We start from the raw sequence: 144,179 nt of genomic DNA on the forward strand, positions 1-144,179 counted from the left end.
ATGTGGTGCATGGACTGTAGTGAATCTACCTTGACTCTCTATATGATTCATAGATCAGCATACTCTTTAATAGATATAAAAGTATTTTGCATTAAAATATGTGTGGTGCTTTAGATATTCCAGCAATCTGACTTCTGAATCCTAAAAAACTCTTCAGAAATGGGAAATTGAGCTTCTGGATTTTTTTGTTTTGCATTTTAACAAGTGCTGATTTTACATATTTTGAAAGATTCTTTTCTGAACTTCCTGGTTCATATGTAAGTATACTCTGTTGTATGGTATATAACTACATGATCACATTTAATATTCTGATGGTTTTATTAACAAGTATAATACATATTGTATACTGTATATAGTATGAGGACTGTACAGTACAAATTTATGTTCACAGTTTGACATGACAAAATGTCATTACTGAATTCCCATTGGACTACCAAAGTAGAAACAGTGAAAGTACATTAAACATTCACATCTTTAGTAAGAAAGATTACCAAAATGTTTCAGTATTTGCAAGTTATAGTAATGCATGCTAGAAACCTTTAATTACCCAGTCTTATTAGCTTATAAAATATATTACATTTTATTAAAAAAATTTCTGTATAGTTTATACAAGTATTAAAGTAAATGTAATATCCCTGCTACATTTGCAGGTAATGTTTTAAGAAATGCTAAGCAGAAAGATTATTTTGACCCTCTAACATTTAAAGTACATAAATAGCAGAAAAGTGCTAATATCTGTAAGACAATGAACATTTTTGTAACCCTCTTAATACATGTAAAATGTTTTTTGTTTTGTTTAAGAAACGATTTGCATTCATTTACAGTTTGCTAACCTTGACAGAGACAAAACACAGACAACATATTCAGACAAGCTTGTGGCGTTAGATCACTACAGAACTACAGTGTATATTTAAATAAAACCATATTACTGTCATACCTGTTTAACTCCGAAGGATTGTCTCGGAAATATGTAATCCATTTTAATGTTGAATGGTACATACAGGTACAATATCAGTATAATGGTATTCCAAGTTACATACTGTACAGTGCAATACTGCTAGTGCACAGGTTTTTCTTTTAAATACACAAAGCAAATCCTGCAGCAGAGTTGTGTGTGTGTCTTTAGACCCAGTCCTGCTTCCATTCAGGTCAACAAGAGGAGGAGTGAGCTCTCTAGACTGGAGCTGATACTTGTTTAGTATTTCCTTAGTTATATTTTTTTTTTGGATGCACTCCCCAAACTAAAGTTAGAGTTAATGCCCCATTTAAAATGCAGATTCACATTTTGAACTAAAAAGATAAAATTTACTTTGTAATCACTTTTCTGACTTCCCAGAAGATATGACGCCACATATATAAAGTGAAAAATCCTATAACAAAACATTTACATGAAACTATCTTATTTAGTTACCAGTAATTAAGATTCTATTTAATGTTTAAATTTAAACCTGCTGTCAATGTCCTATATCATAAAGCATATGGCCAAGGGCATTTTATAATTATATTGCATCTTAACAGTATTTCTCCCTACAACTCATTATAAATATCGTTAACAGAGGCAAACAGGTTAACAGCTGATTTAATAGCCTACATGTCAGGGATTTAATGCTCTGCTGGAGTAACTTCATTAACTTCAGTGGAGTTATGCCAGAAGACCACGCAGCCCCAGATTATAGTGAGCAAAAGATGCAAACACTTAAAACTGTTTTATGGAAGACCAAAAAAAAAAAAAAAAAAAAAAAAAATTAGCAGCACAGGAAATTTAATGTCACAAAAAATACCAAATTTGATGTGAATAAATTAGTTAAAAATAGAAATGGAATTAGAATGTCTGACACCTGCCTTTCTTTATAGGATCCTATCTGCTTGTTTCCAGGTTTTAATTGAGTTGTTTTCATCCACAGCATGCCAAACACCTATCCTCCTGTGATATGTTTAAAAGTTCAAATTCAGGAATTGAGCCTGTAGCAGCTCATTGTGTTGGGCCCCTATTAAAGTCAATAGAGTTCTTCAGGTATGGAACAGCTAGCTGTAAATAACTACAGCTTAATTTTGATATCAATTTTGATTCTGTGATGTTACAGGCACTTGAAAAAAAAAATTGGTCTAGTCTACGCTAGTTCTCTTTCCAGGAAGTTTTTTCGTACGTGACAGAGCCACGTATCAACAGAAGGCTGAGAGAATTTACCTGGTAATTACATTTCTATCCAGTTACACAACTATAAATCTGGCATAGCTTCAATTCCAGGATTCCATAGGTTCCAGGAAAGTTACTCCAGACTTACAGTGGTGCAGGAGAGCAGAATGTGGCTCAGATCCCTTACACCAGCATTCACACAAAACTTCCAAGTGCTGGGAGATATGGTATGAAAATTCTCATTCCTCACTGTATGTTTTGACTGTGTAACACCACAGCACTGCAAAAGGGTAAGAGATTCCTTAGATCAGAGGCTCTCAACTTTTCTTTCTTTCTGAGGCCCCACCAACATGCTATAAAAACTCCACAGCCCACCTGTGGCACAACAACTAGTTTTCTGCATATAAAAGCCAGGGCCTGCATTAGGGGGTAGCAAGCAGGGCAATTGCCTGGGACCTTTGGCTTCAGCCCTGGGTGGTGGGGCTCAAGGCCTCTGCCTTCAGCCCCATGTGGTGGGGCTTCAGCTTTCTGACTTGGGCCCCAGCGAGTCTAATGCCCTGCTTGGTGGAACCCCTGAAACCTGCTCACGGCCCCCCAGGGGGCCCCAGGCCCCTGGTTGAGAACTGCTGCCTTAGATAAATGGATGTCCAGTTCCATACTTTAGTATATGTTAATTTTAGAGCAGGGGAAATATTTCATATTTTACGTCAGAAGCACCCTTTGCACTTTTCTGTACAATAAGTGAAAATATCCCTAATTACTCTGACACTCAGCATTAAAGTTCAGATAGCTGTAAGGTATCATTTTATTCTTTACCCTCCCAAACATCTATACATTGGCCTATATTTATACTATTGGAGACGCGCACCTTCCTGCCAGTTTTGCTGACAGAGGGGAGCAGCTGTCGATGTCAGGTAAATGTGAACCACACTGCCAAGAGAGTAAACTGGCACAACTCTTGGATCTGCAGGATTTTCCAGGTGTCCACAGTGTTTAGGGTCATGAACACTTCCTGCGCCACCGGGTCTCAAATTCTTTCGCATAGAGGGCAGCATGCAGATATTTTCTTTTCCAGTGGGTTTTTCCACGAAGTGAAAATTTGACTGACATTCTCATATTGCAGGAACTACGCCTGATTTGCATAATGAACTGAACAAAAAACGTTGTGGTGCATAACAGTCTAGACAAATACATCTTGTTTCCATGCGGTGCCACAAAAGCAGCCAACTAATAAATGCAGGAACCTCCCTTTTAATGCAGTTAACATCTCCAAAGTTCTGGAACATATTTAGCACCAAACTTTAGGTTATTTATTTTATTTTGTTAACTGAAACTGGGAGTTGAACCTTTCTGACTCAATTTGTTAATACAACAAGCACATCCATGGGATCTCTTGGTCCACCTAGCATCAAGAAACCAACAGAGCCACAAATCAAATCACAGAGTCATTAAATGGCTTATCAAGCCTACTCTCGTCATTTGAGACATTTACACAACTCAATTTCTCACAGGAAGTGCTTCCTATTGGATGCCATTTAGCTTTTTGCCATCAAAAAAATCTTGTGAACTAAAATTTAAATACTGTAGTGTATCAAATTGGCACTCACTTCCATCAATGGTACAGGTTGGAGCATTCTGATATGACAATTGCTGCTTTTGAGGTACGATGAAGTTTTTAAAAGAACAGGAAACACAGGGGAGTGATTATCAAGGGATACATCTTTACCCCTGAAATGAGGTATGGTAGGTCTCTATGAATGTCATTTCATGTCATGTCATAGGAGTACCGTGTGTGTTCCATCTATATGGCTGCACACAAAACAGAGATAGTGTCACACAGGAATCACACACTTAAGGAATCTACCAAAGCATCATGCAATAAACACAAGCTCACGTACTGCAGTATAATACAAAAGATAGGTGACGTTGGTTTAGAGGCACAATCATGTGTACACATCAATTTCTGCTGATGATTCTTCAAATAATATTATTAATTTAGCCCAAATCAGTTATCACTTAATTTTTCATGATGTAAAGAGAGTACTTTGCTTAGGTTAGCTATTACAGTGTCATTCACTGTCTTGGCAGAGGGGATTTCTACAGTGAGAAGTGTCTTTCTAAAAGTGTTGCTTTAAACACGCTGCTGTAACCAGCAATGTTGGAAAGTCCATTCATTGCACTGTTGAGCATAAAAGGAGAGCGTATCCTTTGCAGGGCTCATAAATAAAGTCTCTGGCAAGGACTGGATATTCAATAACATTTACTAGTTGATCAATATATGCTGGCTATATTATATGGCAAAACCAACAAAGTTGCTAGTTTACAAATTCCCTTATTCACAAAGGAATACATAACATATACTGTCTGCAGGAAGGGTTTGCTTAGCATCCCTCGGAAAAAAAAATGTTCACATTCTTTAGGTCTGACCCGTGGCAAGGACATAGCAGGGTTAGATAACATCTATTACTGACCATATGGAAGCTTTTAATTGTGTAAGATCAGAGATTCAGACCAGCTGAATTCAAATTAAAATGCACATGTAAAAAAGAAAGTGTGATGGGAGTTGAGGGACAAGAGACATTCAGACTAGCATATGGCGTTTCCTGTGGAGAGCAAGATGGTCCGAGCGTGAGAAACTACGGTCACAGTCCGGGCACTGGAAGGGTTTGATTCCGGTATGTTTACGGAAATGTCGTGTTAGTTCATCAGAACGAGCAAACTTCCACGTGCATCCCTCCCAGGTGCACTTGTATGGCTTTTCACCTGGGAAAGGGAACAGAAAATGAGGGATTTAAAGTGGGGAAAAAAGGGTGGGGCTTCTCCAGGGTGTTTCTGAATGTTAACACACAAACATGTGAACTGCTTTATACCATATGATTCATCCTCTCTCTCCCAGCTAATTCTCTTCTACTCACCCAAACTGACCTATCTAGCTAGCATAGTTTGTGAAGTTCTTGGTTTGCTTATGAATTTCTAAATGTGCATGAAGTGACTAGGTCAAGAAGGGTTGTGTGTTACATCTTGTTTGTATTGCTCTGTCAACACATCTCTTCCTTTCTTACCCCTACATGTTTGTACAGCATCTAACACTACAGGGTCCCAATTTGGTTGCAGTCGCTATGAGTTACTGTAATGTAAATAATGATGTTGTCATAAGAGGTATAGTTAAAGGTGGATCCGCTTAACTAATTTCCTTTCTATGAGCCTGATTCTCATTTCCACTAAGCTCCATTACATTGCTGGGAAGTAAATGGCCATAGTGTAACTAGGAATCAGGCCTTGTATCTTCTCTGAACAGGTCTTACTGTCACAAGCTTCCAGTGTATGTCCAAACAATGTGTCAAGGCATGCCTGGAACATGGTGATTGAGAATAGGTATGGGGACATCTTTATTTGAAAGGAGCTCTTAGAAAAGAGCATTCAGAAGGAACCTGACCAGTATTTAAGAGTGGCTGGATGCAATGCCGAAACCTTAACAGACACTTTACATTTGGCACCCAGTTCAGGCCTGTGTAAATGAGTGCTACTCCTATGGAATTCTCAAAGCCAAATGTAGCAGTGATGTAAGTTGTGAGGTAGTGCAGTGAATGGCATTTGGTGGGTGTGCAAATGAGTACCTTGCATGCCATGTGGGCAGAAGTGGGTATAGCAGAAAGAAAAGAAAAAAGCAACCGACATGAGCATATAAGAGATACTAGGAGGAGCTTACTTTGACTTACAGCCTCCTGCTAGCTGCTTTTCCTGCTCCATCCCCCTTCTACTCCATTGCCTGTAAGGGCATATTTAAGCTTGGAGTGAGGGGGGTTATTCCCAGCTCAAGGAGATATACACTAGCTCTGACTGACCTAGAGTGCTAAGAACAGATTGTTGCCGGAGCAGCACAGCAGGCAGGAGGGGATGCCTAGAGTACGTACCCAACTGAGACCACAGGCAGGCACGCGGGGTGGCTACACTGCTCATGTCATTGTGGCTACACTCTGTTTGCAGTGTGCTAGTTCAATCAGAGCTAGTGTGAATATTTCTCCTTGAGCTTTCACACCCCTAGCTCCAATTGTAGACATACCCCATGTTACACACATTTTAACATAAGAACGACCATGCCGGGTCAGACCAAAGGTCCATCTAGCCCAGTATCCTGTCTTCCGACAGTGGCCAATGCCAGGTGCCCCAGAGGGAATGAACAGATAATCATCAAGTGATCCATTCCCTGTCGCTCATTTTGCAAACCCAAATGAATGTCAAACCTGTCTAGCCTGCCTGACTTCACCATTTGTACCTGACATGTAACCTACCATTACCACTGAATTTTAATCTTGGGTTTCCATAGCCAACCCGGACTAAAGGGAAGATTTTACCACTACACAATGGGACTTCCTGGGACATGTGACTAGGACTCAGTGAGCTGGCAGAAGGAGATACGGTTAGATTGATTTACCCCTTCTTTCTTTAAAATGTTGTCTTGGTGGTCTGTACTTTAAACAGAACTCAGATAAATTTATGTTAGCCCATATATTTCCTTTAGTTTGAAAAAGCCTGAAGCACCTGTTAGATATCTAGAGCTGGTCTTCTGCAGAAACCAGAAGTCTGGCCTGGACTGATCCAGACCAATATGGATGAAAGGAAAGTGTACCAAGACTCATACCTGTATGCGTTCTTCTGTGAGCTTTTAGGTGGGAGCTTTTAGTATAGACCTTATTGCAACCTTCATAATCACATCTGTGTATTCTGCGTTTCCTTTGTGTGTCTGGAGATTCCACAGGTAAAGGTCTCTTTCCTGGCTGAACTATAACTGAAGGGTGATTCCTATGAAAGTGAAGATATAGGTTATGACTGATGAAAAGTATTTGACAAAGTAAACCTCATTCAGTGATCCACAATAAAGCCCCTTTATTCACTACCACTCTGTCTCTTGGCAGTGTGAACTACATTACATGTACGTAAAAGAATTTAAGACGACTTAGCAAATTTCATAGATTTTAGCAATAATATTTTGATTCTTTCCTCTTTTGAGTTCATTCACTTTGTGGCATGAGCAAAACCAAAGATATTCTTCTCAGCATGCTTGGATTTTAATTTATTTTTACTTATAAAGAAATGAAAGTCAGACTCTTGTTTCTCAGGCAAGTATGCTCAGGATTTCCAAACTCTCTCACTGAGTTTCCAGTTAACTTTCATTGCTTTTGTTTACATTTTTTATTCTTCCTTAGAAGTCAGCTAATTTGTTTTTAATTTAAAACAGCTTTTCCATATTATTAAAGACATCATATCTTTAGTCTTAAAGCAGAACTCAGAGTTTTTATTGTTCCAGCCACTCCTTTAGAGAGTAATTAAGAATTTCCTGTTTGGTGCTGGCAGAAGGGTGCGGCCTCCCTTTACGACTGACGTCAATTCCTAAAAGTAGAGTTTAGACTGCATGTCACACCCACAGGATGTCTGAAATTGGCACTCCACCTTCATAAACATGATTTTCTTGCCTTTAACCCCACAGGTACTATTCAGGTAAGACATATACATATTTATATATATTTATATATATATATATATATATATATATACACACACACACACACACACACAATTATGTGTATATTGAATAAACACACCTTTCTAAGGATATTATCAGCTGCATATATAAAATCACTGGGACAGTCATGAACCTGCCTTCTATGCCAATGTTAGAGGAAGGAAAAGAGCAAAATATATATTTTTAAACAGATAGGCCTTTTAAATCACACAGCTTCACCGGACACATTTTTCAACTGATTAATGAATACATATTACAGAGTCTTATATATTTTCTAGCTTTTAAGTGAAACTTAATATGCCACTTTCCACAGCTCACATTGGCCAGGAACAGCAAACCGCAGCCACTGGGAGCTGGGGGCGGCCGTGCCTAAGGACAGTCAGTGTAAACAAACTGTCTCGCGGCCCGCCAGCAGATTACCCTGATGGGCCACATGCGGCCCGCAGGTTGCTCACCACAGCTATGAGTCCTGAGTCACTTGGTGACTTCTTTGTGAGCCTAAGGTGCCATGAGTAACTCAAAAAAGCATATCCAGCGATGGAAAGATTTGTTGTTCAACATCATATTAATTGTAGTTAAAATATTATGATGGGCTCACCAGATAATGCTGTTATACAGTCCTACATGTTCCTAGAATGTGAGCAAGATTTTAATCTTAGAAGAAATGTTCTATTATTGTTAGTTTTGTTATGCAGTAGTCCTTTGACAGATGTTGTGGCAGACAGAAGAGAGTAAATTCTCTGCTTTATTCTCTGTATTTGGAGGCAATTCCTTAGACACCAGCTTCTTGAGAAGTAGGCATTGGTGTGCAAGCTGACATTGGTGGAAGAGGAGGTTGCCTGCATGCAGTTTGTGATGGCCTTTGTTCCAGACTGGTATAGGTGTATAAATAAAGCAAGTTACACTTAGAGTACACGCAGACTCTCTTTTTCTTATTTCTCTTCCATTGGGAAGCCAACCTGCAATACTACAAAATTCTGCAAGTGATTTCCAGAGTGGGACACTGGTTTAAGAAATGAGACAATGGTATCCGAAGAAGGGCCAACATTATTAAATAACTGCTGAAATAAAAGATCATCTGTAATTCCATAAGGTCTTGTCTCTGCTTACACAAGCATATCTGAATTCATTTGAGCCTTGCGCATGTGGGTGTTTTTCTCAAACAGCTAACAATGTCTTCCAAAAATCATGTTATGACCGTTTATTTAAGCACGGCCTTGTCCCCACACCCACAGCCCACGTGATGAGGGTAGCATGAGTCAAACTTTGATTTCACACAAACAAGAAAACACAAAATTAAGGCTTCATATTACGTTTCATCCATGTCTGTGTATGGCAATAGTCTGAGAACAATACATGAACTTTGATTTAAAGGGAGAACTCGGATATTTCTTTAATTCCTACACAACAGATATTGACTTTGGGTTAAGATAGCTAGACTGTACAACCCACCAATGCTCATTGTAAGACGTCAATGGCTTTTATATATTTTACATACAACCCCCCTCCCCTTTCAATATTTAGATAGCAAATTCAAGCACTCAAGAGTTAGAAAATGCCAGATTTATGGTTGCTTGTGCCACCTTCATTCAGTCCCCTTATATGTACATCCCATGCACTGAAAAGGCAAGGGTCCTGTAGAAAAATAGCATGTTATTATATAAATATAATAATGCACGTTCAGAAGCGGACCAAATTAAGGTTGCATGCGAAACTCAAAATCTGACTAACTTTCAAGTGCTTGATTTTGCGACTAAAATAATGTTAGTTTAGTGCAATATTTTGTATATGATGTCCTAGGGTTTTTTGAAAGGACAAAGTTAAAAACTATTATGCACAAATGACCTCCCTATCATGCATCAATAGTAGGATCTGAACCATGAGCCTTCAACACTACAGCTCAGATTGCAACCATTACAGGACTAACAACACTACATGGCAGTAGGAGAAGGCTGACATTCCAGAGTGGAGGAAGGGCTGCTGGTGCCCTATGCTGGGTCCAGGGGGTGATCCAGGGGAGTCCAGCCCAGCTCATTCTCTCTGCTCCACCCTAGACTACTAGATCCAGGGGTTTATTGCTTGGCGTTCTCTCCCTGCACCCCTGGGAGGTAGGGGACTCCTGTCCCATATGATGCTTCTGGTAGGGATGAGACTTTGGGGCCATGTGCCAGGCTGTCGAGGATGGAGGGATTCTTGGGGGAAGCCCAGCCCAGCTCTCCCCAACTACTGCTATAACTGATCTGGCATTCCCAGGCATTCCCAGCATAGTGTCGTCTGCTTTGGCAGAAGCATGGGCCAGGCTCTCTAGAACGTTCAGTGACTGTGGCGGCTGCCAGAATTTCCCTGAGGAAATGGTGATTTTTAACACTACAACTGAGGTAGATCTGAATGGAGTTACATGGGACAAAAACGGTATTTCTGTAGCCTGAGGAGTTTCTCCCTGGAAATATCAAAGGCCTGCTACCACCAGGACGTGTTGCTGCTTCTCTAAGAAAAGGTCACAAAAATTCACCCCATCCCCAATGTAACATTTTTCCAGGTTACCACAATTTAATAGCTGTTTAAATATGGGCCTGATTCTGCGAGACTATTACAGGAAGAACTACTATTGACTGTACTGGAAGCTCCATTTGTAGTGGTTTGCAGGACTGGGCCCTATATCACGTTAGGAACACATTATACAATTATAGAAGATCTATGCAGTTCACATGTACATAGCATTCATACTAACCATTACACTGCTGAGGCTGAAGGGAAGAGGGGGAAAAAACTAAGCACAAACTCCAATTCATTTACAGTCTGCAACCCTTATTTATGATATTTTACTACATGCTTCAAAGCACAGTAGCTTTCCCCTCAAAGAACTTTTGTTGCCCCCGTATATGGAACCCAATGTATAGCAGGCAGTATGCTTCATTGTTCAACTGAAGATAGATACTTTAGGACTAATTACTTACTCTTGCAACATTACTTGCTGAGGAGACAAGGAGGTCATCATTGGAGGAGACATTTGTTCAGGATAGAACTCGGTTCTTGGTGGTTCGATTCCTGGTTCTACTTTGATCGTTTTCTTTAATGTGGGCTTCTCATAAGATTCAATTACAGGCACTAGAGGAAAAAAAATCATATATATATATATAAAAGAATCAAATATATAAAGAGTTATAAAGAGTTATGTGAGTTATTGATATCAATAGATTTATATGGGTATCAATAGAGCAGAATTTGATTGAGTAAAACTAGGGGAAAATATTCACACAGTAAAGTCTAGGTATTGTATGTTTTAGAAGAAAACAAAAGAATATTTGTCTCTCTTTTTCATTTCCCTTCAAAATATTCTGACTTACCCTAAAAAACTCAGGGATACACAGTTATTTTTCCAGATTTGACTAGCAAAAAAGGAGTAGTGGCACTAATTGTTTTGCTGGCCAGGGAAGAAAATGTGTCATGCCCCTTTTCCACAGCAACAGAGCAAAACAAAAAAACCAAACCACACCAAAGCAAACTAAAAAAACAAAACTCCTCCTCCCCTTATAGCCAGCTGAATGGAGTGGAGGAACACCTCCTCTCCTCCCCAAAATAAAAACAACCCCAAACCATTGAATGGCACAGCAGTACAGCAAGCCCCTGGAAGTTGGTGCCCAGGGCAACTGTGCTGCGTAAAAGAGCACTGGTCCCGCATAAAAGAGAAACGTAGCACAACAGCACCCACCTGGCATGCTACTTGGATTTTCCAACTCTTCTGCAAGAACAGTGGACACCATTATAGGTTGATGGAGATGTGGAGCATACATAAAAGGAACAGGCTGGACCACAAGTGGCTGTATAACTGGAAGTATTCCAGGGCTCCTAAGTCCAGGGCGTGAAAGAGCAGCCATTACTGGAGGGATTGTTAATGGCATGGAAAAAGGCTGAACTCCTGGGGGAGGTGGTGGGGTGAATTTTTTCATAGGCGGGCTGGGAGAGGACAAAGTTAATCCAGGTGAGGCTCTTCTATGTACAGTCTGAAATTTCAGAGGAGAAGGAGAACTTCCAGCTGAACATGGTGAGCTTCGTTTATTCACTGTAAGGTCAACTGGCTCCATTTGGATTCCATTAGCTAGTCCTTCTGGGGTTGGATAGAATTTATTGTGCAACATATTTGGGGTAGGATAAATGACACTGTATTTGTTTGGCTTCATTTGGTCCATGTAATTGGACTGGTATGACTGTGAGAGGGAAAAAAAAAAAAAAAGAAGATGAGAATTGATACAGAAGCCATAACAGGGGAAAAAATAAAAATCTAGCGCTAAGTTACTAATGACTGATCAAGTGAAGGAAAACAAAAAAGATGCAGACATGACATTTTCATGTACTCCTTTCTCTGAGAGAATGTACAAGATTTCTCACAGGGGAAATTATTTAATTCCTGATTCACTAATCATTTGGAAGCAATACACAATACATGATGAAACAGAGAAAATAACCAGACAACTCAAGACATATTCAAAGTGCTTTACAAACATTTATTAAGCTTCATGTCCATCCTTCATGGTAGGCACATTAGGTACTATCCCCATTTAGAGATGGATAAACTCAGGCACTATGAAAACTAAGCAAGACAGTGGTGAAGCTGGAAATAGAACCCAGGCATCCTAAATCCCCCGACTGTTCTAATAACTGGAAAACACTGTGCCTCAATCTTCATTAAAACAGAAATCTAAACACAACCCCCCCCTCCCAAACCAAAACGTATGCAACTGAGCTCTGCAAACAGTATCACAGACAGTAAATATGAAAAAGCAAATTGGGAAATGAGTACATTCTAAACCATTTTTTCAGTGTTTTTTTTTTGGAAGGGGGTTGGGGAGAATGCAGCTAACTTAGCTGTTTTAAACTTGGAAAACAGCTATCCGGAAGGGGGGGCCAAGTCTGATTATCTGAGGTGCTGAGTCAGAATTTCCTGTAAGTCAAGGAAAGCAAGTTGATGATGCTTATGCCCATTCAAGATTAGGCCCATAACTGACCCTTTCATACCTAAGCAATAACATTTTCCAGTAAAACACTGAGAATCACCATAGCATTGCATAATATGTATCACCACTGAGATACTCTACTGAACAGTTTCTCGTATTAAAAGTGTTTAAAACAATGTTATTTTTAATGAAGATAACTAGTTATATGAACTGATGAGATGTGCCAAAATATGAACTATACAAAGTGTAGACTATCCATTCTACTAATTTTTGATATCAGCAGTTTTATTAACTGAATTTCCACTTGTGGTTCTTGGATAAGTCAATCCTCGCTCTGTAGCTATGCTGTTTCCTGACAGGAATAAAACACAGTTTAGATTTTTGGAAGCACATTGGACCAGAAAGGGTGTGTGGTGTAAATTTTTAAAAATGGTAAGGATAGAGATAATTTATGAGCATAAAGCTAATGGACTCTAGTATACAATCACTCCCACAGTATTTTTAAATGCATTTTGTTAGGGCTAAAAATTCTAGCTAGGTCTTGCCTTGCTCTTACATCTGTATTCTCCTCCTCCTCCCAGGTATATTTTAACTGTTATTCATTTGAAGCTTAGCCAAAAACATTACTGTAAAATGTTTTGGAGTTATTGCCTTTGTTTTGATTATTGCAAGAAACAATTCTATGACACTTTAGAAAATGGGAAGTTCTTCTGCAGCACTCCTAAGATTGTAGGTAGATACAGCAACAAAGCTGAGTAGCTTATTCTGTACTCTATGCATACACATAACTAGCATTAACTTTTTAAAAAAAGTTACATACACATAGGTAAATTTGAAGAGAACTGCCACCTATGTGGTTGATAACAACATTTTTCATTTCTAGAACTTACTTAAAAGTATATAATGGATTAAATGTAAGAATCTTTGTAGCAATTATATTCAATTGATCTTAAAGGATTATTTTTCATATAAAATAGAACTTATGCTTATACCTATAGTAAATTAATAATTTAGCTAACATATTAGTATCTGTTTTTGATAATAAAGTTCACAGGAATTAATGTTTTAAATCTTAACTATTTTAGCATGTGTGCATCTCAGAGCAAGATATATACAGAACTCACAGAGCACTGTTAGATAAGGAAATAATTATATTTATTAGAATTCTGAGTGATCAAGGCCACAGACTACTGATGGAGTTTAATATTTAACAGTATTTAGCATCTGCTGAATCTGATTAAGGCGTGGATGTAGATAGAAATTCAAACACTTAATATGTAAGCTGTATTAAGTGCTTGTGTTAAAACTTATGTTATTGGCCTACAGTACAAAGTCCACTTGACTTCACTATGCTGTAGAAACATTTAGTGGTACAGCTAGACATCAGTGGAACCCTGGAAGAATTATCACAACATCACTATGTGTACATTAATTTTTTGAACTGCGTTCCAACATCAGTGAACAATAGTAGAATTCCTAGAATATTTTTCATTCAAGTAAAGTAATCTTATATTCAGCCAATATAAGGTCTTGAACCTACAGACATTTGTGAATGTGACTGCCTTCATACACAAGAGTAGGCCCATTGTGTCAGAGTCTGCAAAAGTTTCTGCAGAACTGGGGCCTAACAAGTCTTTCTGTTTTTAAAACCATGCTGTATTGAGAAGGCCTAGGAGGATTGTAACAGAGTACTGGAAAGGCAAAATGAAGAAAGACTATCCAATTAAAATCTTAGTTTAGAGGAGAGAATTTTTTCAGTAAAGTAGGAATCTGCAGAAGAATGAAACACCTTTGGGCTATAACCTAGTTCATTAAAACATTTTTCTTTCTTTCAAGACTCCAGGTCAAATGAAACACATTGGAAAAATGCCAATCTATTAAAACAGTAGTGCAGAAAAATACTGCAATGATTCTGAGCTGTTTGGGGAACTTCTTAGTATTAGTTTGGAAAAGTTAGAGCTTAAATTCAAAGTAATAAAGACTTCAAAAATTATCATGACGACAATTATATTTTTAAAACACTTGATTTGTTGGGGATTCAAACCTGCTCTTGAATTGCTTTGAATGAAAGGTTTTCATTGTTGTAACTAAACTGGCACATATTTGACTTAAGTCAGCTATTCTTTTGTGCCAGACTGGAGAGGTTGTCTCATTTTTCTAAGCTTTCCTTCACTCTGAGATTTTACTTGCCATGTTCCTATTTGAACTGCAGAAAACATTAGTGATAAAAAAAAGTAGGAGACAATGTTTTTCCTTACAGAATTTTTTCCTACTTAGTTTTGTAATCTTAAAAAGTAAAAGAAGAAATGCTAGGTATAGAAAACCTTAGAAGTCAATGCAGGTATAAAGAAAACAGAAAAAAGTTTAACAAACTTCTCAGTTCAGATTATACATATAAAAATCATCCAAAACGTAGTCAACCATTTTCTACATTATATTAAGCACATAAAAAACTGAAACAAAAGGGCAGGCTATGACATTACAGATCAATGTAAAGTAAGAGTATTCTGTCAATCAAACAGACTCAAATAGCATATCTGAGCAGTAAAGAAGAATCTCTTACTACAAGAACTCCCAACAGTAATCAAGAGAAGTGGTCTGTGATCTTGCTCCCCACTAGGAGTGACTACCTGGCCTTCCAGAACCTCCAGTCACAGCAGCCAGTGTCCCTGAAGCCTGCAGTTTCAGGGGGTGAAGAAAGGTCTCCCATAAGAGATCTTTTCCTACTGGTAGATCCCGTTCTTCTATGTAGGAACTCAGTTAACAGTGATGGTTTGTGTGAAAGATGTACCTAAAGATGGCTCCAAATCAGCAAACAACTTAATAACATGGTGAGCCTTCCACTGAAGCCAATAGCACTACTCACATGCTCAGAGTTAAGCATGGGGTTAAGATCTGTACTGAACTGAGGGTTGTTAAAGAATCCCACCATTGTCCTGTGACTGCAGAGGTGGTAATGGGCCACTATACCCTGATTGGTCCCTTACACTATCTGCTAACTATTTATACTAAAAAATGCGTTCCACCTTGCATTTAGCTGTGATACTGGGAGTACCTTTCTTAGACCTGAAGAAGAGCTCTGTGTGGCTGAAATCCTGTCTCTCTCACCAACAGAAGTTGGTCCAACAAAATATATTACCTCACCCACCTTGTCTCTCTAATGTCCTTGGACTGACACGGCTACAACAATACTGCATACCCATCAAACACACACCCCTTAACTTTACAGTGACAATATAAAAATGTTTTCTGTTTTGTAATGCTAAAAATAGAGGATCTCCTGCCAATATGCAAGGAACATTTTACAAGTAAGAGAATAACGCAAAATACCTCAGAATATAATTAACTCCAATTTAGAGTCAATTGTAGATTGCTGAAATACTACAGGATACTATATCACCACAGAAGATTAAATATTAATTGCTACATTTCATAAAAAAGGTTTGTGGTGAAACAACTCGACTACTTGACAGGCTTAGTTGTCCAGTTGAAGTCACATGAGAAGGGTGACCAGGATTTAACCTGAAATACTATATAATTTCCCCCAAAACATTTTTATTATTCATGCTTACAAGATGAGATTTATTTACAAGTGCACTAATTACAAAATACCTCAAGGTATCATGCAGCTAGGGCACTTTATCTTAAAAAGTTGCAAACCAAATAGTTTTGGAGACTGCTTTGGGACACAAAGGTTGTTCACTTCAATTCCAGAAGAAAGTAGGCACCGCAGAAAAAAAAGCAACTTGGCAAGTAAATTGTCACTGTCTTTGCCCAAGCATTTAACAAATGCTTGTAACAAATATTCACTTTATTTTAGGTGGAACTGAGATAACACTGTAACTAGATCTATTATATACCATCATTTAAATGTTTTCTTCATATAATAAAATGTGCACAATAATTCAATGCCACTGAGCGTATGGGCCAATAGTAGGATGACAAAATACTTTGGGTGCGTGCTTTAACCATCTGAGAAGTGTAGCTAATTCTTTAAACCACATACCTTGAAACAAGCTTTGGTGTTAAAACTTTGTAATTTGTTTCCTTCCCCCACCCCAAACTTGTCATAATGTCATAAGCTAGTGGTGTTTTTGACATAATTTTGCATATACAATACATGGTGCATTCTGACATATTTTAATCTGGTTTTGCTATTAAAATAACTGATGATTTTTAATAGTTTCATTTTGTTTGATTTCTTACAATGCTATCAAAGCAGCAGATACAACACATATAAGGCCTGATTTTAAAGGCTCTGAGCACTATTGGCTCCCAGTGAAGTTAATGGAATGCTCATCTCCTCTGAGAATATGGACAATAGCTCTTCCGCTACCAATCCCATGGGAGATGGTTAAGAAAGTTAGCTTGCTTAGGCCTGGTCTACACTTAAAAATTAGATCAACCTAGCTACAGGGCTAGGCCCTGAGTGCAGTAGTTAAACTTGACCTAACCCCTGTTGTAGATATAGCTAGGTCAATGAAAGAATTCTTCCATCAATCTAGCTACTGTCTCTTGGAGAGGTGGATGAACTACATAGATGGAAAACCCTCTTCTGTTGATGTAGGAAGCATCTATGCTACAGCAACACAGCTGGAGGATAGACAGTCCCTTAGCCACTATGCTACTTTTCTTGCCATGCTCTCTTCACATTGAGATCCCCACGCTCTTTAAAGGGGGCTACAAGCCAGCTGTCTGTTAAGGCCATGTCTACACTTCAGCATAGTTATGGAACTGTAGCTATGCTGCTGTAACCCTGCAGTGTAGATGCAGACTACAGAGATGGAAAGGGTTTTTCCGTCACTGAGCAATTGTTGCATTATTCCATCAACCTAGCTATGTCGACTCTGGAGGCTAGGTTAGCATAGTGATGGTACTCAGGGATATGGATTTTTAACATCCCCAAGCACTGCAGCTATGTTGACCTATATTTTAAGTGTAGGCCAGGCCTAAGTAGTTCCTGATGGCCTAGCTCCACGGGAGCTGCACTACCAGGGACAGCTGGGAAGACCAGGCTCTCAAGGGTTTGGGGGACTAAATTGCCAGTTTGCCCATAGAGGTAGACTCAAAAATTTCTACTCTCCTGAGGAGGAACTGAGGAATCTCTGAGAGGGGAACTTCACTGAATTTTCATTCCTCCTTTGTACCTTCTTATGAGAGAACCTACAATCAGGCCCAACATTATTTCCTTTTCCTAGCTACACTCATTTAATGCAGTAAGTAAAAGGACAACATGCATATTTAATAAAATAGCTCTGTGATGGGTGGCCAGAATGGTGGCAGAAAGTAATCTGCAGGACAGTTTGAAGTCCCAGCACAGGGAAAGAGCAACATCCCACTCTTGGGCTGGATTACTTAACTAAAGAAACACTCAAAGGGTATGTCTACACTAGAAATGTATGTGGACCTATTAGATTGACTTACAGCCACTGTGGTGGTGCATGTCCACACCACCCTCATTGGGTCAGTGGTACGCGCCCTCACCAGGAGTGCTTCCACCAACCTAAGAAAGGCAGTTTGGGGAGCTGAGAACCCAGTCTCCCCTCTTCCCCCACCACCATCCCCACACCGGGAGCCAGGCAGCCATGTCAATTTCAGGCTCACGCCACCAGGGCTTCTCCCCCTGGCTCCCAGCCAGGAGTGGGGTCCATTCTCCACCCCAACCCAGAAGCGGGTGGCAGATGGGCTCTATCTGCCTGGCAGGAACGCAGTGTCTACATAGACACTGCGTTGCCCTAATGACACCAACATAAGCCTTACATCTCTTGTGGAGGTGAAGTTATTATGTTGGTGTAGTAGGGTACTTGCATCGGCGGGAGGAAGGCTGTAGTGTTGACATGGGCATAATTAGGGCAACATAAGCTTCCTTGACCTAACTGTGTAGTGTAGACCAGCCCATAGTATTTGTCTGTTGACTAACTCCCTATTCCTCACTGTTCGAACAGGCATTTCCCTGCCTCTGCTCAGAAGACTGCAATGTAAACAACACAGCAAAAAAGTAAATTGTGTTTCTAAAATTCAAGTAGTTTAAATAATCTAAAGGTATTTTAGGAACTAACATAAATAAATGTATTTAAAATTGGATTTAAATTGATAGTGTCCCTTTTACATTTTTTAATTGGTAAAGGCAGCAAACTTTTCGCTGAAAGCTGCTTTTCAAAGGCTTTCTACCAAATATTACAAACAACAATATCCATGACAACTTTGTTTCTAGGGCCTCAAACTGACCCTTAAGTCTTGTATAACCACTGTTGGCAGGAACAGCAACAGCCAAAACAGAGATGATCTAATTTTATAAGCTTCTCATTACCAGCTTTCACATAAAATACACAGTCCAAATTTTTCCCTTTGCAACTATTTTCCAAGTACACGGAAGCAGAGGCCTATGGCACCAGACTCACCCAAAACAGCCTAGCCGAACCTTAGTTCCTTGCCTAGGGCCCAGATGTCCCTGCAAGGTGTTTATTCTTTTCCCCTCCCTCCCTCTGCATAGCTCTCATGATAAGTCTCAAATATCACCATGAAAAGTAAACATGGCATTGGCATCCTGACCAATGTAAGCAACACTAATGGCACTGTCTCCAGAAAGAGAAAATGATGCTACTAATGTGCAAATTTAGCTATTGCTGTTACTCAGGTATTCCATTTCACAGCAGTTCTCCGAGGAGGCCATGGCTCTGTGAAGTTCACAGGAGTTTTGCTACTGATTTCATTGGCAGCAGAAGCAATCCCTACATGGCAATCAGGGTGATAACATGTTTGAAGACTTACCACTGAAATAGGTTCCATGGCTTCTTGCTTGATAGGGACTGGGTCAAACATTAGCATCTTTTCAGTGAAATCTTCTGATGTCTGTGTAGTCCTGCGTTACAGGGAGGGGAAAAAAACCCACCAAGTTAAATTGTAGGAATGGCTAGAATCAAATTTCTGAAATTTTTTTTAACTCATTAGTCCATAAGATTAGATGTATTTGATTTAGTTCTTCCAAATCTAGAGATAAGCTTTATGTTTTCAAATATTCTATTACAATAAAACTGTTTTGTGGTAGCATATAAAAGTTACTTTGTAATTTCAGTAAAACCCTGTGATCAGAATATATTTAGACATAGTCCAGTGGATGATCGATCAAAAAGTATCAAACAGGGGTTGGGCTGAGGACTACGGCTGGGGGTGCAGGACTACGGCTGGGGGTGCAGGCTCTGGGGTGGGGCTAGAGATGAGGGGGCTCGAGGATGGGGCAGGGGGGTTCAGGTGTTGAGGGTGGTGTGGGCTCTGGGAGGGGACTCTAGGCTGGAGCAGGGGGTTGGGGTGCAGGGGGGGTATGGGGTCCCAGTGATGCTTACCACAGCTCCTGGGAAGCAGCCACCGGGTCCCTACAGCCCCTAGTCACATGGGTGGCCAGGGAGGCTCTGTGCACTGCCCTTACACCCACAGAGACTTCCCCAGCAGCTCCCATTAGTCGCGGTTCCCAGCCAATTGGAGCTGCGGAGCCGCCCCACGGGGCAGGGGCAGTGTGTGAAACCTCCATGGCCACCCATGTGTCTAAGGGCTGCAGGAACCTGGTGACCACTTCTGGGAGCCACGCCGAGCTAGGGCAGGCAGGGAGCCTACCTTAGCCATGGGCCCCTGTTGCACTGCCAACTGGACTTTTAACAGCCCGGTCGGCAGTGCCAACTGGAGCCGCCAGGGTCCCTTTTCAACTGGGCGTTCCAGTCAAAAACCGGACACCTGGCAAACCTAGATTAATTTTTTGTTTAGCCGAAGAGACAGTGAACACGAACGGATCTGAATCGGATTCAGGAAGGATGGCAGCCCAATACTTGCTAGTCTCCAGTCAGTAAGCCTGATGACAATATTGGTAACACTCTGGTGCTTTGACACCTACTTCCACACAAGGAAGAAATTAAAAACAAAGCTAATTTGGAGAGGTACAATAGACAGACTCCCAATCAGACATCACAACTGATAATTCGACTATTTCACCAAAAGGAACTATGACAACTCAACCACTATTTTGAAACAACTGTACATTTCCAAGAGTTTCCTTATTAAAAACAAGATTTCAGAATTTAGATTGTGTTCTGTGTATCCCAGATTGCTTTAAAAAGGGAGCCATCTACTTTGTTAGCTTGTTCAAGCCTATTTTCAAGTCTATCTCATTTATAGTAACTTAACTATCGCAGGTAATAACCATATTTACACATTTACCAAGGATGACAATTGTGGAGGAAGGATGGGAAGATTTCAGGGAGGACCAGGAGCCTTTGGAGCGAGACAGAGAAATACTAGAGAGGATACACGGTAGAGCCAAATATTTTAGACACGTGAAGGAAGTTAATACTCAAAGATATTAAAAAGTTCCAGTTGACAAGTTTTTATAAAAAACATTTAATATCATTTTTGAGAATGCACATATCCTATATGAGAAGGCAGAGCCACTTCCAGAGTACAGCCTGGAGGACTGACAGAGTATTCCAGTTAACAAGGAGAGTATGGGATACAATTGGTCTGGGATGGTGAAGTTGTATGTCCTGTACAGTATATGCAGTTTTCAGAGTAGCAGCCGTGTTAGTCTGTATTCGCAAAAAGGAGTACTTGTGGCACCTTAGAAACTAACAAATTTATCTGAGCATAAGCTTTAGTGAGCTACAGCTCACTTCATCGGATACATGCAGTGGAAAATACAGTGGGGCAATTTTATATACACAGAGAACATGAAACAATGGGTGTTACCATACACACTGTAACAAGAGTGATCAAGTAAGCTGAGCTATTACCAGCAGGAGAGAAACAAACAAATAAACAAAAAAACAACCCTTTTGTAGTGATAATAGTATATGCAGTGTTGTAGCTGTATTGGTCCCACAATAAAAAAAAAAGAGAGGCAAGGTGGGTGAGGTAATATCTTTTATTGGACCAACTTCTGTTGGTGAGAGAGACAAGCTTTCAAGCTCTTCAAGAGCTCTGTGTAAGCTCAAAAGTGTCTCTCTCACCAACAGAAGGTGGTCCAATAAAAGATATTACCTCACTCACCTTGTCTCTGCACCGTATATATAAAGACTGATGTTAAGTACTAAACAAATTCAACTGCATCCAGTAGGTGGCACTAGAAATCTGTAACAAATAAAATGCTACTCTCCTCCATCAAGACAATTCCACTGGGTATAAGCTTACTAATATATTAAAAGGTTTAATTGTGTCTGGAATTTTTTTCTTATGAATCAAACAGTTTAAATGGGACACAAGAATATATATGCCCCAAATTAGACCAATTCCAACACTTCTACATTAATGAGCAATCATGCAATAGTCAGCGTGTACGCATTGGAGAAAACAATCTGAGATACGTGAGAGAAAGAAAGAGAATGAATTGTTTCAAGCCTACCAGGGATTTATTTTATAAATCAAGGGCAAAGCTTAGCAATTTATGGAAAATACTACAACAGTATACTTTCTAAGTACTTGAAATGAACAAAGCTTGATTTCTAAAGAACAAACTAAAGCATCACTGAATATAAACATGAATATAATCATCCTGATAAATGGGAAGGGCCTGATTAAACCAAGTTGAGAAAAAGAGAAACAGATACAGTAGTTCAAAGAAACTGCCAATTGTGTCTAAATTAGAAGTAATAGCTTTGAAAGATAGGAAATTTTATAATTTGGATGTGTCTATGTACATTTGTCAATAATGCCTGTGAGAAAGTTGAAAAAACAATTATGCAATGTTTCCTGCAACTTCAGGGAATTACTTAAATTAGATATTTTTCTGATTTTAAGCATTTCATATAATTTTCTGACAATTTACATTTTCCTAGTCACTTTCATGTGAAGAAACATTGTCTATACATGACTTCCCAAAGACACAGATATATGCATTTAACAATACATGAATGGATAAAGGATATCCCACAATGCAAAAACAACCGAAGCCTACACTGCATCCCAGTCTTTATATGTAAGAGAATTAGTAAATATTGACTTTCAGGTTTCCATTTTTTAATTTAAATGTGTTTTGGTGAAGTGACACCATCAACCTGTAATCTAGTCACTTGAAGGGGAAAAAAAGCTTAGTAGTCTCAGATAAATACACCTTCCCTTGCCCCCCAACCTGTTCCCTCTGCCATTTTTTGTAGTTTTGAAAATCACATTTTTCTATTTTTAAGGTTTGTTTTTTTCTCTACTGCTGCTATATGAGAGATCCACACAGAAAATCACAGAAAGTGACTAAGACCCATATCCTGTAAACACTTAGCATACACCTAAATTTACATATGTAAAAGTTACATACATGTATTTGCAGAATTAGGGGCTAACTGACTGTACAAAGGTTACAATGAAAGTGACAATAGAAAGTGTCTTGCAGAGAGTAAAAGTAAAAAATTTTGTCTTTCATAGTCATCTAAAGTAGTAGTTAAAATTTTTACTTTTATTGCTGTATCATAGTATATAAGTTGAGTGTCCCTTTAATGTGTTATACTGTTCTTTTACTGTACTATTTCTACCTAAATAGTAAGAGAGGCTGATTTTGGACAGAGGGCAATACATTATGCATGATCTTTTGGTCCTGCAAGGCTGCGTTATATGTCTGTATTTTCAGCTGGTGTAATATGGTGTATCTCCACTGGAATCAGTTTACTCCAGCTGAAGGTCTGACACTTATGAAATTGTCATTCTGGGATAAACTCTAAGGGTGAAAATAAACGCATGGAACAATGGTCTTTGTATTTAAAAGAACAATGCTTGAATGGAAGAAAGACACACTGGTTGCAAAGCCTGAATTTATTTCAAGTAAACAAAAAAATTGGATTTTGTTATTTATGATAATATTTTATAGTAAAGTTTTTGTAGTATACTTGTAAAAATCATACATATGTAGGTATATGAGATCTCACTATACTCCCCTGCTATTAAATGTTTGAGAAGCAGTGGGAGACTGCCTTATTTGTTTCAAACATAAGGTGTGAAGAATAGTAGGGATCTGCCTACACACTGATTTCATAACATACTTGTTTCACAGCCCACAGCTTGTTTAGTAAATAAGAATAATTTATAGAAAACTAAAGTATCCTCTCAAGTACCTGCGGCACCCTCCAGACAGCAAAGCAAGGAGAAAGCATAAAATTCACACAAACCATATTAAAAATAAATAAATAAATAAAAATCAGAAGAGTAGTCTTTATCTTTCTCAAATTAGATGAGCTATTTTGCATTGAAGTGCTTTTATGTGGGTAAAAGAATTTATGCTGTATGTAATCTGAAACTAAATAATTAACTGCAATGCAGTAGGCAAACATTCCACCCTCTCTCTCTCTCTTTGCTAACAAGCCACCCAGTTTTACTTTCCTGCCTCCTCCCATTCACTCCACCCTATGGATCTTTGCCAAGGCAGTCCAACTTGTCCAAACAGGACATGGCTTTTGATAAGATTCTGCTCACACCCTGTATTTCTAAAAGACAAGCCAAGCAATTCATTTTTGTATGTAAATAAGGACAGGTGCAAAGATAAAGTCCAAGCAAAGTCCCTCAACAATTTCACAGCTAAAGCCAAGCGAAAAGACAGCAGGTAAGAAAAAGACAACCCCCTGCCCTTTGCTAAAGGAAAACACTATGTTTAAATCCTATCCAATATTCAGTGCTCCATCTCTTCTGAAAGAAATTTTTATGATCAAAATAGTTAATTTTCTTGTCAACATCAGAGACTTCTCCGTTTTAACTTCTTGACATGTATGGTTTAATGCGAATAAGAGTACTTAACATGTGTTCCAGCAATAAGGATTTGTACAGACTGTTTACTCTGGATGAGATTCGCCCATGGGCATAGCAGCCACAGCATTATACCACTTGAACACAAGTGGAGGTGGAGGGCAGCCACAAAACACAGAGGGGCTCTGCATACCCACACATTGGTCCACAAGCACCATATAGCTTTCTGTGAGGGGAGGTGGTTTTGGGTTGGGGGCTGGTCTTAGCCACACAGATCCAGCAGTTACAAACCCCCAAGAGAGATGCACAAGGGCTTTGGCCCTATGTTCTAGTTAAATATCTGGAATAGTGGTGATCAATGATCTGATCCGCACAATGGCTAGGGGTGGTGAGAACAGATTCTGCCCCTCCCATCCTCTGCACAGTACCCCGCACAAAGCTTGTTTTTTCAGTTTTTGTGTCAGGGGGCAACAGTAGATGCCATCCTATTGCTGTGTGAGGATCAATAATTGTTTAGAAACTGCTAAGTATTATTGGTATAATTACAAAGTAACTTAATGATTGCCACGAAATCAACACTGCATTAGTGCCCACCACTGCAGCTTTTGCAGTAATGTATCTACAAGGCAACTTGAATCAAGTGCCCACGGTTTTGCAGTCATGCCTCTTTAGAACCAATTCTCATGATCTGAAACTCTCTCTTCTTTCATGAATCTCACGCTAAACTTCCCCTCCAATATTAAGGAGAAGTGATAATATTGAAAGAACTATACTGATGATATCCAAAGGCCAGGGAAGCTTTCTGAGACCGAATGAGAAATAATCTTCAATGGAGCCTTAAAAGATAGCAGAAACTGGTTCTCCTCTGTTGAACTTACAGGATTTCTTGGAAGGGGTAAAGGAAATCCCCTCCACAGCTGGCACCAAGATTTCTTTGTACTCATAGTAGTAGTAGTTGCTCCTCAAGGCCTTGGATCAGCAAAATACACAAGAACGTACTCGGACATCCATGGGAAGTAAGCATGTGCTTTAAATGCTTTCCCTCATCAAGCTCCAAAATAGCACCAGCCACAGAAAATCTCAAATTTAGATTAGCCATTAGACTCAGTCAGAGAGAATAAGAGTGAGAAGAGTGAAAATCCAGGGTGTGTCTGCACTACAGAGGCTATACTGGCGTAGCTACATGTCCATAGCTATGTCTGTGTAAACCCGTAGCATAGATACAGCCTACATGGATGGAAGGGGTTTTTCAGCCAGTGTGGGAACATCATCCCCACCCCCAACGATGGTGGCTACATCAATGGAAGCATTCTTCCATCAACACAGCTGTGTCTACAATGGGGTTTAAGTCAGCATACCTATGTCGGTCATGGGTGTGGTTTTTTCACATCCCTGACTTATGTAGCTATGTCAACCAAACTTTTAAGTGGAGACTGAGATCCAGAGACAGCACTGCTGGGGAAAGGATTAAAGGAGTTTGGCCCACAAAGAGCCATGCTGGGGAAAGTTATAAGGAATTGGCTGTGCAACAAGAGAATTTCTGCTAATGGGTAGCCTTTTTTTAAAAAAAAATAAAAAACCCAGTGGATTTCTAATGGGAATTGGAATAACTCCTGAAACATGCTAGTACAGTACTGAGATACAGAAAATGCACAACACAACCTTCCCATTATTAGAAATCACTTTGTTTGATCTAGAACTACTTTAACATAGGTTTCAGAGTAACAGCCGTGTTAGTCTGTATTCGCAAAAAGAAAAGGAGGACTTGTGGCACCTTAGAGACTAACCAATTTATTAGAGCAAGAGCTGTAGCTCACGAAAGCTTATGCTCTAATAAATTGGTTAGTCTCTAAGGTGCCACAAGTCCTCCTTTTCTTTTTACTTTAACATATTAATTTGTCAGAAGCTATGTAGCTAGGGTGACCAGACAGCAAGTGTGAAAAATCGGGACAGGAGGTGGAGGGTAATAGGAGCCGATTTAAGAAAAAGACCCAAAAATCAGGACTGTCCCTATAAAATTGGGACATCTGGTCACTCCACATGTAGCAGACTAGTCCGTATTTCACTGAAATATACAGCTATGCTGTTATGCACACTCCACAGCAGTATGGGTGAAAAACACATTTTCCCCATATTAAAAAAGAAATCTTAGAAAACAGTTTCTAAGGGTATTCATAAAAGGTATTTGTTTTTTGAGTTTGAAGTTTCCACTGAGGAAAACAAACTTTGCATCCATACAACTTTATGCAATTCCTATTTTATATCTATTGGCCCTAAAGAAGAAAGATACAGAAAAGATCTTTAGCCACCACCTTAGACAATACTGCATACAATACTCTCCCTTATCAGGGCAGACTGCTGTCTGGTTTCCTGTCTCAAGCTACTGCTTACAAGGAGAAATAGTTTAGTAAAGAGAACAGATCAGGCCTCTGAAAACAAGTGAAGTATGCAGAATGGTATGACAATTTTTCCCTTCCAAACTGAACCTTTTTTAAAAAATAAAAATAAAAAGTTAATTTTAAAGAGAATTTGAAAGGAAGACTAAAAGTAGCCTTTGTTCTATTCGGGAAGACTGGCTGGGAAAGAGAGAGACAGAAAGAGCGTGACAGACCTCAAAGCTAATTTTACATGCATAGAAATCAGGACCTGAAAATCAGGCTGAGTGTCTAAAAAAAAAAAATAAAGTCAACATCAGGATACAAAATATCATCCTCTAATATTAAGGTACAAGTCTGCTCTGTTACTTTCTCAAACATATTCCAGACAGATTTTTACACCTTTGACCACATGGGGCAGAGCTAAAAATCTCTAACTATTAAGTGATGAAAAGTACATTAACAAATAATAGTTTATACTCTTAATTTCAATGAAGATTTGAAAATAGGAAAGAAATGTCCATGAGCATGTGTGTGTGTGTATCTAGGGAAATGAAGAGAGAGAAAGTGGATGGTGGCAATGGAAGAATGATTAAATAAACTTGCAAAGAGAAAAGGAGGACTTGTGGCACCTTAGAGACTAACAAATTTATTTGAGCATAAGCTTTCGTGAGCTACAGCTCACTTCATCGGACGCATGTGTTAATCTCTAAGGTGCCACAAGTACTCCTTTTCTTTTTGCGAATACAGACTAACACGGCTGCTACTCTGAAACCTAAATAAACTTGGACTCTAAGTGTGGAGGTTTTGTCAGTCTTTCGTGTACCAAAGTTTGTTAGCAACCTCTCCACCCCCCCATCTCTTTCCATGATGGCTTACTTTAGTATTTTAAATCTGTTAGAGCTTTATCTTTCTATTTAGCTAACACACACTTATACTAGTTTCCCTTGGGACAGATCAACAATGGCTATTAAACCCCTAAAAGGAAACCTTGGCATTAGATAAAACGTTAAAAGTGAAGGGTTAAATCTGTTCCTAAACTAGCTCTGCCAAACTTCACATTGTGGATTGGAGGCAACTAGCCTTGGAATGAAAACACAAAGCTTCAACACTGGCTGCATAGAAGAGTTTTATTTTTGAAAGGACCTCCTGCTAGCTGTGTCAGTTAATTTAAAAAACTTGTTCTACAAAATGCAGAATGTTGTTGTAATATGAAGCTCAGTTTCAGATTTTATAGAAACTTGACTACAGAAAGTTGTGACTAGCAAAATTTACTATACTTACACACTGGTTCCCAGCACTAAACTACTAGTTCAGCACCTTTTGCTGATCCAGGGAGAAAAGATGAAATATGACAGAGGCTCAAATCCTGTACAGTTTAACTAGTAGCTAAATTACAATATTTATTCACTGTGCAATGACAACATACTGTACATAATTTTCTAATAGCAGTAAAAGAACAAAAGTAAAAATCCCTGAAATAGAGGAAATAAAATTAAAAATACAACTTACCAAAATTATTAGCTTATGTGTTCACCTGAAATACTTTTCTTACAATTTGTATTTCTGAAGAGACAAAAAGCAAAATAATGTAAGTATCCATATATAGTATATGTGCATTTCAGCGTGTTGCTACTTATAATTTAGATATAGTTAAAATTTAGTTATCCGTGTTCACTGCAAGTGTCTCTAAGTCCTATTATGCTTTTTGAAAAAAATATTGCAAGTGTGTTCAATATAAACTTCCCCCCTTTTAAAGTTTAACATCTAAAAGCCAGCAGCAGCAGAAGAAAAATTTGAAAAACAAATTAAATAAAAAGGACATATTTAAAGATGGAAACATTTCTGTGTGCGTGCAAGAAAACGTGTATTTTTTCAAACATAAGTGAGAGAGAAAGACTGTCCATCTCCTATTTTCATGTAATTTCTCATTCATTTAGGGCCTGATCCAAAGCCCTTTGAAGTCAATGGGAATCTTTCTATCAATTTCAATGAGCTTTGGCTCAGGTCCTTAGTTCTTCTACAGTCAGATGGAGAGTAACAGAAAGATTTCTTATGTCCTCTTTTTGAATTTCCTCTTGATGTTTCTCTCTGTCGGTCCACAGCAGACAAAAGAAAAAAAAATCTGATATCAAAGTAGAAAAAAAACCATGTACTTTACTCCTTCAAAAAGTGCTCAGAGTTTAGCAAAATATAGGACTGCCATACCCATTTAATCCAAAGAAAGTTGTTAGTGTCTCATTTTCCTGCATTAAATCTGGAAGAGTATGGATCCTTGAATTCAGGTAATAGTACGATATTTCCTCCCTTCAGGAAAATGGTACAATTCTAATCTTGATCAAAACTGGAACAGAAAATGATCACGGTAGTATCTTCAGAACAGATATGGAAAGAAGCCAATAGGTTTTCACAGAAATTAATATATAGGGCTGGATTCTCTTCTCACTTGCAGTGGTATTATACCACTGCAACTCCATTGAGTTTAATGGAATTATTCCAGACTTACATTGGCACAGGTGAGAGGAGAAATCAGACTCAATTTTTTTGAGAGTCAAACATAGGTTTTTAGAAAAGGGAATGAAACTCATTATTCACCCATGTAAATATACTGGAGTAGAGGGTGTGTGTTAAAAGGTTAACTCAGACTTCTCATGCTGACATAACACAGGCATCTTAAGCAATCACGAGTGTGTAGAGACATGATAACTCACTGGGTGGGGACTGGGAGTTGCAGGGCAGTGACAAGGGGCCTGGACCGGGCTACTGGTCTACTAAAAAAACAGCCTGCAACAGGAAAGAGCACACATATGCCACTTGGAATGTATGACGCAAACCCCAGCCTTGAAACAAAGAACAGGAAACAGCTCTGCTGGCTGTGCTGGAGAGAAATCACAGAGAAACATTTAGACGGCCCTCTCTGACCCTATATTCATGAGCAGCTGGAGTTTTTTAAACAACAACAGTGGGTGGAGGTGTTTGTTCATTGGGTGTGAATACAAACACTGTCTTTATACAGGAGACCTGCCCTACAAACAAGCAAATATCTACACTTAACGGAGGAAGACATGTGATTTTAGACACCACAGGTCATGATAATTAACCTCAGCCTTCCCTTGGATTTCTTTTTGCCTCTAAACTGCTAATATTTAACTACAGGCTGAATTTTATATAACACCATACAGCTAACTCTTAGCCTAAAATTATCTTCTTCAAAGAGAAAAACTGAGTGATCGAGTTGTTACAAGAATTAATTTTTGAAGTACAGCCTATTTTAAAAATTAGCTATTTTCCCACTGCAAAAATTCAGGATGGTTTGACAGCTGAAGACTGACATAATTTAATGCATGCAGTGTTGCTGTATCTGTTGGTCCCAGGATATTAGAGAGACAAGATGTGTGAGGTACTATCTTTTATTGGACCAACTTCTGTTGGTGAGATAGACAAGCTTTCAAGTGTACACAGAGCTCTTCTTAGTGCACTGATGACAGAACTTAAATTTCAAGAGTTATTAAAGACTCACTCTACTAAAACACATACTAATAACAAACCACACTAATTTTCACTTTTCTGTACTTTGGCTTTGGTTACACTTATAGAATGAGATTTTAACTGTAGAACCAGTTAACCACAATTTTTTTTTTTATTTTTGACAAATCACTAATACACATCACACTAAAACCATCAAGCTGTTTAAAGAAGAAAACATACTGAGAATGAGCTATGCAGGTGAGAAAGCATACCTCATCTTCATGAAATGTATCAGAATAAGTTTATACTTGGTTTCATTCAAAACAACTACTTCACTATTCTTCCTTTTACAACATGCTTTGAACTAGTTCCGCACGGTGGGTCGGACAGCTGCTGTACCAGATATTATCAGACATGGGAATGTGTTACTGCAAGTTATGTGGATTAGCATCCTAGTAATGACAGCAACCACTGTACATTTCATTTTAGTAACTGCAGTTTCAGAAGTACATGAGATTACAACTAGTTACAGAAGAATCTACACAACAGTGTATGGTTGTACATTCTATAGTTATATTACCAGTTTCTTACTTTTTATACTTACTTTTCCAAATGTTAAATATGAAGAAAATATCTAGGTACTTGCTTAGCCCCTCATCACTGTAGTATCTGAGCACTTTCAACTGACTTAATTCACTTTTACAACTTTACTTACCTGAACACTTTTGTTTTGTAGTGCTGTAGTCATGTTGGTCTCAGGATATTAGAGGCAAGGTGGGTAATATGGTTCTCACCCACCTTGTCTCACTTGTGGTTTTGACTGATACTATAGCTGTTGTGTAGATGTAGTGTATTTTCTTAATATTGAAGGGCACTCTCATAACTGTTATATCCTGACAACATTACAGTTTCCTCATAAAAGGAAAGGACCATTTTATATCTTCTTTCTCCACCCACCTCCCAACTCCAGGCTTTACCTACTATTATACATTAACCACTGTAGGCAAAACATATTTACCTGCTTGGATAAAAGGAAAGTATGCCACTCAACTAAACTCTGCTGCAGACTCTTGTATTTGAAAATATTAGTGCTATCAAACTAAATCATACATTTTAAAGCACAAGGGATAAAGTTAGTTTGAAGTAAGTGTCCCCAGGGTCAGACAGGATTATCAAATCCAGATGTGGTTCCTCTCATAAAAGAAGTTCCTTATACAACAACCAAGAGAGCACATCTTAAAACTATTCTATGGAAAAAATACATGCGTGAGCAGCAACTGTATTCTTTGTTTTCAATACAGATTAAAGAACATTTATGGACATAAATTTCAATAAAACCAAAACCACAAAGTCCCTCATTCAAAGATGAGCCCTGTGAATTGTGACACTTCCTGAGTTTTCAAAGGGCCACTATATAGAGGCAGAGCACAAGCAAACAATGCAGGTACAGTAAAACTGAATCAGGATGGATAAAGAAATTGATTTCATCAAAGAATTTCTGAGTTAAAAAGAATGACAACTTGAACAATTCTAAACTGGTTATTACAGTACTCCTGATTTTGTGCTACTTTTGTAGGATTTCAACATGGGGTCTTAAAGAACTTCTTTCTCTAGTCCATCCCCTCGCCTTCCCCTCCTCTTCACTCTCCCACCCGCTATAACACTTCTGTTTGAAATCTTACATCTGACAAAGATTGAAGATAAATATTCCTATTCCCATTTAAGTGTAGTAAAAACAACATTCATATAGGCAGGGAGTCAATTATGGATGTCAATCCCAATTCCCTATAAAAGTTACTTTATATTTTAAGTGTCAGAGCTATCATAAATATTAGAGATTTTAACTCTTTCCTAGAAAAGTGTTAAATAAGACTAGATATGTTAATTTTTTAAAAAAAACATTTGAGGACTAATTTTATCCCTGGTGTAACTCCACCACAATCAGTCGAGTTATACCAGGGTTAAATTTGGCCATTAAACTATTCCACAGTGCTATGACCCTAACCATAATGTACTAGTGATAGCGTACTATTTAAAAAACCCAAACAAAAAACCCCAAACCTCTTCACTGTTTTTACTCCCAACAGAAGACAAACGTTTATAATCCAACAGAAGTGAATGAACCCATTACACTGTCCAACTCAATTTTGTACTTTAATAGCATTAGCAAGCTCTGCTGACATTTTAAATTGTAGACTTGTCTATTGTACTGCAGTCCCCCATCTGCCAAAAGATGCTCTGCGGGTGAAACAACTGCTACTGAGTAGTAGGAGCCCAAGAGAACTTCTCATATTGCCCCAGTCAAGAGCCGGAAAGAAAGGGACTCCCTTTCCTATTGAGACAATGGAGCAAACATACACGCCTTGGGATCAGCACCCAGAGAGCCGAGCCAAGGCCACACCAGGTGTGTGATTTTTCTTACCCAATCTCTGTAAAAGCCAGTAAGACAGAGGAAAGCACACACACCAGAGCAGACCCCTCTATTTTGTCCCACCCTCTCTTGCAAGCTTTGCAGCAATCACAGAAGCTGGGGATGGAAACATCTGCAGAAAACAACCCTACTCGCCCCCCTGCACACACACACGTGACCTTCTGTCCCCTCTTCCCAGAAAGAGACAAAGTATCATCGGAGTTGGTAACCCCTCCTTCCGCCCTGTGCAGAAACGCATAATAAAGCGCCACAGGAGTTGGAGATAGAAACATACGTTCTCCCCCGAACAACTTTCGCAGAAGTTAGGGCGCATCAGGCCGCCGGGACAGTCCGCGGGCGCAGCCCTGGCCCCCAGAGCAGCCCGCTCCCTCCGGAGCCTCAGCGGGCTCGCAGCTTTGCATGCCCCCAGGTCACCCCAACGCTGAATCCCCCCCCCCCCGGACTTCTTCCAGCAGCTGGAAACTTTGGCACGTTGCAGTCAGACGCGAGGAATAACCCCACTCCGCTCCCCGCGCTCACCCTCAGCAAGCAGGGGGCCTCCGCCGCCGCCCGAAGCCCTGCGATGGGGGCTGTGAAACAGAGCAAAGCACCCGGCCCGCCTCCCGGCTCCCTGCGGCTGAGGCTGTGCGCTCCGCGGTGGCCGTGCGTCTCTGGGCGAGGGGAGGGCGCTCGCTCGGCTCGCCCGGGCTCCTGGCACTAGTCTCCGCTGTCACATGACGCCGGCGCCGCTCGCTCTGCCAGGCTCCCTTGGCCGGCGGGGTAAGGGGAGGGTCAGGGAGGGGAGCGCGGCCAGGGCGGCTCCCAGCCCGCTGGGTGGAGGCTGCGCTGGAGGGGCCGGGACGAGTCACCGGCTCGCACACACCCAGCCAGGCACGCACTGCCTCCCCCGCCCTGCCCCCCGGAGGCAGACAGACTCACAGACACTAATTATCCCCAGCACCACCGCGGAGCCGCCGCCCGACCGGCCCTTCCAGCTGCTCCTCCGCCTCTCCCTCGCTGCGTGTCAGGCAGAGGCGTGCGCCTGGCACCCGGCGCCAACTACACCCCCTGGCCGCCCGAGCAGCAAAGCTGCGGCAGCAGCCAAACAACCGCGCGGCGCAGCGCCCCCGGGGCAGCAGGAAGGGAGGCGCTCAGGGGCGGGCTGCCGCGGAGCTGGCTTCACAAACACGGGCTGGGCAAAGGGACCGGCACCCAGCCGCCCACGGACCCCGACTCTGCCGCCCTTTGCAAGGCGCCTGGCGCTGCGGCAGGGCACGGGACCGGTCGGCTGGGGCACGGGTGGCGGAGCGGCAGCCGGCGTGGGGCAGGGCTCCTCTGGCCGGGCTGCTTGTGCTGCTGCCTGGGGGCGGACCCTTCCCTTAGCTGCCATTGGCTTGGGGACTCATATTCCATGTAACGTGGGTGCACCCACAGGCCCTGTGTGGGGCTGTTTTTAGGACTGCTCCTCTGTGGCTCCGAGTTAGAGGACAGGGGCATCGCATGCATGAAACAGACACGAAGTGTAGACTCATTGCTATTAAATAAAAAGGGGAAACAAAGAAAACAGTTCCTTCAAATACCATTGGGGCTGAGTTCTGAAAACAGTTCCTTCAAATACCATTGGGGCTGAGTTCTGAAAACAGTTCCTTCAAATACCATTGGGGCTGAGTTCTGCTCTCTGATACACCAGCGTTATGTGCTCAACAACTGAGCCAACTTCTTATAAGTGTCTAACTTTAGGTACTTAATGGGTTTGGTCAAAGTGACCAGGTCAAGGCAACACAAGAAGTCCTGAATTATGCTCTTGGGCACACCAATGTAAATCTTAAAGTCAAAGGAGTGACTCTGGATTTAGACTGCTGTCAGCATATACTCTGACCCTTAAGTGGGAAACTGTGAGAAATAAAACTCACATCTCCTGACTTCTAGTACCGTCCTTTAACAACAAGACTGTTATTGTTATTTATTTAGGGCCAAGTTCTGAAACTCTTACGCCACAAACAGTCCCATTAAGGTCAGTGGAACAATGTGTGGCCTCACGTGCTACCCAGCCTTAATAAGGGTGTCAGAATCTGGCCCTTAGTAACACTGGTGGGCTCAGCACAGTTCAGACTATAGAAGAGGATACTGTCCTTGCCCCAAGGAGATTACAATCAAATACAGTACAATCCAAAAGTGATATACAAGTTGAAGGTCCAAGGATATTCAAATTTTAGAGTAACGTAAATAATGGGACAAATTTTGCTCTCTCACACACGCAACCACAGCGTGAAAGTGGTATTTGCCCCATGTCTTCAATTTATCTGCATTTACTTAGGACAGAAGTCTCAGTGGAATCTGCTGAGTGCTCAGGACTTTTGAAAATCAGGTCACTTGTTTAGATGCCCAAATATGGATTTTAGAGCCTAACTTTAGGAGCCCCTTTTCGAAAATATTGGACTAAAGTTCCCAGCTTCATGGTTTAGATTATGATTCTGCCATTGAGTTGACACATTATGGCTAGGAATTGTAACTCTTTCAGTATGGTGTGTGAAATCATGCATTCCCCTGAGACACCTATAATACCTAAAAATAAGACCAGGCAAGAGACAAATCCTGCCTTTACAAAGGCTCTGATGCTGCAGAAAGAGCTGTGTGGACAGATGAGCATCGGAGCATTCTGTGAATACAGTGGTTCTATGTGTAGTTTTCTCATTGCAAGATCAGGGCCTTATTTTGTAAGTCAATGAGAGTTGCTGGGTACTCAGTACTTTTGAAAATCAGACCATGTATTTCAGTACCTAAATAAGGACTTTAGGCATCTGTTTTTCAGAAGGTTGATTGTAATGTATTCCATTCCCTTTGATTTTTTTATAATAATATTATAAAAGCAACACAAAGACCTAAAGGCAAAAAAGCCTAGTTGTTTAAGCAATCTACTGTTTGCTTTGTTTACAGACACATTACAATCTATGCTTTTTAAGTTCAAGGATATTTTAATGTATTCTTTGGCTCATCTTAGCACATTCTCTAGGCAAATATGATATTTTAAAAACTGAACTAGGCACCAGTCTGAAACCCTGAAGAATATTACACTGACACAACAATAAATTGAAATCTCTCCTGCTGAGTGATTATGATACATCATGTCACTATGCAGTATTGTTGAAATATTATCATGCAACTCTTAAAATGTGGAATTTTATGTTGTATAAAATATATCAAAAATAAACACACACTTATTGTGTCAGTACACACCAAATGGTCACAGTGCATCTCAGTGTAATGAAGAGGAGCTGCTGCAATGCTCTTACATGCTCAAGTATAAGGTAAGAGAAAAGTAATACTACTAATTATGTCCCAATTCTACCTTAATTTATTCAGCAAAATAGAACAGGAGTACTTGTTGCACCTTAGAGACTAACAAATTTATTTGAACATAAGCTTTTGTAGGCTGCAGCCCACTTCATCAGATGCATAGAATGGAACATATAGTAAGAAGATATATATATACACAAACAGAGAACATGAAAAGATGGAAGTTGCCATACCAACTCTAAGAGGTTAATTAATTAAGATGAGCTATTATCAGCAGGAGAAAAAAAACTTTTGTAGTGATAATCAAGATGGCCAATTTCAGACAGTTGACAAGAAGGTGTGAGGATACTTAACATGGGGAAATTTATTCGTCCCTAAGGTGCCACAAGTACTCCTGTTCTTTTTGCGAATACAGACTAACATGGCTGCTACTCTGAAACCTGTAATTTATTCAGGTGGAGTTACATTGGCTGCATCGGTAATTAAATGTGTGAAATCTAGAATAGAATTGACTCAATCACAGTGTAAATTGTTGGAAGTATAAAAACATCTAACATATATCCACTGGGTCCCTCTGCTGTCCCCCACCCTGATTCAAAGGGAGTTTTGCCTGTTATAGTCTGATTCTGTTCCACCAGTGTAACTCTGTTGACTTCAGTGGAGCTACTCTGGATTTACAGCAACGCAAGTGAGAGGCAAATCAGAACTGTGAGTCATTTTTGGCTGAGTGAAGGATGGCCCTACACTCGACTCGATGACATTTATCTGTTTGTAATGCAGTAACTTTTGAATGCTGCAACCTATCAATTTCAAAATTTCACAGCGTGTTCTAGGCATCAATGGGCACAACCTTATGGATTTGGGTGAAAATGGAAAAACTGGAAAGGGGAAATGAAAGACATGCAAAGCCCTTGGCACCTGGTTAGCACACACATTAGCTTCAACCAGATCTGAATCTGTCTCTAGATCAAATAACTGGTCTATAGCAGTCATTAATACTCTCTATCTCTGTCCATCCTTCTACTAGAGTTTAAAATGTAGGGGAGAATGGAGGACCATACTGTGGGGGAGGGGAAATAGGTTCACACAAAGGAGAAAATGGGTGACACACAGAACCTCTGGCATAGGAGAGGAGAACATATGGGACTCTGACATAGGGGGAGGTGGAATGAGGGGCATCACTGGGTGGGAAGGTGAGAGAGTTGCAAGAAGTCACTGAAATAGAGAGGTGTGGAAGGGAGCTAGTGACAGAAGGGGTGCATAGAAGGATTCAAGGAGCTCCTGTGGTGCGCAATGAGCTCAGACTACAGCAGCAATGAAGTGGACCCCTAGTTAAAATGCTTAATGGGCCAGTCCAAATTCATGGTAGAGGACCTAATTCTCCCTGGTGAAATTTATCCCTGCGGAAGTCAGTTGAATTACAAGGATGAATTTGGCCCAAAGTACCTATAAAATTATGTGTATTAAAAGTAAGCTACTTTTTAAATTTTGCTTCTAAGACAAAATTAATTTAAATGAAAAGTCATAGAATCCAGAGCTGAGAACTCTGCTGCCACAAGCTTTAGAGGCTGCTATAATATTTTTAATCATTTCACTAATCTTTTGGTGCCCTGCTGCCTACTGGAATTCACAGCCCCAAGTTAGGTTACCAGGCTGCCTATATGAGGAATGGGGAGAGTTAGACATCTAAAAAAGGAATTCACAAAATGCTCAGGCAAGGGGTGAGGCCTCAGCCCTGTCCCTTAAAAGGATTTGGCTGTCTAACTTGGGGCTGGAAGGAAGCATCTGTCTCTACTGAGGATTCACAGCCATTGGAGATAAGCTCTCAAGCCAGGTTAGTTGTCTTTCACAAAAACCCAAGGAGAAGCCTGTGATAGCCTGGTGGTCAGAGCACTCAAGCAGGAAGTAGGAGACCCAGGTTCAAAATTCCGCTTCTACCTCATATAAAGCAGAGCCTGGCGTGTAGGTCTTGCACCTCCCAGGTGACTGCCCTGTTTGACTCAGCCCTATTGTTCCACAATCATTTCTCACTCAGTTCTGGATGCTGGCTGGGGCTGGAATCAATTTGCTGCTTGCAGTGAAAGCCTCTTGTATGGCCTGTTGTAGAAGCTCTACAGTCAGGAAACACTTTATTAATAACAAATGAAAACTTCCCCTATTAAAAAGTCAAGCCCTGATCCTGCAAACGCACACGAGTAACTTTATGCATATGAGTGGTCCTGTTTAAGTCGACCTGCATAATTGTTTGCATAATTGGGCCCCTATTGTTTAGGTGGAGGAAGGGTGGGGGTGAGAAGTAGCAAGGTAGAGCTCCAGACTGTCTGTGTCTGTAGTGCAGGTGCAAGGGGGAGGAAACAATTAGAGACATTTAGGTAGGAGCAGATTTCAACCAACACAACGTGGGGTTGTCACCATTGCAATTAGTCAGTATGGTGCTGGCTGGCTGCTCTTTGTCAGCCCAAGCCTTAAACCTGCTACCACCATCATTACTTTCCTAGCACTTTATTAATTAATTTATTATTATTTGTTATTTATCATTATTTTTATTATTATTATTATTATTATTATTTATTATTATAAGAAATCTAACTCACAGCAGCAGCAGCAATCAAAAATATATTGAAAAGGCTCAGGCCAGAGCTTAGCGTCTGTGTATGCCTGTGTCTGTGCGCTTTTGGGAGCCAACATGTTTCTGCTGCACTTGTAATTGGTACTGCCTGCTGGGCTTGAATTTCATTACTGAAGGTCCACAGGGACCATTGTTATTATTTATAACATAGATTTGATCCAGGGACACCTAAAATTTTCATATTCTAAAGTGCAGCACCAATCTCAATAGCAAATAGTAGAGATTCATGTGTAACTACTCTAGACACCAGAGACCTGATTCTGATCTCAGTTACAGTGGTGTAAATCCAGAGTAATTCCATCTATATTGACATAACTAAGATCTCCATCCGGCCATGTGTTCTTTTGAGAGCCAGTGTGCAGCTGCTTGATTTCTTACTTCTGCTGGCTGGGCTTGAATTTCATTACTTGAGGTCCACAGCAACTACTTTAGATTTTGGTACACAGTGGTGCTGAAATTCCTACCCATTGGGCAAAATGAGGCACAGAAAGATGATGTGAGTTATATAAATAGGCATATGGACTCAGAGTTGGGAAATAGAGTCCTGTTGACTACAGATCCCTGATCTCTATCTACTATACCACTCCCAGAGAAGCTGACTGGAAGCAAAGTGGATAAGCAGTTCAGAAGAGGTGGAACACTCCTTTGAGCTCAGATTTTTTGTAGCATAGTTATGTAAACCAGTCTTCTGAAATCTTCTTTATGTTGCTGATGACTCCTACTGAATAAATGCTGGGTCCTTCTTTGTCCTGCTCCCTGAAATGAGCTACAAAAGTCCTGAATGAATGATACTGTGCTCATTGATGTGACATATGCTGCATTCAAAGAAACCTCACTATCTCTGCTGCTACCCTCACAAATTCTTCCTTCAAGATCCAGTTCTACCAACTATGGTCTAAATATCTTTCTGTGTTATGGTCCATTTAGACATAAAGGGCTAGAATCTCAGAAGTTGTAATTTGGCATAGCTACATTGACTTCAATGAAGCTATGCCAATTTACAACTGCTGAGGATCTGCTCCATCTCATAGAGGCTGCTTTGATTTTGCTCAGTCAAGCAGTTCAATGCTTGCAAAGCTGAGTTCCTTCTTACAGGCAATGATATCCTGGATCTAGCTTCTGGTAATTAGCCTAAACTACTGTATTTGCAGTGCTAGCTGGTAGTTATTTGTCTTGACTTAGTGCTAAAATACTTAGGTTAGGCTCAAATCAAGATCTTTTTGTTTCTTTTTAAGATCTGCTTTGGGTTGATTTTTTTCCCATTTCCAGAGCTTTAGGCATTTTTATTGGCACATGGCTTCTGTTTATCATAATTTTCTTTTGAACTATATAGATGTGAGCACCACAGAAACCTTGGGCGTGGGGCATCCAAAAATTACAATCTGTTATATTTAGTATGTATCCTAGTACCAGGAGGGCATAGTGTGTTGGGGGCAGGGAAGGGATTTGGGTTTTCTGTTCTTGGGGGAGCATTTTTGGGTATAGATTGGGTGACTTTTTTTTTCTGTTCCTAGTCTGTATTTTTATTGGAGGAAATTACTTTTTGCACATAATTAACATTTTTATATATAGGGTGAGTTTACTTCTATGTATAGATTAGAAGGGGCCATCAGAAACTCAGTCAAATTCAGGTCTGACATAACTCTATTGATTTTAGTGGAATTTCCACATTGATGAATGACTCATAATGCCCAATATTCAAAAAGAGCATCTAAAGGCATTCAATTTGAAGTGACAACGTTGTGTGTATCCCAAAATCTGGATTTTCATGAAAATCTGTAAATACAATGTGAAAAGCTGCAGCTGTTGTAAGACCATAAGTTTGATTCTATTTCATTTTAATATCATTGAATATTTATTAAAAGTGAGCAAATTGCTCAGCTACTTTGTGAAGTCCTAAATAACAAATTTCATTTCAGACAGAATCAATTCTTCCATATCAGCAGGTGTTATGAACTCAGCATGATACAGGTCAATGTCTTCTTTCTGTTTGAAATAACCATGCAGAATCTGTTTAACTTCTGACTGGAGTTAACCGTTGGTACATTCAAACCACCATCACATTCCAGTTCCTCCTGTGTTTCGGTAACTAATTTTCAGCAGAGACTATGACATCTGAAAGCACATTGGCAAAATAATCTGATCCATAGCAGTACATTAAGAGCCCGTTTAAAGAGGGCGATAAATGTATCCGGTTCAAAACAGGCCTGGCCTTGGAAGGCTCCATTTCTAATTTTAAATTAGTATAGTTATCCAAGATGGAACATAAATAAAAACAAATCTGAACACGAAACTCATATTTACAGTCACCTTAACTTCACATAATAATCGAAACAGTAAAGTAATAACCACCGGTTCCTTTTATCTCTCCTACCATTATGTAGTATTGTATGCATTACCAAGAGTTATTCAGTTCTACATTTTCACCAGCAGGTATTGCCAGCAATTTTTATATCACTACAATGCTGAACTATAAATGGAGTAGTCAGGGTCTATTTTAAGAGACGTGTTTTAGCTAGATTCAAACACATCTGATTTTTTAAATTCTTACCAGAAAAGTTTTCTGAATAGGACTTATTGCCTTTAATTTTGTGAGGGTCTTACATGAAAGATTTTTATAAGTGCTATAAAATCACAATTCAAATACCCATCTATTCCTAAACCCCTACCAGCCCTCTCCCCTGCAACTTACCCTGAACACAGTTTTGACCCTGAAAAGGAAGATCCAGAGACTCCGTGAAGTCTGCTAGGGACTTTGCTATAACTAGTGCTTTTATCAAAAACAACGAGGAGTCCTTGTGGCACCTTAGAGACTAACACATTTATTTGGGCATAAGCTTTCATGGGCTAAAACCCACTTCATCAGATGCATGCAGTGAAAAATACAGTAAGCAGTATATATATCACAGCACATGAAAAGATGGGAGTTGCCTTACCAAGTGGGGGATCAGTGCTAACGAGGCCAATTCAATTAAGGTGGAAGTGGCCTATTCTCAACAGTTGACAAGGTGTGAGTATCAGCAGAGGGAAAATTACTTTTTGTAGTGACCCATCCACTCCCAGTCTTTATTCAGGCCGAATTTGATGGTGTCTAGTTTGCAAATTAATTCCAGTTTTGCAGTTTCTCGTTGAAGTCTGTTTTTGAAGCTTTTTTTGTTGAAGAATTGCCACTTTGAAGTCTGTTATTGAGTGAAGTTCAGGGAGATTGAAGTGCTCTCCTACTGGTTTTTGAATGTTACAATTCTTGATGTCTGATTTATGTCCATTAATTCTTTTGAGTAGAGACTGTCCAGTTTGGCCAATGTACATGGCAGAGGGGCATTGCTGGTACATGATGGCATATATCATATTGGTAGATGTGCAGGTGCACCATCAGAGCCCCTGATGGTGTGACTGATGTGGTCCTTTGATGGTGTCCCTTGAATAGATATGTGGACAGAGTTGGCAACGGGGTTTGTTGCAGGGATTGGTTCCTGGGTTAGTGATTTTGTTGTGTGGTGTGTAGTTGCTGGTGAGTATTTGCTTCAGGTTGGGAGGCTGTCTGTAAGCAAGGACTGGCCTGTCTCCCAAGGTCTGTGGGAGTGTGGGATCGTCCTTCAGGATAGATTGTAGATCCTTGACGATGCGCCGGAGAGGTTTTAGTTGGGGACAGTAGGTGACGGCTAGTGGCGTTCTGTTACTTTCTTTTTTGGGCCTGTCCTGTAGTAGGTGACTTCTGGGTACCCTTCTGGCTCTGTCAATCTGTTCCTTCACTTCACCAGGTGGGTACTGTAGTTTTAAGAATGCTTGATAGAGATCCTGTAGGTGTTTGTCTCTGTCTGAGGGATTGGAACAAATGCAGTTGTATCTTAGAGCTTGGTTGTAGACAATGGATTGTGTGATGTGGTCTGGATGAAAGCTGGAGGCATGTAGGTAGGAACAGTGGTCAGTAGGTTTCTGGTGCTTTTATGTGGACAGTTTTATGTGGACGGTTCTCAGATATTATAGTGATGGGCAGCAGTATAAAGCCCTAAGATAGATTAATATGTTATAAACATGCCTTTATGAGTATCTAGCTGTGCTGGGTACTTATAAGCCCTCCCTCCCCACCATTGCCATAATACTGTATATGAGAATCTCACAATCTTTATTGTATTTACCCTCACAATACCCCTGTGTGGTAGAGCTATTAGTTGCATTATATAGATAGGGAACTGAGGCACAGCGAGACTAACTGACTTGCCCAAGGTCACAGAAAGGTCTGTGGCACAGCAGGGAACTGAATGAGCATCTGCCCAGTTCTATACTTGTCTACATCAGCAGCAGTGTCTGTGTAGGATACAAACACTACACATGAAGCTGCAAGCTGCAGTGAAAAGCAGGCTGCATCCATACTGTATAGCTCCTCGCAGCAGTGAAAGGATGTGGCGGTGGGTCTGACTCCCCCTGCCAGAGCCTTTCCCTGCTGCCAAAGTCTTTTGGGGACGCAAGGAAAGGCTCCACCAGTGGGGAGGCAGTGGGACATTACACTGCTAAAAATAGCAGTGTAGATGGGAGAGGCATTGCTTGGGCTTGTAAAGAGCTGTGTAAGAGAGCTCTAAAAGTTTGGCATGTCTTTACTTGCCTAAGCAGTGCCTCACCATAGCACTGCTATTACCTGTGCTAGGGGAGCGTGCATTGTATGTACCCTACACACCACAATAAGGAGTATGCAGTGTAGACATACCCTTGGTTAGCACCCTACCCACTGGACAGTCCTTCCCCTCTACGTAGAGTAGCCCTATTTATTTTTTTAAATACTTTTTTTTCTCATCTGGTGGAGTTCCTTATTGAAAATTCAAAATTGTATGATGTAAAAATACATTGGGGAAATAGTTATAGCTGCACATTGTTTCATAAATATTTTTCTTATAAAAGATCAATGTCTCATTTCTCATTTTTTGTTTCCATTTTCATGTTTCCAGATAGTTTTTAAAAATACTATCTCTTCTTTTATTTTGAACCGTGCAAGGTGTGAATACACAGGCTTGTTCCACTTGTGATATTAATCATCATGGAAAATGCAGTCTGCTTAGTTGATGTTTCGCTCTCCCATTTGTGCACACACACAGTAACAGCAATATTGACGTTCTCTCATATGTGCATGAAAACCTTACTAATGAAATAAACGGTAGGATGAAATAATCATCAATAAAATCTGTTCAGAGGAGTACACATCTTTATGTCTGCAGGTCTGGGTCCCAGAATCACAGAATTCAGAGAGGGAATATACCTATTAGATTATCATTAGCTTGAGTACCTCACCCTCACATTTGCAGCTGTAGTACAAAGCATATATATAATTTCATTATTAGAATATGAGCAAATACTTAAAGACTCTACAGCCAGCGGAAACATGAGATGAGGATTATCTTGTAGGTCTGGTTTTTCATCCTAGCAGGGTGTGGTGTTACTTTAATAAATCAGCTGAATAATTATCAATTTACAGATTCAGCAAGCAGTAAGATCGCACTAGCATTTCTTTATATAGGTTATCTTGGTTCGGAACCATATTGAAGACGTAAGATTAGTTAAACTGTCTTGACATTCTCCTGTGGGGTTGTTTCTAACAGACAGGGGACACTGACCTGTATCATACCAAGGGTATGTCTACACTGCGGAATGTACCTGAGTCTGGGCTTCTGTTCATACTAATTCATGCTTGCCTAGCCTGCCTGCAAGTGTCCACACAGCAGAATCACACATACCCCCTATCTGGCACTGCATTGGCACATGTTTGGGACTAGGATTTCTGGGGTTGAATTCATAGATTCCAAAGCCAGAAGGGACCATTGTGATCCTGTAATTTAACTTCTTGTATAACACAGGCCATAGAACTTTCCACAAATAATTCCAAGAGCATATCCAATCGATTTATAAATTGCAAGTGATGGACTATCCACCATGACCCTGGGTAAATTGTTCCAATGATTAATTACCCTCACTGTTAAAAATGTATGTTGTATTTCCAGTTGAATATATCTTTGGAGCCATCCAGGTCCTGTATCCCAGGGTTCTTAGTATCTTGCTACCTGAAGCTACTCTAGGATTTGGTTCATGCTGTATAGTGGGAGAACTTGTCTGTCATTCCCAAGCCCCTCTGTGGAAGTTTTCTTGGCCCACCAACACATCTAGCCATGGCATGTGAAGCTCTGCACGTTGCTTGCTTTTGTCCATTCCAGCCAGAGCTAAGCCCTGGATCCAGAACTGATGGAAGAGCTTTTCCTGCTCACAGCTGCACTGTTATTGCCGGTCACAGATGGAGAGTCTGTGAGATAGTGGTGAACATTTCAGCAGCAGTTTTTGCCCATTTGAAATCAGTGGCAGAGGCTCTCAGGGCAAGGGGGTGGTTTACAGCCAAGGCTGCCACCTGTGGCCTGCTCAGAAGCTCCTGCTATCAATGATGCCAGTCCACAGACACAATGTATAAGAATTACATATTAAATTCATTAAAAAACAAAATTGGGGCCTGGTTTGGGAGGATTGGAAGGACATCTCAATAAGGTTCACGGTACCCATGTTGGTTTTAACATTATTTCAGGTCAGGAAAATCTTGGAAGATGTTAATCTCTTAGAAATACCAGAGTGGAAAGGAGAACTATGTTTCCAGGTCTGTAGAGGTATTCCATCTATCTGTGTGAAGGAGATTTTTTGGCATCTGATGCATGAATGGAGAGTAGAGTTTCTCCTGCATGAAAAATTTTCAAGCATCACCAGCCAGAAGTGAGGGAAAATTCAGGCACACATTTCGCAAAATGTTGAGCTAGGATGCAGAGGCTTGCTAGTAGCAAAACTACCCTCCCGCCCCACCTTTGATCCCTCTCTCCAGTCCAGACAACATGCTATGAATGAACAGGGGGGCCACCATCCCCAAATACCTGTCCCCAGTGAGCCTTTGCTGCTTGCTACAGCCACTGGGACTTATACTCCAGACAGTCTTGGACACTGCTGCCATGCTAGCAGTGGTCTAACTCTCTAACAGTTTATCAATGGAACAGAATTACAAAGAGAGGCGTATATGCCCAAATATCCCACTGCTCCCACCATGTCAGGGTTCCTTCCCCACTCAGAACTCTAGGGTACAGATGTGGGGACCTGCATGAAAGACCCCCTAAGCTAATTTCTACCAGCTTAGGTTAAAAATTCCCCAAGGCACAAAGTCTTTGCCCTTGGATTAAGTAAACACTGCCACCACCAAGTGATTTAATAAACAATCAGGGAAAGGACCACTTGGAGTTCCTATTTCCCCAAAATATCCCCCCAAGCACTTACACCCCCTTTCCTGGGGAGGCTTGAGAATAAACAAGATGAGCACAAACCAGCCTTGGATTTTTAAGACCCCAAAAAACCCCAATCAGATTCTTAAAAAACAGAACTTTATTAGAAGAGCAAAAAAAAAAAAATAAGAGAACAACTCTGTAAGATCAGAATGGAAGATAACCTTACAGGCAGTCAGATTCAAAACACAGAGAATCCCTCTAGGCAAAACCTTAAGTTACAAAAAGACACAAAAACAGGAATACACATTTCCTCCAGCACAGCAAATTTCACAAGCCAAAACAAAGAAAATTTAACGCATTTTCTAGCTAGATTATTTAATAACTTTATAGGAGTTGGAGGGTTTGCATCCTTGATCTGTTCCCGGCAAAGGTATCACACAGAAAGACAAAAGCCTTTTCCCCCGCTCCAGATTTAAAAGTATCTTGTCCCGTCATTGGTCATTTTGGGTCAGGTGCCAGCCAGGTTACTTGAGCTTCTTAACCCTTTACAGGTAAAAGGACTTTGCCTCTGGCCAGAAGGTATTTTATAGCACTGTATACAGAAAGGTGGTTACCCTTCCCTTTATATTTATGACATGCATGCTAAGCCTATAACCCAGATTCTTTTTTCTGAGCATATAAATTACTAAAAAAATAACTGCTTGATCCTTGTTAGAATAACTAGTGGGGATTGAGGGGGAGTGAAGGGGGTGCCAGGGAAATGGGATGGCTTTCACAGAAATGTAGGGCTGGAAGGGACCTAGAGAAGTCATAAGTCAAGTTACCTGTGCTGAGGTAGGACCAAGTAAACCTAGACCATCCCTGACAGATATTTGTCTGTTCTTAAAAACTTCCAGTGATGTGATTCCACAACTTTCCTTGGAAGCCTATTCCAGAACTTAACCACCCTTATAATTAGAAATTTTTTCCTACTATCTAACCTAAATCTTCCTTGCTGCAGATTAAGCTCATTACTTTTTGTCCTGCCTTCAGAGGACATGGAGAACAGTTGATGACATTCTCTTTATAACAGCCCATAACATACAGTATTTAAAGACTGTTATCGGCTCCCTATTAGGTCTTCTTTTCTCAAGACTAAACTTGCTCAATTATTTTGTTAACCTTTTCTCATAGATCAGGTTTTCTAAACCTTTTATGATTTTTGTTGCTCTCCAATTTATCGACGTCTATCCTAAAGTGTGGTGCTCAGAACTGGACACAGTACTCCAGCTGAGGCCTCATGCATGGGTGGCGGGTATCATAAGCTGGGGGTAGGGTTGCCAATTTTGGTTGGACATATTCCTGGAGGTTTCATCACATGACATAGTCTTTACTTAAAGATTCATCTTTAATTTCTGGAGATTTCAGGACACTCTGGCTGGCAATCCTAACTGGGGGAGGTTGTGCCCCCCCAAACAGTCAAGTGTGGCCCCACCTACACTCTGCCCCAAGTTCTGCTTCCCGCTCAGCATAGTTCCACTAGTCTCTGTGGCCCCCACTTGTGCCGTGCCTGTGCCACCCGCCCTCCCGGTGCTCCAGGGATGGGGAGGCTAGGGCCACACCACCCACGCTCCCATCGCTCCAGAGCTGGCGGGGGGCTGCGGCCATGCTGCCCGCCCTCCCGTTGCTCTGGGGGGAAGGGGTGTTGGTCACCTTCCCGGCGGTCTGGGGGTACTAGCCTGGGGCAGGGGCCAGAGGCTGCGATGTGAGGGCTTTTGGCCTCCAGCAGGGGGTGTGAATGGGGCGGGGCCTTAGGCAAAAGGGGCGGGGTTGGGGGCTAGCCTCCCCCAGCTGGCAGTTCACACACCACCCATGGCCTTATGGGTGCTTAACAGAACAGAACAATTAGCTCCTTTGTCTTACATATGACACTCCTATTAATACATCCTAGAATGATATTATCCTTTTCACAACTGCATCACACAGTGGACTCAGATTCAACTGGTGATTCATTCTAACCCTCAGATCCTTTTCAGCAGTACTACCTCCTAGACAGTTATTCCCCATTTTGTAGTTGTGCATTTGATTTTTTTCTCCCTAAGTGAAGTACCTGGCACTTGTCATTCTGGAATTTTGTTGTGTTGATTTCAGATCAATTTACCTATTTGTCAAGGCTGTTTTGAATTCTGCCCTCAACAGAAGCTAAATCTAACCCCCTGCATGTAATTCCTCCATATCAACTCCGCCTACTTATGCAGCAATTCTCAATGTAATAAAGGTGGCTGACACTAATTACCAGTCTCTGGCTTCAGGTCCTGCCCTGGTGCTACTTCTTCTTCAGACTCCTCCCCAGGCCCATCCCCAAAACAGATCTTTGGAATATGGCACCAAGATGTTCCCTAGCCCATCCTGCTGTGTAGCCTGATCCAAGGCCAGTTCCAGCACTGTGGTTTGTTCCAGGTTCTGCTCCTCTGACTCTTCCACCAGGCTCACCTGTAGTGCTGTCCCTGACCCCTCTGCCTCTACTCTGAAAAGCATACCTTCCCCACTCGGGAGATAGTCATAGAGGACTGTGAGTTCTGTGCCAGGGGTGGTGGCGAACACCTGGTTGAAGAAGTCTTCATAGCGGTGGCAGGTAGCCAGAGAGATGCTGGACTTGCAATTTTCATTCTTTGCCTTGCAGTAAGCAGACTGGAGGTCTTTAATATGCTCCCTGCAGTGGACAGCAGTCCAGTTGATCCCCACTGCTCCCAGGCTCTTGGAGAGCTTTTCATGTAAATTCACATTTCTGATGCTTCTTCCAAAATCATAGTCCCTACAGTTCTTACACCAGAGATTAACCAGAACCTTGGGGCACTCCTCTGGCCAGCTAGCAGCATGCTGAAGGGGCATCTTCTGTCTGTCTGAACTGATGAGATGAGGTGTTGTTTCTGTGCCCTGTCTGAAATGCAAGTTGTTAATTTACGACTCCTCAGATTATCTGAGAAATGTGCTAACTTTTAACAAATATTCAGTGCTCTTAAAATGAAATAGAAACAAAGATGTTTTATGGTCTCACAATATCTGCATCTTTTCTAATTGTATTACCATTTTTTTCAATACAATATGAAATGTGTTTGTACAGTACACGTCATACAAATATCACATAATAAAACAAAATTAAAAGCAACATCAAATGAAATAGTTTTCTAGCTAAACTTAAAAACATAAACATGATTCAGCATTTTAGTCCTTCTTGGTCTTGCCCATCCATCCTACAACAGCTAGCTCTGGCCTAAATTTTCATAAAGAACTAGTGATTTATGATCCCTCAAATTTTGGGTGCTTAGCTTGAGACATCTTAAAGAGGTCTCATTTTCAGCAAGTGGGTGTTCAGTATGTTCTAGAAATTAGGCCCCTTCAATGTATCTCGAGTTGGGCACCCAAAAATTCACTAGTCACTTTTCAAATCCTCATTCCTGGTGACTGAAGAAAGAGGAGTGGGAGGAAAAGAGAAGATGTGTGTATGTGTAAATATCTATGCACTGCCAGCACTCCAGCCACCTCTCCACATAGTTGGACAATCAGTTTGGGTCATTTCTTCTTTTATTTTAATTTTTAGTATGTAAGTTTAATTGGCTTGCTTCTGATCAGACTACACTGGTATAAATCAGGAGTAAATCCATTAACTTAAATGAAGTTATTGTACACTGAGATAAAATCTGTTCAGTCAGATCAAAATTGGGCCCCTTTTCAATCCTGCATTTCAAAGACAGTACAATAAATGTTGATTACCAGTATGTGACTATTGAAAAATGTTCAAATATTCCACTGTTTGATGGATGAAACTGCACAGAGATGGATTAACCTCCCCTTGCAAATATCTCAGTATAATTGATGTTTGAAGAGGTGTGATCAAATAAAATTGGCAGAGGAGGCACATAGTTTGGAAAAAACTGAGGTCAACCATCAGGCAGCCTCTGGTTTGCGGAAAGGCTGTTCTGCTTGACTGCCAGCAGTCACAAGATAAGGAGTATTAGTCGGGGTTGGAATCTGGATGGGATACCTCCATGAATTTCCTGGTACTACAGGAGGTAGTATTGGTGAATCAGTCTGTGGCACTCTTTGTTGTGTCTGCACAGAATACCATGCCCAGCATGGTCCTAAGGTACATAATCCTGTCTTTCAGATAAAATTGTCAGTAAATATCCAATGGTGCTTTTCAAATGAATGTTAGCTCCAGTGTCCTAACCAAATTCCATTTGATGTAATTAATTGTGCTCTGCCTATGTACGTTCCCTTGAAATTTTAATTGAGTGTTATTCACTTCCTGTTCTAAGTGGCTTCATGCTTTCCTATGCCCTGTTAAACACTTGCCTTGTTTTACTGAAGAAGGGGAAGTATTTTTAGTGGTGGGTTGCAGTCTAAAGTCTGTAATGGCACTATGGATCTGATCCACCAGTCATTACAGAGACAAAACTCCCACGGACCCTAGTTTAATCAGCATAGCATCTGGCTCTTTATATATTTGGCCTGTGGCAAAATTACAATTTGTACATCTCTCTATATGACCTCTATCTGTACACCTCACAGTCAGTAGGGGATTTTGTTCTCATAATACCCCTATGAGGTAGGAAAGTATTTTCACCATTTTAAACATGGAAAACTGAGGCAGAGTGTAGAGATTATGTGTAAAACTTTCAAAAGCACCTAAATGACCTATCAGTCTAAATCCCATTTTCAAAATGAACTTTATGCACTTAGGAGCCCAAGTGTCATATAAAGTCATTGGGACACTGTGACACTTCCTCAGGGGTACCCAGGGTTGTGAGGGACCTTACTACCACCTGCCCTTTGCGTGAAGAAGCCTAGTCTGTGCCTGCCAGAGGTCAGTTTCCTGATTTCAAGAGACACAGGCAACCCAAGTACTCTCCTCTCAGCCTACTCAGGCTCAGCCATCCCTTTGCAGGTTAGTGATAGTTACGTTCCAACCCCCAAGTCCTTTGAGCATCCCCCTGGAGTGTCCAGCCCCTGTTCCCAAAGGAATAGTGCACACCAGCTTATTAGTTTTACCTCAGGATTACTGCTCTGTTTAACACACAGCACTGAGATATGTTTATAGTGAGAACAAGAATAAGTTTATTTAACAGAGTAGAGATTTGCAAATAAGCAGGTACGATTAACGGAAACAAAAGGTTTCATATAAAATAAAATCATAACACGCATTCCAGAGCCTAAACATAACTAACATGATGCCCTTTTGTCTAATAAGGTACTGTTTACCCAAAGTCCTTCTCATAACATTTTTCAGCCTGGATAGCTGATACCCTCCTTTATTAAGTCCAAGCCCACTGACTTGTCTACCCAGATGAAGGATGTCAGGGCGTCTCTCTGCACCCCTAGATATATTAGACAAGACCTTTGTTTTTACCTGTAAGCAGGGTCCTTCTGCAGTTCATCTCTTCCTGTTAATTTCTTCTCCTGAAGTCCCTGCAATCTCTTCATTAGCATTTGATTCAGAATGCCAATAGACTTCCATTGTAAGATACACAATACACAATGGTCAGCCAGGGAGATAAGTATATTCTACCGCCTGTTTTGTGGAACCTGTCTTAAGGCATTTTACCTCTGGGTGACCTGTCTTTAACTTCAAGACTTTAAGAACATAGTTTTCAATATATATACATACCTCCTTACATACTATCTGCACACACATTTCACAAAGGTTATGATGATCAGCGTGACACAAGGTTTCAGCTGAGTCCTCACATGACACTCTTTGGTGAACTAGTATGTAAATACCAGACCCAGGGAATCCCTGTAACACCTATGCACCCCTGTGTCCTCTGCTAATTGGCACCAAGAGCTCCTTGGGTCACAGACATAGAGTCCTAAGTCACGTATGTGCTTCTGAAAGTTTTACTCCATATCTGCTGCACCAGTGCCAATAAACCTGTGTTCACCACCAGCCTTCTCTGAGAATGCCCGAAGTCTGTTTGTGCCATTTGCCATCTCACAATACCTCCTACTCTTAAAGGTTTTACTAAATGTCCTATGACAAGTTTACAGAAGCTTTTCGCACAGTCATTCTCAGATGCTTCAGACATGTTGAATCCTCTTATCCCTTATGGGGTTGAGGGAAGCAATGTAGAATACCCCAGCCTGGAGAGGGGCTGAGGTACATCTCTTTCTGCACATGCCATCATGAATCTGCTGGGTGCATGTGTCATTTTAGCAGTAGTGTCACTATCCTTGCCTCCATCTATGCAAGTTTCGGTTATATAACTTCATGCAGGTGAATTCCACAATCTGTGATAGTTACATTTAGACAGAAATAAAACAGAATTCCAAAACCAGGAAAAAGTAACTGAAAACTGTTCAGAAATCAGTTTACCTCTCCTCTGCCAGAGAGACAGGAAAGTCATGTCTTGTAGGACACTTTTGGACCATGGGTGAAGTCCTCACCCCTGTTCCATCCCCTTTACAATACGTAAAAGGGCTAGAACAGCACAGAGGGAATACAGAAGTTCAGTTCTGGCTAGGGGAGGATTCTCCTGCACAGATACTGTGGAAGACAGCTGTAAAGCTGCCTTCTAAGGATCTCCTTGCAAGCCCTGGCAAAGGGGTTTGGTGCGGGTGGGGCTTGGAGAAAGAGGGGGCATGTTAGGGGCATGGCTGCAATATGCAGTGCTTTGGTGATTCTGAGACATGCTGCCAGCAATAAGGCAGCCCAGGTAGGTTGTCAGGGGTGTCTAAATTAAGTTGGAGACCCTCCAGATATCAAAGCAGCCCAGGATCAAGAGGGTGCAAAGGTGGCTTTAAGCCAACATAGTCCCCTTAGCGTTCTGTGCTGAATCTCAGAGGCGCAGAACAGAATCTCACCCACAAATCACTCTGCAAACCCAGACAGCCCCAACTCAACCCCTGAAAATAACATCTCCTGCTACAAGGAATTCTCATCTTATTTCACAGAGATGATCATCTCTGCATCTGTGGTAACCTCATAGGACACCAAGAATAGGAAGTTGTCATAAATATAAAGGGAAGGGTAAACCCCTTTAAAATCCCTCCTGGCCAGAGGAAAAATCCTCTCACCTGTAAAGGGTTAAGAAGCTAGGATAACCTCGTTGGCACCTGACCAAAATGACCAATGAGGAGACAAGATACTTTCAAAAGCTGGGGGAAAAAACAAAGGGTCTGTCTGTGTGATGCTTTTGCCGGGGACAGAACAGGAATGGAGTCTTAGAATTTAGTAAGTAATCTAGCTAGATATGCGTTAGATTATGATTTCTTTAAATGGCTGAGAAATTAAGTTGTGCTGAATAGAATGAATATTCCTGTCTGTGTGTCTTTTTGTAATTTAAGGTTTTGCCTAGAGGGCTTCTCTATGTTTTGAATCTAATTACCCTGTAAGGTATTTACCATCCTGATTTTACAGAGGTGATTCTTTTTACTGTTTCTTCTATTAAAATGTTTCTTTTCAAGAACTGAATGCTTTTTTTCATTGTTCTAAGATCCAAGGGTTTGGGTCTGTGGTCACCTATGCAAATTGGTGAGGATTTTTACCAAACCTTCCCCAGGAAGTGGGGTGCAAGGGTTGGGAGGATTTTGGGGGGGAAAGACGTTTCCAAACAACGTTTTCCCAATAAACCCAGATAAACGTTTGGTGGTGGCAGTGGAAGTCCAAGGGCAAAGGGTAAAATAGTTTATACCTTGGGGAAGTTTTAACCTAAGCTGGTAAAAGGAGGTTTTCATGCAGGTCCCCACATCTGTACCCTTTCAGAGGTGGTTCGGAGTGGGGAAGGAACCTTGACAGAAGTCTAGAGCAGAGCTAGAAGCACACCACCATCCTCCCAAGTATTTGCCCTGTTCACCCATGAAGATGTTATAGAACTATTGATGGCAACCAGGGCCATTATTTGCAATTCTCACCTCTGTCGTTCCAGGGTGGTGAAAGAGAGCAGAGGATTCCTTGGACCCGTACTACCAGAGATCATCAATTCTTCCTTTGATGAAGGCAGTCTTCCACTCTCCCTAAAGAACCATCTGGTCACTACAAAATAAACAATTGCTTGAAGTTAGAGACCTCATAAACTACAGCCCAGTCTGTAAACTCCCCTTTCTAAACAAACTAATTGAGAAGTTAGGGAAAGAAATCTCCAGTACTACCTGTTGCTCACTAATCAGTGAATTCTTCTAGGTCACACTTGAGGCCAGGATTTAATGCAGACAGTACCTGTTGATCTTGTTGGTGACTTCTCTCTGTCTATAGAAAAAGGAAATGTATCCACACTCATTCTGCTGGACTTCTCTGTGGCATTTGATACTACAGATCCCCAAATTGTTCCTGTCCCATCTCGAAGAAGCTTCATGGGTGACCAGAAATACCTAGAAATGGCCTGTGTTCCTTCCTCTTGGATTGGATGGGCAACTGATCCATCACTTCCAAAGTCCTCCTCTGCAGAGTCCCACAAGCTCTATCTTCACCACTATATTATTTAACTTCTACATGAAGCCATGGGGAGAACTGATGTGACAACACAGGCTGACATCCCAGCAGTACACAAATGACACCCAGCACTATATCTTCTCTACAGCATTACTCCTAGCTCTCTCAGGGTGAAACTCACCCCTCTGCAGAAGATAAGCACATGGCCGACACACCAGCTGAATACTGCTTATGTCTTCCTTGTTCATATTAAACCTGCTGCCTGTTCATTTCATTGCATGACCCCTGATTTTTGTATTGTGTGAAAGGGTAAATAACACTGCTCTATTCACTTTTTCCATACCGTTCATGATTTTATGGACTGCTATCATATCCTCCCTTAGCTGACCTTTTTCTAATCTGAACAGCCCTAATCTTTTTAGTCTTTCCTTATATGGAAGCCATTCCATAACCTTGATCATCTTTGTTGTCCCCTTCTCTGAACCTTTTCCAGTCAACTATATCTTTTTGAGGTAGGGAGACTTAACTGGACACAGTATTCAAGGTATTGGTGCACCATAGATTTATATTATGGCATTATGATATTTTCTGCCTTATTTTCTATCCCTTTTCCTAACAGTTCCTAACATGCTGTTAGCCATTTTGACCTGTGTTGCACATTGAGCAGAAGTTTTCATAGAACTATCCATGGTGACTCCAAGATCCCTTTCTTGGGTGGTAACAGCTGATTTATAACTCATTATTGTATATGTATCATTGGGATTATTTTTTCCAATGTGCATTCCTTTGGATTTATCAACAGTGAATTTCTTCTGCCATTTTGTTGCTCAATCACCTGGTTTTGTGAGATCCCTTTGTAACTCATTGCAATCTGCTTTGGACTTAACTATCTTGAGTAAATTTGTATAGTTTGCAAACTTTGCCACTTTGCTGTTCACCCCCTTTTCCAGATCATTAATGAATCTCTTGTAGCACAGGTCCCAATACCGATCCTTGGGGCACCTCTCTCCATTGTGAAAAATGACCATTTATTCCTACTCTTTCAAGCAGGTACTGATCCATGAAGGCCCTTCTCTCCTATCCTATGGTTACTTAGTTTCCTTAAGAGCCTTTGATGAGGGACCTTGTCAAAGGCTTTCTGAAAATTCGAGTGCACTATATTGACTGAATCACCCTTATCAACATGCTTCTTGTCTCCCTCGAAGAATTCTAATAGATTGGTGAGGCATGAATTCCTTTTACAAAAGCCATGTTGACTCTTCCTGAACAAATTGTGTTTGTGTCTGATAATTCTGTTCTTTCCTATAGTTTCTACCAGTTTGCCCATTTCTGAAGTTAGGCTTTACCGGCCTGAAATTACCAGGCTCTCCTCTGGAGCCCTTTCAAAAGTCAGCATTATATTAGCCACCTCCCAGTCATCTGGTATAAAGGTTGATTTCAGTCTATTCAACTATTGTGGAATTTGTATTGCTCCAGTGGTTTAATGGTGCTGCTATTCTGTAATAGTCATTCTTGGAGGACCCTTAATGTGCTGTCTCTCTGGGGCTGATAGTTATAGTTTTAATTTCTTTTTCAGTGTCAAACCATCTGTTTAGGTAATCATGTGACCTGAATCACTGTAGTATCTATGCACTTCACAAACATTAATGGTTTTATCCTCAGCACAGCCATGTGAATTAGATTTTACACATGAGTAACTGAGGAAAACTGTGGACCAGCCAAGGTCTGAGCCAAGAGCAGCCAAGTCTTAGTCCAGAGTTTTAACCAAAAGACCATTCTTTTCCGATGCTATACCTTACTCACAAAGCAGGTGGCATATCAAATACTGCAGCTCATGAGGCTGTCGTCCAGCATCTAACATTTGATCGACTGCTCCTGTGGAAATCAACCCATACTAATAAAGACAATGAGTGCATTGACCTTTGCATACTGGTTCAAGAGGTCTTTTAAATGGCTGACAAACTCCCTCCCCACTCCTTGTGAGTGTATAAAGCAAGCCCTTGCTACAAAATAATTGTTGGCTGGAATTTACAGTTCTTTACCTTTAGTGACCAACTGCTTGCCTCTTTTCACTTTGGATATTATAATCCAGCACGAGTGCAGGGAAGTGTGGCTGTTATGCACTCACTTTCCCCATTGCTTCCCTTTTTGGCCCCCCACCACCTCCAGTTTCTTGCCCAGTATCACAAATCAACCCCCATCCATTTTATTGTGCAGCTTTTGTTTTCCATTCAGTGCCTCCTTTCAAACACTATTGGTGATAAATGCATATGTAATCTATGCATTTGCTGACGTGTTCAACAATAAATACTTTATCTCAATACTCATAAATACCTGTCAATATGCATATGAAATACATGTTCCTTATATTGTACTATTTTATACATGCCTTTATCAATGGCAAAGCTGTCCCCATTCTGCTCACCTACTGGAGGAACTCCCTTTTCAGAATCTCTGGGTGGGTGGGAATTTCAGTAGTGCTCAGCATTGGCCTAATTCTGCTACTACTGAAATCGGAGCAGAGTTGGGCCAGCAATGAGCATATTTGAAAATCCCATCCTTTGTAAACAGTTTAGATACTCACATTGAAAATCCACTATAGCAATAGCAAGATCCACTTTAGCATATTTGCAAATGTGCCATTATTCACTCCTGAGGATCAAGATGGGTCTTTTTTGCATTTCTTCATACTACACCTCATGCATGTACTTTAAAGGGGCATTTGTGCTACTTTTCCATCTGTAGGCTTCCCATCTGCACTGTCATCTCATCAGTATATTGATATTGAAAATGTTCCAATATCCTTCACAATGTCAGAATTGCTGCCTGCCTCAAAGATCTATAAGATAATGGACAACACTCAGATCCCCACTCCAAACACATCGTCAAACTCATCCATTTCATCCTCACCCATAAGAATTTTACATTCAACAACAAACACTTTGTCTAAACCATGGGAACAGCCATGGGTACTAGGATGGCTCCCCAATATGCCAGCTTCTTCACAGGCAAACTTGAGGAAGTATTTCTAGACAAATACACTATGAAACCAGTGATATACCTGAGATAAATTGATGATACTGTCATCCTTTGGACAGATGACTTAAACTCCTTCATAAATTTCCACCACAACTTCAACAACCACCACCCAGCCATCAAACTCTCTCTAGAAAACTCTTGCACCAACATCAACTTTGTGGACACCATGATCAGCTTCAGCAATCGAACGCTACTGACAACTATCTACAAGAAACCCACAGTTCACCACACGTACCTTCACAGATCCCCAGACATACCAAGAAATCTGTTATCTATAGCCATGCACTCAGATACCACGGAATATACTCTGAGGAGAAAGTCCAGAATGTACACCATAGCACACTTAAAAGTCACCTTCGCCAAACAAGGACACTCCATCAGAGAAATAGATCACATTATGGAACAGGTCACCCGAATATCCTAAGAGAACTACTTCAATATGGAAAAAAAACCCAGCTTTCTGATCACACACCCCTAGTTATCACCTACCACCCCACACTGGAACCCATACAGGGTATCATTAAGCAATTACAGCAATTACATACTCAGTGGGGACCACATTCTGAAAGAAATCTTTCCCAAATCCCCTCTTTTGGCCTTCAAAACAAACCCACCGTCCCATCACACCAAGCTCATCACCAGAAGCAAGCTGTCCACAGACCAGGACCCACCAACTCAAAGCGGCACCAAATCCTGCCATAACAAGAGACAAAACCTGCAGCAATGATCTGCTGCAATTATCAATACCCCTCACAACACACCTTTCAAGACTTATGGGTCCTACACATGCCTATCACAACATGTGATATAGCTCATCCAGTGCATTAACTGCCTCAGTAACAACTATGTGGGTGAAACCAGACAAATACTATGCTCTCAAATGAACTCACACAGAAAAATGATGAGACAAAAATACCAGATCACTTGTAGGTGGACACTTTTCACAAAATGATCACTCTGTATCTGACCTCTCATCCCTGGTCCTCCAACAGAAACCTGCAAAACGTCTTCAAAAGACCAGCCAGTGAGCTTAAATTCATAGCTTTGTTACACACTAAAAATCATGGTTTTAATAAAGACATTGGATGTATGGTTTATTACAACAATCTGTAATCTACTAACCAGGGCCGGCTCCAGGCACGAGCGTTCCAAGCAGGTACTTGGGACGGCAATCTGCAAGGGGCGGCAGCCCGTGTGCCGTTAGGGTGTTTCCGCGGCGGCAGCAATTCAGCGGCAGCCTCTATCTTCAGTCGCCCATGGCGGCAAATCAGAGGCAGCGTCTATCTTCAGCCACCCGTGGCGGCGGCAATTTGGCGACAGCTCCCATCTCTCCAGCTGCTTGCGGAGGCGGCAATTCAGCGGCAGCTTCTATCTCTTCAGCCGCTCGCGGTGGTGGCAATTTGGCACGCTGCTTGGGGCGGCAAAGACGGTAACCACTGCCACTAAACCCCCCCACCCCCCTTTTATCCTATTACTGCAGAGATGTTAACAGGCCACTTCACCTTACAATATGAATATGTGTTAACTACTTACGCTAAACAATCTGTTCCACCTTGTATTTAGCTGTGACACTCTGAGTACGTTACCCAGTGCTGAAGAAGAGCTCTGTGTAGTTCAAAAGCTTGTCTCTTTTACTAACAGAGGTTGGTCCAATAAATGATATTAACCTGTCCACCCTGTTCCTCTGGCCATGGTCCATCTTGTGCCCATTACAATCTTTCCCTGTTATCAACAGCTCAACAAAGAAAATCAAGGAGGGACACAAATATTAGGTATACTTCTAACTAAATGACTATACCAGTAGAAGACATACGGTTCAAATAATAAAAAGAAAAGGAGTACTTGTGGCACCTTAGAGACTAACAAATTTATTTGAGCATAAGCTTTCGTGAGCTACAGCAATATACCGCATGGCAGTGAAAATGCAGAGTACTTGGGCTTTGAGCATGTCCAATCAATTTGTGGCATTATTTTCTTTGATGATGCCTAACATGGAATATCTGCGGTAGCAAAGTTCACACCTTTGGTGAAAATTAATGATTAAAAATAAAAGAAGAGAGACAGTAGTTCATATTGGGATTTATCTCATTATGTTTTGCTCTATTTGGGTATATTGTTTTGGAAATCATGATTCAGTTGGAAGGTTAGGGTCTGGTGCAAAATTAGTTGTCTCTTTTAAAATTTGATGGGCCTACAATATTCCAGGAAAGTAAATTCAAAGAAGGGCCAACCAATAATCAGATTTACTAATGGGATTTTACTGATTTATAATAAAAATGTATTTCAGCTATTTTTATTTAAGCTGTAAAATGCACAATAAAAGCTGGCTCAATGTAAGCAGAAAGTTTTAAGGAAATATTCATTTTAAAAAAACTAATGAGATTCAGGTTAGATAGTTTATGTATTTAAAAACTATATGATTTTATCGCTTTGGGGAAAATAGTGAAATAATTTAAAAATGAAGAAGATTTTTCCTTACTACAGGCTGGGCATTTCCTATAGAATTTACTGTTGAGCATAAAGTCTTTAAACACTGCAAATCTTCCCAAAGAATATCACACACTGACCTTTGATACACAACCCTTGTAAGCTGGAAGTTCTCAGAAGGAATCACTTTTGGTTTGGAAAGAGGTTGGTGTTATTGTACTCACAGGAAGACCAAATATTTATAACATTCAAGGAGGCTAGAGTTACTTATATTTATACAGACACCCTCAACTTAGACATTTTCTCAGAGAAACATTTTATTTCCAGAACACTCCATGAAACAGGATTTAGTCAGTTAACAAATCAGCTCTTAGAAGTAGAAGCAGTTAATAAAAACATCACCAATCTGTATTCATTTCTTCTTAGCAAGCATGAGGGTTGAATTGAAGAAAGTAAAGGCTAATTGGAAAAAGGATTTTAATGTAGAATATTCTGAGCACAAATGCAGCAAATTATGGTGACAAGTGCACAAAAGGCAAAATAAAAATTAGTGCTTTTGCCATGTACTAATGGACTGCTGGGAAGTTCAAAAATTGCAATAAGTGGAAAATCAACATACACGTGGAAACCCATTGGTTGAAATTCATCCCCATGCAAAGGGCGCACAAAAGGCCTGTGCTCCACTTAATTCCCACTAATTCCCAATAGTCATTATGCTGTTTCTCTTCAGAAGGCTGCATTTCACCTTTTGTGAATTAACAAGTATGGCTTCGATCCTGCAAAGACTAACCTATGTGTGAGATTTCCATCAGAAGTACCCCAAGACACCTTGTCTGTGTACGACTTGGCAACTGAAGGTATACAAAAAAAACCCCAAGAAGAGTGCATCACAAAACCTCCTTCCCCCCACCCGCCCGCCATGTATGCAACATCACTGCAGTACTTAGCACTTATATAGTCAAAGAAAGTCAAAAACAATGAGCCTGATCCAACAAACCTTAGTAATGCAAATACTTTCAATGAAGTTAGGGGGGGCCGTGTGGAAGATTAAGGCCTTGTCTACACTACAACGTTTTGTCCGCAAAAGTTATGCCACTTTAATTAAAGTGCTTTAATTAAAACCACTGTTGCATGCTAGCTCCTTGTTTCTGCAAAGTGCATCCACACTAACAGCTCTTGCATGAACACTGAAAGCAGTGCACTGTGGTGGCTATCCCACTGTGCAATTGGCTGCACGGTGCTTTGGAAAGGGTTTGCAATGCCTCATGGGGCAGGCAGAGCGTCACATGATACAGGTTTCTCAATCCCATCCTTTCAGAGGCATCCTAGTAGACTGTCAGTCATTTTTCAACTGAAGTGTGTAGGGAAGGGAGAGGAGAGTAGTGTGTCTGGGGCGGGGGAGACAGGAGGCTGACGGACCTATCCTGAAACAGGGGGAGGGGGACATCCCCCCTCCACATGTAACCCCATAGAATAGCACAGCAGTCTCTCCTGCAGCAGCCAGCTCTGCTTGCCTGCGAATGGTTCTGTGATTCCCTCTGACTGAGGGTTGCCAACTTTCTTCTCACACAAAATTGAACACCCTTGCCCTGCCTCCATGCCCCACCCACACTCACTCTATCCCCCCCTCCCTCTGTCGCTCGCTCTCCCCACCATCACTCACTTGCTCATTTTCACCGGACGGCTCAGGGGGCTGGGGTGCGGGAGGGGATGAGGGCTCCAGCTGAGGATACAGGCTCTGGAGTGGGGCCAGGGATGAGGGGTTTGGGGTGCAGGAGGGGGCTCTGGGTTGGGGGGTGTAATCGAGGGTTCGGAGTATGGGAAGGGGCTCCAGGCTGAGTCAGGGGGTTGGGGTGTGGGAGGAGGTACGGGCTCTGGGCTGGGGGTATGGGTTCCAGGGTGGGGCCAGAAATGAGGGGCTCAGGGTGTGGGAGGGGGTTCCAGACTGGGGTAGGGGTTTGGAGTCCTGGGGGGTTGTGGGCTCCAGCTGGGGGTGCAGGCTCTGATGTGGGGTTGGGGATGAGGAATTTGGGGTGCAGGAGGGTGCTCTGGGCTGGGATTGAGGGGTTCAGAGGGTGGGAGAGGGATCAGGGCTGGGGCTGGGGCAGGGGGTTGAGGCCCGGGAGGAGGTCAGGGGTGCAGGCTCTGGGTGGCGCTTACCTCAAGCAGCTCCCAGAAGCAGTGGCATGTCACCTCTCCAGCTCCTATGCTGAGGCTCGGCTAGGTGGTTCTGTGCGCTGTCCCATCCACAGGCACAGCCCCTGCAGCTCCCATTGGCTGGGAGGAGCCGGAGGGGAGACATGCTGGCTGCTTCCCAGGAGCTGCGTGGCGCGGAGGCTAGCAGGGAGCCTGCCAGCCCTGCTGCATGGTGCCGCCAACTAGACAGTCAATGGCCCCATCAGCGTTGCTTACCGGAGCCACCAGGACACCTGCTCACCCTACCTCCAAGTTCTCCCACAGCCTCCTCTGCTGCCAGGAGTGGCATCCTGAACAGCTCTGTGAGCTCTCCGTGCTGAGGAATGTCAAAGGAGCATGTCAGTTCCCACCTCTCCCCCTTCCCCTGCAGCAGCAGTCTGCCTGCCTGTGTTCCTAATGCAGGGCAGAACAAGAGCATTCCATGCTAATGATTTGTTCTTTGTTCCCCAAAAGGAGCAGCAAGCTCAGCTGTCAGATACTTCCTGGAGCTTTGAAAGGGGAGAAGCGCATGCCTTCAGGGCAGCAGAGATCAAAACAGTGAGCAGAGTGGTCACGGCAGGCATTGTGGGATATGGTGGAAGCCAGTTATGTCGACAAAAGAAACAGCAGTGTTTACACTGACGCTTTGTCGCTTTCACTTTGCCACAAAAAGCTTTATGCCTCTCATGCAGGTGATTATGTTATATCAGCAAAACAGCACAGTTTTGCCACCAAAAGTAGCTTTGTAGTTTGTACACCTCCCCTGTTTTGCTGGCAAAAGGCAGCTTTTGCCAACAAAACTTTGTAGTGTAGACAAGGCCTGAGTGTTGCAGAATGAAGCCCATTTGTTAACTGTTCCACATGACAGACTTGTTGTCAGAGATTGGGATGTGAGCAGTCACGCCCAGTGATTGGAGCAGAAGCCAGGCCTAGTGGTTAGAGCAGGATTTGGTAGCCAGAATAGGAGCCCAGAGTTGGAGGCCAGATGCCAGAGCCAGGGGTCAGAGCCGGAGTCAAAAGTCAGGAATCAGAGCCATGGGTCAGAGTTGGGTAAGCTGGAGTGAGGCAAGGCAGGGACCAAAGCAGGAGTGGGGCTGGGTCTGAGGCAAGAGTGGAGCTAGGAACAAGTAGGCACAAGAGCTATTGCAGCCATGGGCAAATGCTTTGAGCAATTGCCAAACTGCAGCTGGCTTAAGCACTGGTCTGCTGACTCTTCCCACCAGTCAGGCAGGGTAGCCAATCAGGCAGCCTACTACAGGCAGCTGCACTTGCTAGGTTGCCTGGAGACTCGCTTTGCTGCAGGCCCTAATTCCTAATACTTGTAAAGCAGGGATATATATATGTATAATTCTCATTTTACAGATGTGAAACTGAATAATGGGGGAAGTAAGCCAAAGGTTTTCTGCCTTTTTCTTTATAAAATGTGCATCATATTAGCTAAGTTAGAATACCAATACTACGTTAAAAGAAAAGGAGTACTTGTGGCACCTTAGAGACTAACAAATTTATTTGAGCATAAACTTTCGTGAGCTACAGCTCACTAACATGGCTGCTGGTCTGAAACCAATACTATGTTAGAATGCCAATACCAATACTAAGTTAGAATACCAAAACCAAAGAAACCAGTCAACAGAGAGCATGGCAATATACTAATATGGTTACAAGGCAATGTAGAAGTGCAGCTTTCTCATTTCAAACTCATACTAAACAATGCCATTGAGTGCAACTTGGGGAAACTAACAAAAAGGAAAATGTCCATCAGTTTTTCTTTTGTTCTTTAAAGATCCTGTTCAAGGAAAGAGTGAGCCAGCAGGTTCACCAAAAGGCTATTTACTGGAACATATTATGCAGGGTGGATTTTTTCTGGCCAGTTGCCATTCTTTTTTTTTTTTTCTTTAAATGTTGCTTGTGGTAGGCATTTATTAAACATTGTCATTTAGCCAAGCAAAGAACATTTGTTTTACGGACACGTTACACAGTTTTTGTATTTTCTTCATGACATTTTTTCCCCCTCTAAAACATGAACTATCGTTGCTACCTAGTACAGATTGGCAAAAATCAAAATGGAGATGTGAACTCCCTCTTCTCTGAATTTTGGTGAAGTTTGCATGCAGACTACCATGCAGACTTTGCAGTTTGACCTCATTTCTCCTTTTTTAGGAATATTTGTTCATATTTTTTTGTTTCTTCTGTAATCTGATTGGTTACTTTAAATTTTACAGGTTAGACAAGCTACAGCTTCTGTTTTTATGTATGAACACATATGAGGATAGATGAAATTTAAAGGTAGGACGCATACCAAAATAGGATTCCTTTTGACCTTAAGAACATTAGGCAAGTCCTGGGTTGGGTGTGGAGATGTGTAGGAATAAAAGGTGGAGGAAACACAGTGGAAAGGATTGAAATAACAGCACTGTGCTCTGTGGTTTGAGTAAAAACTCCAGTTCTTAAGTCTAAAGTAAATTTTAAATGATCATTTTAATGTAAATGTTTTCCTAAAGGTTGAAATTATTAAAGGCTAAAATGAATCAAAGTGGGATATTTAAAATTAAAATATATATTAGTTTTTAAATGTTGGAGGCTGCCTATCTATAGTCTTGAATGTTCGGTGGCTTTTAAATCTAAGAATCCCAATTCTTATCTCCTGTATGATAGGGAGTCTGCCTAAAGTTTCAATATTGATTTGAAAATCTTTATCACTGCTGATACAAGGCAGGATTCTGATCTTGGTTACACTGGTTAACTGAATAATAGAGTTACTCCTGATTTACATCCGTGTAAGTCTAAATTGCGCACACCTACAAATTCAGTGAACATGGATGTATTGTGAGCTAAACTCTCTGCTGCCTCCAATCGAGTTACATCAACAGAGAATTTAGCTTGTATATTTTAGAGGGAATATACTTTGGCATGAAAAATGATAACTTTAATTATATAAAAAAGATAATGTGCCTTTATACTGTATCAGTGATTCTTTAGGCAAACTCACACTGAAGAATCTTGAAAACGTCTCCCACAGGGTATCTATGGAATTCTTGTCATTTATATTCAACTAATTCAGACTGTGGTCTTAAAATTGGCTTCCTTCAATTGAGTTTTGTTATGCACTTGGCATGCTCTGACACCCAAACCTCCCATCTGCAGCCTGCACCTGCATTGCACAATATTTAACTCAAATAACTCTCAACTTCCTGGACCATTAAGGTGTCTTTAAGTTCACAGTTTGCAATCTAGGCCATTCGTTACCATATGAAAGAGATTTACGTGCAGTAAATTGTGTAGGTTTCCAGTTTCTGCAATTTTTCTTTTGTTCTTTGTAAAAGAACTCCTCTCTCTGGCACCGCACTGCTTTTCCGAAGCATACAGCATGGGATGTGAAGGGCAGCACATACTATTTACAGTTTGGACTTAAAATATCAGATTTTGGGTTCTTTCCTTTTTGCTGTATAGTGGCAAAATGTCAATGGGTTATATTTATTCCTTCACGCAAATCACACATCAGTTACAAAGCTGTTGAGACTTTTTCTATTTTTGTTTACAAGATTGTTCACATAAATTAAATCCTACCCTTACTCCTGTGACTCTGGCATAGTTCTGCAGGGGAAAATGGTTCCAGGGGAGCATGGTTCCAGGAAACCATGCACCCCCTGCATGCCAGAGAGTATATCCTCTCCTGCTGATGGGAAGGTTAGGAACACAGTGGGCTAGAGGCAGAGCAGATGGGTGCCCAGAGACTCCAAAATGACATGGAACCAGTAGCCATTCACCCTGGCTCTCCCTCCCTGCCCTCGCTGATCTCGTTGGTGGATTGTCTGCTTACTCAGGCTGTGCACAGGAGACTGGATTTGACTCCATAAAGCAGAAGATTTCTAGGATCATAGGAATTTCCAGTGGACTATGTACAGTATTTCTAACTCCAAGCATTCAAATATCATGAGTCAGGTACCAAAAATCATAAGAGTGGCCTTAAAAAGCATGAGATTTAAAAATAATTATATATATATTGGGTTCCTTTGGTTTGCTTTCTGGCTTTGAGCCTTTGGGTACATTCTCATCATATCTTCAATTTCCCCCTGCAGCCATGATGACTTTCATTTAAAAATGAAAGCTGAACTCGCTTAATCACTTGACTCCAGAAGATGGGGCTTTGAGAAGAACATCAAATATTGCAAGACTTGGGATAAAATTGAGATAGTTGGGAACAAGGCATGTAGTCTGGTATCCTGCCTTGGATAGTGGTCTACAGCCAATCTTTCAGAGGGAGGTGTACCTGTACTCTAGTCTATAAAGAATAATTACTATAGTATTATACCACTGGAGCGTATTTAAAAAGAAGCAAACAAACACCATTTCAAGCCGTCTTTGTGACTTGTAAAGAAATAAAAAAGGGCACAACTCCAATTTTCATCCCTTCAGCAAGTAACATTTAAGTGTATAGTAGGTTGAGAATATCATAAGGAACTGAGTGCTATGACATCACCAACTTTATTAATCGGTATAGCTGAGAGACTAATTGATTTTTCAGTTCAGTGGCGAAATAAAAAAAAATCTGAAAAAAAATTTGGTTCATTTCATACCTGAACTGATTTTTTTATGTTTTATTTTTCTTACCAAAATGTTTGGGTCCCAAAATGTTGTTTGGATCAAACAAAATGTTTCAAATGACATTTTGAAATTATATTTCAAAACAAAACATCATTTTGATTTTTTGGAAAACAAAATCCCTCATTTTTATTCAGCTGAAACTATTCTCTGAATTTGACCTGAATTCATGAATAGTTTTGGTCACCTCAAAACTACAACTTTCAGCAGATTTACTATTTCACTAAAAAAATTCACTCAGCTCTACTGCTCAGCCTACATGATGGGTCAAATCCTATTCCCAGATCTTCTAGGAGCACAGGAGATCCAATAGGTTTTAGAACTGGAGTAATACTGGAGCAAGTGGCTGGATGTGGGAGTTTACCATGAAGCTGCGCTCTCTGGGGATTCCATTCCTCATGGCATGCAGAAAATTTTGGGGAAAAAGGAAATCTAACCAGTGGAATTGCAGATCCACTGGCCATATCTCATGCAGCAGCTGTGAAAGCTAAGGCTTAGGGTTGTAGTGGCCAGTTGCAGAGTGTCTGTGTAGCTCCATAGACTGGCTGGGAGAGGAGTCTGTCTCCTCTCAGATCCACCGCACCCTGCACATAGCCCATCTCTTTGGCTTGTCTACATGGATAAGATTTGGCCTAATGGCATTAGTTTGTTCACAGGTGTGGGTGCTCCAGCTCCAACGAACTCTCAAGATGCTGCCTCTTTTTGATTGCTAGTAAAGGATAAAGCACTGCCATCAATTAATAACAAGTATAAATGTGCCATTAAGATCTTTGTTGACAACAACAAAAAAAGTCATTTGTTGAAAGAGGTGTGATCTAACAATCTGAGCACAGGTCTGGGAGCTAGGAACTCTTGAGTTCTTGGTATGGCTTTGACCTTGGTTCTCACTTTGTCCTTGGGTAACTCACATAACCTCTCTGTGCTTCCATTTACCTGCCCATAAAATGGGGCTAACAAAATTGATTTACCTACCTTAGAGAAATGAGGATTAATTATTTATCGATTATAAAAGAGACCTAAAGCACTAACTGCTGAGTATCATTATCATTTGTTAACATTTTAAAATTCAGGATTTTCCATACACTATAAAGGGAAAATAAAATTTAGGATTCGCGTCTCTGACTGAAGCAAAGGGTTTGGGCGAATGAGAGGGAAGAATTTTCACAAAGGAACTTTTAGATCCACACATTCTAATACACTTTAGACATGCTTTCAATAAAATAATAATTCAGCAAATACATATCAACTCAGAGGAATCATAAATTGTGACGAATGAGTTACAGGGTCAACAGGAGATTTAGAAGTGTATTAAGATACAGATGCGCAGTATTTCAACAATTCCAGTGTCTGTCTAGAGACTGAAGACAGTGAGAAAAATATGAAAAGCATAGATATTAGCATAAATCTGTAGAAAAACGAACCCAACAGCACAACGGTAAATCCACTAAAGCATTGGGAAGCTCAATCTAAGGCAAGAATGTAAGGCCCTCACACCAAGCAGACCAAGCAGAGTCAGTGCTCAGAAGCGATCTCAGATGCACGAAGCAAAATGCCAGCCACGTTACTAATACAGCCTCCTTAGCCAGCTGATCTCTTTGTCAGCACTAGTGTCAGCTATGTCAGAGAAAGCTTAATGAGACCGAAGAAGAAGGAATAGGAGGAAATTCCTTTAGGTAAGGCAAGGCTTCCCTTCAGTATGCAATATCCACAACTGTCCAGACCAAGGTTGCAGATGGGTTAGAAAGTCACAGATCCTGGCTCTGTGGGACAGTGTTGCCCACTTTCATGATTTTGTCATGAGTCTCATGATAACTATTGTTTTCCTTAAAGCCCCAGCTACTGGAATCAAGAGGATATATGATGATTTCAGCCTTCATTCTTAAAGAAAAAGTCAGTTTCTAGCCCTCGTTGCTGTGGCAAAAGCTTCAGAATGTGATCTCCAGTGCTCCCTAAAGGCTCAAAAGAGAAGGCAAATACAAAGAACACCAAATCTATTATTTTTAAATAATCTCATGATTTGAAAGCCAATCTGATGATTTTTGATAAGCCTGACTCGTGATTTTTGAATGTTTGGGGTTGGCAATACTGGACTGCTCTTTTCCTCAAAAAGGATGACCTTCTGTGGAAGCTCAGTGCAGAGCGGAAACAAAGAGCCATGCTTTGGAGAGCTGCAGGGTCCACAATGAAATAAAGAGCTCATGTAGAGACCCACAGCATCCAAATCTTTGAAGTTTAAACCTGCACCACTGGCCACAGAGCACTTCAGAGTTCTGTGGTACAACCAGCAAACAGGGCCAGGGCTCAGCAACACAGTACATTCTCTGCTGGTTCTCCATTTAAAATTATAAAGTGAGTTGGGAGTGCTCGGTAAGCTCCTGTCATCTATGGCAAGACTTTGAACTCTTGGTAACTATTTTTAGCAACTCAGAAGGATTTTAACCCTTGTCTCTGGATGACTGGCCTGCCATTTGGCAGATTACCAGAGAAATCCAAATAGTCTATGTCAGCAATTTGCTTCTACTTCCCCATCAATAATAATAACATGGAGGTAAATGTTTGGGGTATTTCACTCCCCACTCTGACTTCAGTTACCCAATTGTTAGCCAAGGAAAGGGAGGAGGCCAACAACAACTTTGGGATGTGGCTCCTTTAACAGTTCTTCCTGGCTGATTCCAGTCTAGTCCCTACATCATCTGGGAGAGAAAATCCTACCCTCCAATTCGGAGGCCTGTAGAGTCTCTCAGTACTTAAAAACTCAGACCAAAGAACTGACTCTCATTTACAGGAAGGCCACTTAACACTTCTCTGGAAATTTACTTACACTTTAAGGCTCCTTTGCACTGGCAGAGTGATGTAAAGTGTCCTCAGTAGGGCTTGTTTTCACGTACAGCACTACTGTGGTGCAGCTGTGCTGCTGTTGCACTTTAGTGAAGATGCTACTACGCCAACGGGAGAGCTTCCTGTCTACACGGGGGGGTTAGGTTGGGTATAACTACATCACTCAGGGATGTGGATTGTTCACACCCTGAGCAACGTATTTATGCCGATATAGATCTATAGTGTAGACCTGGCCTCAGTGTAAGAAAGAATTAGGCTTAAGGGGTTTAAAGATAGGAAGGCCACTAAAGGATTCACTTGCAGAGCCCTGCCATCAATACAGACATCTCCACAACTACAGTTATAGATTTCTTTATTTTGGTCTTTAAATGTTTACTTTTAAAAACTGAAAATAAAGGGCCAGATTCTTCACTGCACTACGGTCCTGTGTGCTGCTTTGGTGGCATAAAGGAGTTGTAAACCCAATGGACTCAGCCAGCTGAGGATTCCCCCGCACTATAGGAATCCCTCAGTTGCACAGAGCCAACTATCAGCTCCTTTGACCCAGCCATCCCCACGGCAGAGGCACATACTGTTCTTTTGTGCACCCCTTCTCTCAGCTACGCTTAAAGTTTATTGGGTGCAGCTGAGAATTTCATCTAAAGCTTTTAAAAGTTCATATAGAACCGTGGGACATGCACTCCTCAACAAGTCAATCCCCCAGTCATATGAATTTCTACTTGGCTTTGAGTGCAAATGTGAGTATTTGTGGGCCTTGCACTTTTAAAGTGGCTTCACTTGCAAAAAGAGAAGCAGAATAGTCTTCTCTTTTAATCCCAGTTTCCTCTTCTGCAAAGTAGGAATAATATTAGACTTCTGTAACACACAGGAAGCTTGTGAGACATAATACATGAGTGTGTTTGTAAAGCATTTTGTGATACTTTAGTACACAATCCAAAATGTTCATTAATTTATTATTATTGTGAAATACATACATACCTGCGGAGAGAAGCTTGGATGCATTCAGAGTTTCCATGATCTCTCATGAGAGTATAGACATTTTATTGAGGTAAAATATGTGCAGAAATTGTGCAGTATAATTAAAATGGAATTTCAGTTTAGATTCCTAACCCCATCTCAGTTGCTAATAACTTTGTCAATTTAACTCCTTTTGGTGGTCTCATCCCAAAAGACTGGGTTTTTTTTTAAAGCATAAACAAAATTGGTTCAGTTAGATTTGAGTTATGAATGCATTAAAACTCTTTCCCCCATATGTATCACTCTCTCACTTTTGAACATGGATAACTCAGCAATAAGGCAGCCTCAACAAACGTGGCTTGTTTGATAGTGCTTGAATTTCAAAAAGATCTAAGACAAATTTGAAGAAAATTAATTCAGTCGTTTTAAAGTTATGTGGCCAAATTATCTGGAATACCATGCTTTGCTTTTGGCAAAGGACCTGAGGGGGAGTAGGGCAATGGTGGCTTAATAATCCTGATGCTATTGAAGAAAATGGCATTACTGCCATCCACTTCCATGGTGCAGAATCTTGACCCATTTCTTAAGGCATAAACACAAGAGAGCAGTTAATCTTAATTCTGCATTTCCTGACTTCGGACTGCTTGGTTTTTCAATTTTGTGGTCACATTAGTGGTATCTTTTCCATGAGATAGAGTGGGTGGGTGTGTCTGGTTATGCGTTAGTGCCTACATGCACATCTATGATGACATAAAAATGATAGTTTGTATAATATGAGATAAATTAATATAGTACAGGTATGTACGTATACATAATATATTCATTCCCTTTCACTACTGGCAGTTCTTAAGAAGTTATATTTTTATATCCAACGATTTTTCCTTTCATTTCAACCTATGTGTAGGGGACGGTGGCAGTTATGAAATTGTTTGTATGTCTTTGAGGGAAAAGTAACTGTCATTCCCTGGTTGCTAATCTGCTTTATTTCCTCAACCTGAGTCAAGTTTTTTTTTTTTTGGTAGCATTTGATTATAAATGATGAGTGCAAAAGGAACTCTGGCTTCTTACCGCTGTCATGCTTTGTTAGTTATTCCCAGTGATTTGAACAATAACAGGAAGCGAACTTTTCAAGTGGGACAAACCACTATTTGAGATAGCTTGATGAAAGGCATGATATAAAGCAACAGCACAAAATATTAACTCACCAGCTTTCAAATTCAAAGTATATTTGATTTTAGAAGAGGAAGGATGATCTTGAGAGTAAATACAGGACATATAGAGCATTTTCTCCAGGTCTACCACAGGTAACCTAGGAAACCTTAAGGAAGTCACTTATGGTTTGTTCCAAAGCTCATTGAAGTCAGTGTGAGTCTTTCTGTTGAATTCAATAGGCTTTGGCTCTAGCCCTTAATCTGATTTTCAGTATCCCCATCTCTTTGATATTGAACATGTAGATCCTTGTATGGGAGATACTATAAAAAGAGTATTAGTTTTTAATACTGGCTGGTATTTTTAAAGGTACCTATAGGATTTAAGCACCCAACACCCACTGAAAGTCCAGGGGAATTGGGTGCCAGAAATTCTTACATAACTTTGACAATCCCAGCCCCTGTGTGCAGAATTCTGTGTGACAAGTATATAAATACAAATCTATTTTAAGAGACCTTGTAAATAAAATGAAAAACAGTTATTATTTCTTTTTGCATTTCTATAAAGGATCTTGTGACCCAAGAACCCCTGGATGACAACTGGCAAAGGATACAGAGCTACATAGGAGTACAGGCAGGGGCGCTGGAACTGGGGGTGGGGGGGCAGTGGAGCCATTCCTGCCCACTTTTTTAACATGGGCATGCATAGTTTTGGGGAGGTAGAGAAGGAGACAGGGCGCTACTTTGCCCTCCCCCTCCTAATCACAACCCAAGAGGCCGTGGCCACAAGAAAAGCCCTTGGTGGCCACATTTGAGAAACACTGGACTAAGACTGGATGCTAGAAAGGTGAAAAGCAGGTTTTCTTTCAGGCAAGAAATGTTTATCTATCTGTCTGTTTATATGTAAATTAAGTATTGTATGATTCATAATGGTCCTCCATTTACAGTCTGAGATGAATGCTAATGAAAGATTGTGAAATCTTCAAAGAGAGGACATTTACAGGAAGAAGTAAACCAGCAGGGGAGAGCCCTGTTTACAAGTAAGAACAATGAATTTTGCGGGGTATAACTAAGGGGTACACCCTCATTCCTTCAATCTGTGAGGACAAGCCACCAGAGAGCTTGGTTTTATGAGAAGGAAATCTCAGCCAAACTGGTTGAAAATGCTGGGAAAAGGTCTTGGGGTAAGCTATCTCGTGAGAGAGCGGAGAATGCCTTCTTGGTTAAGTTTAGGTGCTAGAAAACATTGGCACTACAAAAAATAATTATCCCTCTGTTGATACTTACGTCTTCTTGTCAACTGCTGGGAATGGGCCACATCCACTTTGAATTGGCCTTGTTAGCACTACAAAAAGTAATTTTCCCTCTTTGATATTCACACCTTCTTGTCAACTGTTGGGAATGGGCCACTTCCACCCTAATTGAATTGGCCTCCTTAGCACTGACCCCACACATGGTAAGGCAACTCCCATCTTTTCATGTGCTGTATATTTATACCTGCTTACAGTATTTTCCACTCCATGCATCTGATGAAGTGGGTTATAGCCCACGAAAGCTTATGCCCAAATAAACTTGTTAGTCTCTAAGGTGCCACAAGGACTCCGCGTTGTTTTTGCTGATACAGACTAACACGGCTACCCTTCTGAAACCTGTCAGAAAATGTTCATTTTTTTATATAACCATTTGTTTCCAATATTCTCACTCTCTGTCATTTGAATCTCTGTTCTTTGATAATAAATTTATTCTGGATTTCACTATATACATCTAAGTGCTGTGTGTTAACTAGAGTGGGGATCCTGATTTGAGTCTTACAAGGTGGTGTGTAGTGTTCCTATGGGAATAATGGATTGAAGAGTTCTTTGTGTGTTCAGTGGAACAGGGGCTGCAGTGCTAGGCTTTGCATCAGCGAGGCGCTCTCTGGTACAACGGGAATGCTCTGCTGGTTACTTCCAGCTGGAAGCCATGCACTTTATGTTGCCTGAGTGGTGCAAAGTGAATGGATTCCAGAAAACCTGAACCTTCTTCTTTTTAAATGTAATACCTAAGTAAAGAGCAACTTTACCTGCTGACCTTCAATCTGTCCTTTATTAGCTGGTGAGGGTCTGGTAGGCTTTACCAAAGTGGGTCTCAAGGAGGTAGCTGAATGAGGAGAAGGAAGTGGATGGGGGGCGAAGGATATTAGCAGAGGGACTTGGTTTGCTTGCTAGGCTAAAGAGCATGTCTTCATGCTAGAGAGCATGGCCAGGCCTCAATGGCTCAAAATTATGCTGCAGTTTGTAGAATGAGCTAGTCAGGGGTGCCCTTTTTTTGTGTATTAACCTATCCAGTCCCTGCTGCTCTGAGCCAGGCAGGATGGCTTTGGTGCCACACGTCTGGACAGCACCGTTCCACTTACTCAGGTAAGCAGTAAACAAAACCCATCCGTGCAGCTGGACCCCTATGCCCATGTAGAGCCACATGGTCAAAACCTAAGGGAGCAAGTAATTAAATAAGTGAAGTGCCTTCACCCACTAAAGGCAGGATTTGACCTAAACTGGCAATAGGAAATATGGTTGTTTAAATTAAATGTAACTGTAAATATTTCTACTGAGCAGTTCTAGAAGCAAAGCTTATAAATGAAGTCATTTCTGCACTTCCTGCCCCATTTTATGATTTGTTTGAAGTGTGTATACTTAAACAAAGTTGCTTACTTCTCAGAAACGCTTTCCTCTTTCTATAAGTAGACCCATGAAGCAGAAATGGAGACGACATACAACATGATATCCACACGGTCAGAGATTTACAGCAACACAGTACTTTGGTCTCATTCAGTTGTGTGCTTATGCAGTAGGTGTGGGGCTTTAGTTTTGATAATAATTTATTACCTATTTTATGGCTGCTCAGGCAGTCTACCATTAGACCTTTAAAGGCAACCAGGAATTATTTTTTTAAATTGCCTATCTTCAGAGTTATGAGCCCAGGCTTGTGAGATGCCCAGCACTTTCAATTCTCATTGAATCTAAATGGGAATTGAGAGCGTGTAACACATCACAGGGTCAGGTCCCACATGCTGAACATCCCAAAGAGCAAAGGAAAGACGGGCTTTCAACTTAGCTTTCATTTCTTTTCAGGTCTGCCAAAGAATCTGGTTAATGGCTCCTCTCAAAAGAAACTTTCCAGAATTCATTAGGGGAGGAACATCACAGCCACAGTGGAACATGGAGCTACCAGTCACCATATGTGGAGCATGGAGTGCAGTAATGCAAAAGAAGAATGGCCCTATGGTTAAGGCACTTTCTTGGTGCTCAGGAGACCTGGGTTCATTTCCTGGCCCTACCATAGGTTTCCTGTATGACCTTGGGAAAATCACTAAGGGTGGAATGCTCAAAAGGAATAAGGCTTTCCACTGATTCCAAGGGAATGTAGGTGCTTGATCCCTTTTGGGCATTCCAACCTTAAACTGTCTTTGCCTCACCTGTAAAATGGGTATTGTGAGGATATATACATTTAAGATTCTGAAGTACTCAGATATTATAGTAATAGGGGACATATAATTACCATAGATAGACTGATTGTAGGGGGTAGATTAATGCTATTTTTTACTACATTATATGGAATGGTTTTGTAAATTTGAAAACAATAATTATCTCAAAGGGAATGAAATTATAATATTAATATAATAATATTGCAAAACCAAGGTATGCAGTACTGAAAAAAAATGCCATCCCCCCAATCCCTGAAAGTTGTCTGAATGTTTAACTGGGTTTTGATGAAAGATATGTGTCAAGCATAGTGAATGTAGCAGGCACCAGCCACCCATGACTTCAGAGGACTTGAAAAGGCAAGGTATATTGAAAAAAGATGATACGCTTTCTTAACTTTATAGAAGCCCTAATATGGTTTAAATTTACAGTAAAGACATGGGCCATTTCTTGCTTTCTCCAAGAGAGCAAACTCACCTTTTGTTCTGATTCAGTTGATCTCCATGCCTATTCATTCTTCCTGATTCCATGTTTAACCTTCTTTCTGACCCTTTATGGTGTACTAGGTGTCCAGATTCTTTAGGTGGCTTTGAAAATCCTTGCCTAGTCTCTATCAAAAATTAAAATGTCTCAGTGAATCGTTTTCCTGCAAGCAGATGTTTATGACATATCAAATGATTGCTGCTGATATTCACTCCAATTACAAACCTCATATGTTCAGGCTTAGCTATGTTTCTTGATTGGTTTTCTTCTTCTTTAATTTACATTTTTTGTCATCTTTGAGAGTTGTTTTTTTCCTTATGGCTAAAAACTTAAAAAGTTGAGGCCTAGGCTTGTATGCAAACATAATGTGTGAGTAATTATACCTGTGACTGTGCATGCAATTTCCATACTTGCACATGCAAAGTGGTTAAATACAAATGGTGAGGGAAGTTCATAAATGATAATTTGCCCTGGCTTTGACCTGATTTTTGTACATAAGTGCAGTAAGTCTGAGTGCAGGATATATGTTTTGTGAGGGTACATCTACATTTTGAAAAATGGCCCTTTTTGTCCACTTCCAGCTCAGAACCAAGGAGAATTATTTTAAAATTTAAATGAGGATGAGCACTCATGAGAGATGAGGAAAAACACCCTTTTACCTGGCACTCTGGTCAACAGGCAGCATGGATCTTGCTGACTGTGGAAGTATTGTGTGTGAGGAGGTTTATGAGTCTGGTGTCACTAAGGGGGGGGTAGTTTCTCAGGTTTCTCCCTTACCAGTTTTTACATTCCAGTGAAGCTGAGCTTGCACAACAAGGATGTCATTTACCATTGCCAGTTGGTTAACTTTTCATCTTTATGTGGTATTTAGCAAGCAAAGATTTGTTATGTTTCCTGCTTTAGCGAGAATAACAAAGCTGAAATAGTAATGCCCCACATGCAGCTCCATTTACGGAAATGGTCTCTGTAGGGTAGGAGCGAGGAGTCCATTGTTTTGGCTGTAGAGTGGGTGTAGACTCAGAAACGGAAGGCTGTGCAGTGCCACTTACTTCCTTCACCCTTCTCAATGTCTCTTTCACCTCAAGTGCCACCTTCCAATAAGCAGGGCCTGTACCTACATTTCTTTTAATCTACACCTGTGTTTTTTCATCCTGATCTGAGGCAGTGTGGCCTAATGGATGGAACACTAAACTGGCATTCAGGACACCTGGGTTCTATGCCCAACTCTGCCACTGGTCTGCTGGGTGACCTTGGTCAAGTCACTTCACTTCCCTGTGCCTCAATTTCCCATCCATAAAATGGGGCTAATAATACTAACCTCCTTTATAAAGTGCTTTGAGATGTAGTGATGAAAAGCTCTATAGCAGAGGTAGTTAGTCATTAGTAGTAGGGCTGTCAAATTATTAAAAAACTAATTGTGCTGTTATACAATGATAGAATACCAGTTATTTAAATATTTTTTGATGTTTTCTACATTCTCAAATATATTGATTTCAATTACAGCACAGAATACAAAGTATACAGTGTCACTTTCAGGTGACATTACAAATATTTGCATTGTAAAAAACAAAATATATTGTATTTTTCAGTTCACCTAATACAAATACTGTAGTGCAATCTCTTTGTCATGAAAGTTGAACTTACAAATGTACAATTATGTACCAAAAAACCTGATTTCAATAAAACAATGTAAAACTTTACAGCCTACATGTCCAATCAGTCCTACTTCTTGTTCAGCCAATCGCTCAGACAAACAAGTTTGTTTACATTTGCAGAAGGTAATACTGCCTGCTTCTTGTTTACAATGTCACCTGTTCGTTTGACACTGTTGTAGCTGGCATCACAAGATATTTACATGCCAAATGCGCTAAAGATTCATATATCCCTTCATGTTTCAAACACCATTCCAGAGGACATGCGTCCATGCTGATGACGGGTTCTGTTTGATAATCCAAAGCAGTGCAGATGGATGCATGTTCATTTTCATCATCTGAGTCAGATGCCACCAGCACAAGGCTGATTTTCTTTTTTGGTGGTTTGGGTTCTGTAGTTTCTGCATTGGAGTGTTGCTCTTTTAAGACTTCTGAACGCATGCTCAACACCTCGTCCTTCTCAGATTTTGGAAGTCATTTCAGATTCTTAAATTTTGGGTTGAATGCTGTAGCTATTTTTAGAAATTTCACATTGGTACCTTCTTTGCATATTGTCAAATTTGCAGTGAAAGTGTTCTTAAAATGAACAACATGTGCTGGATCATCATCCGAGACTGCTATAACATGAAATATATGGCAGAATGTGGGTAAAACAGAGCAGGACACATACAGTTCTCCCCGCAAGGAGTTCAGTCACAAATTTTTTTTTTTTTTTAAACAAGCGTCTTCAGCATGGAAGCATGTCCTCTGGAATGATGGCCGAAGCATGTGAGGCATATGAATCTTTAGCTCATCTGGCACATAAATATCTTGCAATGCCAGCTACAACAGGGCTATGCGAATGCCTGTTCTCACTTTCAGGTGCCATTGTAATTAAGAAGTGGGCAGCATTATCTCCCGTAAATGTAAACAAATGTGTTTCTCTTAGCGATTGGTTGAACAAGAAGTAGGTGAAGTTGTAGGTTCTAAAGTTTTACATTGTTTTATTTTCGAGTGGAGTTATGTAACAAAAAACCCTACATTTATAAGTTGCACTTTCATTATAAAGAAATTGCACTACAGTACTTTAATGAGGTGAATTGAAAAATACTATTTATTTTGTTTATCATTTTTACAGTGCAAATATTTGTAATAAAAATAATATAAAGTGAACAATATAACATGGAATACAAAGTGTACACTTGAAATTGATATATTTGAAAATGTAGAAAAACATTGAAAAATATTTAATAAACAATAGAATACCAATTGAAATTTAATAATGTGATTAATTGTGATTAATTTTTTAATCACAATTAATTTTTTTGAGTTAATCGCGTGAGTTAACTGCGACTAATTGACAGCCCTAATTAGTAGTAGTATTAAAATCTTTGTCAATTGATCAGTGTCTATACAGTTGAATTTTCCTGCTTCTCTCTCTCGTTATAATTAAACTATTTCATAGTCACTAACCCAGACAGTTTCTTGCTAGCCACTTTATTATGAGTTGGTTCTGTAGCCTTAGCTATCTTCTCTAGAGATGGTTGTGAACCAAAATAACCTTCCAAACTTTGCAGAAGCTTGGATATGAACTTCACTTCTGTATAGTGAGCTGAACCAAAACCTGATTATTGAACGCCCCAGGCATTTAAGATACTTTTGGATCTGAACAGTATAAGTTGACTCTGTATCTAATTTTCACATATTTTTTGTAGAGATGAACCTGAACCAAAACCCTGTATCTAGGTTTGGATGGAGTTTGGATCAAATGTCTGTTTGCATCAAATCTGAACACCACCTCAGAAAGTCCCCAAAGATGGAAAAGTTTGGATTCAGATCCAAAGCCCTGGGAGAATTTATCTGGGATTTTGGTTTGACATCTATAAAAATCCAAAATTTGATCTATTGTTTTGGTTCTGGCCCTTTAAGTTGCATTTCATTTCTAGGATTTATAACCCTTTCCTAGCACTTATTATTATTATCATTTACCTTTGAGTCCTGCTGCCAGAAATCTGCACAGGTATCACATCTAGTTTCAGATATCTGTAAGCTTGCTCTTTATACATTGATACTAGGTGCGTCACCCTGTCGTATCAGTCATTGGATTTGTCACGTTCACTATTAATTGAGCTACATGTTCAGCATTAAGCTGTGTGGCCCCTGAGCTGCAGGTATGATTTTTCTATACCTAGCACTTGAATAGCCATCAATAGATAATCCTTACACCCACCTACTAAAAACACTCCTCTTTTCAGATTTAGTTATGGACTAAGGGTCTGGTCCAATACCCAGTGAATGCAATTGAAAGACACCCATTAATATTTATGGGAACTGGATCAGATCCTAAGTACAGCTCAGTTGACCCGTTCACCATTTAAGTATTTCTCACTAAACTGATTATCCACCTATTGTGAAGAACAAATTATTTAAATTTTCTATTAAAAAATCAAATTTCAGTACCAAACGGGTGGGATAATGCTGTTAGCAGAACAGGAAAAAGGTTGTAGGGCTCTGAGGCTTCCTCGGGTCACAGGTGCCTCGAATGCATTGCCAGAACATGAGATCTGACTAGTACAGCTGGCCCAGGCCACCCAAGGGAGACTGTCAAATTGGGATTCTTCAATGGTAATATCATCAGGGAATAGATGGGGCTTGCTGGATTGTGGAGAGTGTGGGGTAGCTTGGAAGTAGCAATGCGGATCTGCTGAAGGTTAAGGAAAGGGAAAGGATGGGTGAGAGGAGGGAGGATGACTAATAGAATGCACGAAGGATAAGGGAAACCAGGGGACATCTAAACATTTTGGTAAGCTTGACTAAGCTTTAGATCCTGCACCATGTGCATTTATAAATCAAACTCTAATCCTCCTGACCTTTGGGGTCTTATCCAGTAAAGTGTTTTGATGTGCACCACTCAGTAAGTGAAGAGCACTAACTTCTCAGCAAGCACAGTAGCCACTTTCCAACTTTAAATTATGGAGCTCTTTAAACACTTTTATTTGTCAAGATTAAAAACCAGTCTACACTGAGGAATTAACCCCTATGCTTTTCAAAGAGTTACATGGAATTTAGCCACACAGTTCCCGTTGATATTTATCTACAAAATTATGAGGCTGTCAAAAGGAACCAATTTATTATGGCTCAGGTTAACTTACCAACCAAGAGAGTACCTCCCAAAAAATCACTAAAACTGTATTTTGTAAGAGTCTCCTGATTTACAAACTGGCCAACCTGAGTTCAGCCAAACTTTAAAAAAACAAATTGCTCCCTAGCTGAGACTGTGCATGCTCAATTTCACCCTCAAGTGAATTAAGAAAGTCAGGTTATAAACAGTCCTACAATGTTATTTATAATGCAAGTACTAACTCAACCATAGCAGCTTCTCAAAGGAGACGCTACATTACATTAAAATAGTCATGGGAAAAAAAAAGATTTATCCACTGATAATAGGTCATGTTTGTACAATCAAGCATTATGATTAATAAAATGAGAGATCTCTCTTGTCCACTCAGCCCTCTCTCATCACATTGAAGAAGTACAGTAATGTCTGAATCACAGAGATAAGACATCTTGCAGATGAAACTTCAGGCAGTAAAATACTGGAAGAAATCACTGTCTTTTGGCTTAATATACTGATTAGACAGAGCCAGAGTTGAGAGGAGAGAAAGTGGAAGCAGCAATGCAAAGAGCCTGGGGAAGAAGATGAAGAAATGACTTTATTTTATGTGTACTTACCATGTATACAATAGGATTTCAGAATGAAATGGGCTTGTTTTTACTGATGGGGAAAATATCTACACAGCAGTCCATTTAGGGGTTGATTCAGCCAGGTACTTAAGCATGTTAATCCTTGGGTCAGAGGTGGGCAAACTACCGCCCACGGGCCACATCCGGCCCGCGGGACTGTCCTGCCCGGCCCCTGTGCTCCCAGCTGGGGATGCTAGCCCCCGGCCCCTCCCCTGCTGTCCTCCCTCCCCTGCAGCCTCAGCGTGCCGTGCTGCCAGCGCTCTGGCCCACCGCTCCTGCGGGGCAGCGCGGCGCTGTCATGGCTGGCTCTAGCTGGGCGGCGGGGCTTTGCTGCCCTGAGCAGCAGCATGGTAAAGGTGGGGTTGGACAAGGGGCAAAGGATTCTGGGGGACAGGGAGCAGGGGGCAGTTGGATGGGGTGGAGGTTCTGGGGGGGTCAGGGACAGGGAACAGGGGGGGTTTGGATAGGCGTGGGAGTCCCGGGGGGCGTCTCTGGGGGCGGGGGTGTGGATAGGGGTCGGGGAAGTCAGGGGGCAGGGAGCAGGGGGGGGTTGGATAGGCCTGGGAGCCTTCCCGGCTCTCCATACAGTTTTGCAACACTGATGTGGCCCTTGTGCCAAAAAGTTTGCCCAACCCTGCCTTGGGTCCCTTTGAAAAAGTGCAGCTTTATTCTCCCAAAGCTTGGATACTAGAGTTTGGATTCTCTCCTTTTATTCCAAAAAGCTTTGGGAAAATCAAGACCCACATTCTCACCTTGAACATTGTAAAAACCTTTGGGACAAATTTTGGCTGCCTGGTGCAAATGTGCAAGCAGGGGAAGAGGGAACTTCTACACTGCTGCCCCAGATACAGTCCTACAGAAGCCAGGCACTAAACAGCACGAGTAAGTTTAAGTGCTCGGCTGTGACAGTGTTGACCACACACAATTTTATCATGAGTCTCACAATATTTGGTGCTCTGTCTTAAGTCTTCATATTTAAAAATCTCATGATTTTTAAGCCCATCCCATGACTTTTTTTGTGGGGAGAGGCTGAATTCATGGTTTTTGAACACTCAGGGTTGACAATATGGGGACCAGCTAGCAGCAATGGCTTTCCGAAGCCTCAAGGGCTCTGCTAGCAGTGGTAGGTTGAAGGGGGGAATTCACACTGCTGCTTTCTGCAGCATGTGTAGGAAGCAATATTCAGTGCATGCTTCCAGCATTACCCAAGGCATTCTGCTTGGCTCTGCCTTGGACAGGCACGATGCTTCATTATAACTCCATTTGGTTGCTACAGCTCTATCCCACAGTAGAGCTCCAAAGGAAAGCAACATCCCATTTTGACCCTTTATGTGTTAAAATGTCACTTCTGCTGAAGATAGAGGAGGGAGTGGAGTGGGGATATCAAAGGCTGTTCCCATGTTGTACCATCTCTAAATGCCATTACTGAATTGGCACTTCACTATATTTGTGGAACCCCTTTTGGGCATGGTTAATGCGCTTGTACATTGTGTGAATCAAATGGCTTGAAACGCTGCACAATTAGTTTGGCTGTTTAGGTGTTGGGGATTTAGTTCCTCTGCCCTGTTACACACACTTTGCTTTGGACAAAAAGGTATTAGGGGTTGCATCAAAACATTATATACATCCCATTAACCTCACTCTCTGCCCAAACCAACCCATGGGTCTATTTCTGCATCTGACTAGTGTGGGCAGACACAGGTGTGCAAATGTCCATCTACACATGCATGCCCCTGTGGCATGCAGTGTTTAGGTTCATAAATTCAAATTAGATGCTACCCTTTGAAAATGTGATATGGAATATTTCCTATATATATATAAATGTAAATATGTATATATGCCTTCATAATACTGTCTGTTATAACTTTTGAATAGGGTATATATATATTAGTTAAAATACTTAAATGTAATGATTGAACTATTCTTTGTAACACATGTTTAATCCATATTATGTGACAAGAAAAGGAATGGGGAAAGCACACATGAAATACTTCTGCCTTAAATGAATTCTGTTGAAGATAAAATGATTAAAAGAAGACAGATGTCAAGCAAGTGGAAATTATGAGAGAAGATATGAAGGGAACACCTGAGAAAGTAAGAAGCAATGGAGAATACACAGATCAGACACTGAATGATTAGAAAAATGGACTCAGCAATCTGCCACCAAGACAAAAAACAGGATATGATTGCTTTCCAGGAGTGAGAACCAGGAATGTGGCATACAATAGAAGGGCTCATAAGGACTGCAGGAAAGAACCCACTGAGCCCTGGTCTACACTAGGAGTTGAGGTTGAATTTAGCAGTGTTAAATCGATTTAAACCTGCACCCATCCACATGACAAAGCCCTTTTTTTCGACTTAAAGGCTCTTAAAATCGATTTCCTTACTCCACCCCCGACAAGGGGATTAGCGCTGAAATCAGCCTTGCCGGGTCGAATTTGGGGTACTGTGGACACAATTCGACGGTATTGGCCTCCGGGAGCTATCCCAGAGTGCTCCATTGTGACCGCTCTGGACAGCACTCTCAACTCAGATGCACTGGCCAGGTAGACAGGAAAAGGCCCGCAAACTTTTGAATTTCAATTTCCTGTTTGGCCAGCGTGGCAAGCTGCAGGTGAGTGTAGAGCTCATCAGCAGAGGTGACCATGATGGAGTCCCAGAATCGCAAAAAAGCTCCAGCATGGACTGAACGGGAGGTATGGGATCTGATCGCTGTATGGGGAGAGGAATCCATGCTATCAGAACTCCGTTCCAGTTTTCGAAATGCCAAAACCTTTGTCAAAATCTCCCAGGGCATGAAGGACAGAGACCATAACAGGGACCCGAAGCAGTGCTGCATGAAACTTAAGGAGCTAAGGCAAGCCTACCAGAAAACCAGAGAGGCAAATGGCCGCTCCGGGTCAGAGCCCCAAACATGCCGCTTTTATGATGAGCTGCATGCCATTTTAGGGGGTTCAGCCACCACTACCCCAGCCGTGTTGTTTGAATCCTTCAATGGAGATGGAGACAACAGGGAAACAGGTTTTGGGGACGAGGAAGATGATGATGATGAAGTTGTAGATAGCTCACAGCAAGCAAGCGGAGAAACCGGTTTTCCGAACAGCCAGGAACTGTGTCTCACCCTGGACCTGGAGTCAGTACCCCCCCGAACCCACCCAAGACTGCCTCCCGGACCCGCCAGGCGGAGAAAGGACCTCGGGTGAGTGTAGCTTTTAAAATAGTATACATGGTTAAAAAGCAAGCATGTTTAATGATTAATTTGCCCTGGCATTTGCGGCTCTCCTGGATGTACGCCCAAAACCTTTGCAAAAGGTTTCTGGGGAGGGCAGCCTTATTCCGTCCACCATGGTAGGACACTTTGCCACACCAGGCCAGTAGCACGTACTCGGGAATCATTGTAGAACAAAGCATTGCAGTGTATGTTTGCTGGCATTCAAACAACATCTGTTCTTTATCTCTCTGTGTTATCCTCAGGAGAGTGATATCATTCATGGTCACCTGGTTGAAATAGGGTGCTTTTCTTAAGGGGACATTCAGAGGTGCCCATTCCTGCTGGGCTGTTTGCCTGTGGCTGAACAGAAATGTTCCCCACTGTTAGCCACGGGGAGGGATGAGGGGCTAGTCACATGGTGGGGGGAGGCAAAATGCGACCTTGGAACGAAAGCACATGTGCTGTGTATGTAATGTTAACAGCAAGGTTTACCGTGAAAGAGTGTAGCCATTGTTCTAGAAAATGTATCTTTTTCAATACCGCTGTCCCTTTTTTTTTCTCCACCAGCTGCATGTGTTTCAAGGATCACAGGATCTTCTCCTTCCCAGAGGCTAGTGAAGATTAGAATGCGAAAAAAACGCACTTGCGATGAAATGTTCTCTGAGCTCATGCTGTCCTCCCACACTGATAGAGCACAGACGAATGCGTGGAGGCAGACAATGTCAGAGTGCAGGAAAGCACAGAATGACTGGGAGGAGAGGTGGCGGGCTGAGAAGAGTAAGTGGCGGGCTAAAGAGAAGCTGAAAGGTGGCAGCAGCATGATGAGAGGAGGCAGGATTCAATGCTGAGGCTGCTGGAGGATCAAACTAATATGCTCCAGAATATGGTTGAGCTGCAGGAAAGGCACCTGGAGCACAGACCGCCGCTATAGCCCCTGTGTAACCAACCGCCCTCCTCCTCAAGTTCCATAGCCTCCTCACCCAGACACCCAAGAACGTGGTGGTGGGGGGCCTCCGGACACCCAGCCACTCCACCCCAGAGGATTGTCCAACCAACAGAAGGCTGGCATTCAATAATTTTTAAAGTTTTAAACTTTTAAAGTGCCGTGTGGCTTGTCCTTCCCTCCTCCACCACCCCTCCCGTGCTACCTTGGCAGTTATCCCCCTATTTGTGTGATGAATGAATAAAGAATGCATGAATGTGAAGCAACAATGACTTTATTGCCTCTGCAAGTGGTGATCGAAGGGAGGAGGGGAGGGTGGTTAGCTTACAGGGAAGTAGAGTGAACCAAGGGGTGGAGGGTTTCATCAAGGAGAAACAAACAGAACTTTCACACCGTAGCCTGGCCAGTCATGAAACTGGTTTTCAAAGCTTCTCTGATGTGCACTGCGCCCTCCTGTGCTCTTCTAACCACCCTGGTGTCTGGCTGCGCGTAACCAGCAGCCAGGCGATTTGCCTCAACCTCCCATCCCGCCATAAACGTCTCCCCCTTACTCTCACAGATATTGTGGAGCACAGAGCAAGCAGTAATAAAAGTGGCACTATGACCTGCATATTTCCCAGGGTCACTACCCTTGATAACAGCAGATCTTTGATTGCACTGGCTACTTGCATCACAGCAGCCCCCACAGTAGATTTGCCCACTCCAAATTGATTCTGACTGACCGGTAGCTGTCTGGCATTGCAAGCTTCCACAGGGCTATTGCCACTCGCTTCTCAACTGTGAGGGCTGCTCTCATCTTGGTATTCATGGGCTTCAGGACAGGGGAAAGCAAGTCACAAAGTTCCATGAAAATGCCCTTATGCATGCGAAAGTTTCGCAGCCACTGGGAATAGTCCCAGACCTGCAACACAATGCGGTCCCACCAGTCTGTGCTTGTTTCCTGGGCCCAGAATCGGCGTTCCACCGCAAGAACCTGCCCCATTAGCACCATGATGCCCGCATTGCCAGGGCCCGTGCTTTGAGAGAAGTCTGTGTCCCTGTCCTCATCACTCTCATCACTGTGCTGACGTCGCCTACTCGCCCGGTTTCGCTTTGCCAGATGCTGGTGCTGCATATACTGCTGGATAATGCGTGTGGTGTTTAATGTGCTCCTAATTATGATCTGAGCAGGCTCCGTGCTTGCCGTGGTATGGCGTCTGCACAGAAAAAAGGCGCGGAATGATTGTCTGCCATTGCTCTGATGGAGGGAGGGGCGACTGACAACACGGCTTACAGGATTGGCTTACTGGGAATTAAAATCAACAAAGGGGGTGGCTTTACATCAAGGAGAAACAAAAACAACTGTTACACAGAATGGCCCCCTCAAGGATTGAAGTCAAACCCCTGGGTTTAGCAGGCCAATGCTCAACCCACTAAACTATCCCTCCCTCTGGTACTTCATGCAGGACTGAATCTCCATTAAAGTTTTCAAGGTGCCCCTGACAGACCTCACCAAAATGACTGTCGGCCGTTGATTTCACAGAGGGACGGAGGGGGGAGCAAATGAATACAAAACAAATCTGGTCTATTTCTTGTTTTGATCCATTCCATCTATCTTTTACATCTTTGGCCGTCAGCAGACGGTGCAGTAGGATTGCTAGCCATCCTCATCTCCTGCCTGCTCACCATAAGATGGTACAATAGGACTGCCTGCAGGACTAAAGAGAATGACCTGGTCGAGTCACTCCTAATTTAGTCCCTGCGCCCATATCTGCCCAGGTGCTCCCGACCGACCTTACCGAGGCGGCCAGGAGCACCTTGGACACGATGAGGATAGTTTTCAGGCCTATTGCACCATCTGCTGCCACAAGGCAATGGGTTGCTGCTGTTGTGTAGCAATGCAGTACCACATCTGCCGGCACCCAGGACAGATACGGTGACAGTGAGCTGAGCGGGCTCCATGCTTGCCGTTGTATGGCATCTGCACAGGTAACTCAGGAAAAAAGGCACGAAATGATTGTCTGCCATTGCTTTCACAGAGGGCCTGATGACATGTACCCAGAACCACCTGTGACAATGTTTTTTGCCCCATCAGGCATTGGGATCTAAACCCAGAATTCCAATGGGCAGCGGAGACTGCAGGAACTGTGGGATAGCTACCCACAGTGCAACATTCTGAAAGTTGACGCTAGCCTCGGTACTGGTGAAGCACTCCGCTGCGTTAATGCACTTAGAGCATTTTGTGTGGGGACACACAATCGACTATATAAAAACGATTTCTAAAAAAAGACTTCTATAAATTCAACCTAATTTCATAGTGTAGACATACCCTGAGTATCATCTAACTTGGTGACAATGATACAGCAACTGGGGACATAACTGACTTAGAAGGACGATAGCAACCATGACTGGGAAATGAAGGCAAGACCAGAAAATGACTTTTTCATTAACTTTCAAAAAAGAGACCAAAGATAGGCAAAGATTGAGGATGCAGTGTTCTGGCAGTGAACGACGAGCTCAAGAAATGGTGGAAGATATAAGAGTTTGAACTGATGGAACAGTGGTTTTCTTTCTCTGGACAAGGGGTTGTTTTGGTTTGAACAGTCTTATTCAAAGCGAAAGGTGAATTTGCCTTTTGTAGAGAATATCCAGAATATTTTAACTCTTTTATGGATGAATACTGCTACTATAATGAAGAGGGAAGCTGCAAAATATACCTGGCATATGGGACAAAACATAATTCTGACACTAACATCACTTTGAAGCACCAAAGTTCCTTGCAACATTGTTAGGGTATGTCTACACTACGGAATAAGGTCGAATTTATAGAAGTCGGTTTTTTAGAAATCGGTTTTATATATTCGAGTGTGTGTGTCCCCACAGAAAATGCTCTAAGTGCATTAAGTGCATTAACTCAGCGGAGCGCTTCCACAGTACCGAGGCTAGAGTCGACTTCCGGAGCGTTGCACTGTGGGTAGCTATCCCACAGTTCCCGCAGTCTTCGCTGCCCATTGGAATTCTGGGTTGAGATCCCAATGCCTGATGGGGCTAAAACATTGTCGCGGGTGGTTCTGGGTACATATCGTCAGGCCCCCGTTCCCTCCCTCCCTCCGTGAAAGCAAGGGCAGACAATCATTTCGCGCCTTTTTTCCTGAGTTACCTGTGCAGACGCCATACCACGGCAAGCATGGAGCCCGCTCAGGTAACCGTCACCCTATGTCTCCTGGGTGCTGGCAGACGCGGTACGGCTTTGCTGCACAGTAGCAGCAACCCATTGCCTTCTGGCAGCAGACGGTGCAATACGACTGGTAGTCGTCCTCGTCGTGTCCGAGGTGCTCCTGGCCACGTCGGCTGGGAGCGCCTGGGCAGACATGGGCGCAGGGACTAAATTTGGAGTGACTTGACCAGGTCATTCTCTTTAGTCCTGCAGTCAGTCCTATTGAACCGTCTTATGGTGAGCGGGCAGGCGATACGGACTGCTAGCAGTCGTATTGTACCATCTTCTGCCAGGCAGGCAAGAGATGAGGATGGCTAGCAGTCGTACTGTACCATCTTCTGCCGAGCAGCCATGAGATGTGGATGGCATGCAGTCCTTCTGCACCATCTGCTGCCAGCCAAAGATGTAAAAGATAGATGGAGTGGGTCAAAACAAGAAATAGACCAGATTTGTTTTGTACTCATTTGCCTCCTCCCCTGTCTAGGGGACTCATTCCTCTAGGTCACACTGCAGTCACTCACAGAGAAGGTGCAGCGAGGTAAATCTAGCCATGTATCAATCAGAGGCCAGGATAACCTCCTTGTTCCAATAAGAACGATAACTTAGGTGCACCATTTCTTATTGGAACCCTCCGTGAAGTCCTGCCTGAAATACTCCTTGATGTACAGACACCCCCTTTGTTGATTTTAGCTCCCTGAAGCCAACCCTGTAAGCCGTGTCGTCAGTCGCCCCTCCCTCCGTCAGAGCAACGGCAGACAATCGTTCCGCGCCTTTTTTCTGTGCGGACGCCATACCAAGGCAAGCATGGAGGCCGCTCAGCTCACTTTGGCAATTAGGAGCACATTAAACACCACACGCATTATCCAGCAGTATATGCGGCACCAGAACCTGGCAAAGCGATACCGGGCGAGGAGGCGACGTCAGCGCGGTCACGTGAGTGATCAGGACATGGACACAGATTTCTCTGAAAGCATGGGCCCTGCCAATGCATGCATCATGGTGCTAATGGGGCAGGTTCATGCTGTGGAACGCCGATTCTGGGCTCGGGAAACAAGCACAGACTGGTGGGACCGCATAGTGTTGCAGGTCTGGGACGATTCCCAGTGGCTGCGAAACTTTCACATGCGTAAGGGCACTTTCATGGAACTTTGTGACTTGCTTTCCCCTGCCCTGAGGCGCATGAATACCAAGATGAGAGCAGCCCTCACAGTTGAGAAGCGAGTGGCGATAGCCCTGTGGAAGCTTGCAACGCCAGACAGCTACCGGTCAGTTGGGAATCAATTTGGAGTGGGCAAATCTACTGTGGGGGCTGCTGTGATGCAAGTAGCCCACGCAATCAAAGATCTGCTGATATCCAGGGTAGTGACCCTGGGAAATGTGCAGGTCATAGTGGATGGCTTTGCTGCAATGGGATTCCCTAACTGTGGTGGGGCTATAGACGGAACCCATATCCCTATCTTGGCACCGGAGCACCAAGCTGCCGAGTACATAAACCGCAAGGGGTACTTTTCGATAGTGCTGCAAGCTCTGGTGGATCACAAGGGACGTTTCACCAACATCAACGTGGGATGGCCGGGAAAGGTGCATGATGTTCGCATCTTCAGAAACTCTGGTCTGTTTCAAAAGCTGCAGGAAGGGACTTTATTCCCAGACCAGAAAATAACTGTTGAGGATGTTGAAATGCCTATATGTATCCTTGGGGACCCAGCCTACCCCTTAATGCCATGGCTCATGAAGCCGTACACAGGCAGCCTGGACAGTAGTCAGGAGCTGTTCAACTACAGGCTGAGCAAGTGCAGAATGGTGGTAGAATGTGCATTTGGACGTTTAAAGGCGCGCTGGCGCAGTTTACTGACTCGCTTAGACCTCAGCGAAACCAATATTCCCACTGTTATTACTGCTTGCTGTGTGCTCCACAATATCTGTGAGAGTAAGGGGGAGACGTTTATGGCGGGGTGGGAGGTTGAGGCAAATCGCCTGGCTGCTGGTTACGCGCAACCAGACACCAGAGCGGTTAGAAGAGCACAGGAGGGCACGGTACGCATCAGAGAAGCTTTGAAAACCAGTTTCATGACTGGCCAGGCTACGGTGTGAAAGTTCTGTTTGTTTCTCCTTGATGAAACCCCCCGCCCCTTGGTTCACTCTACTTCCCTGTAAGCTAACCACCCGCCCCTCCTCCCTTCAATCACCGCTTGCAGAGGCAATAAAGTCATTGTTGCTTCACATTCATGCATTCTTTATTCATTCATCATACAAATAGGGGGATGACTACCAAGGTAGCCCAGGAGGGGTGGTGGAGGAGGGAAGGAAAATGCCACACAGCACTTTAAGCACAGCACTTTAAAAGTTTACAACTTTAAAATTTATTGAATGACAGCCTTCTTTTTTGGGGGCAATCCTTTGTGGTGGAGTGGCTGGTTGGCCGGAGGCCCCCCCACCGCGTTCTTGGGCGTCTGGGTGTGGAGGCTATGGAACTTGGGGAGGAGGGCGGTTGGTTACAGAGGGGCTGCAGTGGCAGTCTGTGCTCCAGCTGCCTTTGCTGCAGCTCAGCCATACACTGGAGCATACTGGTTTGGTCCTGCAGCAGCCTCAGCATTGAATCCTGCCTCCTCTCATCACGCTGCCGCCACATTTGAGCTTCAGCCCTGTCTTCAGCCCGCCACTTACTCTCTTCAGCCCGCCACTTACTCTCTTCAGCCCGCCACCTCTCCTCGTGGTCATTTTGTGCTTTCCTGCACTCTGACATTATTTGCCTCCACGCATTCGTCTGTGCTCTGTCAGTGTGGGAGGACAGCATGAGCTCGGAGAACATTTCATCGCGAGTGCGTTTTTCTTTCTTTCTAAGCTTCACTAGCCTCTGGGAAGGAGAAGATCCTGTGATCATTGAAACACATGCAGCTGGTGGAGAAAAAAAAAGGGACAGCGGTATTTAAAAAGACACATTTTATAAAACAGTGGCTACACTCTTTCAGGGTAAACCTTGCTGTTAACATTACATACATAGCACATGTGCTTTCGTTACAAGGTCGCATTTTGCCTCCTCCCACCGCGTGACTACCCCCTCAACCTTCCCCCCTCCCTGTGGCTAACAGCAGGGAACATTTCTGTTTAGCCACAGGCAAACAGCCCAGCAGGAATGGGCTCCTCTGAGTATCCCCTGAAGAAAAGCACTCTATTTCAACCAGGTGACCATGAATTATATCTCACTCTCCTGAGGATAACACAGAGAGATAAAGAACGGATGTTGTTTGAATGCCAGCAAACATACACTGCAATGCTTTGTTCTACAATGATTCCCGAGTACGTGTTACTGGCCTGGAGTGGTAAAATGTCCTACCATGAAGGACGCAATAAGGCTGCCCTCCCCAGAAACCTTTTGCAAAGGCTTTAGGACTACATCTAGGAGAACCGCAAATGCCAGGGCAAAGTAATCCTTTCACATGCTTGCTTTTAAACCATGTATAGTATTTTAAAAGGTACACTCACCAGAGGTCCCTTCTCCGCCTGCTGGGTCCAGGAGGCAGCCTTGGGTGGGTTCGGGGGGTACTGGCTCCAGGTCTAGGGTGAGAAACAGTTCCTGGCTGTCGGGAAAACCGGTTTCTCCGCTTGCTTGCTGTGAGCTATCTACAACCTCATCATCATCATCTTCTTCTTCGTCCCCAAAACCTGCTTCCGTATTGCCTCCATCTCCATTGAAGGAGTCAAACAACACGGCTGGGGTAGTGGTGGCTGAACCCCCTAAAATGGCATGCAGCTCATCATAGAAGCGGCATGTTTGGGGCTCTGACCCAGAGCGGATGTTCGCCTCTCTGGTTTTCTGGTAGGCTTGCCTCAGCTCCTTCAGTTTCACGCGGCACTGCTTCGGGTCCCTGTTATGGCCTCTGTCCTTCATGCCCTGGGAGATTTTCACAAATGTTTTGGCATTTCGAAAACTGGAACGGAGTTCTGATAGCAAGGATTCCTCTCCCCAAACAGCGATCAGATCCTGTACCTCCCGTTCGGTCCATGCTGGAGCTCTTTTGCGATTCTGGGACTCCATCATGGTCACCTGTGCTGATGAGCTCTGCATGGTCACCTGCAGCTTGCCACGCTGGCCAAACAGGAAATGAGATTCAAAAGTTTGCGGGCCTTTTCCTGTCTACCTGGCCAGTGCATCTGAGTTGAGAGTGCTGTCCAGAGCGGTCACAATGGAGCACTCTGGGATAGCTCCCGGAGGCCAATACCATCGAATTGTGTCCACAGTACCCCAAATTCGAGCCAGCAACGTCGATTTAAGCGCTAATCCACTTGTCAGGGGTGGAGTAAGGAAATCGATTTTAAGAGCCCTTTAAGTCGAAATAAAGGGCTTCATTGTGTGGACGGGTGCAGGTTTACATCGATTTAACGCTGCTAAATTCGACCTAAAGTCCTAGTGTAGACCAGGGCTTAGAGTGCTGGTCCTTCAAAGTGACGTATCATAGCTGGTACCAGGGGCAGCACTGGAACAGCAAAACTAATTTCTTAGACATAGTTTTCCCTCAGTAAGTTTCTTCCTCTTCCTCCTCCCCTCCCCTCCCCACCCCCGTGAACCAAATAGAGGCTTATAAACTAACCAAACTGCTTCTCCCATATGGTGAGAAGGTAAAAGAGTGAGAGATACTATTGTATCTGTTTTTAAATATTTGGGAGGTGCTCAGATACTGCAGTGATGAGGGCCATAGAAGTATCAATATAGATATGCTTTGCTCCATATAATCAGGCATGTTATGCAGTCATCAAATAATTAAATTAGGAAGCAAGGGGAAGGTAACGTGGGGACTGTACAGGAATATACAAGGGCTGAAATTAAAAATAGAGTAGGAACTGCTTACATGTATAGTCAGGAAAGAAATGAAGCAGTAAAATTCTCAGATCTTTTTTCTAAAATGCTAGACAAATGTGTAATGATTTGGAAGAATTCAGTGTTTTACCATAAGGAAAGAATAATCTTGGTTTCGCAAAATTCAAGAAATATTGATGAAGGAAAACCTTACCTTTCAAAACAATTGCACCACTTGGAACTGTATTTTGAAATGTGGATACTATACCTGGTTGAAAGCTGTTCTGCTAACTTTTTCAATCAGAAAATAATGTTTCATAGAATTGAAATTTTTGTGGGAACATATTAATTTTGAGAAAATTGTTGACAGAAAATTTTCAAAATGATTCTAAATCAAAACAGTGTATTTCATTTAGACTTTCTCCTATCATATTGTTCTGACTTATTCATTTCCACTTTCTTGTTCCATTTCATTTTGTTTTGACTTTTATATCACATTATAATATTAATTTCATTATGTTTATTTGTATATTCAATATTTTATATTAGATTATAATGTTTTCACATTATAAAAATATTTCATTTTGATAAAGCTGTTTTGATGTTTCCAAAGCAAAATATTTTGGAATATTTTGTTCTGCAAAATATTTCAGGAATGACTTTTCATCCCAATTTTGGAAAAAAATAAATTTCAAAATTGCCATGGGATGGAAATTCCATTGTCTGACCATCTCTCATGGATACCTTTTATTCAATCACTGGGGGAAAAAATCTCACCAATTTGCACATTCATGTTCACTTATTTATTAATTAATGATAAATAGCAATTATGATTTGATCAGTGAACGAACTAATAATATAAAAATAAAGAACCTCTTCCTTGTTGCCCTGATATGAAAATCCCAATCATAAATTAGTTGTAATGTGATTTTTTATAGCAGTGGCTTTCAACCTTTCCAGACTATAATACCCCTTTCAGGAGTCTGATTTGTCTTGTGTACCCCCAGGTTTAACCTCAATTAAAAACTACTTGCTTAAAAAATCAGACATAAAAATACAAAAAAGTACACTATTGCTGAAAAATTGCTTACTTTCTCATTTTTACCATATAATTATAAAATAAATCAATTGGAATATAAATATTGTACTTACATTTCAGTGTATACTATATAGAGCAGTATAAACAAGTCATTGTATGAAATTTTAGTTCGTATTGACTTCACTAGTGTGTTTTATGTAGCCTGTTGTAAAACTAGGCAAATATATAGATGAGCTGATGTACCCACAGAAGACCTCTGTGTACCCCCAGGAGTATGCGTACCCCAGTTGAGAACCACTGCTTTATAGGATAAGAAAAGATAAACAAAGCATCGTGTGCCAAATTCATCTCTGGTATAACCCCATTGACTGCAACCAAAGTGTTAGCTTAAGGTAAAGAAACTAATGTAACTAACCAATTTAACCCACTCTTCACATAAATTACACACTGAAACTAACCAATGTGCTATGTATTTTTATATGATAAGAAACTATGAACCATAAAACTAGTTGATGTGGCTGCTGCTATGGAGATGTGGTACATACCTAATCCTGCCCACACCCATTTCTGGTTCTTCCTATATAATGCTGAAGATGCATTATTTATCAAGAACCAATGTTGCTTTGGGGAGGACTGGGGTTTGATTTGGGGAGGGGGGATGGAGTCTCAAGCAGTCAACTCTTGGGTTTTCTTCTTCTTTCCCCTGTCATAGGGCTACACTTCCTTAACTGAATCTCCTCTTTCTGTCTTCGTCCTAAGGATTAGGCTCTCTGTATCAGTTTGGAGCCTTTTTTGAAAGAGGGATGAGATGGGTGGAGCATTGCAGTGGGAGTTTTAAATCTGTATCAGTATATGTTTCTATCATATTGGGTGAATATTTTACCACTGGAAATCATCACGTTAAAATCAACTGCAAACAAACAAACAAACAAACAAACAAACAAACAAACAAACAAACAAACAAACCAAACAAAAAGCCAATTTAGAAGAACAAACAACTCACATGAGCAGTTATTGCTGGGATGCCCTAGTGTGAACTGATATTTTTAGCCTCAGGGTTAGTACTTTGACTTATTCAAGAATGAAGTATATCACTTGAAAAATACAATTGCTAATAGGATACTGCATGGCTTACTTCTGCTTTAGCAAGATGATGTACTCTCAGTCATAGAAAATCTTCAGGTTGTTTAGTTTGTGAATTACAAGGAAAATGGCATTAGAAAAAGTAGCAAACGTTCAGCGATGCCTGACAAGATGTGCTAGTAGAATAGCTAATTGAAGAAGAGCCTTGAAGAAGAGAGAGACAGATTCTGATGGCAGGAAAATAAAGGCTTAGGGTGTGCATTGTCACTGACAGGAAGTGCTGTCTTCAGAATGCTGACTTGGCATATTAGGAATTAATTGTGTAAAAGGAATGGTACTCTTTTAAAGTGTTTACAGTCTCTTATCAGACTTATCAATGTAACTGATGCCCTTGTCAGCAATATGGCTGTGGCAAAAAAGCCTTACAAATGCAGTTTAAGGTAATCTCAGCCCTTCAGCATCACAAGGCAACTCATGCAGTTTTGCGACCATAGAAACAAACATGATGCTTCCTAAGAGGACATTAGAGATCCCCTGGTACTCTTTGGGTCCGTCTACACAGCAAAGAAAAACCTGCGGCTGGCCCTTGCCAGCCAACTTGGGCTCATGGGTCTCAGGCTGTGGGGCTGTTTCATTGCTTTATAGACTTCTGGGCTCAGGCTGGAGCCCTAGCTCTGGGACCCTGCCACCCTGCAGGTGTCTAGTTGCTTTTTATGAGTGAGGGTTTGGTCTGTAGGTGTCATACCCTTTTTACGAGTGAGGGCTTGGCCCTCCACCAGACATACAGCTGCTGCCCTCTATCAACTTCACAGGTATTGGAACAGGAAGCACTGATTTACACTAGCTGAGGATCTGGCATCTGCATTGATTTCAGTGGAGCTATGCCGAACAACAGATTTGAACCCATGGTTTTTTAAGTGCTTTGCTACCCTCTAGAATAAAAGCTGCTGTATAAATGTAATTACTATAAAAATAATTATTTAATTTTAAACACCTTTCTTAATTTGCATAGGAAAGTTTTCCTTACCATGTGACCTTTCAGACTGCTAGTTCTTTGCTCACCAGAGCAAATTTCTTTAAGACTGTTTTTTCCTGCCTATAGAAACAATAGAAAATATCTTAGCTGCCATAATACAAATGAGTACAGAGAAGTGGGGGAGAGAGAGGAAAGATGGGCAGTAGGATGACCTCCTTACATTTTTACTTCCAAACTGCATATCTAAAATACCTTCCTGCTCCTTTTTCACAAAATGTTTTCTCAGGGGGAAGAAAAGAGAAGGATTAGAGTCTTCCAAATAGAGCTGGTTATCAAACTTGGGTGCCTGAAGTTAGGTACCTAAATCTGCATTTAGCGATCTAAAAAACTATTCCCAATTAGATATCAAAAATGGCCATTTAGATGCCCAAACAGGTCTTTCGATTTAGGCACTCAAGTTTGAATATGGGCACAGAAATAGTAAGAGGGACACTTAACATAAATGGTTTTAAACTTACTTTTTTGCTGTTGTTTCGGGTCCTTCCAAAAATGTTGAATTAGCACCCCACCCGCCCACAGACACACAAATAGAGTATGACATGCTTTTATATAGAATCTGTCATACAATGTGTGCCTGCAGTTGAACTGTGGATGCAAATCTGAGTAATTTGCTCGGGGTTTCATTTGCATCTGCAGAAAGGGCCTTGTTCTTTTTGAAAACAAATGTTTTATACAGAGAGATTAGAAAGGATAGTTTATGGAGGTAAATACCGCAACTCTCATACAGGCACAAAAAGGAAACATAGCAATGGAGGAGAGCCAAAGAAAAGAGAATTTAAAAGTTGTAAAAATGCACAAGAAGTCCTTAGGACAAATTGTGCCCTCAGTTAAAAGTCAGTTAAATCCATTGAAGACTATGGATTTGCATAGGTGTAACTGAGGTTAGAATTTGGCCCATCAAAGTTGATTATTTATATGTTGTGGTAGCATGCAAAGGCCCCAGTTAGGATCAGGACCTTATTGAGCTCAACACTAAGTAAACATAGTCTCTGCTCTGAAGAGTCCCTAGGCCTTTCTTTTCACCTCTAATTCCCCATCTGTAAAATGAACACCATAATGCTTTTCTTCATCACCACAACATTGTGATGGTTCATGGTTAACAACAGTAAAGTGGTTTGAGAACTTTTGATGTCAAGTGCAATAGAAGCTACTGAAATAAGGACACTGCTGAATTAATTTGGCTCACAGTAGAACAGTATAAAAACTTCTCTCTCTACTCTGTCCTGTTTGGGATAGGGTTTTTTTGTTTCTCTGTATTATAGCAGCTTGTGTACTTAGACTGAGTTCTTCAGAACACAAACTATCTTATGTGTTTGTTCAGCACATTTGCACTGTATACTGTAGAGTGCAAAGTACATGCATGGAGCTTAGTAAATAACAAGTACCGATAACTCTCCCCAGTTGCACCTGAGTTGTGTCTGCTGCTTTTCCTAGTTATAGTAATCTGTAAAAAATGCATTGCATAAAGCAGCAAATTGGCAAAAAAAAAAAACAACAACAACAACAACCAAAAAACGGTACCACTGCTATGTTCATTAACTCAAAATGCTATATAGACACCTCAATGTACACAAAGCTGACTTTAAAACATTGTCACATGTGGAATTAGACACCCATGACATTAAGAACGGTAAACATAAGAACAGCCAAACTGGGTCAGACGAAAGGTCCATCTAGCTCAGTATCCTGAATTGGAAAGAGTCCAGCGGAGGGCAACAAAAACGATTAGGGGTCTGGAACACATGACTTATGATGAGAGGCTGAGGGAACTGGGATTGTTTAGTCTGCAGAAGAGAAAAATGAGGGGGGATTTGATAGCTGCTTTCAACTACCTGAAAGGGGGTTCCAAAGAGGATGGATCTAGACTGTTCTCAGTGGTAGCTGATGACAGAACAAGGAGTAATGGTCTCAAGTTGCAGTGGGGGAGGTTTAGGTTGGATATTAGGAAAAACTTTTTCACTAGGAGGGTGGTGAAACACTGGAATGCGTTACCTAGGGAGGTGGTGGAATCTCCTTCCTTAGATATTTTTAAGGTCAGGCTTGACAGAGCCCTGGCTGGGATGATTTAGTTGGGGATTGGTCCTGCTTTGAGCAGGGGGTTGTACTAGATCACCTCCTGAGGTCCCTTCCAACCCTGATATTCTATGATTCTATGATTCAGCAAACAATTTGCAAACACCTAGAAGATAATAAGGTGATAAATAACAGTCAGCATGGATTTGTTAAGAACAAATCATGTCAAACCAACCTGATAGCTTTCTTTGACAGGGTAGCAAGCCTTGTGGATGGCAGGAAGTGGTAGATGTGGTAAGGCTTTAGTAAGCCTTTACTTGACTTTAGTAAAGCTTTTGATACTGTCTCGCATGACCTTCTCATAAACAAACTAGGGAAATGCAACCTAGATGGAGCTACGAAAAGGTGGGTGCATAACTGGTTGGAAAATCGTTCCCAGAGTATTTTTCAGTGTTTCACAGTCATGCTGGAAGGGCACAACGAGTGGGGTCCCACAGGGATCTGTTCTGGGTCCGGTTCTGTTCAATGTCTTCATCAGTGATTTAGATAATGGCGTAGAGAGTACGCTTATAAAGTTTGCAGACAATACCAAACTGGGAGGGGTTGCAAGTGCTTTGGAGGATAGGATTACAATTCAAAATGATCTGGACAAACTGGAGAAATGGTCTGAAGTAAATAGGATGAAATTCAATAAGGACAAATGCAGAGTACTCCACTTAGGAAGGAACAATCAGTTGCACACATACAAAATGGGAAATTACTGCCTAGGAAGGAGTACTGTGGAAAGGGATCTGGGGGTCATAGTGGATCACAAGCTAAATATGAGTCAACAGTGTAATGCTGTTGCAAAAAAAGCAAACATCGTTCTGGGATGTATTAGCAGGAGTGTTGTAAGCAAGACACGAGAAGTAATTCTGCTCTACTCCACGTTGATTAGGCCTCAACTGGAGTATTGTGTCCAGTTCTGGGCACCACATTTCAGGAGAGATGTGGACAAATTGGAGAAAGTCCAGAGAAGAGCAAAAAAATGATTAAAGGTCTAGAAAACATGACCTGTGAGGGAATATTGAAAAAACTGGGTTTGTTTAGTCTGGAAAAGAGACGACTGAGAGGGGACATGATAACAGTTTTCAAGTACATAAAAGGTTGTTACAAGGAGGAGGGAGAACAATTGTTCTTCTTAACCTCTGAGGACAGGACAAGAAGCAATGGGCTTAAATTGCAGCAAGGGCAGTTTAGGCTGGACATTAGGAAACACTTTCTAACTGTCAGAGTGGTTAAGCACTGGAATAAATTGCCTAGGGAGGTTGTGGAATCTCCATCATTGGGGATTTTTAAGAGCAGGTTGGACAAACACCTGTCAGGGATGGTCTAGATAATACTTAGTCCTGCCTTGAGTGCAGGGGACTGGACTAGATGACTCTTGCGGTCCCTTCCAGTTCTATGATTCTATGAAGTCAGGCTTACCAGCCTGTAATTTACTGGGATCACCTCTGGAGCCTTTTTTAAAAATTGACGTTACATTTGCTATTCTCCAGTCATTTGGTCAGAAGTTGATTTAAATGATAGGTTACAAACCACAGTTAGTAGTTCTGCAGTTTCACGTTTGAGTTCCTTCAGAACTGTTGGGTGAATACCATCTGGTCCTGGTGACTTATTACTGTTTAATTTATCAAATTATTTCAAAACCTCCTCTAATGATCCCTCAATCTGGGACTGTTCCTCAGATTTGTCACCTACAAAGAATGGCTCGGGTTTGGGAATCTCCCTCACATTCTCAGCCATGAAGATCGATGCAAATAATTCATTTAGTTTCTCCATAATGGCCTTATTGTCCTTGAGTGCTCCTTTAGCATCTCTATTGTCCAGTGGCCTCAGTGGTTGTTTAGCAGGCTTCCCGCTTCTGATGTACTTAAAAAAAAAATTTTGCTATTACTTTTTGAGTCTTTGGCTAGCTGTACTTCATATTCTTTTTTGGCCTTCCTAATTATATTTTTACAAATCACTTGCCAGAGTTTATGCTCCTTTATATTTTCCTCACTAGGATTTAACTTCCACTTTTTAAAGGATGCCTTTTTGCCTCTATCTGCAAGCATGATTCCAGTTTCATAGAATCATAGAATCATAGAATATCAGGGTTGGAAGGGACCCCAGAAGGTCATCTAGTCCAACCCCCTGCTCGAAGCAGGACCAATTCCCAGTTAAATCATCCCAGCCAGGGCTTTGTCAAGCCTGACCTTAAAAACCTCTAAGGAAGGAGATTCTACCACCTCCCTAGGCGGTGGTAGTGGTGGTAATCTGCTTCTTTTGCTTTGTTGTTTAGCCATGGTAGCACATTTTTGGTTCTCTTACTATGTTTTTAAATTTGGGTACACATTTGCGTTGAACTTCTATTATGGTGTCTCTAAAAAAGTTTCCATGCAGCTTGCAGGGATTTCATTTTTGGCGCTGTACCTTTTAATTTCTGTTTCACTAACTTCCTCATTTTTGTGTAGTTCCCTTTCTGAAATTAAATACTACTGTGTTGGGATGCTGTGGTGTTTTTCCCACAACAGGGATGTTAAATTTAATTATATTATGGTCACTATTACCAAGAGGTCCAGCTATATTCACCTCTTGGACCAGATCCTGTGCTCCACTTAGGACTAAATCAAGAATTGCCTCACCTCTTGTGGGTTCCAGAACCAGCTGCTCCAAGCAGCAGTCACTTAAGGTGTCAAGAAACTTTCTCTGTGCATCCTGTCCAGAGGTGACATGTACCCAGTCAATAAGGGGATTGTTGAAATCCCCCATTATTATTGAGTTTTTCAATTTTATAGCCATTCTAATCTCCCTGAGCATTTCACAGTCACTATCACCATCCTGGTCAGGTGGTCAGTAGTATATCCCTAATGCTATATTCTTATTATTTGAACATGGAATTACTATACATAGAGATTCTATGGTACAGTTTAGTTCATTTAAGATATGTATATCTCCAACTTGTGCTCCACTCAAAATGGACATTGTCACACAAGTGTAATTTTCAAAGAAAAAGTTGTGATCTGTTTTAAGTAAATTCAATTTCTGTCTAAGACAAAGAGAGGAAAATACCCTTGATCATGCAGTTTAGCTGCTAAGATAGCTTGGGACAGAAGAAGGATCATTGCAAGGAACACATGGCAATATGTCTTCAGACACTATAGTCAAACAAACTACACATGCATAAACCCCTGCACAAATATCTGGGTGCCAATTCTTCAGCAGCAAAAGGAATTCCATAAGATGCATGTTCCATGCATTCAAGTACATAGAACAAACAAGACAATCTGCAGTTGCACCACCTGGTGATTCCCAATAACGTTATAGGTAAATTTGTCTGGGACTGCCGGAGAGGGTAGTGTTTCTGAAGGGCCTCAGCTGACCCTATACACCCTTATCTCTCACTGGGGCTGGCTGTTTGGGAAAGGAGAGCCAAGACTCTAGGGCTTTCCATTTCAGCCACCTGAAAGTTCCTCCTGAAATCTGCATCTCCCTATTTGGAAAAGGGGAGAGGAAGCTTTGGGTTGCTGTGGGCCTACAATGGGAGACAGGAGTTCTAGAAGACCACAATTTACCCCCTGCACTCTCTGCTGTAGCTCTGCCTCTCAGGAACACAGCTGCCGCTCAGCTCAGTTGCCTAGCAACCCAATGAGCTCAGCTGGGCCCAATAAACCATCACTAAGTGACTGTGCTCCCTGATTGGTCACAAGAGCCAACAGATCACCATTTTGGCCCTGTCGCAAGTGCAACACAACAGCTGCTCAATGCATTCTATATTTGCAGCTGTGCCAGACCTGCTTCCTGCATTGGCCTTGCTCCAGCCCTTGCCTACTCTGCTTCAGCCCTAGTCCCTTCCTACCTCTGAACTCTTGGCTCCAACCACTGGCTTGTCTCCTGACCATGACTCTGGCTCTGCCTTTTGGTTCTGTTCTGACTCCTGGCTCAATTGTTTGCTTGTCTCCTTACCATGCCTCTGGTTCTGCTCTGACCAGTGGGAAAGACTCCTGCTGTGACCAATAAGTTGCACCCCCTACAACTCAGTGTGTGATACTGCCTTTGAACTCCCCTAGCTACAGCTCCTTTTTAATTCCCCTTCACATGGCACTCAGATGCTCCTGGCATTATGCTCTGCAATCTGGCTCAATTTGCCATCAGACTGAGCTATTGTTGTCTCCACTCTATGGGCTGCCATAGATCTTATCTGATGTGTTGCTAGATTCCCAGCTGGACTCGGGGGATAGGGACATATGTACCTAAAACTGTGGCATTGTGTGACATAATGTGCTGGGGAGGGAGCTGTATACAAATAAGGTTCCACATTCATAAATAAGGACATATGTAGATATGGTCATAAAATGTTTTTTCCTGTGGAAGATCTCAGTGAAAAAAAACCCTCATTGCAATTGTCTGTGGGAAAATGTTGACTTTTCCTCAACAACATAAAAAGTTTTGGGCTGAAAGCCAGAAAATATGAAGCTTAATTTATTTGGAAAAAGTCAATGTTTTCCACAAAGCAGACACTTTTCAGGAAAATTTTAATTTAGTCAACAACCCAGTTTTCCACTTAAAACCAGGTTTGACAGAATTTTTTTTAGCAGTTCGGCCTGATCCAATTCCCACTGAAGACAGGGGGAGCCTTTCCACTGAGTTCTGTGGGAGTTGGACTGGACTGTAAGTGCAGACCGTTTAATGAAGAAAGGTGACAAACATTTGAGTGACAGCAATGAATATTTTCACTTTACCATCCCAATCAGAAAATATTTTATTTTCCTTAGACTGACAACTTTATCTTTGCTCTGGAGAGAAGAAAAATTACATTAAGAAATCTACTCAAAAATGTTCAGAAAGATGCCCAGAAGATGCCTTTCATGTATTTTTATGCAAAAAAACCCCAAAACCTTTAGTAGTTAAAGCTTATTTGGGTTGTCACCACTTCTTTGGTTCCCAGAGGAAACTGGAAACCCCCAATAACTCCAATAATGTTTTATCTATAAGAGAACACAAATAATGGTGTTTTAATTATCTTTTTACAGTAAATAAATTTGAGTCTCATTCAGGAATAGTATATGGGGACTTGAAGGAAGGCAAATCCTCATACTACAGGCCTGGCTTTAGAGAGGTAAAGTTTTGGGTCCAAGTCACTGGCAATGTTCTTTCAATGTATGAAAACCAATTATAGTTTATAATCCATGATGGTATTATTGTTTGTATTACCCATATAAATAGTCTGCATTTCAGAAGGGAACAAACATTCTGTCCATCACATGTATATGACTATTGTAATAAAGCCATGTTATGAAAGACTATAATTACTGCAATTACACACACACATTTACTGCTGGGCTTGTACTGAGCATGCTCAGTGACACTGCTAAAATTGGCTGCCCTCACTTTGCCCCCACTACCCCCCATTGGCAGGCATGGTTCATCTCTGCTGTGGGCTGTGTTATGCAGGAGGTCAGACAAGATGAACATAATGATGTCTTTTGGCCTTAAAACATCTATGGATCTCTGCCTCCTACTCCCTGACTTCTTATGTTCAACTTGTTCTCAGTGGGGACCTTCTCAATAGCAGTTCTGAGTACAGAGGCTGCAATTCTAGCCAGCCTTTACACAAACTGCACAAGATTGGAGAAGGCACCTCCTCCCACAGCTCAGCTATGTAAGACCTGGCCCCACTTTAGTTCTGTTTGAACAATATTTCAGTAGCTACATAACAACAGGATACTGTGTATATAATAGTAACATGGAGAATGTAAAAAGAAGAGAGGTTTGGCTTTTTATTAAATGGAACCCCATCCTCCACCAAAATGGCACTTAGCAGCTATTTTCTCCACACTACTGTCAAAGAAACAAAAAACTCACTTTGGCCTTTGATTCTCTACCACTAGGTAACCTTGAGTTTTGTGTAACGGAGACATTGTGTATATAATCTCTTCTATGTAAATTACATTCAGCTAGTATTCATCCAAATAGCACACAAAGGACATAGAGCCAGTGCAAGACTGGGAATGGGATAAGCAGGAAAATAATGGAGAGAGAAGGTGTGGCACTAGCAGAAATAAACCAAGACTGATTGTTCGTGAATTATAAATTTAGCACAGCTTTATGAAGAAGTATGAGTACAGGTTAGACGACCCCCCCAAGCAAAGGGTCTAGTATACACAGACCAGATAATTCAGGCTAGTATTGATCTGGTTATGAGGAGTAGTTTGATGAGCAGAGGTTCTGATCCTTAGAGAGATCAAAACCTTAGACTTGTTAGCCTCTGCTTTCCTCAGTCTTCACCGCTATGGGGTTTTCTATCCTTTATTGTTGGAGATATGCTGAGTCAGTTCCATAAGCTGAACGTACAGGTCTGCTGAAGTAGCTTGGGTTCCATTCTGAGTGTTATTTCTTGAAACAACCCTTCTTTTAAAAACAGTAGTGCTTACAGGCATGGCAAATAATAGTAATAATCCCCTGTGGACTGGCCCACTGTATAATGTAATTTTGCAGGTGTACTGCTCCACCTTCAGGAGAAGGCACTTTGGGGTATGATAAAAACATAGAAACATCCAAAGGCTTGAAGTGTCACCTTAGTCGGCTGGGTTGAGTCAGGCACACCTTGTTATTCTCATGTCTAGTTATTACTCTGTGTTTTCTTAGCATGTCTCTTTATTCTAGTGGCATGCACAATGCTTACTCATCATGCCACTCATACTTCCAAGGTGCTCTGGCTTTTAAGACCTATCATACAACTTTTCACAGCAGGCAGCTCCCCAAAATATGAATATTCATAGAATCATAGACATATAAGGCTGGAAGAGCCTTGAGAGGTCATCTAGTTTCTAGTGCATCCCCTCATGCTGAGGCAGGACCAAGAATGCCTAGACGATCCATAACAAGTGTTTGTCTAAACTGTTCTTAAAACCTCCAAGGGTGGGGATTCCACAACCTCCCTTGGTAATCTATGCAAGTATTTAACTATCTTATAGCTAGAAAGTTCTTTCTAGTATCTAACCTAAATCTTGCTTGCTGCAGATTAAGCCCATTTCTTCTTGTCCTATCTTCACTGGACATGGACAACAATTGCTCTTTATAACAGCCCTTAGCATATTTGCTATGGTATTAATAAGGTTAATCAAAGAATTTAGTGGTGTTATGTCTTAATAGTAAAACAATATAAAATCATGGATATACTATGTAGAATAACTATCTAAGCTACTGAAATATTATCTAATACATTGGTAATACATTGACATAGGTCCTTAAATAATAAGACATACAAAATATTAAAATATCTAATTCAATATACAATAAAATAAGGAATATTGCCAAATGGTTTTCTTTAGCTGCAAGGGTAACATATGGCTTGAACAGGAGATTTCAAACTTTCTAAATATGTTTTTGTTATGCCTTTTTTTTGTTGGCTGTTGTGAATCTGATGATTAATGATTGTAGGATTACAGGAGTGGGTCTAATTCATTGTTTAATTCATTCATCGGTATATTTAAAATTTGTTAAGGAGTACTTAGAGGAAATAATAGGCACTTTTTTTAATGGAGGGATAAAGCTAAATGAATAAAATATGTGATTTTAAAAAAATGTCAAACCTGTTTATAATTGATTTACAGAACAAAGAAATCTGAAAGCAGGGAGAGAAATAAGAATGCAAGGTGCCAATGAGTTTTGTCACAAACAACATAACTGATAGATTCTCCTGATGTTGAAATACAAGTAAACAAGCGGGCAAGTTATAAGCAAAAGCAAAAAACTCCAACAACCTCAAAACCCCAACCCAGCCAACCCCTCCCAGTCCCCACCCACCTGAAAGCCCAGGATAACACCACAACTGCTGCTAACGTCATATCATTTAAACAAAGTGGAGACAGATCTGTGGGTCCTGAAATTTCTTGTACAATTCAAAGCAGAATTGTAGGGAACATCAGATTTTTCACATTGCAAAGGAAAGCTATGTTGTGTTTGTATTCACTCAGAAAACAGCATTGGTTATGAGAGATCTGTATGTTTTTCAAGGATGCAACCAAAATTTCCCCACAGCTCTCCCTCCCCTGCCCTGCATCCAGCCCCAAACTCTCTCCTCAGCATTCTCTCCCTGCACCCTCCCCCACCCACTCCCCATACACTGACCCTGGACCCAATCCCAATCTCTCCCCGAGCTGTTCCTCCATACCCAGTCCTGAGCACTCTCACAGTGCCTCTGAACCCAGCCCCATGCTCCCCACCCTTCACCCAGCTCTACACACTGCCCTCCTGCTATTCCACACTCAGCCGCTGGTATTCCCCCCACATTGCTCCAAACCCAGTCCAGGCCAGCCCCATGGTCTCTCCATCCCATCCTCACCCCGCAGTCTCACTGCCCCACACCCAGCCCCAAGCTCTTACCCAGAGAGGCAGTCAGACTGAAGATCACCAGTAGAGTTCTGGGAGCTCCAGACCCCATCCTCTGGCTGTGTCCCAGTGCCTTGTATTCAGCTTCTCCACAGGGGCTGGGGGTCTTTGGTGCCCATGGGTGCTGGAAGGAGTGCCATGGTGGGGAGGGGGCCGGGGAAGCAGGCTCATGGGGTTGCCGCACCTGTCAAATTTGGCCCCATCATCCCTCTGCCATGATGGAGGGGTGGCTGGGCCAAATTTCCAGCCCCAGTCAGGGGCCAAGGTCGGGGAGGGTGCATTTTCCCCTCATTGCTCCCTTGGCATTTGCAGCACAGAATGGTACTAGTGAATATGGCAAAGACTCCTCACAGGCAGAGATATGAGTGTTGGGAAAAGAACGTGAGCTGACATGAAAATAAATGTACATTCCAGATAACATGCAAGTGTCACCTCCTTGGACTTGTTGCCGCTGACATCATAAACAAGGGTCCTCTACTGATTTTCACAGAGTGTATCCCAGAAGGAGCTGTAACGAGGGGGAATTGCACCCCAAAGCCAAGAATTCCCATAGGCTGAAAAGACATGGAGAAGAGATGGAGAGCTGGGTGAATTGGATGATCATTGAGGAGAACTTCTATTGGTAACAACTAAGACTTAATGAAAGATAAGCACCATATTAACTTTCTCTCCACTCCCTTACTTAAGTAGCCAGTGGAGCAGAGACTTGAATGTGGGTTGCCTACATTGCTGGTGAGTGCCCTAACAGCCAGGCTATATATCCGGTCTCTTGGGCCCAATGACCGTTGTACTATTTGTACGAAGGGGAACAACTTCAATGGGAAGGATTGAGAGGCCCCCCTGCCCCCCCCGAGTGGTTAGGGCATTTTGATGGGAGTTAGGAGACACGAGTGTAAAGCCTTACTGTATTTCAGGCAGAATTCAAACCTGGGTCTCCCATATCCTAGGGGATTACCTTACCTCCTGGCGCAGGTGATGCATGGGGGGGCATGGAGGGACAAGTGCCCCCCCAGATTGGCCTGCTTGGGGCAAGAAGGGAGAGGGACTATATCTTTCTCTCCCTGCGCCTCCCCCCTGGGATGTTCCCTGCTCTCCCTGGCAACAAAACAGGGAGTGGGACAGAGCCGCTTCTGTCTGAGAGTCTGGCTGGGAGGCAGTGGTGGCCCGCTACCTACCTGGTCTCGGCTACGGCGGACAGGGGCCAAGCATGTGGAGGGAGCGAGGGGCTCTGGGTCGCTCAGCCCCTGTCCCTGGCAGCAGGGTCCAGGCGGAGAGCGGGCCACCACTGCTTCCCAGCCACTGCTGCCCTAACGGTCAGGGACAGAGGCCAAGCGAGTGGGAGCACCCTCTTCCCCAGGGCATGTTTCTGGCTCGCTTGGTCTCTTTCCCTATTATGGCTGTCGAGGAGTTGAACAGGCAGGGGGTGGGGAGAGGCGCAGTCACGTTCCTCCTCTTTAGATTGTGCGCCTCCTCCCCCATATGGGGAGGCACGAGTCGTCTATGTCTGGGCTGCACATCACCTCTTCTTGCACTGTTGTTTTGTGTGCAGCCTGATCTAGTAGGCAGCCTCTGAAAATGCCTACCAGAATGGGCTCTGCCGATGTGATAAGCCGAACAACACGTTGTTTGACGACCATGCTGGAGCTTAGGCATGAGCCAGGCACCTGTGTGTCAGAACTGAGGCAAGGCTAGTCACAGAAATTTAGGTGCGTTGGGGATTTTATCAGTGGAAACTTAGGTACCTACAGAGTTCAAGCACTTCTAGGGCGCTGCACAGGGATTTGGAAGATCTAAATTTTGGACTTTGGTGTCTAAAGTGGGAGTTAGGCACTCCAATTCCTTTGTGGATCTAGCCCCTGATTTATATAATGTTTGCTTGACAAATTGATAAGGACATTCATTAAGGACTTCACAGTTCCATACTGGGAACCAAAATCACCACTCCAGAATAGTCATGAATTAGACAAAGTTTTCCACATTATGATGATCTGATTTGTTGTGATTTGATTTATTAGCCTGATAAGTTTAACATCCTATCATAAACTCACCCCTTTAACCTTAGTAAATACTGACAAGAGAACCACCTTTATTTTTCAGAGGGGTAGCTGTGTTAGTCTGTATCAGCAAAAACAATGAGGAGTCCTTGTGGCACCTTAGAGACTAACAAATTTATTTGAGCATAAGCTTTCGTGGGCTATAACCCACTTCATCAGATGCATGGAGTGAAAAATACAGTAGGCAGGTATAAATATACAGCACATGACAAGATGGGAGTTGCCTTACCATGTGTGGGGTCAGTGCTAATGAGGCCAATTCAATCAGAGTGGATGTGGCCCATTCCCAAAAGTTGACAAGAAGGGGTGAATATCAAAACAGGGAAAATTACTTTTTGTAGTGCTAAGGAGGCCAGTTCAATCAGGGTGGATGTGGCCCATTCCCAGCAGTTGACAAGAAGGTGTGAATATCAACAGAGGGAAAATTACTTTTTGTAGTGACCCATCCACTCCCAGTCTTTATTTAGGCCTAATTTGATGGTGTCAAGTTTGCAAATTAATTCCAGCTCTGCAATTTCTCACTGAAGTCTGTTTTTGAAATTTTTTTGTTGAAGAATGGCCACTTTTATTTTTGCTTAGTGTAATTCTTCTACAGGACTTTGATCTCTAACATTTATACAAATTCTCAAGTCTGTACTTTATTTAAGTAACCCTCCGGTCCTTCTTGCAGGTGGGACAGGGAAGCTTAAACTTGGAGACACGATGACATGGCACAGATAAGAAAGCATTCTTATAGCAATATCTCCTGGGAGGACATGATATACTCAGCAATTCACATTCCTCCTAGAACTTCCTTATCTGTATTATATCATGTTTAAACAGAAACCCTGTGATTAATTTAATTATGTTTATTCTATTGATTGCACCCTCAGTGATGAGTAGATACCCCAAATTCTATTATATCTGAATATTCAATTTTTACTTTTCTATTCCTTTTATAGTTGTAATATATCTTACAGTTTCATCAACATATCACTGTGTAAAAACATTAGGTAAATATGGTATAAAACACAACTTTTGGTTAAGTCATTTTAATTAAACATTTACCCATACCATGTTCCTTATAAATTAGAGTTTTGAGTTCCTAACTAAAGTATAGATTCAAGCATTGCAGCAATACCTTTGGGGAAGAATGCAAACTGATGAGTGTAGCATTTCCTCTCAGGAAAAATTGCTGAAGTTACCACTTTAGTTGTGCCATGTCTTCCTGCTTCAAGTTAAAGCTTCTCACTCTTACCTTCAAAGCCCTGTATAGTTTTGCCCTGTTTTCTCTTCCAACTTCTGCTGCTGATTTTGTCTAATCTTCCTTTTCCTCCCTACCCTCCTTCCAAGACTCTCTGATCGCTGTGGAGGTTGCCAACTCTCATGATTTTATTGCTAGCCTCAAGATATTTGGTGTGTTTCTTACAGACCTAGGTCCTGGAGATTTGATTATGTTATTTTCATTTTTCAAAAGTAAGTTTTCATCTCTTGTGGAAGAAAGCTTGAACATGAACCCTAAAGAGTCCCAAACCAGGAGGCAAATAAAAAGAACCAAAAGCATATTTTTTTGAAATCTCATGGTTTGGAAGCCAAGCTCATAAATTTTTGGGGCCTACCTGCTGATTTATAAGTGCTTGGGCTTGGCAAGCCCCTTTTGCTTCTCCCATTCTTTGTATCATGCTGCTCTTCAGGCTTATTTAGAAACAGCTCCCATTTCTCCTCTGCCACAAATACTCCCTCTCCACCAAACCACTCCCTTCTATCTCTGGTGCTTATACAGTCCCCATTACTGCACTGAGTGCCTCACACTCTTTAATGTACTAATCCTCACAAAACCCCTATGAGGTAGAAAAGTATTATCCCACAGAGACTAAAAGACTTGCCTACAATAATATAGAACATCTGTGATGAAGCAGAGAATTTAACCCAACTTCCAGGCTCATGCCCTACCACTGGACAATACTCCCCTCTCATCTTTCCTTTAAAGTCCATTTTCATCCTTGATTCTTTTCAACACTGATATAGCCAGTCAGAAGTGTTGTCTGGTGTTTTGATGTTTGTCTTTGTAAGCTCTTTGGGGCAGGGGCCTGGTCTTGTTATTCTTGTAAATCATGATGTTCATTTACAGCACTGTAAGTCAGATTCTGATTTCTGTAGGAGCCGAGGAAGTCAGCATCCCCCAGAGTGGGCTGAACTCCTTGTAGGATAGGGCCCTATATAAATAATAATAATATGTAACCAATTACCCAGCCGAAGCAGGCTACTTACAAAGTCCATGCTGTAACTTTCTGATAATTTCCCAGTCATCCCTCAGAAGTAAAGCTAATTTTTCTTGCATCTGAATGTTGACATTTTTTCATGTCAGTATTTTGCAAAGACAATGGTTACATTTTGGGTCTCTTGACCCTCATGTATTAGAAAAATAATACAAAGTAAGAAATAAGATGTTTAGGGTTGGGCCTACTGCAAGTATTTCACAGTCTGCTCAGTAAATAAAGAATAACATTCCCAGTGCCAAAAGGAATGATTTATTAAGTGAGCCATTTGCAAGATATGCACATGGTGGGTATTCACCATCTTTGTGTTTATCAGACATTATTAAACACGGTTTGTGAAAGATATCCAGGGCAAAGGACACGAATATCAGAGATACAGTCTATACAGCAGAGAAGAGAGAAGCAACCAGTAGTGTCCTCCAAAAGCAGCCCTGTCAGTATCAAACTTCCCAGATGAAAGCAAAAGAACAGCGTCTTTGAGAATGGCTCCATGTTCAGGACTCTAACTGAAAGCAAAGTGGAAAGATGGAGATGCTGAAGAGGATCAGCTTATGTAGGTTTTCATATGTCAGGAAACAGCAAGTGATGTGTTCTGATGTTTGCTGATATGAAAATCAGTGTCTTCTGACAATTGGGGGTGATAACTTGGATTCAGAGCCAGTGATGGATGGGTGGCAAAGACCAAAAGACAGAATAACATTTGAGATAGGAAAGCCTGTTGGGGTGGCTAGGTGGAAAATTATATACAGATTTTACAAAGATTAGCAAGACATAGAAGGAATTTTATCACAAATTTTAAACCCATGGCATAATTTTAATTATGCCCAAATGATTTTATTACCCAACATGGCTCTGGGACTTGATTTTAAAGCCAAGCAGCCTTTCAACAACAAAACAAAACAAAAACCCCAAAACAATGCAGCAGCAGCTAAGGAAAAGATTTCTCTTCTGTGGCTGCTATATGAAATATAGAAACTAAAAATATCTTCTTGCTGGCAAATTTGTCAACCTACGATATTTTAGTGGAACAATTCCATTGGCTTCATCTACAAACCCCTCATATTGTCACAGATGATACAAATATTTCCCCAAGTAGCTATGAGACTGGAACAGAAAATTGCAAATGTGAGGTTGGTGTTTTTCTGTCTTTTGCATTTTACCTTATTATGCAAGTATTTCTACTGAAATAAGTGGGACTACTTACAAAATAAGGCACCATTCAATGCAAATGAAGGTTCACAATCTGGATTCATGTGCATAAAATGTGTTCACAAATATAAAATATGTTCACAAATAGAATAAACACAGTGAACAAATGTTCTGTTGGCTCATAAAAATGGAGCAGATAAACACACTGGATTTGTAGTAATTGGGTTGTCCAGCTAATTAGATGACGTTTTAACTAGATGTGACAAGTAGAACTTTTTGATACTCTCTTGAATACCAAATAATAGCTTTCAAAATTTGATGAATAACACGGCCAATTTTTTAATTACCTCATGAGATTTTGAGATAAGGAAGGGATGAGATTTTGGCACTTGCATTCTATTGCGTTTCAGTCAGTTAAATAGAACTGATTGAGCTCCAAAGTTTCATCTTTGATCTGTGCATGTGGCTTCAGCAGCACTGAAGAGTCTCTGAGATAGGAAAATGCTTGATGGCGCTGCAATTCAGAATGTTTGGCAGGAGCGACAGGCCCACACCCCAAATCCAAACACCTACGTAGCTTGGGGAAGCTCAGATCTATATCTGAAGTTTTCAATTAGGCCCATCTCTAAAGATACAGTAAAATAGTCTAAATCCTAAACTAAACTGGAGTGAACTGCTTTTGTGTTTCAAGCAAGGTGCTGCCAGTACTTTGTCCACATGCCTCCCTATTGTTGTATGACTGATCATTTGGAAAGGACCCGTAAAACATTTTGCGTTTGGTGTTTGCTTTTGCGTGTGAGATTGGTATGAGCCTTTTTAACCAGTGCTGTGAGTTTTAAAATATGCACTTGGCTGTACCTGCCGGTTATTGAACGCTTCATGAATTTGCATGTCATCCTTGTGCAGGGGCCATGCTAATCTTCTCTGTATCGTTCCAAATTTTAGAATATGTGCTGCCGATGCAAGGCATTTCTCTGTTCTAATGTGTCACACGTAGCACTGGTAGAGCTCCCCTGCCTGAACACTCACCAGTGTTAAGGAAAAGTTAGCACATGTGACTCCATTTTGGTTTGGGGCTGTCTAAAAGCAAGCACATCGTGCACCAGGAGGAGTGTTCCTTAGATACTGCATTCCTGTGAAAACCCTCCCCCTTGTTTCCAGCCTGTCTCAACTCCTGGTTTCTGTTATTTGTCTGTTCCTAACTCCCTGCTTCCTGGACTTGATGTGAGCCTCCCATCCTGATAAGAAAGGCTACTGGTGCATTGCTTTAGGACCATGTTGTGTAGTTGCAGTAATGGTTTAGCAAGGGGAATGTACCTAGCAGGGATAGGTGGTAGATAAGGGAAGGGTTTGTCTATTGGCTAAGGTTTCCGATGCACGAGGGCAACGTGCTTTGCTAAAAGGTATATAATCTCTGTATAACCTGCATTCGGGGTCCCCTCCTGACTAGCAGGGGGGGGCACCACGCTCGAGCGTAATAAACTTAGTATCTTTGGGAACTCTGCAGTTGTGGACTTTGTTCGTGTGCCTCAGCCTAGACTTGAACTGTGCGTGACCTATCTGGTATAATTCGCAGCAGTTCCTGTGCGTGACCTATCGGGTATAATTTGTAACAGTTTGTGTGCGTGACCTGTCAGGAATAATTCGTAACAGTTTGTGTGCGTGACCTGTCAGGTATAATTCGTAACAGTTTGTGTGCGTGACCTGTCAGGTATAATTCGTAACACCAGACTATTATATTTGGGCATTGCATGCTGGACCAGTATGTTCTTAAGCTTCCCTTAGTCTGAGTAGGCAGCAGCACTGTGTCTCTCCTTGGCTTCCCTGGCACAAGTGCTCTGTCTGTTATTCCTTCACAGAAATGGGGGTTGAAAGGCAGCTGTCCTAGGCCCCCACCACCAATGTCAACCCCCTAGCAGTGTAAGCATACCCTTTTCCAGATCGCTAACCTCGTGGATGCTCTAGATTTACCATTCCTTTTTCACTCAAATGTGACACTGGAAGCAAACAGACACACAGGCTTTGTAAGGGTTCCCCCCATCACTCTTTTCTTTAGCTAGCACAGGAAATATACAGATCTAGACTAAATAATAGACACACCTGTACACATTACCTTGCCTTAGTTTCTTAATCACTCTTTAGCATTCTTTGGGCTCAAGGAAGAAACCTCTAAGGAAATCACGATCCTTCCACTCCCCCAGCCCATGGCTTCTCCTCTGGAACATGGAACTGAGTAGAGTGAAGACTTGTTTCCCTCTCCCTAGCTGGTGAGAGCCTTTTTCTTTTGTAAGCTCCAGCCCCCTTTGTCAGGTGACCCCCCCCAATCAATCTTGACAGGAGATCAAAGTTGCCCACCAAGTGATCCGCTGCTTGTTACCACTCCCCTACCGTTCAGACATGAATAACAGGCTAGCCCTTGGTTGTAGCCATTTCCTTGTGCTTCATTTAAGTGGACAATTATCAAAGTTTAATTACCTTAAAGGTTAGCCTTGCACCACCATACAATTTTAGTCCAAGATAAAAGTAAAAAGGCAACAGGAAGGCAAAGCCAAGACTTGCAATCCAAATGGAGTTTGCAGTCTGACACAGACAAACATAAAGAGTCCCCAATATCAAACAGAGTTCATAAACTGTACATAGACAGATTCCCTACACTGTCAAACAAGCTATCCATTTTTGTTGCCAAAACATTTTACACCATTCTATTTCAAAGCCATGCAACATCCCAGAGGTCTTGTCGCAATTGTGCTACTTCCTTGACTTGCTCTCTACTAGCGAAGATAAGTATCTCCCATAAATTCAGCAACTGTAGTTAGCACATGGTGGCAGTAAGCAAGTAATCATTGTAAGTTAATGCTCTTTCTGAAGACTTCACAGGCAGTAAATCATTAAGGGGCTCTCTCCAGCTGATGTGTTTGGTTCTTCATGCAGAGATGCCAATAAAATCCTGACAGCTTTGTTTTTTTTTCCTTGTAAAGATGTAAGTAAATCATCTGCACTGCGCTACCCACTACTCTGTAGGGTCCTGATCCAATTCCCATTGAAGGCAAGGGGGGTCTTTCCTTTGGATCAGGCTATAAAGCAACTTTCCATTTTTAATGCATCAGGATCCCACAAGACTAGGTGCAGTGAGTAAGATGGATTTTTTTTAAATTAAAGGCATGTGTGTTAGAAGCTAGGAAAGGCTGTCCTAAGCATCACTGAACAAAGAGCAACCTTGAGGCAGACTCTCAGCTGGTGTAAATTGTTGTAGCTAATGGAGCTATGGCAGTTTATTTCTTCCCAGAAGAGCAAGCATGTACTGTAGCGATGCAGGTCTTCCATTTGCAACATGGAGTTTTAGGCCCTGATTCAGCAAAGTACATAAGCCCAGATCCTCAAAGGTATGTAGGCACCTAACTCCCTGTCACAGGGTCCACTCGTTGCTAGGGTAGCCTCCTCCTGTCTGCTCTGGGGCTTAGCTCCTTCTGTTCCTGTCCAACTGAGCCTCGTTTAATTAATCACTGCTTCCTGGCTCCTCCTCCAGGTGAAGCGTGGGGAGTTACTTGACCCAGCTAACGACCTTAACCCCGCCAGGGCTTGTGTGTGGCAGACACCTCAGCACACTCCCATTGAAAAAGTCTGATCCTACACAATTAAAGTCAGTGGGACTTTTGCCATTGACCTCACAGTAAGCAGAATTGAGCCCTTAATGCTTTGCTGAATTGTTGTCTGACTCTACATATTCTGGGGAAGCCTGACCTTGGTACAGTAACTGAGGAGAATGAGCAGCAAACTACTGTAGTGTAACAATTTTTACTCCCTTAATAACTAAACATTTCTGTTTGAAAAGTTCTCACTTATATTTATCGTGTCCATAATATAAATGGAGTTGTTGCTCAGCTACTAAGCTCCTGAACTGATTGCTAGGTGTGACATCAAAACACCTTTAATGCTGCCAATATCCTATTGAATAATAATGCAATAGGAAATACTTCAGTGAAGTAGAAATGCATTTCAGCAATAGCCATTGCTTTGAGAGCTGGCATAACTATGCAGGTTTGTTATGTTTTGTATTAGTACTGTATATAGATACAGGGCAGATATTATAGTCATACAAAAATATTGTATCTATTGACAAGCACCATATATTTTAATCTATTCTGTCTGTGCTGAGAACTTGCAGTATGAATCCTGCGAAGACTTGAGCATGTGCTAAACTGTGAGCCCTGTGAGTAGTCCCAATGAAGTCAGTGGAACTACTCACAGTATGTTAAGTTAAGCACATGTGTAAGTCTTTTCAGGATAACAGCCTTACATGTTACACTTTTCTATGCTAGCTATAAAAAAAGAGAGAGTTTTTTTTATCAATGATCAAAATAAGAAAAGTGAAAGGTTGGCAGGTAGCACAAAGAACTAATAAAATGGGCGGCTGTGATTGCAGAGCCATTGGCCATTATCTTTGAAAACTCGTGGTGAACGGGGGAAGTCCCGGATGACTGGAAAAAGGCTAATGTAGTGCCAATCTTTAAAAAAGGGAAGAAGGAGGATCCTGGGAACTACAGGCCAGTCAGCCTCACCTCAGTCCCTGGAAAAATCATGGAGCAGGTCCTCAAAGAATCAATCCTGAAGCACTTGCATGAGAGGAAAGTGATCAGGAACAGCCAGCATGGATTCACCAAGGGAAGGTCATGCCTGACTAATCTAATCGCCTTTTATGATGAGATTACTGGTTCTGTGGATGAAGGGAAAGCAGTGGATGTATTGTTTCTTGACTTTAGCAAAGATTTTGACACGGTCTCCCACAGTATTCTTGTCAGCAAGTTAAGGAAGTATGGGCTGGATGAATGCACTATAAGGTGGGTAGAAAGCTGGCTAGATTGTCGGGCTCAATGGGTAGTGATCAATGGCTCCATGTCTAGTTGGCAGCCGGTGTCAAGTGGAGTGCCCCAGGGGTCGGTCCTGGGGCCGGTTTTGTTCAATATCTTCATAAATGATCTGGAGGATGGTGTAGATTGCACTCTCAGCAAATTTGCGGATGATACTAAACTGGGAGGAGTGGTAGATACGCTGGAGGGGAGGGATAGGATACAGCAGGACCTAGACAAATTGGAGGATTGGGCCAAAAGAAATCTGATGAGGTTCAATAAGGATAAGTGCAGGGTCCTGCACTTAGGACGGAAGAATCCAATGCACCGCTACATACTAGGGGCCGAATGGCTAGGCAGCAGTTCTGCGGAAAAGGACCTAGGGGTGACAGTGGACGAGAAGCTGGATATGAGTCAGCAGTGTGCCCTTGTTGCCAAGAAGGCCAATGGCATTTTGGGATGTATGAGTAGGGGCATAGCGAGCAGATCGAGGGACGTGATCGTTCCCCTCTGTTCGACATTGGTGAGGCCTCATCTGGAGTACTGTGTCCAGTTTTGGGCCCCACACTACAAAAAGGATGTGGATAAATTGGAGAGAGTCCAGCGAAGGGCAACAAAAATGATTAGGGGTCTAGAACACATGAGTTATGAGGAGAGGCTGAGGGAGCTGGGATTGTTTAGTCTGCAGAAGAGAAGAATGAGGGGGGATTTGATAGCTGCTTTCAACTACCTGAAAGGGGGTTCCAAAGAGGATGGCTCTAGACTGTTCTCAATGGTAGCAGATGACAGAACGAGGAGTAATGGTCTCAAGTTGCAGTGGGGGAGGTTTAGATTGGATATTAGGAAAAACTTTTTCACTATGAGGGTGGTGAAACACTGAAATGCGTTACCTAGGGAGGTGGTAGAATCTCCTTCCTCAGAGGTTTTTAGGTCAGGCTTGACAAAGCCCTGGCTGGGATGATTTAACTGGGAATTGGTCCTGCTTCGAGCAGGGGGTTGGACTAGATGACCTTCTGGGGTCCCTTCCAACCCTGATATTCTATGATTCTATGATTCAATTAACAATATAGTTAACTTCTTTAAACCAACTGAAACTGGAGTAAGAAAATATTTAGTTGCTTTGTGGAAAAGGTAATAAAGATCTCTTATGTAATTAGTTTTGTGTTCAGTGCTATATATAGACATATGAAGTGTTTACAGGATGTGAAGAATACAAGGCAACTATATTTTCAATACTTTCTCCTACAGATGGGGAAAAAAGCTGGCCCCATTCCATGGCAACTGCCAGCAAAATCAAGTTTGGAAGGAAGGAAGGCTCTTTGGTTGAAGGGAAGGAAAAGAGAAATAACAGGCTTTGGAGTTGGGCTGGCCTGATGGAAGGACATTGGATCTGAGGCAGAGAATATCTATGGGGTGATCTGGGCAGGCCTGAGCTAGGAAGTAGGAACCCTAGGAACAACCAAGCATGGGGAAAAGACTTGGGCTGGACTTTACTTTGTCTTGTTGTTCATTTGTTTATTAATAATAGGAGAGGGATGTGTTTTGATCCTATACAGGGCTCACAAACTCGTATCTCTTTAAAAGAAAAAAGTAAGTTCAATGGGATGAAATGGCAACTGTAGTAGATATTTTTTTGTATGGTAAAGTACAATGCGACTTGCAATAAGAAGCTCTGAAAAATCTTTTAAGTCACCCAGCAATAGAGAGATGACACCACATTCTGTGACCAGTTACCCCTGTTCTGCTCTTTTGGGATGGAACCACTATGTTCTATATAGTCAAATAATAATTGTTCTATGATGCCATTTTTAAACCAGGATTTTGCTCCAATAATTGTGTCAGTCTGCACCTCAAACATTGCTTGAAAATGCCTATTGCTGACAAATAAAATAACTATTAAAAACCCCTCTATTCCTGATTTGTTTGAATTCATACAAGTCTGTTAATACTTTCATAGATACTCTGGTTGACCAGGAATATATGGTTGCTGCTACTACTCCTGAGATTGCAACTGTTATTTATTTTTGAGATTGTTGACCACATCCAAACAATCTGGCATTCTGTACTTGTTTGCCCAAACCTCTTCTGGATTGTTTTAGAACCTGTTTATCACAATGCAGTCCATTTATTGCCATAGGGAATGATAATTCTAGTCTGCCCCCCACCCCAACCTCCCCAGTTACTTGTGATGTCTTCTAGAGGCTCGGTTTCCCATCTTCGTTTGGATCCTGTTATGCATTTCCATCTATGTAAATGGATTTTCACATATGCAAAATAAAATAAATCAAAACAATTTTTTTTACCTGTAGACCTTGTTGGGCAAAATGATGGTTTTCTTAGACTATCTCAAGAAAAAGTAGATAGGATGTTTTGATTTTTCTTAAATTTAACACATGCGAAAAACTAGATCAGTGAACATGCAAGAGTTCCAGTTTCCTTCAGCAGCAGAATTTTCTCCTTTATTTATTGTCTGAGTGACCAAAATCATGTTGGGTCCTTCACAGCTTCATGTAGAGAGATGTCTTTCCTGTCCAAGGAGGATACTGATGAACATTAGATGTGAAAACAAGTGAGGGTAGTAAATAAATGTAATGAAATAGGACAAGGGTTACAATCATATGATTGTGTGCTTAAGGTATGTACACATCTGGATTGTTCAACTGGTATTTTTGTTAGTGATCTGGGGCCTGGAAGACAGTGTTAAGGAGGATATGCCATGCATAGGTGCACATGGAGGTGGGAGTGGGAAAAGGAAGCAAAGGGGGTGGCTAGATTGGTATTGCAGGTGAGGAGGAGCGTGGTAGGATGCCATATGTAGCTACTAAGGTTTTGCCACTGCAAACTGTTCCATGCAGAGAGGTCCTTACACGCAAATGGAATCTTAGCATGAAATCCTGGCCCCTTTAAGTCGATGGGAGTTTTGCCATTGCTTCACTGGGGCCATGATTTCACCTTTATTTTCTATGCAAGTTCAGCTCATGTGGAGCAGCTTGCAAAATTGGGGCCCAACATCCTGGCTGCAATTGTATATTAGCCAAATTCTAGCATTAATAGTAAATCCTGGCTTCTCATCCTTGTGACACAAAAAGTACCACATATTCTCTTTAAGTCATTTAGTGTTTAGGTACCGGTAGTACAGACTATAAAGGCCAACTTCAAAAGAAAACTGAGGTAAGCCCATGTGTATGTACTGAATGCTCCACTTAGGGCCTGATTCTGTGAGATACTGAATGCCCTCAATCCCTGAGGCAACACACCACAAAGTGGCCAGGTGGGATAAACGCACAGCCAGCAATGTCATTGTAACTTTTTGCCAGCCTTGAAAAACAAAACACAAAGAAAAAACACTGATAAAATGTGCAAGCCCCCCCCAAAAAACATCCCAATAAACCCATAACACATACTGTGTGAGTGTCTTACATATGCCAACATAAAGCGTCACACACTTATTGCCCAACATGAAAAGCTTGCAATTCTGTATGTAAACCAGAAGAACACAGTCATCAAGTGGCCTAGCACTCTTCTGTCTATGTCCTCAGATGCTGATATATTAAGACCAAGTTATTTACTTTTTCACCACATAGCCAAACCAATCCAAATTTGCTAACACATTTGACTGATGCTGAGCTGACTGGACAGGAGCACGGCTCTTTTGAAAATTGACAAAATTCTGAATTCAGCTCTCCTGTCTTTTATGATTTTACTTTCCACAGTTTTCCACCCTTTTGATGCTATTAACTGATGCAGTTTAGGACGGCATTCCATCCGCCTCAGTTTCCTGATTACTTTTGTATTTGGGTTGGCTAAATAATAGAAAGGTTCCATTCCTTCTCAGATCATTTTGTGATTTTGTCCTAGTGTACTCTTGGTTTCTTGCTGTTAATTAGTTCAAGTCAGATCTCCAACAAGATTCACTGGAGTGTCAACTGCTTGTAATCCGTTGCATCCTATTGAAATTTCCTTCAAATGTTTCTGTGACTTTAATCTTGCTCTCTGACATCCCTAGTTGTATAAAATACTCTCTGTTGACAGCAGCATCTAATCACCTATGAATCAATCCTAAAAGGAGCTATCACTAAGGCAATAGGACTACTCACGTGTGTAAAATTTAGCATGTGCTTACCTGTTTTTCTGGATTGAGGCTTATGATCTCCCATTTAACATAATGCGCATTGCAAGTTGTTGTATCAACCACGCAAGGTACTAACAAGCTTCAACAGGACTTTATTTTCAAAGTGGAAACCTCTTTACCAAGCTGCTGCTGCACCCTCTGTAGCTTTCTCCCAGCCTCTCAACTCCTCCCCCATCCTTCCTGTTTCCTGTCCTTTCAGACTCCCAACAGCCAGTGCTCCCAATTCTAATAATTACAAGCAACATCTAAAAACCACATTCCCTCCTCTCTTAAGAAGCTCTCCCAATTAAAATAAACATTATTGTTCTAACCACAGGAACAAATATGAAACAAGACACTATATTGTTGGCAGAAATATTACACTGAAAACACTGTAGATACTACATAACATAGTCTCTAGTCCAGACAGGTGGTTGTCTGGGTCTGACAGGCCATCTCTCGAGCACCGGTTCCAGGGCAATGTCTTGTTCTGTTGGTACTACGGTGAAGTCATACAATGCAGACTGGGTGTTGGCATAATCTCCTCTTGGTGCATAGGCAGGTGCAAGATAAGAAGCATTCCATACCCGCCCATCAGAAAGTCGATAGGTGTAAGGTCCCTTCTTCTCTATGATTTTAAGAGGAGCTGTGAATTTATGGTCCCCTTTGCGTAAAATTCCAGGTTTTCGTATTCTAACAAAGGAACCACACTCAAACTTTGGTTCCTTAGCACCCTGCTGCTTGTCTGTGAAAGCCTTAGACGTTGCTTGGTTCTGTTCAACTGTTTTTCTCACATCATCCTCGTTTGGGGCATCAGGTCGTGCCTTTAACAATCCAGCAATGTTCAGTTTAGTATTCATCTGTTTCCCATGCAGTAACTCTGCGGGTGATCTTTGCATTGTGGCATGTCGTGTAGCCCAGTATGCTTGCAAGAAATCAGTAGTGAAGGGTATCCACAATCACCCTTCCAGTTTAGCCATTTGCAAACTCTCTTTCAAACTTCTGTTAAACCATTCGATTTCCCCATTGGCTTGAGGGTAATATAGGGATGACCTTCTGTGTAAAATGCTCCTCTGTGCTAGAAAAGTTTCAAACTCCAGGGAAGTAAATTGACTACCATTATCTGAAACCAGTTCTTTGGGGTTACCTTCCCTGCTCAAAACTGAAGAGACGAGCTTAATTACTGTAGCAGAAGAGATTTGCAATGTAAACGCTACCTCAGGCCATTTACTGAAATAGTCTATTGAAGTGATGGCATAACGGCAGTCAACTGGAGCAGTATCAAAGGGTCCTACAATGTCAATCACCACTTTTTCCCATGCAGATTCAGGAAGAGGAACAGGCTGTAATGGAGGGGTACATGTCACTGCTGTCTTATCATGCATTTGCCAACTGACACAGGATTTTATGAGTGCTTCAGTTTGAGAGTCCATCCCTGGCCACCAATACAGATCCTGTAGTCGTTGTTTGGTTCGGACAATTCCTTGATAAGTATTGTGTGCCAGGTGTATGAGTTTTGACTGTAATTCTTCTGGCACAAGGAGCCAGTATGTACCTCGTAGCACACAGCCATCAAACAAAGAAAGTTCATCCCGAACTCTAAAATAAGGCAGCAAAACTGGGTCAAGGTTTTTAGGGTGACTGGGCCATCTCTTTGTCAGAAATTCCCATAGTTTTTGTTGAATTGGACATGCTGAACAAGCAGCTTGAAATTGTTCTCTTGTAACTGCAATGAGAGTTCTTGTAATAAGCACAACCACTACACCTTCATCCTCCGGTGGACCATCTGCTGAAGGCAAAGGCAGGCGAGAAAGGCAATCAGCGACCACGTTTTGGTTTTCAGGCTTATATTCCAGTTCATAATTGAAAGAGTGTAGTCTTGCAGACCATCGAGCAATAAGATATCCTGCTCTTCCCAGTCCTTTCGTGGTGAGCAATGTCGTCAAAGGGCTGTGGTCTGTGCACAACTTGAACGTGCGGCCCCACAGGTAAGTTCTCCATTTTTCAGTAGCCCAGACACAAGCAAGTGCTTCTTTTTCAATTGTAGAATATTTTCTCTCAGCATTACTTAGTGTCCTTGAAGCAAATGCAACAGTCCTCTCTGTGTTGTCATCATGCAGTTGTGTGAGAACAGCCCCAAGTCCATAATCAGAAGCATCAGTAGTTACAATTGTGGGCAATGCAGGAGTGAATAGTGCAAGTACTGGACTATGTACAATCAAGTCTTTCACCGTTTTGAAACTAGCTTGTGCGTGCGTTGTCCACACTAAGGTTGAACTTCTCCGTAGTAATTCCCGTAATGGTTCAATGACAGAAGCATAATACCAGGAGGTAAGACCCAAGAAGGAACGTAAGGTTTACAAATCTGTTGGAGGAGGAGCATTTGAAATTGCCAGGATATGATCTGGATCAGGTTTTAGTCCAGCCTGTGAAATTGTATGCCCCAGAAAGGAGATTTCAGTTAGTCTAAATTTGCATTTGGACCTATTGAGCTGGAGGCCTGTTTTGCTGATGCAGTTTAGTACAGACTGCAGGTTATTGTCATGCTCCTCAGCAGTATTTCCAAACACGATAATATCATCCAGATAGCACTGAACTCCATGTTGATTCTTCAGAATCAATAACATCATTTTTTGAAAGGCACTTGGGGCAGATGCAAGATCGTATGGAACACGTTTAAAACAAAGTAGTCCCTCATGTGTAATAAATGCTGTGAGGTCTCTGCTATCTTCATGCAACATAACCTGGTGGTATGCGCTCTGCAAATCAAGAGTAGAAAACATCTTTGCTCCATGGAGTTCTGCAAATACTTCTGTGTGAGGAAGAGGATGGCTGTCAATCACAATAGCTTTATTTGGCTCCCTTACGTCCACACAAAGGGGAATGCCTCCACTCTTCTTCTGCGTCACTACTATAGGTGAAACCCATTCCGAGGAGTCCATCTCTTCAATAATGTCCTTTTGAACAAGTTTTCTAAGTTCCTCTGAAACAGCTTCCCTGACTGAAAATGGTAAGCAACGTGATTTTTGTCATACAGGCACCACATTATTCCGCATTTTAACTTTATGCAGAAACCCATAAGCACAGCCGAGTTTTCCCTCAACCTAGTGTTGGGTCCCAGCTGAAACTGGGGTGTGTACCGTAAGAGTGCTTTGCTGAGGAAGATCAATTTGTCCATTAACTACCCTGAGATTTAAAGCAGCCAATAAATCTCTGCCAAGGATAGGAGTGTCTTTGTGGACAATGTAGAACTCTGCAGTTACACAGCAATCACCAAAAGTAACTGTTACTGGCAGGCAGCCATGTACTGGAATATGGTTTTTGAAATAGCACACCAAGTGAAGCTTGGGTTCAGTAAGAGACACATCTTTAAAGTAATGCAGATAGATGGAATCAGGTAGTATAGATATTGCTGAGCCAGTGTCCAACATTAGCTGAATAGAGTGTGGTTTGCCTGAGGGTATGGCGGAAACATTTACAGTGCACTTTATCTGTTCTGGAATATGTGCAGTAGTGATTTTGTCCATGCTCAGCACAGTAACATCTGATATTGTAACTGCATGCACCTGTTGATTGAACTGGCTACTGCGACATACATTAGCAAAATGCCCAATCTTTTTGCAATGATTGCACTGAGCTACTTTTGCTGGACATCGTGTGTAACTTGCAAGGTGTTGTGGGGATCCACAGCAAAAACATGCTTTTACTGAATTTTGAATTTGCTGATTCGGTGGTTTTTCATTAGTTTTCCTCTTGCAATTGTGTGTCTGCAGCGGTAGTGAACTTTTCTGCAAAGGAGTCACAGCCTGGACTGTGCCTCCTGTATCCATGCTCATTATTTTGGCTTCAGCTGTAGCTGACTCAATCTGAGTAGCAATGGTTATTGTTTTTTCTAGTGTAAATTGTGGTTCTAGAAGTAAGCGTTCTCTTACATGAAGCATGGTTGTTTTCTCAATGAGCTGGTCTCTAATAATCTCATCTGCCATATTCCCAAAGTCACAAGTTACAATCAGACTCCTCAGGGAAGCAATATACTGCATTATAGTTTCCCCTGGTTTCTGCTCACGCCAGCAAAATCTATAGTGATTAGCTACTACATTCACTTTTGGCACAAAAAAATTCTTTAATGCAGTGAGTGCCGTCTCATATTGATCATCTGCAAGGGGAAAAGTGTAAAATATACACTGCCCTTCTGCTCCAAGGCAGTGGATTAGCAGAGCACGCTTTCTTACTTCAGAAATCTCTGTAGCACTGATTGCAAGCAGATAAGTCTCCAACATATGGATCCAGGTAGTAAAAGCAATTGGAGGCTTATCTGGGCTTTGCAGAAAGGGTGCAAGTGGGTTCAGAGGCAGAAGATCCCATCCTTATTGCCAAAATGTTGTATCAACCAGGCAAAGTACTAACAAGCTTCAACAGGACTTTATTTTCAAAGTGGAAACCTCTTTACCAAGCTGTTGCTGCACCCTCTGTAGCTTTCTCCCAGCCTCTCAACTCCTCCCCCATCCTTCCTGTTTCCTGTCCTTTCAGACCCCCAACAGCCAATGCTCCCAATTCTAATAATTACAAGCAACATCTAAACACCACACAAGTGCTCAGCACTTGTCAAGAAGTGGCCTGCCTTCTCACCCATCCTGCGTGTTGAAATTTTACTCAGTTAATTTTTTTAAAATGTAACTTAATCCAAAATGTCAATGTTACGAAAATCACAAGGAATGGTAAATAACAAAATAAGAACTAAAGTAAATCTGATGTGAAAACATGTGACATGTTTTGTTACAAGACTTTTTGAGCTGTTACTAGCTTTTGTTATTTGGGTCTAAATGTAAAGGTTCTATTTCTGTTTATTAAATGTCTTTTTGATATTTGTATTTCATGTAAATCTATAACTGTGCCCGGGAGTCTTTGTACAAATGACAGGTTTCAGAGTAACAGCTGTGTTAGTCTGTATTCGCAAAAAGAAAAGGAGGACTTGTGGCACCTTAGAGACTAACCAATTTATTTGAGCATAAGCTGTAGCTCACAAAAGCTTATGCTCAAATAAATTGGTTAGTCTCTAAGATGCCACAAGTCCTCCTTTTCTTTTTGTACAAATGATATTTTTGGAAATGTAAATCTGACTAATACCACACCTACCCTTGGCTTCCAGCCCAGCGTCAGAGTTTGACAGGAAGGGATGATTTAATCCCAGGTTGGATTTCTTGCTGGAGGGAAAGTTGGAGGCAGGGCTGACTCCACCTTCTGGTAAAGCATGTTCTATAGCCAACCATAACATAGGGTCTGATACTGTACCCAGATATGGAGAAACTCCCATGGACATCAATGAGAGAGATGTGGACCTTTAAATAAATTTACCCAATTGACTAGTTGTCTTCTGTACTATTCCTACTGAGGGAGGCAATGTTTAGGCCTTGTCTACACTACAAAGTTTTATTGGCAAAAGGCAGCTTTTGTCGACAAAACAGTGAATGCACACACACTGTGATGCGACTTTTGGTGACAAAAATGGCGTTTTGGCAACAAAATAAAACCACCCCAACAAGAGACATAAGGCTTTTTGCACAAAATTTTTGTCGACAAAGTGCCAGTGTAGACACCATGCTTGATTTTGTTGCTTTAATTGGCCTCCAGGTGGTGTCCCACAATATTCATCTGGTCAGCAGTTTGAACTCCCCTGTCCTGCAGCCAGGTAAACAATAATCCACTGCTCCCCATTAGAAGCCCTGTTTGCTCAGCGTGGAGACGTCTCATTGCATCTTCCCAGGTGACCACAGCAGGTTATCGCAGCAGACGCTCTCTCACTTGGACAACTGCGGAGCTGCTGGATCTGTTCAGTATATGGGGAGAGGAGTCTGTGCAGTCCCAGCTGTGCTTGAGCCATAGGAATTGTGATACTTACAGGCACATATCTCAAGGCTTGTGCAAAAAGGGCTATGATTGAGACACACTGCAGTGCAGAGCGAAGATAAAGGAGCTAAAGCAGGCGTACCATAAGGTGAGGGAGGCAAACCATCGCCCCTGTGCTGCACCTGAGACCTGCTGGTTCTATAAGGAGCTGGATGCTATCCTCAGTGGCGACCCCACCTCCATTGCCAAGAGCCCCATGGATACTTTGGTGGGCCTGGAGGAAGCGGAAAGAGGACCTAACCCAGAGGATGAAGTCATTGATGAAGAGGTGGAGTTAGATGACGATGTGGAGCTCCTGGCAGGGTCACCTGGTGGGGCAGGCAGCCAGGAACTGTTCACCACTTGGGAGGTGTCTAGTCAGTCTCAGCAGTTGCGCTTCGGTGAGCAAGAAGCAGGAGAGGAGATGCCTGGTTAGTGGCTGTGGTTTGTGTAGTGTGGAGGTGGGTTCAGGGTATAGAAATGTACAAGGCTGGCTGTATTTCTGTGTGTTGGACATTCCCTGTGTAGCTAATCAGTACAGCGGAACAGGGTGTTGATGCACACCGAGATCTCACGGGAATCCTCCAGAGAGATCTCCAGGAAAGTTTCCCAGAGGTACTCGGTAATCCTTTGCCGAAGGTTCCTTGGCAGAGCTGCTTTATTTCTTCCCCCATTGTAGGAAACTTTCCTGTGCCATTCGGCAATCACTTGTGCAGGGACCAAAGTGTCACACAGGCAAACAGCATAGGGACCAGGGCGGAAGCCACAAGTGTGTAGTAGATGTACCCTCGCTTCCCTGTTTACCCTTAGCAGTGAGATATCTGCTAGAATAACCCCCACCTATGGAAAAGTGTGGGAGAATTTTAGAATTTTTTCCCTAGTCGGCTGTACTGCAACCCTTGCAGAGTGAGTGCTCTTTTCCCTGTGTAGAGGGTCCTCCCCCCCCAGCTAACACTCACCATGCTTTGAGTGTTCACTGAGATGTGTGCTTGCCAAGGGTCAGTGAGAAAGTGATTGCTATGTTACCAGAGGTGTATTTTACTGAAATGTTTCAGCGCTGTGCATGAACTTAACAATCATGCTTCTGTGCATTGTTCCTCCTGCTTCGGCAGATTTAGCCTTGAGGGACACCAGCCTAGCGTCTCTGCCAGATAAGAAAGTGCCAAAGACAGAGTAAAGAAGATGTGTTCCAGGAGGTACTGAACTTCTCCAATGCAGAGAAAAGGGAATGCAAGGAGTGGAGGGAAGCCAAAAGGCAGGACAGAAAAGAAAATCAGGACTTTGTTAAGGATGCTACTGAGAGGATGATTAAAGTCATGGAGGAGCAAACGCAGATGCTGAAGTCCTTAATAATGCTGCAGACTGAGCAGATGCGTGCCCCCCCGCCCCCCCGCAGCACATTCAGAACTCTTTTCCATGGCCTCCCAACTCTTTTCCATTCCCACACAGTCCTTTCCACTTTCCAGGACTTCTCGGTTTCCCCTTTACTACACCCCCTCGGACAACTTTCAAAATGACAGCTGGACCTATACACAGCTGTGAAAGTCTGTACTTCCCTGGTACCTCCTTTCCCACCAAGCATGTTTGTGTGTGTTGTGTGGAGGTGTTGTTTCTTGTGCAATAAAAACAAAGTTTTTGAATGGTAACTCATCTTTATTTGTTTCCTACAAATTCAGATAGCGGCACTACCAATACATACACAGGCAGTTTAATCATGTGCTTACTGGAATGTAAGGCCCCAGTTGTCACCATTGCTTCCTAACAAAACTACATGTAATGTAACATTGCAGCACCAATCACAGAGATATACATTACTGGTTCTCATTTTCAAAGTGTTGCCTCAAAGCCTCCCTGATTCAAATTGCCCCCCTCCAGGCTCCTCTGATAGCTCTAATATCTGGCTGCTCAAAATCAGCAGCCAAATGGTCTGCCTCAACACTCCACCCCTGAGCAAACCTTTCACCCTTAGCTTCACAAAGATTATGCAATGTACAACATGCGGCTATGACCATGGGAATATTATCCTCATTGAGGTCTAACCTGCCATAAAGGCATCACCAGCGTGCCTTTAATCTGCCAAAGGCACATTCTACATCCGGCACCTACTCATTCTGTTGTTGAACCATTCCTTACTGCTGTCCAGGTTTCCCGTGTAAGGTTTAATAGCCTTGACTGTAAGGGATATGCCAGGTTTCCCAGGATCACTATAGGCATTTCAACATCCCCCACTGTAATCTTCTGGTCTGGAAAGAAAGTCCTGGCTTGCAGCTTTCTATGCAGTCCACTGTTCCTGAAGTCATGCACCTTCTCGGACTACCCTGTGTTGATATCAGAGAAACACCCATGGTGATCTACAAGCACCATCAATACCATGGAGAAATACCCCTTCATATTGATGTACTCTGTCGCAAGGTGATCTGGTGGCAAAATTGGAATATGTGTACCATCTATTGCCCCTCCACAGTTAGGGAAACCCATTTCTGCAAAGCTGTCCACTATTTCACACACATTTCCCAGAGTCACAGTCCTTCATAGCAGGATGCAATTAATTGCCCTGCACACTTGCATTAATGCAGCCCCAGTGGTCAACTTTCCGAGTCCAAATTGAATCATGGTAGCAGTCTGGAGTTGCCAGCTTTCACAAAGCACTTGCCACGCACTTCTCTACCGATAGGACAGCTCTCATTCTGGTCTCCTTGCACCATAGTGGTGGGGCAAGCTCTGCACACAGTTCCAGGAAGGTGGCTTTCCACATCCAAAAGTTCTGTAGCCACTTTTCAACATCCCATACCTGCATGATGATACGATCCCACCATTCAGTGCTTGTTTCTCAACCCCAGAAGCAACGGTCTACCCTATGCAGCTGTTCTGTGAATGCCAAAAGCAATCTGAAGTTGCTCCTATCCATATCATACAGCATGTTAGGCAACGGGGAGTCTTTTTCAGTTAGGAACTTTGTGATTAACTGCACTGCCATCCGCGATGTCTTCTTGACAATTATCAGAGCATAGGAGAGCAGTGCGGGATCCATCCCTTCTCACAAAGATGCTGGGGTGTACAGAAAATGAGGGCCATTGAAAAATGCCACAAAAGAAAGCTGGAAGCCCGTAGACTGCTGGGACAGAAAGCAATGCATCATGGGACATTGAGCCTGGTCCCAAGATGTGGCACAATCCGCTCAGCTTTCCCAGAAGACCTAGCAGCAGAAGGTGTCGAGCTGGACTGTGGGATAGGTACCCACCCACAGTGCACTGCTCACACTGCCGATGCTAGGGCCCCAAGGGTGGATGTGCTCTGCTGATAGAAGGAGGTAGTGTGAACATGCAATACTGATTTTTATTATAGCTCTTTTTGAGTGTCGACATTACTTTTGTCACCAAAACTCTGCAGTGTAGACAAGGCCTTACAGATTAATGCACCTGGATTTAATACTGACCTGGCTGGATTTCCTACATCAACCATGTTCTTTAAAAAAATGTGTGAATTTAAGGTAATGAAAGGTGCCAGACAAGAGGCTGAAATCTTGTTTAGCCACAGAATTATAGATAGCATCCCCCTGATGCCACACAAATGTGTCTCAGTGCTGACCTGGTTGACCACTTGCAGGGAAAGAAAGTAGGTTATATTAAATGATCATTTAAACCCTTGCCTCCTGGCTGACACTGCCTTCAACGTTGCCAATGAATGCCGATTGCCGAGCGTGTTGGAATGGTATTTGTGAAATAAACACTTCTTCACTGGGAACTGCCCTGAGATAACCAAACTCATTTCATGTAGGGGACCACATCTAGCATAGGCACCGACTCCATGGGTGCTCCGGGGCTGGAACACTCATGGGGAAAAATTGGTGGGTGCTCTGCACCCACTGGCAGCTCCCTGCCTCGCCCCAGCTCACCTCTGCCTCTGCTCCTCCTCCACCTCCTCCCCTGAGCGTGCCAGGCTCCACTTCTCCCCCTAGCTCCCAGTGCTTCCACCGCGAAACAGCTGTTTTGCATGGCAAGTGTTGGGAGGGAGGGGAAGGGAGGGGAGGGGGAATGCAGCACACTCAGGGAAGAGGTGGGGCTGGGATGGGGATTTGGGGAAGGGGTCCAATAGGGGCAGGGAGGGGTGGACTTGGGGTGAGGACTTTGAGGAAGGGGTTGGAATGCGGGTGGGGAAGGCGCGAGCACCCACTGGTGCCGGGGAAAGTTGGTTCCTATGACATCTAAGACTTTATTCTGATCTCATGTGCAATAGTGTAAATCAGTAATAATGCCATTTAAGTCAATAGAGTTATGCCTTTATAAAATGTTAGTAAGTGAAATCAGAATCAGATACCTAATTTCTAATTCTCCATCCCCAGCCAAAAATGTGGCACATAGGAATTGTCACGCAGGCTCAAGGCAGGAGCTCATCTACTTCACTATCCTCTCTCTCCAACATTAGTCAGCACCAAATGGTTCAGAGAAAGGTGCAAGATCTTCAAAGTGGACAATTACAGGATAACCTGCCCATAAAACAAATTTCTTCACAGGCTTTCTTATACCATGAAGCATGACAATTTATATTCTTCCAAACTTTTTAAAAAATTCTCTGTAATGGAACAGTAGATGTTGTCATTATTATAAATATATGGCCACTCCATGTCCAAGCCTGCTAAACTCTTGAACTCATTGTTCATTGCACTGTGATTGGTAACTGCACTGCAGAAGCAAAGTACATATAGTTGCCTTTTGATTCTGCCTTTCTTCACGGGTATTGTGGCAATATCTGTGATATCTCCAGAAATTTATAGAGCTCCGGGACAGGGCTGTCCCTAGCGATTTGGGTGCCCTACACAGCCCCCGTGGGGGACTGTGTGGGGCCCCAGGCCCCCCTCCAGGGTCTGGGAGGCAGCTGAGGGGGGGGCACTTTTGGGAGCCCCATAGGCCCAGAGTGGCCAGAGGGATTAGCGGGGGGTCGGGACCAGCCCGCTCCACTTCCCTCGCCCCAGCCCCAGCCGTGTCGCTCGGGGGAGGGGGTTTGGTGGAAGGGATCCCCCCCGCACCGGCGGAAAGTGGAGCAGCCCGGCCCCAGCCAGCTCTACTCCGCCAGCTCCCAGCCACGGCGCTCCGCTTCCCACCGCTGCCGGTGAGTCCGGGACGGGGGGGAAACTGGCCCCAGCAGTGTCGCTCGGGGCGGGGGGGACGTTTCCCCAGCCTCCCGAGCGACTCTGCTGGGGCCGCGTTGCTCTGCTTCCTGCCGATCCTTTCCCCAACCTCCCCGCACTCACCGGCCACGGGCAGGGAAGCGGCCGCGGCTGGGAGAGTCGAGCGGGCTGGGGCCGGGCTGCTCCGCTTCCACCCCTGCCGGCGGGTGCGGGGTCGCTGCGGGAAGAGGTGGGATGGGGGCGGGCCGGGGGCGGAGCAGGGCGGAGGGTAAGAGGCAGGGCGCAGGGAGTTGACCGGCGGCCCCACACCCCCCTAGGGGCGGCCCTGCCCCTTGCCGTGGGCGCAGCCCGCGGAGGGGCCGGCCGAGGGACAGGGCTGGCTGTCGCAGCTGCTGCTGCTGCTGCTCCCGCCGCCGCGTCTGCAGCACGCAGCTGCCTAGGGCACCATGAAATTTGGGGCAATTTGGTGCCCCAAATTTCATGGTGCCCTACGCAGCTGCGTGCGCCTAAGGACGGCCCTGCTCTGGGAACTCCACCAGGGGTAAAGTGATAATAGTTCCTTAACTGTTCCTCTCCAGCCTAATGCTCATTTCCTTAGTTTTCTGGCATAGGTTTCTCTTCCAGGTTTCTCTGTGACACACCAGTAACAGTACATGGGTTACAATGATTTGAGGGGCTGTCATGGATGCAGCCTTGTAGGGACGCGAAAGTGAGGGGGGTAGACAGGGTTGCCCCCACCCCCCAGATTTGCTCCTTGGCTTGTACTGAGCATGCTCAGTAACACTGCTGAAGCCGGCTGCCCTCATCCCCCCCCCCCCCCCCCCGTCAGTCAGGCAGGGGTCGCTTCACATGCAGCAGCTGCCAGAAGCATTCTGCCTATGAAATGCTGAGGCAGGAAGAATATCTCTCAGGGGATACCGGGAGGAGTGTGCTTGGATGCAGCTTTTAACTCTTTTCAGAGGTGCTGCAGGTGTTCCCTCCAGTACCAGTCTGAAGCTGCCAGCTGGTATGCAGGAGGGGTAAGGCCCCAGCCACACCTGTATCCCATAGGTACTTCCTGTGGAGTGCCTCTGGCGATGCTAATACACACCCCTCTCCTTGTTGTATTCAGGGAATGCAAGCATCAGCATTCTGGCTGTCCCACATGCAAATAATTAGGGAGTGGCGTCTCTTCCTCTTCTGCCTCTGCATGGAGTAACCAAAAGCCAGCCCTATTTTATGAGTCTGTGTGCCTGTGTGTATATTTATATACATTATCAATATAACTGCTTTATGTAACTAGTGTTACATTTCTGATTAATCTATTTATTGTTGGACTTGCATAAACATGCACAATCCTCTGAATAATGACAACAGGCCCAGGTTCTTTAAACGAAACAACCAATCTGTTTGTTACTTGAAAAGTGTACAGAGGCAACTCCCCTGCTGCTGGTGTGGCTGTTACAGTCATTTTTGTCTCTATCATTAAGAGCATCATAATTTGCCGGTAATCACTGGTTAAATCATCTGTAGAAAACTCCCAGATTGTAAGGCCAGAACGGACCACTGTGATAACCTGTCTGACCTCCTGCATAACATAGGCTCTAAGATTTTCTTAAATTAATTCATGTTTAGCTACTGTGATTACACCTGGATAATATTATTGATTTGGCAATTTAAAATTTGCATCCTCTTTGACCTCAGGGGCAGCTGCTCTCCAGCATACTATGTGCATCCACCCCGCGGGACTCAGAGGTACCACCAATGCCCCAATTGGTGCCATGTGGTTGCAACAGAGGTAAATGGTTTGAGCCTGAATCTCTTCTTATTTACACCAATCCTACACCAGTGTAATTCCATTGACTTCAATTTAGTTACACCTAAATTACATAGGCTGCTCATATAGCAACAGCTCTGCTGCCATGTTCCAGGGCCTTCAGCAGCCTCTGTGAAGATGCTGTGACATTGAATTTACCACAAAGCTGTGATCTATAGAACCACTGGTAGACCAGCTTTACAGCAGTGCAGCATGGGTGCCAAGGAATGTTGAAGCATGGTGGATTGACATTTTCAGTTCTTTGTCGTCATCAGTTGCTCCATATTAAATGGCAGGATAAAATCAGCAATGAGGATATTTGTAGCCAAACCCAGCAATTGTCTCCATCAGCACTCGTTTTGTTTTGGCGGCTTTCTAAGTACAGACATGCTATCAGGATGGAAGACCAACGAATTACTAAGCAAATTCATTGAGAAAAGCTGCTACAAGGCTAGCAATCGTATAGTCACCAAAAGTTCTAGTGGCATGATAAGATGCTAATGCTGAACCTATACTGACATTCAGCCAGACCATTTTAAGGACCTAGCTAGAGATCAATCCAGGTGGCACCTGTCTGCAAGGAGGCTATATCCTTTTGGGATTTGCCTTGATGATGATGGTGAATTTACACTTGTACTAGTGAGAGGAAAATCAGGTCCTTTGTAACTGATAACCTGGGAGAGACCAAGATGAGTCAGCACTACTTTTGTGTCTAGACAGGAAGAATGGTCTTTTGATTAAGGCACTGAACTGGAGCTCAGGAGACATGTGTGCTCTTGTAATGCTCCCAATGGTGGTTCAAGAGCGTGAGTACCAACCTCAGGGCAGACAGTTAAAAACCAGGGCACAAACCCCAAATTGGTTGTGAGTTCTAAACTTAGATTTCACTAACCAACGCACCAAGTGTAAACCTCTAGGCACTTTAACAGCTTTAACATGGAGTCACAGACCGTCCCCTTAGGTATGCCAGTCTGTCTTGTCTTGCAAGTGTATCTCTGTGATAGATGGCCCCTTACACCAAGAATCACAGCAATATTCATGTTATGCCTGATCCTAAAGGATCAGTTACTTACTCCATGTCAATTGTACTTTAGGTCTTCACCAAAGATGCTTGCAGCCAATCCAATAGTGAACTATATGAAGATGTATTAAATAGGAAAAGGAAATTAAAGAGTTATTTGCAAGGTTAAAGCAAGCAACCAGACACCTGAATGAGTTACAGTCTTAGGTTTCAAAAGGTAGTATAGGCTTCTTTTATCAGCAAGCTCTATTTGACCTTTAGGGCTAACCCAGGCTGAGCAGCTGGGGATCTCTTGCTTATGCCTAGAAACACCCTTCCCCTCACTCCCCCTGCATGAATACGAGCAGCATAGAGATGTTTAGTTCCTTTGGTTTGGGGTTTTTAATCCCTTCCTGCCTATGCTCTGAGCTGCAAATTTAGCAGATGGGAGGAGTCCAATTGCCTGACTCATCTTCATGAGGCAGAGAGCAGAACATTAAGAGTCTTTAGTCCTTTTATAATATACAGTTGCAGAAGCTTACAATACAACTGCTCAAATATTACATTACACTTTGGAACACAGATATTACAAGTAAGATTAATGCATGCAGCAATTCACAAGCATCCAAACACTATACACTTTCTTATAATTCTAATACCTATTCTATCAATATTAACCCACAAGTGAACCAGATAGATTCCAACTATGCATCCATCGGTGTCCCATTGAGACATGGGGACCTCGGCATGAGCTGACACCTGACCTGCCAGCATCACAGTTCCATTCCCAGCTCTGTCATAGACTTCCTGTGTGACTTTGGGCAATTCATTGAGGTCCTGGCCCTGTGCCATTTATGTCAATGGAAGTTTTGCCACTGATTTCAATGGTTGTAGGATTAGGCCCTTTAATTCTTTCCCATCTGTAAATTGGGAATGATAATTCTTTCTTTGTCTGTCTGGTCTGTAGAGTTTAAGCTTTACAAGGCAGGAGCTCTCTTTTACTGTATACAGAGCCTAGTACAATAGGGTCCTGATCTCAGTGGGGGCTTCTAAGCACTCCCGTAATACAAATAGATGAATAAAAATAATAAATAGTAAGAACTACAGTATTAACTCTATTAGTGCCTCCCAAGACAGTTGCTACCTACTTTTCAGCACTACAATAAGACAGGCTTATAAGAGGACATTAATACTAGCAGGAAGGAAGATCTATTAATGTGATATATGTAAAGTAAGGAAAGACATGAGAATGAATACTAACATTGAGGGAATCCTGGCAGAAGTGAGTTTCCAGGAGGGATTTGAATGAGTAGCAACTAGTGGCTTGGCAAGGTGCAGCATGAAAAATAGCTGTAGAGATGTTTGTGGGATAAATGGGCAAAGGAGGGCATTAATGAATTCATTTTCAAAGGTGCTCTGAAATGACGTGTGAGATCCTGTTTTAAAGCAATGACATGAAAACAGTTGTTAGAGCAGAGGGGATGATATTTTTGATCTGGAAGGTTCTGAGGCAGTTGGGGTTTGGCAGTTGGACAAGAGTGTGGTGAAGGGAGGATTTGAAGGCTGACAATCAACACAGAGTAATCAAAGTGTGCTTCTACTTTGAAAACATTACTGTATAAAAGTTGCTTGTTTGTTATGTCCCAATGACCCTAGATCAATTCAGTTTGTGACATAGTGCAGGAGAACTTGAACTTTTTGGCAGGAGGAACTCAGCTTTCGCAGTAGGCTTCAAGGGCATAGTAATTACACTTCAGTCTAATTATATGTCACTCTTTCACAGGATCAATGAGACATATCTCTATTGCAGTATAATCACCTTGCCCTTAAAGGTTAGCTCAGGTGAGGGCTCATCATGCCTCCTGCCAAAAGTTCAAATTCCCCTGCACTATGTAAGGGTTTATCTGTCCTTTCAAACTGAGCTAATGTGATATGGAGTCACTGAGTGACAATAAACATGGCACTCCAAGGTGCCATTTTTACAGTCACTTTTCAGAGGAGAATTAACGACCCTGTCCTTTCAAACAAAGGCAATAATTTTTTTTATAGTGGGTTGGCACTCCCAGTGCTACTGTTTAAGGTAACAAAATCAGTAGCTGTGTATTCAGCTGTTTTACTGTTGAACTTATTATATCTAATATACAATAAGCAACCAGTAACTGTATTCCTTTGCTCAGGAAATTTTAAAATGGATGTTATTGAAGTTTTGTTCAAGGAGATAAGTTAAGGTGAGAGAACAAGGAAGCAGAAAAGGAAAGAGAAAATAAGAATTTTAAAATCAGGTATTAGTAACATTTAAAATATTTCCCACAGACAATTCAAATAAACTGAGGGTCTGAGCTGCCAGAGGACCTTTATTGTGCATTCTAGTGTATTTTACATTATTTATATATAATTATCTTAGTTATAATTGAGAGGCAGTGCATACAAATTCACCCTCTTTTAGAAGACTTAAAATCCACTTAACCCTAAAGCTCTTCTCTCTAGTGCATTAAAGCTTGATGACTCTTAGAAGCGATGCAAAAGCAAACAAGAGCCTGAAAACCCCACAGTCAGCTTTGCTACATACATGTAGCAAACATAAAACCTGTGATGAGCAGAACCCAAAGTCTGGGATCTCTACCGATAAACATTATGAAATCCAGATGGTTATGAGGCCACCACCATACACTACAATGCCCATTTATACACCTATGTCTTCCACCAGCAAACTCTGCCTCTTCCTTATCTGTTATCTGGGGAGAGGCTTGGTTTGCTATCACCCTCCAGTATTGTTTGGGTGGATGGTACAGTTTCTCTCCTCCTTTGTATCTGCAGTGGCAGATGAATGTCAACTCCTCTTTCTGTGTCTTTTCCTCTTTTAAATACCCCATGTGGTGTCCATTCTTTCTTCTTTCCTCCTCTTTTTTTTCCTCTTCTCCAGAGCATTTTTCCCCTTTTGGGGACAACAGAGAATCTACTCCAAGATGTTCTAACTTGGGTGCTTAAGTTAATCACCTTTAATCATATTTAGGCATCTAAATAAGTGGCCTAATTTCAGAGATGGATTTGACTTCATTTTTCATCAGGTACTCAGCTAGCCCAGAAGAAAGACAGGAGGCAGCGGACGTGGTTTAATTAGGCCACCGCTTTATTCATTTAAAATATCTGGGAGTACCCAGCAATAAATTGTACAGTGCAGGTCATCATCATTTCCTTAATCATTTCCACATAATTGGGAGTGCTGATGTCAACCTGGCCCCGCCCCTTTCCCAACCTGGTTCCAGTCATCCCATTGCTGGGATCGCACCACCTTCCCCTCACAGGAGGATTAAGGGGGCTAGAAAAGGAAGGGGATTGGTTCCCTGCTGTAGGAGGCTGAAATCACCTGAGTTCCTGTAAGGCATGATTTCCTTTAAATCTTGTCCCAGTCCTTTTTATTTGTTAACTGTATTCCTTCTATAACAAGTACCTGGACTGGACATCTGCCACAGGGAGGCACCAGCAATTTAGCTTGACTGCCTCCCTGCATCCTCTACCACATTCCCAGATATATACTGATTTCTTCCTTAATACCGGACAAAAATATATGTGCTCCCCATCCTCTGTGAATAACTCGGGTGCCCAATAATATATGTCCCAATGAGGAATTACCAAATCCCCTTGGTTACATATAAATTTAGCCATCTCCCTATTCACTTACCTCCTGGTCTTATCAACCCATGGAGTCTTCGTGGCTCCCCACCACACCCTGTGCTGCAACATGTCAGACAAGATAATCATCACCCCCGGGAAAAATTCTGGATCTGCCCTAAATCCCTCTTAGCTTTGGTCATCAAGTCAATCTCTTACATTTTCCCAAACCATTTTCAACAAGGTGAACAATAATCGCATCTGCCTGCTCTCAGGCTGCTGAAGAGGGTCCGAGGGGAAACAGCTGGTCGCACAGCGTGCCTCTCCTTCCATGCCAGCTTATAACTGCCTCACCACCTAGGCCCAGCTGTAAACCTCCAGATGCTCTGGAAGCCCGGCTATGTGCCCAGGATACTGTACAACAATGTGCCCGCCAATCCACCACTGTTCGCTTGGCCCATTTGCATGATTCTGAAATAGGAAGCACAGGAAAATGAGTTCTGATTCTTTACCTGGGGTCTCATGTATGTCCTGTATGCAGTTGAATGCCATCATCCAATAGTCTCAATCGCCCTGGCCCCTTCAGCATGACCCTAGTGAGACAGGCCTTCTCTGGGACTGTGTGGGATATAAATACCAACCCCTTTCAGTCAAGTAGAAGGACAGTGCCCCTATGAGCTGTTCTAGCTGTTTCCTGCTCCTCCCCACTCCATCCAAGTAAATTTTCCACTTCTTTCCCCCTGCTACCGATTGCAAAGGGATCCCTTAAAGGGGCAACAACCCTTTTCCTTCCTGCTAGCTGGACAAGGTCCCACTGTATGCAGATGCGGTGAGCACTTTTTATTTAGCAGCTAGCCCCTAATTCCTGTAAAACAGAATCAAGCCCCTCCATCATGTGATTGCCACCAGGAGGTGGGGCCACACTGAAAGAAAGAGGTAAAAATAAAACAGGTTAAGTTTTTTTCCCCAAAGTAAATACATGGAATCTCCAAATTTGAAAAGTTCAGTTGGGTCCAAAACTTATCTGACCACACATTAAGGCTCTCTCATCACAAGTTTGTAATGCCCAGATACTTAGTTTTTTTCCCAGTGTTGATTTTCTCTGATGCTTGAGATAACCTTCCCTAACTCACATGAGTAAACTACTACCACTAACAGTTAAATGCTCTTCCCTGGATGATAGGTGGGTCAGACTTTCATGAAAATACTGTTGGATAGGTGACCATTGTTACTACTGGTCACGAGGAGATGAGACCTCACTGTGAGTTCTGGCAGATGAGAACAGGATTCCTTAAAGATTTATTCACTCCCCTTGGAGAGTTCCCAGAGTGTTGTGTTGGGCAGCTGCTCTTCTGTCCTGAGGGAAACTACATGAGTGCCACATGAGTTCCATCTTCGCAAACCTTTTGTTCAACATAGATGTGGAGGTCATGATATGATATAGGGCCAGCTCCAATAGAACTATGCTGATTTACACCAGACTGTAATGGAATCAATTACAATCTCATTTCTGATATGATATTAACTGAGAGGGTGGATAACAGCCATTAAGAAAGAAATGGCATGAGAAAGGAAGAGAGTTACAGCAGTAAGATGGATGTTGCTCAGTTTAGGGATGTGCACTTGTAGATGGTTCTGTGAAAAGTATTTTTTAAAACAGTTGTTACAAATGACTTGCTTCTTGTGGGCATTGTGGAAGAACTAAGTCTTATAGAGGGATTTGGATGAAAAGAGAATAATTGGCTCGTCCTATCAGACTTGGGGAGGCATTCCAGGTAGGAGGTGGAATGGAAAAATGAAAGCTGACTCTTATAGGGTAATGACACTCATGGACCAAAATCAACTGCTAAAAGGTTCCTTAGGCTTTGGTCCTGCAATTTGAAGTCCATGGGGCTCCACACAGGTCCACAGGTGTGTCCACACAGATCAGATTGGGGCCCCAGTGTAATTCCTCTTCCTGAAAGAGCAGTAGGTTCCATTCCAAATCCCATTGATGTGAATGGGAGACTTTACACTGAGTTCAATCGCAGATGAATCAGACTTCTATTGTTAGTTTATTTTAAAAACCCCAGCCAATTTATTAAGTAAAAATTTGTTTTCTTAAGTCACAGGTCTGGGAATTGGATACTGACTCCAGAGAAAGGGTTAATCAGAAAATTGCCAGTCATCAGTCTGACTTTAAAACAGAGTGCTAGAGGGCATATCTTACTTGTCATGTTGCATTGTGAATTTAGTGTTTGGGTGTGGAAGGACTTGCCTTTCCTTTTTTGTAATCTATACAGGTGTGCACAAGACTTCAAAGCCAGCTGTAGCAGGGTTTATGTCTGGGAGAAAACCGCAGTCAAATAAAAATGTGCTGGGAGATGCAAACTGAACCTCTCTTGTGCAACCACCCTCAAATCAGTTTGTAAATATAGATTCCCGCCTAATGTGTGTTTCCATTCCATATGAGACACTATACCCTGCTGCAGTTTTGGTTTTTATGTTACAATGTGATTTTAGGCCTTTTTCTATTATTTTTAATTTTTGAAAATGTGTTTAGTAGTTTTGAGAGCAATTGGAATTATGTCCTGTATGCAAATAAATTATCTAATTAATTCAGACACCTTTTTTTTTCTGCTTGCAAATCATTTGTCAACTGATCCTGATTTCTACCAAATGATTAATTATGAATAAATATTCATAGACTATCTTATGGGAACAAATTTCAGCTTGTAGACAGTTCTCACGTTTCCACTTTGGCCATTCGTTGTTATACTATGTCTACATAATGGGTTACCCGCATAGCTACAGCACCATAGCTATGCCAGTATAACCCCATAGTGTAGACCAGTTGTTCTCAACCTTTCCAGAGTACCGTACACCTTTCAGGAGTCTGCTTTGTCTTGCATACCCCAAGTTTCACCTCACTTAAAAACTACTTGCTTACAAAATCAGATAATCAAAAAATCAAATAATACAAAAGTGTCACAGCCACACTGTTACTGAAAAATTGCTTACTTTCTCATTTTTATCATATAATTATAAAATAAATCAATTGGAATATAAATATATTATATAAATATAATACTTACATATTAGTGTATAGTATATTGAGCACTATAAACTAATAATAGTCTGTATGAAAGTTTAGATTGTACTGACTTCACTCATGTTTTTTATGCAGCCTGCTGTAAAAGTAGGCAAATATCTAGATGAGTTGATGTACCTCCTGGAGGACCTTTGCATATCCCTGGGTGAGAACCACTGGTGTAGACGCAGCTCATCTACCTGAGTGAACACTAGGAGTGCTAGAAGTATTGCATCATGACAGCTGGACATTAAAAAATTGATTTGAGTGACAGTTGGCTTAGCTCATGGTTAGAGTGTATGCAGAGTCCTGTTATAGAGACAAGGTGGGTGAGATTATCTTTTATTGGACCAGCTATGTTGCCAGGAAAGTGTCTTCCGCTGGCAGTGCTGTGCACACGAGTACATACGCTGGCAAAACGTATATGGCTCAGGTGTTTTTTTTTCCACACCCTTGAGCGGCAAAAGTTTTACTGCCATAAGTGTTAGTGTAGACGTGGCCTAAGTACAAGGTGGAACAGATTGTTTAGTATAACTAATTAACACATATTGGAAGAAACCATTCAAGGTGAAGTGGCCTTCTGATACCTTCGCAGTAATAGGAGAAAACAGGGGGGTTAATGGTTTACAGATTGCTGTAATAAGCCATAAATCCAGTGTCTTTATTAAAACCATGATTTTTAGTGTCTAGCAAAGTTATTACTTTAAGTTCCAAGGCCTGTCTTTTGAAGATGTTGTGCAGATTTCCTGTGAGGACAAGGACCGAGAGGTCAGATATAAGAGTAATATTTTTTTTTAAAGTATTCACCCACAGGTGATATGGTGTTTTTGTCTTTTATCATTTTTTCTCTGTGAGTTCATTCAAGAGTATAGAGATAATCTGGTTTCACCCCATAGTTGTTATTGGTGCATTTAGTTGACTGGATGAAGTATACCACTATTGAGATAGGCATGTGTAGGAACCATGAACCAGATTTCTATGGAAGCCATAAAGACAATGAGACAGAACTTTACAGGAAAGATTGAGTATGAGGAATAGAGGCCTTGTCCACACTGCCACTTTACAGTGCTGCAACTTTCTCGCTCAGGGGGTGAAAAAATACCCCCCCGAGCGCTGCAAGTTTCGACACTGTAAAGTGGCAGCCATGGAGCCACTGGGAGCCATGCTGGTGACAATACAGCCAGGTTAAAGCTGCGGCAGCACTTCAACATTGCTCGTGAAGACATACCCAGAGTTTCTACGGCTGAAATGAGAACTTTAGAGTATGTGGACATTATCACACTGCTAATCAGGGACAACAAAAGACTGCCTACTAAAATGGACAAAATCCCAATAGTGGATTTGGCACTTAATTGCCTTAGTCTCTTTGGGGACCTCAGTTTATTGCAAAACATTGACTAAAAACTGTGCAGATGTACTAGGCGGGGACATAGCATGGCCACAAAAGGGTGTGGCTGGCTAGTCCAGGGGTGTGCCCAGGCTTTACTTGTGTATGTTCTTATCTATGCTTCTTTGCACATATGCACAGCAGAGTTCTGTGCATACCAGAGTCTAGATTGCTTTGATTTGAGAAAGGAAATGTTGCAGAGGTATCATAAACAGACTGGTAGTCAGAAAAAGAGCAGGAGATTTCAAGGTCAAGGATGACATTAAGGCTACAGACAATGGTGACCTTTGGAGTTCTGTGATGATGATACAATAAATTTCAAACCAAAGCAACAAATTTAAAACTGCTAAAAGGAAATGTTTTAAAAATTATAATTAACTTGTAGAACTCACTGCCACAAGATCTCTTGGCATTAATGATATCAGTAGGATTTAAAAAAAAAAAAGAATTAAACATTTGTATGGATAATGAGAATGTTGAGTTACATTAGGCAGGATAAAAATTGTATAATGGGTGCAAAACCCTTTATTTCAGGATTTAAGACAATCACTAACAAATAGGGATTAGGAAGAAACTTCTGAAACAAGCAGATTATTCTATTACCAAGCTTCTTGTACCTTTCTCTGAAGCATTTTATATCGACCACTGGTAAATACCAAAGGAGATGGAAGATGATCCCATGGTTAGAGCACTAGCCTGGGACTTGAGAGAGACCTGTGCTTAATTCCTTACTTGGCCACACACTTCCTGTGTGACGTCAAGCAAATCACTTAGTCTGTGTCTCATTTCATCATCTGTAAAATGGGGACAGTGTTTCTTTATCTCCCAGAAGTGTTGAGAGAGTAAATAGTTCAAAGACTAGGACATGTTCAGATATTGTGGGTAATAGGGGCCGTTTGTGCTGGTGTGGAGAGCAGGGAAACAGTTACCTACCTGTAATTGTTATTCTTTGAGATGGGATGCAGATGTGTATTCCATATGGGTGTGCGTGTGCACCGGAGCCTGAGAACTTTGCCTTGCAGTACCTGTAAGGGTGGTGCTCATGCCCTGCGGCCACAGCCCCTCAGCTGTATAAAGATGGCGCCACCTCAGTCCCCTCAGTTCCTTTACACCAAATGTCAGAAGTACAGACTCCAATGCAGAGGGAACGGAGGTGGGTCGTGGACTATATCTTCACCACATCTCGAAGAACAGTTACAGATAGGTAGCCGTTCCTTCTTCTTCAAGTAGATGCAGCAGTGTATTCCATGGGGGTCACTCGCAAGCAGTACTCTATTTAACGAAAGACTTTGGGATTGTCTTCCTCTGATCTGGATGCAGCTGTCATGGCATAGTGGTTTGCAGAAAGGACCAAATGGCTGTCCTGCAAATGTTCAATATAGGAACGTCATTTAGAAATGCCACTGATGTCACCTCAGCTCTTGTGGAATGAGCTCATAGCCCTTGAGGAGGTGGGCTATTTTGTATGCTGTCATGCAGGAAAGTATCCATCTAGAG

General features: G+C 42.2%; 3 protein-coding genes and 1 non-coding gene across 6 annotated transcripts; all 4 read right to left on the reverse strand.

The window, feature by feature from the left end:
* Positions 1–299: 299 nt before the first annotated feature.
* KLF3 (KLF transcription factor 3) lies at positions 300–33,479 on the reverse strand. 3 transcript variants are annotated; one of them, XM_073342286.2, is made up of 8 exons: positions 33,116–33,479; positions 28,210–28,263; positions 20,825–20,901; positions 19,388–19,478; positions 11,374–11,869; positions 10,619–10,769; positions 6,780–6,940; positions 300–4,900 (listed from the first exon to the last, which is right to left on the reverse strand). In XM_073342286.2, the coding sequence occupies exons 4-8, from the start codon at positions 19,442–19,444 to the stop codon at positions 4,719–4,721; spliced, it is 1,047 nt and encodes a 348-aa protein (XP_073198387.1). In that variant the 5' UTR covers positions 19,445–19,478; positions 20,825–20,901; positions 28,210–28,263; positions 33,116–33,479; the 3' UTR covers positions 300–4,718. The 3 variants fall into 3 exon arrangements, with proteins under 3 accessions (XP_073198387.1, XP_073198386.1, XP_073198388.1); XM_073342285.2 differs by lacking the exon at positions 20,825–20,901 and having other exon boundaries at positions 33,116–33,477; XM_073342287.2 differs by lacking the exons at positions 20,825–20,901; positions 28,210–28,263.
* A 12,491-nt stretch (positions 33,480–45,970) lies between these two features.
* LOC140910014 (uncharacterized) lies at positions 45,971–58,407 on the reverse strand. Its single transcript, XM_073340115.1, has 3 exons — positions 58,308–58,407; positions 53,630–53,750; positions 45,971–48,659 (listed from the first exon to the last, which is right to left on the reverse strand). Exons 2-3 carry the CDS (start codon positions 53,692–53,694, stop codon positions 48,056–48,058), a joined length of 669 nt encoding a protein of 222 aa, XP_073196216.1. The 5' UTR covers positions 53,695–53,750; positions 58,308–58,407; the 3' UTR covers positions 45,971–48,055.
* A 31,950-nt stretch (positions 58,408–90,357) lies between these two features.
* Positions 90,358–92,077, reverse strand: LOC140910987 (uncharacterized). Its single transcript, XM_073343199.2, has 2 exons — positions 91,488–92,077; positions 90,358–90,899 (listed from the first exon to the last, which is right to left on the reverse strand). Exons 1-2 carry the CDS (start codon positions 92,068–92,070, stop codon positions 90,358–90,360), a joined length of 1,125 nt encoding a protein of 374 aa, XP_073199300.2. The 5' UTR covers positions 92,071–92,077.
* A 20,630-nt stretch (positions 92,078–112,707) lies between these two features.
* LOC140911010 (U6 spliceosomal RNA) lies at positions 112,708–112,811 on the reverse strand. Its single transcript, XR_012158805.1, has one exon. It is a non-coding gene; the product is annotated as a U6 spliceosomal RNA (small nuclear RNA).
* Between the last annotated feature and the right edge of the window lie 31,368 nt (positions 112,812–144,179).

Source organism: Lepidochelys kempii, chromosome 4, assembly GCF_965140285.1.
Source record: "Lepidochelys kempii isolate rLepKem1 chromosome 4, rLepKem1.hap1, whole genome shotgun sequence".
Taxonomy (NCBI): Eukaryota; Metazoa; Chordata; order Testudines; family Cheloniidae; genus Lepidochelys; species Lepidochelys kempii.

Coding starts and splice junctions, on each gene's coding strand:
- KLF3 (XM_073342287.2), bottom strand. CDS start 19,444: ATGCTAATGTTTGACCCAGTCCCTATCAAGCAAGAAGCCATGGAACCT. Junction 11,870..19,387: donor CCATGGAACCTATTTCAGTG/GTAAGTCTTCAA, acceptor TCCCTCTCACAG/TCATACCAGTCCAATTACAT. Junction 10,770..11,373: donor AAATCCAAGTAGCATGCCAG/GTGGGTGCTGTT, acceptor TTTTTCCTCTAG/TGCCTGTAATTGAATCTTAT.
- LOC140910014 (XM_073340115.1), bottom strand. CDS start 53,694: ATGATCTCTGGTAGTACGGGTCCAAGGAATCCTCTGCTCTCTTTCACC. Junction 48,660..53,629: donor ACCACCCTGGAACGACAGAG/GTGAGAATTGCA, acceptor CTTGCATTTCAG/ACAGGGCACAGAAACAACAC.
- LOC140910987 (XM_073343199.2), bottom strand. CDS start 92,070: ATGCAGAGCTCATCAGCACAGGTGACCATGATGGAGTCCCAGAATCGC. Junction 90,900..91,487: donor AGGCGGAGAAGGGACCTCTG/GTGAGTGTACCT, acceptor TTTCTCCACCAG/CTGCATGTGTTTCAATGATC.